Below are 122,157 nucleotides of genomic sequence, written 5' to 3' on the forward strand. Positions count from 1 at the left end.
ATTAAAAAATAAAACATCCAAATAAAAAGAATACACAAAATCTTTCCTCCCAATTTCTTTCCTCTCACTTTCATCTCATCCAACCCATCTGTAAATATATCCGTCTGCCTCACAGAAGCATTCTTTGTATCTGCCAAATTAAAAATAGTTATCTCCCCATGCTTAGAAACTAATATCTTATGCCATAACAATTATTCTCCATTAACATTCTCCACTTATACTTATCCCACTAAGTAAAATTAAATGCTTTTAATCTTTAAATCCCAAACTGTCTCCTCTTTTAACTTGAAAATATGATCCCATGTAACCTAACCTAATTTTATTTTTCTGTCTCCACATATCCACTAGATATATAAAAAACAATTGCACATTAAAATTATATAGAAAGTGCATGTGAGGATCTATTATGGATTTTAGCACGTTAGAAGAGTGAATATTTTAAATGTTAAACCAACTAGAGTACATCTAATATAAATTTGATCAAACGTTTAAGTATTCTAGATATAGTTGTGCAAATAAATATTTAGAATTAATGTTTTAAGCATTTAAAAGTAATACTTTTTTATTATAATTTGTTGTTACATTAAAATTTTTATAAGTATTTTTTAATGAAAAATTATCATTTTTAGATGTTTATAGTTAAATTCAAAGTTTACTGTTAACATTTTTCTAAGTTAATGTAAATCTAATCCATACTTTACTATTATTTTAATGATTTTATGAACATCGATTTAAGAATTTAAAATTAATAAATTTTTCTTAAAAAACATTTATTACTCAAAAAATATAAATTAATTATTTTCTTGTAAAATCTTACGACTTTTTATCTACATAAAATTAAATATAAAGTCGATGCTAACATTTTATTTAATTGATTATACTTATAAATTAATAGTGTGTTCACACAAGATCGTTCTATTAGAGAAATACATTAAACTTAATCGTTCTATCAATATACTATAAATTAATAATTTCTCAACAGTGTTCAAGCATCAACTGACAGAACAGGGCCACACCTGTGCTTGGAATTTTCGAAACATGACAGACATTTGAGTTTGCATTTTTATTTAGTTGTTTTCTTATTAATTCTTTGTTTGACATTCGCCTTTCAGATTGGGACTCAACTATGCAACTCGACTCTCTATCAATTAAAATAATTATAATTTGAGAAGCAAAGATTCTCTTGCCTGCTTCCTAAACATTATTTCCTTTGGAGAAGAGTGAGTATTTTTTATGGCACGTTTGTATTGTAAACACAACCCATCCTGTGTCTATGGTGCCCTAAGTTTGACAATTTAATAGCTCTATAGCCTGTTTGTTGAAAGAATAAATATAAACAACTACTAATTTTTTATGTATTTTATTTTATTTTATTTTTTAAGTTTCGAATACTTTTTTGCCATTACATTTTACGTAACTATTCACTGTTTGGTTTATTTGTTATACTTATTACATAATTTGCCATATATTTCTTGCATTGCATTAACATTATTTATTTTCACTTATATGTCTTCTATTTTATAAAATTTAATTAACTTTATTTATGTTTCTATTTTTTATTTAATAAGACAAGTCAAATTCTGTTTCACTGTTAAAGTGTGTCTTAGCATTATTCTCTTTTAAAGTGTGTCTTAGCATTATCAAATAAAATATAAAAAATTTTAAAATATTAATATTTACATGAAAATTGTATATTTACAATAACAAGTAAATTTGTCTTTATATTGTTTTCATTATGGTATAATGATAATACCGATAAAGAATTTAGAATTTAGAATTTAGAATTTACAATAATATCTAATGTTTATTAGAATTTAGAAGTGATTCTTTTTTTTTAATTTATTTTACACTCACTCTTTTTTTTTTCTATTAAATAAAGCATCTATAAGATTTATTATTTTCTCTACTTTTTCTTCTTGTCTTTCTTAATTTTTGCTTATATTACATACACTCCAAGAATGACAATAGGTAAATGTATAGGTAGGATACTATAATACTCATATCTGTATTTGCATTTTGAAAAAATACTCATATCTATGTAATTAATAACTTTAATCTCTATACCAGTACATTTTGCATACTTGCATACCTATACGCGCATCTATTATTTGTGTTTGTCTAATAAAAAATACTTATAAAAAAAGATATGTTTATATAACTTCACATAAGAAGTATAATAATACAAAAGTTTAACGTATAGTTGTCGAACAAAGTCTAAATATAAATAGAAAATAAATATTTAAATATCACTTTTACAAATGCTAAGTGTATTTTAATACAATATCTTTTTAAATTGAAAAACTTAAAAATCACAAGCAAATAGACACAAAATATTTTTTCTTTTAAATTTTTCAATATGAAATTGAAAGAAGAATAATAGATTTAATTGAAATAATATAATATAATTAATAATATATATATATATATATATATATATATATAGTATTTTTAACCTATGCATTACACATAAATATTTTTGTCAAAAATAAAAATTTATTTAAAAAATAATTTTAATAAATTAAATATTTATATTGTATATAAGTTTTAAAAGAATAAATTTGAATAAAAGATAAATAGTCACAGTAAAATCTTATAATGAAAAAAATATATTGTATATTGAAAAAATTATACTCTTCTACTTGAAGAAAAAATATTTATGTGATATAAATAATTTTTATGTTAATCTTATAAAATAAATATTTATATGTGATATAAATATTTATTTTCTATTAGATACATTTTTATATCTTTATATATATATATATATATATATATATATATTCTTTTCTTTTAGTAACATAAATATTTATATTAAATTTCTTAACTTCTTATTTTATATGAAAATAATTTAAAAATAAAAAATTATAAATTGGAAGATAATATTACTAAAAATAGAAAATTTTACATTTAAAAAATAAAATAATTATAACCTATATAAGAATTGAATTAAAAATATGAGACATAAAATTACATAAAATAAACAGTAAAATATTTATTTTGACTAAAATTTCACAAAAATATTCCAAAAACTTTTTAAAATTTTTAACATAGGTTAAGTTCTTTTTTTTTTTTTTTGAATTTTTAACTATTCTATTCCATGATTCTCTACTGTGTAAACTAGAAAAAGAATTAATTATTTGTTGTAAAATAACATGTATAAATTAAAATAAAAATTAATATTTAAAAAGATAAAGTAAAATAATATTTCTATTTATTATGGTGCACTTTGTAAGGAGATTCTCCTTTTTCATAATGTATATTAGTATTATATTTTAAAATCAAATACTGATATTCACTAATTTACTTTTTTTTATATTCACGTAAGGTATGTTATTAAAAAATTATACTAAACATATAAAAAAAATATGAGAGTCTACAATATTAATAAAGTATTTTACCAGTATTGTAGAAATAAGAAATTGTTCAAATTTTAAACACATATTTTGCAAAAAGAAATAAAAAAATACATGATAAAAGAAAAATAAAACATAATTTTATTGAAAATGACTTGATTGTTAACATTTTTTCTTGTTAAATAATTAAAAAAATATGCATAACAAAGGTGTGTAAGTAATAAAAAATCAACGAATCATGAATATTATATATTGTACAAAAAATAAATCAATATTATATACAATCACTTATAAAGAAAAAAATGTTTATATAACTTTATATAAATAACATAATACAAAAATTTAACACATAATTATAAAAAAAACTAAAGTATAAATAAAAATTCACATAAGTAGCATAATTAATAGTAGGTAAATACCTTATCTATTATAGATAAATTTTATGAGTATCAGACACTTTATCAATTGTTACTTTTATCCCAATTTGGCATTAACAGTTAACTACTTCACTTACTTTAACAGTTAGTTTAAGTTTATCATCAAATAAGTTAATTTTATAAAAAATAAAATTATCAAACACTTTGTAATATTACTTTATCTCAATAGTTAATATATTTTAAAAATTTAAGTAAACATTAAATTTTAAATAATATATTTATAAATGTTAAAATTATGTAAAATTTAAAATATGTGCTAAAAAATAATATAAATAAAATAATAATTGGATTAATGAATACTATATTTTATAGAAATTATTAAATAATGCAAGTATTTAAATTTAACAGACATATAAACGAATTTATAAATAACCGAAGAAATATTGAAAAACAATGGAAGTTGTGAACCTTCAAATTATTGTTGGAGTCAGCACTTGTTTAATAGTTTCATAGTTTGTAATTAGGTAGGAGCGTAGCCTTAGCAAAATAATATTGAAATGGAGGGTAGCTATTTCTTGCTCTGCACAATGCATGCGTTTGTCAACAATAATAAAATGACATGTTAGGAAGCATTATTAGTGACAAGAGATCTTGTTTGCCGCCCAAACGGGATTATGAGTCTTGAATGGGGAGTCTGCCTCACAAATATGGGACTGCCTCCTTGCCCTGTTTTGAGGAACATGCCGGCCACTCCACTGGGTAACTCTTTCAGTGCTTTTATGGCTAAGATAATCCCCCAACTCCTACACATCAAGTCAACCGTTTACTTTATTAGGATGCCATTGAACTATTGTACCACTCTTATGAGTTGTGCCCAATTCTTTATTGCTGTGCGCGTGCCCATGTATAATATAAATGCGTTATGAACTCTAGTTGTAAACCCGATGAATCACTGTCATTTTCAGATATGATTCTGTAGGGGTTTGCATAATTTATGGACTTTCTTTGGTTCCTCCTTGCACACCCGATAACTTGTATTTCAATTTATTCACAGGAATTCATTTTTTCAGATGATATATGAATATCTTCATTTATTTATTTATTTATTTTTACTTTCACAAACTTACTGTTTGATTGATGGAAAAGAAAAGGCTAACAAATGCAAAATATAATTTCAATAATTAGTTGAAATTACTTTTGATAAATATTATTTGTTTAATCTAACTATTAAATAATGTGATATATTTGCATTAATTATGTATATTAATTTTTAAATGAATCGAGATAATGGCGACATTAGAAGATGAAAACGATGGCTATATATGGTAGTAAATTTAAGTAGAGACGAATGAAATGGTTAATGATTCAATGGAGGGCAAGAAAGGAGAAAAATATTATCTTATCTGAAACATTTTAATCCCACTCTCCCATCAAGATAACGTTTATATTAGGTCAATATGATATGACAATCAAAGAGATAAATTTATATATATTATTGATTTAAAAATATTAAATTAAAATATATAAGACAAGTTTATTCTATTTTATTTCTCTTATTCTTACCATTAAATAAACTTTTAAAAAAAAATATTAACGTAAATTTATACATTTCTAAATACTATAATCATTTTTTACAGACCAACTTAACCAAAAAAAAAAAGTTTTTTAAAATTGATTTTGTTAGACAGAGATTAATGATGTCATCTTAGTTATTTAAGAAGTTACGTAAATAATTTTGTCAAGTTAAGAAAAAAGAAATTTGAGACTATCTTTTTAAAAATACTATTTTAAAAATGATTAAAAATGATGTTTATTAATAATAATTTTATTTTATTTATGTTTTAACTTCTGAGAATACTTGTATGTAATTAATTTATTAAAGATATCGTGTTGTCCGTCAAATCTGTGCTCGACTGTCATCGTTGAGCATGCGATCGACGTCTCTTGCTAATTGTTTTTGGCAGAAGTGTAAGGTGAGAACAATGTCAATGTCCTAATTAAAGAGAGTAGGGTATAGGGTACGTAGCAACTACTTGTAGGCTTAGATGTAGAGGTAAATAGAACCGGATGCTACATCTACATTGCTTTGAAGTAAAAAGGCCTGTTTGAGGTGAATCACTCTGCTTGAAAAAAAGTATAAAACATGGAAGGCTCTATTTGTGGCTAAAGGATATTATATAAAAGAAAAAAAAAAAATCCTAAAGACATTTTAATTAAATATATTTTTCTTTCTTTTGTTTTATAAAAATATTTTAGACAAATGTTTGGATTCCCTTTTTTTTTTTCCTTTAGTTTCAATATGTATAATTTTGGTTTTCAAGATTTTTTTAGTCAAGTAAGTTTTATTTATTTTATAATTAAGTATTTTTTTCCGATTAATTTTCTTTTGTCCAAATTCTTGATTTTCATATTTTTCTTTTAAATCTTTGTAAATTGAACCAATTAAAACCATAATCCAACAATATTAAACTTCTATTCAAAATAAAATTCACAAAATTTGTCCTATTTAAATTTTAATCTTATATCTTAATATATCTTTCAATTTTTTTAATTTTAAAAATTAATAATTATTTTAAATTTATAATAAACCATAAATATTTATACAAGATAAAAGTTCAAATTAAAAAAATAAAATCAAAATGAGAGACCAAATTAATGTAATTTTTTAAATAATTAAATAAAAATATAATCATATACAATCAAACTAAAGAGGCTAAAATTTTAATTTAATTTAGAATCTTAAAAATAAAAAATTATCTCAAGCAGGTCCTTTTTATTCTTAATTATTATTTTTATTTTTTATAATTTTTATTCACATATAGTCCATAATATTGACGTATTCATGTAGATTAATTAATATAAGTTATTTTAATTTAACCTATAATTCTGAATTCTACTTCTCAACTCTAATAAGATTACTTTTTATTGAGATGATAAATAATACTGGCATATGCTATAGTAATGGAACGAAATGACATTTTTTTTTTACTTATGTAACATTCAAACCAAAATTTCATATATTCTTCCATGTATAAAAGCAATGAATATTTTTCAATTTATAAAGTATTAAAATTTAAAAAATTATATAATATATCTGTAATGTTTTAAAAGTTATTTAAATTTAACAATACATGTATAATACTTTAAAAGAAAGTCACTAATTTACTGTAATTGATGCTTTCATGAAATAGTATGAACATGGCAAAATCGACCAGTGTAGCAAATCAAAGTCTTCTCCAATGGCATATTTACAAGTATATCTACGAAAGAGAATTAAAATGCTTTGGGCTATGACTTAATATTCATTGGCAGTATAGGAACTATATATATGTAGTAACTTTAGGTATGTAGAAAGGGATAATATGAGTATCATACACAACCACGTTATGGTGTTAATTGGCATGATTCGCGGGGCCTTCTAATAGAGCTATACATTTACGTCTATCTCGAGGTGCTTGGTTGTACCTCTTAACAAACACAGTTTCATAATTAAATGAAAGTAAAGTAATTTCCACATCTAATTAAGCCAACTTGACTCATTGCATCTATTCGCGGCATCAATTATTCTATACTGGGCGTCGACTGGTCATTTAAAAAACCCAAATTGAAGATTTATGTCATTGAATACGTTATCAAAAAATATGTGCCCTTAGAGTTAGACACTGAAATTAAACCTACGAGTTAGTAATGAAAATTCTCTACTGTATCAGCCACAATTAAGCAAAAGAATAAAGAGTTAATTTCATTCATTAACCAAGGAATAATAACCTTGAAGCCGCGAGTGTAATTTGGCTGGAAATCAGAATCAGAGAGTATTTTTATTTTATCTTCCAGGTTGTGTGGAGCCCCTGTCAACGTGGACCAATGGAACAGGAGCAGACATTCCCAACGTGATGACGTGGTATCAAGAGACTCTCAACCAATGAGAAGGTGCCGGGTACTATAGGGACGGACAAGATGACGTGTCACAATCAAATGGTAAGGCAGTGGGATAGGCTTGACAGGGTTTCATTAATTTTAATAACATTTCCCTTTTAGTTATGACTAAGGGATATTGAGGTTTATATATGTCTTTTTCGCGATGAATCGTATGAGGTTCAAATTAAACTTTTCAACAAAACTTAGCTTTCATTTTGATGATTTCTATAGGATGTTTCTGATGATATTGACTTATTTCATCAAAATTACTTCACCACTCCCCAACACCATTAGAACTGTGGTTTTAAATTTTGGTTCCACTTTTGCTCTTTTGCTCCTTGTTCTTCCACGTTTTGCTGGTTCTCACCCTATTCATAATATAGTTTATTATGCCCCCTATTCCCTGATTAACTTTACACTTCTAGCTGTTAATAAATCAGCACATGCAGATTTACTTTTTAAAAACAAATAAGCACATCATGCAAGAGCAACTGTGATTAAGTTTTGTCTACTCATTCTATTCCTAATTTTTGTTTCATCTAGTTAACTATTTATATACCCGGAACAGAAATTTTGAATGGCATTCCTCTCATGTTCAAATCTGCCGATTAATCAATTGTTGTCACCTGATGCTTGAGTTTTATGTAGGGATAGTTTATTCAAGAATAAACCAATAATGTCTATTTGTCGTTTGAGAAACGATCGAAACATTTGTATACGTAAATAATAATAAAAAATGATTATTTAAAAATATTTGGAGAAAATGTATGTTTGAGAAGCGAGGGATACCAAGTGGATGAAAATATAGAAGTATGATAGAAACAAAGTTGAATATATATCGAATTCTCATTTAACATTTTTTCTAACTGATTACAAACATCTCGCTTAATAACTTTATTTTAAATGCAAAATAAAACCAAGGAAATTAATTCATTTATTTAAAAAATAAAATAAAATGAACCAGGCATGAAAACTGCCTACTGCTCATACATAAAGTCAAATGAATCACCTTCAAATCAAATAAAGTGTCTACTTGGTTTACGACGTTATTCTGAACAAGTATTCGATTAAGAGAATTTTCATGAATATAACGCTCACTACAGTTGCCATGATATAATAATAAGATTTTTTGCAAGGAATTTTTATAGAAAACATAAAGGTTATGAATCTTATGAACTAAGTACATTAAAGATATCAGTCAAAGAATTAATAATAAGAAATTTCTATTAAATTATGATAAAGGTGTATTTAAAATTTTATGAAAATACATTAATAATATTTTTTATAATTTTTTTAACTTTTTATTTCATAAAGAATATTTTGAAGATATTAATTAATATTTATTGAATGCTTATTTTTAATTTAGAAACTTCTTGCAAAATAGATTTTACGTTTCGTATCATATTTTCATAGGCACAGAAATAAAAACGGAAATAGTTAGCCGATAAAAGAAAAGGCTCGCATAATAATAAGCAAAGGCAAAGGGGTGAGGTAAGTTTGAAAATGTGAGGCTTGAGGAGTGTTACATAGAAGTAGAAGGGGTTGTGAGTAATTTAAAAAAGTTGCATCGGCATAGTAATAAATAATAATGAATGAACATAGTTGAAGTCCGAGATCAATATCAGTGGGAGTATAAAATCGGCACTCGTAATTATTACGAATATTTAATAACATCGAGCTAACATCAGCTGGGCAGTCATGTTAGTCATAGCCTACATAACTCTTCAATCACCGATCAATTTTTGGACACCATTGTCCCATGCTCCAACCCTTCTTCAGTAAAACTAATCTTTTTTCTTCCTAATATTTTTTACATTCATTTTTTTATTTCTTTTATTTTCACTTATTTTACGACGACAAAAAATAATCTTTTGGTTATTATATTTTTATACTCAATAAATGTGTATTAAATGAAGAAAAAGAAAAAAATAATAATGAATAAAATAAAAAAAGTATAAAAATAATATAAAATTATTATATTTTTACACTCACTTTTTTTATATTTCTTTTTCTTTCTTCTTTTCTATCACATCATTAATTTTTTTAATTTTATTTTTTGATTTCCTCCATATCTCTTTTTGTGAAAATAAATTTGTTGACAATTTAATTATGATGATATTTGTGCTTCCCTCTCTCGACTATATAAATCTCTCACGCTGTCCCTCCCTACAACATATACAAAACATACCTACCGTTCTGCTCCGTCTTCTTGAGACGACGAGCTTAATTAGTCAACTCAGCTCAAGAACAAGCATGGACATGGACATGGATACCATCCACGACCTCGACTTCTCCGGATACAGCACCATCACCAACACCAACACCCCCACTTCCGACGACGACTACGCCTGTAACTGGAACCACTGGTCCCCCCTCGTCAACTGGGACACCTTTGCCGGTTCCCAAGACGACTTCCACCACCTCATCGACTCCATCGTCGACGACGCCCTTCACCTCAGCCCCGAGAACGCCCCCACTAACTCCGCCACCATCACGGAGGAAGACGACGTCGACGAAGAAACAGCACCGCCACCAGCACCAACAGGCGACGACTCCAAGGGCCTGAGGCTGGTGCATCTGTTGATGGCTGCGGCGGAGTCCCTCACCGGTGCCACCAAGAGCCGTGACCTGGCTCGAGTGATATTGGTTCGGCTCAAGGAGTTGGTGTCACACGCCCACGGCTCCAACATGGAGAGGCTCGCCGCGTACTTCACGGACGCGCTGCAGGGTCTACTAGAAGGCGCAGGGGGTGCGCACAATAACAACAAGAACTGTTGCATCACTGGCGGGCCCCACCATCGAGACGACCAATATCATCATCAAAACGACATGCTCGCAGCTTTCCAACTGCTCCAGGACATGTCTCCCTACGTCAAGTTCGGACACTTCACCGCCAACCAGGCCATCCTCGAAGCCGTGGCCCACGAACGCCGTGTCCACATCGTCGATTACGACATCATGGAAGGGGTCCAGTGGGCCTCCCTCATGCAGGCCCTAGCCTCCAACAACAACGGCCCACACCTCCGCATCACCGCATTGTCACGAACCGGCACCGGACGGAAATCCATCGCCACCGTGCAAGAGACGGGGCGAAGATTAACGGCGTTCGCCGCCTCTCTTGGACAACCGTTCTCGTTTCACCAGTGTAGATTGGATTCGGACGAAACGTTTCGGCCTTCGACGCTGAAGGTGGTTCGTGGAGAGGCTTTGGTGTTCAACTGCATGCTGAACCTGCCGCATCTGAGTTACCGCACGCCCGATTCAGTTGAATCGTTTTTTAGTGGAGCGAAGGCGTTGAGGCCGAGGCTGGTGACGCTGGTGGAGGAGGAGGTGGGATCCGTTGTGGGAGGGTTCGTGGGGCGCTTCATGGACTCGCTTCACCACTATTCGGCGGTGTTTGACTCGCTGGAGGCTGGGTTTCCGATGCAGAGGCGGGCCAGGGCCTTGGTGGAGCGGGTCTTCTTGGGGCCCCGGATATTGGGGTCTTTGGCCCGGATATACCGAACAGGGGAAGAGGAGGACAGGGGGTCGTGGGGGGAGTGGTTGGGTGCGGAGGGTTTCAGCGGAGTTCCGATAAGCTTCGCCAATCATTGCCAGGCGAAGCTGTTGTTGAGTCTTTTTAACGATGGATATAGGGTGGAGGAATTGGGTTGCAATAAGCTGGTGTTGGATTGGAAATCACGCCGTTTGCTTTCTGCCTCCCTTTGGACTTGTTCTTCTCACTCCGATTAATTTCTTACTGTACAGTTGTTGTAGGTAGCTAAATCATTCGCCACCATTCATTTCCCTTCTATTTTGTTTTCATTTCTTCGACCTCCATAAATGGAAACTAATTCCAATAAGTCAAAACACCACGTCGTAGTTATTTTCCATTTACGGTAGTTTCAGGATCTCTGCTAACCAGTCAGTCCACTCTGTGTGTAACTCTTAGCCATCTAAATCACAAGACCTCCCAATCATTTTCTCTCTCTCACACTCATTTCTTTCTGTCATCAAATTCTTGGTCCCTGAAAAGGTACACTTTTTGTCAGTGAATATCCAATGCCCACGTAAATACGCAAGAGTTACGATATTCTTGTAACAAAATTTGAACTTTTTTATAATATTACTTTTTAATTTTTTGTATCATGTTAATTATTTGATCTATACTTTTTTTTTTATCTTTTTATTTGTTGTATAATTTTTTATACAAAACCTCTATAAATACCAGTTTTTATTATGAAAAAACTATCATTAATCAGAAAAAAAATATAATGATAAAGTCTAATATATTGACAGAAATTTCACATTACCCGATTCTAATATGGTCAATTAACCAATAGGAGAAAATATAAAGGACCATAAAAAAAAAGACTGTTTCTAATACACTTGTTTAAAATTATATTTTATAAATACTTTAAATTATATAGAAAAAAATTGAAATCATGAATATAGTTTATTGAAGCTTAATTTGGATAATTTTTCAATGAAGACGTGTAGGAGTTAAAATTAAAGTAGTCAAATAAATTATTTTATTGGTTATAATGGAAATGCATTTTACTGTGTTTATTTTTTTTCGCTTTCTCAAGATTGGGTCTAGCAGCTGAGGATAGGACAATCATATCAATATAGTATTGTCAAGAACATTTTTAAATTTTCCATTGTAAAATACGATGTGGTTTATGTTTTTGTATTAGTGTCTTTTTTTTTAAAACCTCTCGGACATCCACAGCCATTGTAATTTGAATTATTCGTAGCTTGTCTCCATTTTCCTGAAAATATATATTATTTATTACCTGCAGGCTCCTTGTATTGTTGAAATATTATATTAATTTATTAGTTTTAATTTTTAATTTTGATCAAGATATTCTTCTAATGACAGGTTGCAAAAATATGTGAATTAAAATAATTTTAAAAAATAGGTAATATGATAACAAAAAGGGAAGGAATGGAATGAAAAAATAAAATAAAATCATTATGTAAGCATATGAATATCATTATTAAAAATCTGTGTGCATATATATATATAAGCGCGCGTGATAATAATAGAGAACCTAAGAAACCAGCTTTGCTTATGGAGATCGATTAAGATTGTTGAGAGGTGGCTGCATAGTGTTTCTCAACTCCTAAGACTAGTGAAAGTGATCATCGACTATCCATTGGAAACACAGATAGCGAAAACATTATATGTACAATAGAGTTTAACACATACAAACAAGCCCGTTAATTACATAACAAGATGTACTATATATGGAGTCAAGGATAATATTTGGTAGACACCCTTTGAGATGTTTATGCCTAATCAAATATAGAGCTATAAGAGATAAATAATAAATACAACAGATGAAAGAAAAAGACAAAGAGACATAAATTATATTAAAGAAGTGTTCTTACTGTTTGGGTGCTTATAAATTAGAGGTGTAGAATTAATTTTGATAAATTTTCTAACAAAAACATATAAAACAAGAAAAATAAAATGAATTAAACTTTGCACAAGTTAAAATGAATTGAATGTATACTTTAACATTTAAAAGAAAAACATGTAACTTCTTCATAAACAGATATAAACTTGGTAAAGATTAATATTTTTACATTGTAAATGTCTTAACTATAACTAAGAAGCTCTTATAAATTTGAGTATATTACTTTTACAGTGATAGCAGGGGTTCATTCACGGTTCATCCAAAGTGTGAAGCTTATTACGTCGTTTAATGTATGATAATCGCACAGCATAGGGAACGCTTACTTGGATGGAATTAAAAAGATTGAGGGAAACAACGAATTACTTTGAGTAAATCTCACTGACTATGAAATTTTACGTACAGAAATAAAGTCGAAAAGGAAACAAGAAACATCATATAATTATTTTAAATTCTCTAGTTCATTGTTCATTTTAATGAGCATTTTCAGATACAAATTTTTAAATATTTTTAAGAATATAAACATTCAAATAAGAAAGTTATTGTTTAAATTATAGCCCTTTGTTCCTTCCGTTTCAACATGCAAGTACACACCGATATCCATATAACAATTGCCTGAAAAACTGATAGTCTCTTTTCATTTGTTGGGATCTTCTTATCGATCTCAAATTTCAGTCCTCGACACTCCAAGTAAAAAAGAAAATTACAGTGCGGCAGTGATTTAGAGATTAATTAAACGTTTGTTATAACGTGTACCATAGGTTTTAATTGATAATCGAGTTTTAAACGGATTAATCAATACTCACATATATTCATACATATCCATGGATATTTATTAAAAAATTCATACAAATTTAAAAATAATAATATTTAAACTAATTAACTTATATAAATTATAATTATAAAATAATATAATCTTTGGTTATAATAATAAAAATATATTGTTAAATTAAACATATATTAAAAATATCATAAAATAATAATATTAGAAACATATTTTCTTAAATGTATATAATAATAATATAATAATTTTTTAAACACGAGTACTCACGAATTCAAGAGAAATAAGTCTTCTATAGTGACATATTTTTTATTTTATTAAATCTCATCAATTAAAATTATGTTAACGTAATATTAAATTTCATTGAATAATATATTTTAAAATATTCTAACGTTTAAATTTAAAATTGCATCCGAAAATTACACTTGAAATCGTAATACCTGTTACCCACTTCATTAATAGCAACCTGCCCTATTTCTTTCTTTTGTCACCGGGAGCAACATGGGTCAAAGTAACTTGATCAGTTTTTTTAACTTCAATTTTTAGCAACGAATGTAAGCCATTAAGTACAGTAATTTTTATTAAAATGTTTATTATATTTTATATTTTAATATAGTAAGTAAGTTTTTAATAAAAAAAAATCAATTTTAAGCATTTAAACTTAACTTTAGAAATTAAAGTTAATAAAATTATTTCCAAATTTGTGTACAAGGATGTATAATAAATTTTATAATATTATATTATTTTTAATAAAAAATATTTATATAAAATTTTATGTTATATCTTAAATGCACGTTAAAATAAATAAATAATCACATTTACCAGTAATAATAATAAAAATAAACAAATGGCTCATACCGTGACTGTACATTACTCAGGAATTTGCATTTAATACAATCACATAAGTATGGGTATGAACTACAAAATTATATATTTACGCAAATCAAGAAATCTCCTCAACGTATATAGTATTTAAAACGTTTGATCAATCTTAAGGAAACGTTTGTTTCTTACTGACAGGGTCATATGGAAAATTAAAAGTGACATGTGTATGCATGTAGCATTCGTAATTCATTAGTGACAAGAAATAAGGCTTTAATCTCTACTAATGTTGTTATTACTCTCTAGTATTAATTAGCTTCTGTGAATAACTAAATCTTAATTCTTAACAACATTTTAAAGCAATAAACATTCTTTTTAAATATTAACAAATTTTTTATAAAGATTAATTTCAAAGATAATAATAATATTTCTACAAATCAAAACTTATATAAATCTTTATCTGTTGATTAATAGATTGGTCAACAGCAAGAAGATAATCGACAAACTTTAATTAACGAAGCTGTGTTTTTTAGTAGAATGGCTTCGGGAAGAAATCATGGTGACAAGACTTTATATATATATATATATATATATATATATATATATATATATATATATATATATATAAAAATTGCTTAAATCTATTATTCAATCTTTCAAAGTATATTTTTTATTTTATAAAATGATATTTAATTATTTATAGAACCGACCAAATAAGTTATTTCGGTCGTTTGAGCTAGCTTGCTGCGGGCATCGAATTTTAACTAACAATAAAAATCCAGATTCATTTTAGACTTATAAAAGTAGTGTTTAAATTCAGTGTAGTATAGATTATTTTTAGGCTTTTTGAAAGCTTAATCTGTTTTAAATTTAAATTTTATTGGATTGGATGACAAGACTCAAATTTAATTTCATCTAAAAATTCAAGACTCAAATTTCATTTTATTGAAAACTCTTTTTAAAAGAGAAATCAAACATATCCTTAAGCATTCATCTTTCACCTTTTTATTATTGGTCATATTTTTTTGTCTACAATCTAATTCGGTTTGAATTAAGAGTAAGGAATGTCGATCTTTTTTGGATATTACTTAATGTATTTTTATTTTATTTTTACTTTTTATACCCGTATATTTTTGAAAAATTCCTAAAATATTATTTAACATTATTGAAAGAATGACATTATTTTTTATTGTCAATTTTATAGTTCTGAAATTTATATTTTTACATAGTTTCCGTAATTTAAATTTAAAAAAAATTGAAAAGGATGGTTTGAAGATAAAAAAGAAAGAAGAAAATACGCAGTTAGGAAAAAAAAAGTTTGCAATAAGTAATCCTTGTTTTTATTTTTTTGTCATTACATAAGAATATTAAATTGGGCCAAAGCCCATATCACAAAGGATGGCCATTAACATGCATGGGCTCCTTTGCAGTAATGGTTCTGTACAGCCCAAAGATTTCCTCCTACTCTATTTGGATGGACTCTGTTGCAAGAAAACCCATTTGCCCAAGCCGCTTGGAAGAATCAATGCGTTCGATTTTAAATTTTAGGAAGATTAATCAACAAGGTAATTAATGTGAATTTTGGTCGGATTTTAAATTGTGATGTCTTTAATTAAGTTTATTATTTTGAAGTTTTTTTAAGATATAAAAATGTTTATTAAATTACTATAACTAAATTTATTTAGTATTTTTAATTGATACTAAAGTTAATTTATTTAATTTTTATTGAAATATTATTAATCTTAAATAATTTTTATTGATTTTTGTTTTTTAAAATATTCATGCTTAAACGATATAAATTATCGTTACTAACAAAATTTGACACAATTAATAGATTATTGTGTCTCTCAGCATGCTGATAAGCGCTCAATTTTCTATGTATGAAAAAGACATTATTAAAAAAATAAAGATCTAATTTGAATAGTTTTCAACTGAAGTACTTGAGGAAAACAATATATAAAAAATAACTAAAATTATTTCCATCAATTTTAATTTATTTCCATCAATTTTGATTTCTTTACTTATTTATTTCAATGTTTTTACATTACAAATAGAATAATAAAAATTAACTAATAAAATATCTAAAGTAATTAGGAGATAGAGAGATACGTCATAATAAAATCATAAAGTTATATTTTTAAGTTAAAAATAATTACTCTTAACACTGCTAGTAATTAATATTATTTTCAGAAGTTTGTTATGTTCCTATTTTTTCGACAAATGTTTAATCTCCATATACTTGGCCTGTCCCTTCCCTCTCCCCTCAAGGTAATTTGGGATTGAGACAACTTGAATACCTATTCGGTGTGCATATTCAAAATTAATAACTTTTTTTAGAACATTAAATACTTTTAAGTAATTTTAAAACCAAATGTAATGTATATAATCTTTGTAATATGGAATCTTCAATTCAAATCTGGCATAATTTTATTTTAAGAAAAACTTTAGATAAAGTTCAATAATCTATTTAATGCTATCTGACAATACAACATTTCTCTGTCTTCTTTGAGCAGCCAAAAATATGGATAAATAATTTCACATTATGAATGTCAGAATTGATATAATTAGAAGAGCAAAATTTACATTATATAAGAGGAATTCATTTTAAGTAAATACTTCTCTAATTTAAAACCTTTTTACGATGAGAGGAAAAAATTTAAAAATATTATATCATTTTTATAAATATTTTTAAAAAATTCTTTAGCATATCCTTGGCATCTCTTTAATTCAACTTAAACTAACATAATAACAATTATTTTAAAAAAATTCTACAAAAATAAAAAATAAGGTAACGTAATGAAAAAAGTATTCACAAATTTTTAGGACTGCGGCGTGCGGAAATAGAGACCCCTACGTGGTTCTCGCCATCCTTAACCAAAGGAATCAACGGTGGAAGAGAGTTTGTATTGAATCCGAAGCTAGCATCACCGTCAGTTCCTACAAAAATAAAAGAATAAAAAAAGGAAATAAAAGGTATGTTGTAACATTTCATTCTCACAGTGGCAGCCATCGACGGCGTCAGCAGAAACCAAAAATTGAGCGGAAAGAATCAAATTGGATGCGATGCAGGTGCAGTGTACCTGCACCCATTCACTCATGAGATTCACGCCTTCTTCAAAATTTTTAAGCTTTTCAAATCACTTCAACAACGTTTTCAATATTGCTTCTTCTTCCCCTCCAACCCCCAAGTTCCCATCTTTCATTGCCGCCGCCATGTCCTCTGTTTCCACTCCCAATGAAACCGCCACTCATAATACCCATCGTCCTTTGCAGGTTCACCCTTTTCAGATCCCTTCATATTTTTAATATTTCTTCATATGGGTTTATGTTATTGTTTATCCTTTTGGCTCTAAATTTTCATGTTTGTAGCGAAATAAGATGTCTCAAATATTAACCACGTTATGCTTCTATTAACCACTCACTGACCGCTGCATGTGCTTCTAATTAGTTTGGAAAGGAGTTTTAGAAGAATAGGCGATTGTTCCTCTTGGATTAAGCTGATCCCAACGTGTTAATAATATCTGTTTATCTTAGCTTTTATTCTTACTCGCTACATTTTTCTTTGTATTGATATCGTGATGCTGTTTTCTTTCATATATGGGACATTCACGCGCTATAAATTATCTTTTTTTTTTCAGTATAGGTCAAATTCAATTTATATTCATGTTTCATTCTGAATTGCTTAGTTTCGTGGTGAAGGGTATATTTGCTATACTTCAGTTGCAAATTTTTTAGGATTCTTATTGCTAGCCTGTATAGTGTAAAAAATCTTCCTATCCAGTGCAGGGACCGAGATCATATCTTGCCTTGTAGAAATAGGTACTTTTGGGGAGGGAAGATAGTTTAGTTCTATTTTGTTCTTGATATCTAGAAAAAAAAAAGATGAGGGAAATAAACCATAACTTCATATAGTTCATAGTTGAGCCACATGTTACTTTGACTTTGCTAACTGTCGTTTGTTTGTTAGATTGCAAAGCGCTTAGAGAAGTTTCAGACAACAATCTTCACCCAAATGAGCTTGCTTGCCATCAAACATGGAGCCATAAACCTTGGTCAAGGCTTTCCCAACTTTGATGGTCCAGAATTTGTAAAGGAAGCAGCAATTCAGGCAATCAGGGATGGGAAAAATCAGTATGCACGGGGTTATGGAGTTCCAGATCTGAACATTGCCATTGCTGAGAGATTTAAGAAAGATACTGAACTAGTGGTAGATCCTGAAAAAGAAGTTACTGTTACTTCTGGATGCACAGAAGCAATTGCTGCAACTATATTAGGACTGATAAATCCTGGTGATGAGGTTATCATGTTTGCTCCTTTTTATGATTCTTATGAAGCCACTTTATCCATGGCTGGTGCAAAAGTCAAAAGCATCCCTCTGCGCCCTCCAGATTTTGCTGTCCCTATTGAAGAGTTGAAGTCCACAATCTCGAAGAATACCCGGGCCATTCTCATAAATACGCCTCACAACCCTACTGGAAAGATGTTTACTCGAGAGGAACTCAATTCCATTGCATCTCTTTGCATTGAGAATGATGTTCTGGTTTTCAGTGATGAAGTTTACGATAAGTTGGCATTTGATATGGATCACATTTCTATAGCTTCTTTGCCTGGGATGTTTGAAAGGACAGTGACGATGAACTCCTTGGGGAAGACATTCTCCTTAACAGGATGGAAGATTGGGTGGGCCATAGCACCCCCACAATTAACATGGGGAGTGCGACAGGCACACGCTTTCCTCACTTTTGCAACCTGCAATCCTATGCAGTGTGCTGCTGCTGTAGCTCTAAGAGCACCAGACTCTTACTATGCGGAGCTAAAGAGGGATTATATGGCAAAAAGAGCTATTTTGGTCGAAGGATTGAAGGCTGTTGGCTTCAAGGTATTCCCATCCAATGGAACCTACTTTGTGGTTGTAGATCACACCCCTTTTGGACTGGAAAATGATGTTGCATTTTGCGAATATCTAGTTAAGGAAGTCGGAGTGGTGGCAATCCCTACAAGTGTATTTTACTTGAATCCAGAAGATGGAAAGAATCTTGTCAGATTTACTTTCTGCAAGGATGAAGAAACTATTAGGTCTGCTGTTGAGAGGATGAAAAAGAAGCTTAGAAAATGATCCCTTTGCATTTTCCAGTTGTGATATGTATTGGAATGAAGACATTTATTTATCTTTGTAGAACCACTAATGTAGGATTGTAATAAATCTGGTTAATTGAAATGGATGCCCGGCAATCTTTAGTCATTACCAACATCTTATCCACCAAGATTATTTTTCTTCCCCTGAAATGAATCATCATCTGAAGGGTATGTACAATGACCAGAAAGCATGCCTATCAGTGAGTAAGTGATGTTATCCAGATTTGATTTAACTTTTACCGTTAGTACGAGTTGTATTTCCATGAACTACTATCATATTTTTGCTGAATCTTATCCCCTCGGGCCCAAGCCTTTTACCTTTTATTATCCTTTCGTCAGGATGCATAGAATCAATAATGACCCTGCAATTATTTCCTCTAAGTTTCGGTGTTTTGTTATTCTCTAAGTGGGTAGACCTCTTGTGCACCCCAACCATAAGACTAAGAGCTGTTGATATACATGTTTTTGTTTTTGTGAGTAGGAAATGAGGAGCTTCCATCACATTTGGGCGTTTTTCTTTATTTGTTCAGTAAGATAAGATAAATCCACATAGTTAAGTAGACGTTACAATGGCATATAATAGTTGTAGAAGGACAAGATTTAGAAGTACTATAGGTGTTTTGGTGCTGTTTTTCAGTTAAGATTAAAGTTTTACTTTAGTAATATATGTCAACTTTTAATATTAATCTTTATTTTGTAGATTATTCAAGTGAAACTCTAATCTTTGATTAGAAAGCAACATAGCAAACACTTATGGTACTGCACCTAATTTTTGCCATTAGAAAGTAGAGTAGAGTTGATAGATAGTTATATAAAGGAGTAAATTACACTAACTACCTTCAAGATTTGGAAAGATAACATTTCACCCCATTTTAAAATCGAAATTACACTATTCTCCAACTGACTGGAACGTTAATGGATTTTGAGGGAATATACAGACAGGATATACCATTTTTAAGCGAGGTTAACATAATGCAAAAAGAATGAAAAAATAAAAAAGAAAAACTCCAGACGTTCTGTTAATTTAATACAAAAGAAACTGTTTCTAATAGTTAGATAATGAGGCTCCCTTGCCATTCAATGATGATCTCATAGGTTCAATTCAATTCAATTTATTGGATTACCAGAGTTTGAAGAACCCCTTAGTAACCCCCCACCTGAAGCTGCACACACATAAGATGGATCCTCACACCGGGTAACTGTAGTGTTAATCTCTTCGCTTATTATGATTATTTAGTATAGTTACATTTAATGCCTCTTTACTTCACGGTTAGTAAAATATGGGTAGAGTGTAATTTTCATTTTAAAATGAGGTGAAGTGTTATATTTCCAAACCTTTAGGTTGGTTGGTGTAATTTACTCTATTTAAAATGAACAGTTTGGAAAGTTATATTTGATAGAAGTGCAGGGGTAACTAATCTTGAATACGTGACAAATCGATCCTTTAAATGTTTTTTCATTTATTAGTGCTTGTTCTGTGATACATGAAGTTATGTTAGCAGATCTTATGGGTGGAATGAAATGAAAAGTGTTGAGATCAAATGTAACTGGAGGGAATGAAATAGATTTACCGTATCATTCTTTAATATTTTATGATAGAACGTAATGAAGTTTGCATTTTATTATTTTGGAAGTGAACCATTTGATAAGAAAATTAGAAGCTGTATAGTTCAAGAAAATATTTTATGCTTTTATTCAAGTTAAACGATGACATAACGTGTGTGTGTGTGTATATTTAATGATAAAAGAATTACTTTTTCAACAAGAAAAAATATGCTTAATATTTTTTAAAATATTATAATGTCATTTTTATCTTTAATTCCTTTGTTCTCTCTTTCTTCTTATTTTTATTTCACCTTTTAACAGGAATAATATTTTCAATGAATAATTAATAAACTTAAAACATTTTAAGAATATATTTAATAAATAAAAAGAATCAAACTATAAATGAGTTAAATAAATAGTTTTAATTTTTTTTCTAACAAGTCAAAATTTAGGTTTGAATTAATTGTACAAATGTGTCAAAATTTAGTATCATATTTTTCAAGTTAAACTTGTATTTTAAATATTCAATTTGACCTTTACTCGAAACCCATTTTGATGCAAAGGTGTCATGAAAAAGTTATAATTTTTTAATGGTGGTAATAGTTGTGAACTACTACTAGCATACCTATAAAATGCTCAAATTGCTATTATTACACGTATAAAAGGCACTTTGGTTTAAACATTATTTTATTAGAATTGATTTTACAAATTGATTTGTGTGCAAAAATAATATTTAAAAAAGATTTAATTTTATTTGAATGGAAAGAGTAAAGTAACTTTAAAGGTGCAAATAAAGTGCCCTGTTAAAAATTGTGAAAAAAAAAGTGGCAATTAAAACAAAAAAAATGCTTTTACTTTTAAACATTTAAAGCCAAAAAAGGAAAGAAAACACTGACCCTTCCCCTTCCCCTTCCCTGTTATGCTTAATGGAGAGCATTTTAATTTTCACCAGGATTCCACTCTTCTCATTTCGTCTATATAAGTATGATACATTTTTATTTATCTCCTTTCCCCTCTTTTCTTATCAACCCCCGGAATAAGCTTGTTTGTCGTTTAAAATTCAAATTGAGCCCGTTATCTTTTAGTTGGATTGGATCTCAAGTACACCTAATAAAATATATGGAAATAATATAAGAAAAGAAAAGAAAAGTTGACTGTTCAGACTATCAAAAAATAAGTTGACAAAAAAAAAGAGTAACTAAAAATAATAATTTAAAAGAAAAGTAAGAGAGAAATATAGCCCAACAAAACAATGAATCACATTCCGATGTGTTGAATATGCACTAAAAAAATTATGAGTGGCATTCAAGAATTCATAAATTTAGTCGAAGAAAAGATTAATTTGATTGGGAAGATATATCGTTCTTTTCTTTTTTCACTTAATTCATGAAGTTTGAAGTATTATTTAAGCGTTTGTGAATTCTTTGGGCTAGATTTCAAAAACATGTTTCATACTAAAAATGAGTAGAACAAATGACGAGCTAGATTGAGCATTTTTAGCTTTGAAGATTGAAGTTACTCGAAGAAAAATAAGATGTCAGTTACTTTAGAATATTATTTTTTGGACACGTATAAAAATGATTTAGAAAAGTTAGTGTACAGATGTCATCTAGTTGTAATAATCCTGTTAGCCATTTTTGTCTCTAAATAGACTTGTAAAGTAAGAATTACTATGCATAAAAATACTTAGATCTCTTCATGAATGTCATTGTACCCTTCTCTTTGAATCATTTGGCTCAATTGAAACAAAATGTGAATATTTGTTCTCTGCCTTTTTCATTTCTTCTTTCCTCGCTTACTTTTAATTGATCACACGCTTGAAATTTGGGTTTTTGTTTTATTATTCAGTTTTTATAGAAATTTTTTTCCTTTCAATTTTTGTTTTATGGTTTCTTTTAGATGATAGGGATTTAGTCCCACATTGTGTTTAATCTTATCAGTATTTAAAATATTTGTTGGATTATTAATTTTCAGTCCAAACAGTGCTTAAAATTTTTTTAATTAAATCTTTGAACTTGTTTATTATTTTTAAATTAAAAGCAATAAACACATGTATAAAGTTAAATATAAAATTTTAAGTGTAGAAATAAAATTAAAATAAAACTCAGTAATGAATGGAGAAAACATAAGCACAGTGATGAATCATTGTTAGGAAGATTGGTGTAGCCTGAAAAGCCAAGGACATGCGGACAATGAACAAGAGTTTATTTACATCAATATTATTTGAGAATGCTATCTTATATAATCAAATAAATAATCACGCAAGGTTGATAAGAGTACCGATCAATCAGTACAGCCGAATCATAATCGTACACGTTTTATAGCCTACAACCAATGTACCCACAATGACTATGACAAGACTCTAATTCTAGATTTTGGCTCATCAATCATGACTTGTAGGCACTATGCCTCTATCAACAGGGCTCTCTTCTCTTCGTCCAAGCGTGGGGTTGTGTTTGCAGGATACTTAGTTCCATTATTCAATTATTAATGGGTAATTATATCGTATGCTTAATTACTTCCAATCCTATCTATTGCAGCATATTAATGTCATGATGCTGTCAATTACATATAAATTTGAAAAAATATAATTTAAATTGTAATATGTAAGCACTTATTTGAATTTACGTTAAATGGCAGTGACTTGACATCATCTGCAGATAGGATGGTTAATGTTAAATGGACACGTTTTATAAAGTATATTTAATGGTTCATTTTTATGAACCAAGTTTCATAGATTACACAAACAGGTCCTAAAAAACATTGCGAAGATATAAGTGGTAAAAAAACAAAAGAAGACTCGAGTTACGAAGAGACAAATACTCCTAATAACGTGCAAGGACGAAGATATTTTGAATCTTGTATTTAATATTTGATCAAGCTTCTTTCGTCTTAGTGATAAATATGATATAAAAATATAATTATTAAATTCTACATAAATTATAAGAATTTTTCTTATATTCATGTTGTGTCTTTTTCTTTTACATGTACAACATGACACTGTCATGTACGTTAATTATCGAAATCCTTTATTAACTTTGAAGGACAATATCTTAGGTTGGTGATCTCTTAATTCGACTATCTCATGAAAATTTTATTCCTTTACAGAGTAATATGGAGAGAAAAGAACCCACGTTAGCATCTTTTTACAGAGATGAAATAGTTGTTATTTGTTGACAACAACAAAAATTGTTATTATTTGGAGAGGTCGAAATAACTGATCATGGATTTGAGGCTCTAGCGACGGTGGTCTAGGGTTGAATTCCGATTACAAATGAACTAAGAAAGTATTTGTTTGATTTTTATAAAAATATAATTTTTTTTAATTTGATCCAAATAAATGTATTATTTAAAAGAAAACCTTAAATCAAATAAAGTTGATACTAACATAATATAAGAAAATCAAATTTTTTTTTGGTAAAAGGAAAGACTACAAAATTATAGCTCTAGAGAAAGGAATGTACATGGCATATGTAATAAGAAGGAAAGACAATTAAGGGGGAGGAGTTAAAGCTCTAAAATAATTTGCTAAAGACAATCTAAATTAGCTGGACAAATTTACAGTAGAATAATCTCGATTTAGAATAGAAGAGGACAGTACAGAGATAAATTACTGAAACATTTAATTAAAATGACTCCTCTAACTGATTTAGAATTAAGCTGAACCTTAGATTATGCAGGTCCAGCTCCTTAGCCATGGAAAGGCTATAACACCCCAAAGCTCAGTTTTATAAGTTGAAGTTTGTCCTAAATAATGATAGTAACCTTTAAGCCAATTATTATGTTAATCCCTTATGAGACCACGAGGATCAAATTTTCTTTACAAGCTTTATAATAATTTAGGGTAAGCCACCCATTAGATGTTGATTGCCAAGTTATGTTAGTGATTCTTTTAGGAGAAATAGAAGATTCATGTAACAAAAAGGCAAAGAAAATATGCCAAAAGTCTAATGAGAATGACAACAATTAGATTGAAGGGAACCCTAAATGAGCATCATGCAAAAATTTATTCCTCCAAAATATAGTGACATGCTAGATAAAGTTCTAGAAGTAAGAAGTCATATGTTAATTCTCTTTGCTCATGAGAACTAACTCTTACAATCAAAAAGTAAAAACAAAGTTCAAAAAATGCTTTCAAATTGTTGAGGACAGAACTGACTCATCAGTAACTCCCTACTTAATTTTATCTTAGTTAGAATATGATCATGAACAATTAGTATGCATGGCTAACAATACAATATTACCGATTCTTATTCGTACAAAGAAGAAATTTGATTCTTCAAATTAAAGCATTTTTAACAGAAGTTCTGGGAAAATTTCAGCATTACGAGAGTGAAGAAGGCAATATGTAAATAAATAAACTTGTCGAGCTCTTAGTCGTGAAAATATGATGTGCTTCCATAAATAGGCCCAGCTCGGCTTGAGCAAGACAATACGTGGTTGACCCATGAATCAAGTATGAATTATTTGTACTTTGTATCTGATGACAGGATAAGCATCTTTGATTGTTACAAGCTTGTATATCACACTATTGTTGTACCATTTCACAACCACAGATTTATTGTTTTTCGTTTATCCTTTCCTTGTGCCATGGATGACATTATATATATATTATTGAATTTATACTGATAAAAATAATTGAATTTTCATGTTATTTCACAAATAATTAGTTATCCCACGATTTCCTTATATCATTATTGACATGGAAGTATAGTATATAACATGATGTTAAACTTTCATGTTTCTATTTTCCTTTTTTTCGTTAATGAATTAATTGAATTCAGTCTTGTTATATCAATAATAATACATTTCTTCGATGTCTATTGTTTAAGCGTGACAAATTCAGTGTCTCTTAAATAAAATCTTAATTTCGAGTTCTCTAAAAAACTTAGTTCCTTAAACGAATCTATTTACTTAACTTGAATAAATCAAAGCGTATTATAATTTCTAAAAGTCAAAGGCTCAGCATATTAAAATAAATAATAATAATTAAATTTGTTAAAATGAGTTATGATATGTTAGTCAATCCAACTTGTGGTGGATTTTTAATGCGAAAAGGCTAGTTCGCATATTATATAATTAAAAAAAAAACGACTCATCAAATCTATCAATTAAATAAATCAACTTGTAACATATATATTTTATCTCACTTAAATATAATATATGATACGGTTAATACCAGCTATTAGGAATATGCAGAGGTTATTTAAAATTGTAATTCTTTTCCGGAGAAACAAAAATATTGACAAACGGGCAGGAGATCCGGTGAAGGATATACAGCTAAGATTTCCACCCCCCCCCCCCCTTTTGTGATATTATGAGTATATTATAATTATAATTTTTTTTTTTCATTTAGGTTTTCACTCATATTACTGTTTTTAAGTTTTACTTATTTAGTTTTTTAGTTTATATCATTAAGCATTAGTCTTTATATTTTTAATTATTTAATTTTAATTCTTATAATTTTTATCAATCAGCAGTAAATATTATTATTTATTTCTTTATGAACTAAAATTTAATGATGTAGAATCATAAAGACTAACATTTAAAAAATTATAAAAAAATAAAAACTCAAAATAAAGAACACTTGCAAATAGACTAAAATGTACCTTAAAATATAAAAAAACCCCGGCGTTTGAAATCCAAAGAGTGACGTTGAGGGCTTCCAAATTAGGTCGCTGCGCACGGGAGCTTCCGCTCTTAATTTTTGTTTATGTCATTGTTTAGCAAAACTTTTAGATGGATAAAAAATACTATATATGAAAATAAATAATAATATATGACTAGTAAATTTAATTTATTAAATACATTTTTTTAATCTTTTAAAAATGTCAATTGTGTTTATTCCTTATTTAATATTTATATTTAGTGGAAGTCGCACATTGTATATTCTCTTATCTAAGATTAAAAATACGCGAATTTTAATGATAAAAAAAAAATTTAATTAAGTATATTTTTATAGAATGCGAATAAATTTAAGAAATATTTTAAAGAATTTATAGAAAAATTATAAAAAAAACTGTATTTTTTAACTTATTTTAACAACTCTTTTATAGTAATTTATTAAATAAATTATTTTGTTTATAATTTAATGAATTTTACAATCAATATAAACTCTCATGTAATAAAAATTTATTAAATAAATATTTAATTTAATTACTTACCCTTAACCTTAAATTTTATATCATTATAAAACGATCTCCCTACAAACACTTACGTATATACTACAAAATAAACTATATGTTGACCAAAAAAGTGTTTAACATTAAATGTGTTATCGTTGGATATTTATTTTGAAAAGATCTCGTTGGGCATAATTTTTCTTTTTACTGAGGTTGATTTGTTAGTAATCAATTTGGTATAAATAGATTTAAGATATTTATGCAGAAAAAAACTTTCATTCAACATATTATCAATAACGATAACAACTAACATTATAAATATACAAACATTCACTATACAAATAAGCTTTTGAGGTATTTGATAGTGTCAACAAGGGCTCAACATGCACGTATTCTTCACTCACAAGGGACCTCCTCATGGATTCATCAATCGCCTGCTTTTGTCCAACATTTGTTCCAATCGAACCATCCAACTTGGATAGCTGTGTACTTATTATGATCGATAGCCCGACAAGTCAAAAAGATCTACATCGAATGATAATGAATCTAATATTATATACATGTTGACCCCAAACTTTATGACATTTAATTTATAAATCTTTTTATATTTACAATGCCTATATTTTGCCCATTCCTTTCAAATGTAAAATTGATTCACTCGTGTTTGACTACACCCGAATTCTAAAGACTAACTTCATGACTGAAGCAGAAGCCAACAGTTAACTTAAAATTAATGTGGACATGAGGGAGTAAAACAACAAGCCAACTATACGAATTACAATTAATCAAATTCAATGCACCCACGGATGTTGCGGATGCTCAACCACAACTTTCTACCTTCACCTTTGTTTAGTACCAGAGTAGAAAAGAGATACTAGTAGTGAAGTGACCCATTTCAAATTAAACAAAAAAAGAAAGGAATTTTTATTTTGGTAAGCCAGAAAAGAATGCATGTATGTGGGTTGTATCTCTTCTGCGTTAGTTCTATACTTCTATTTATGTCTTTAGCACTTTAATATGCGCGGATACTTATTTTGCATGCAAATGGTGTTTCATCATTTTGTGTAGGAAGCAAAATTCCGGAAAAAGAAACAAAAAGGTCGATGATAATTAAGATCCAAAGAAGGGTAAACAACAATAAAGTAAAACAAGTCGCTATTTTTGGTCCTCCCTTACCAAGAGAAAGAAAAGAGAGATGTTGTTTATTAACTTAATCAATAATTAAATAAAGTATGAACGGGAGTGTCGCCAACTACACTCACATCTATAGTGAATTGAATTCGATAGAATTACATTTATCGATATTTATACTTATTTCAATATGAGATATATCATACATTTTTGAAAAAGGGTAAAGATGATGTATCAATTTAGCCTAAAAAAATAGTTATATTAATATAAAGCTTGAGGAGAAGATGGCTATGAAGAGTGATTGAGATGAACGTGGGGGCTAAAATTAACCTAATGGGAACGAGTCACATGGAAGAATAACATAACATAAAAAGTGAGTCGGCACGTGGCGGTCTGCTACAGTAAAGCGAAAAAGGCACGACGCTGAATCAACCCAGATCCGACGACCATATCTACCCGTCAAGACGCCTCTTCCCCAATCCAACGGCCAAAAACCCAACCCCACAATCTCAGAATCCAACGGCCAATATTGAATCTAACTCCCTCCCCTCTTATCGCTCCATAAATACACCAAACCCGGCACCCACTCCCCGCTCTCTTCATTTTTACCCTCTCTTTCCTTTCACATTTTCTTAATAATAATAACAATAACAACGAGAAGCGTTCTAATTTGCGTTCAGTGGAGTGTGGTTGTGTGTTTTGTGACAGTTGAATGGTAGCGCGTGAGTGGTTGCGGTGCTCCTCCGTGAGATGTTGCCGGCGGTGAGAATATCCCGGTACCGGAGGAGAAGATCCAATTGAGAGAGAGAAAATGGAGCATCCGAAGAGCCAGAGCAAGCTAACCAGAACCCACTCCTCGCTCCTCAGTTCTTCCCCCACAATTCGATCATCCATTCACAGCCTCTCATCCATGAACAAAGACGAACTCCTCCTCGATTATGACGACAAGAACAAGAAAAACAACAAGAAACCCCAAACCCCTCGAACCGGTTCGAGCCGGGTAACCACTCCGGTTCTGGCGGTTGCTTCGCTCGGTTTTCTGTGCGCCTCCTCCTTCTCCATTTACCTCATCTACTTCTTCTACCTCGAGGTTCCCACCTCGGAAAACGTGTTGCTGGCGCTGATTTTCATCGCGGTGGCACTCTACTTCGCGTCCAAGAACAAGGGTCTCATCCACCGGTCGCTTTCGGTGGTGAAGCATTCGTGGGAGGAGCACGTGAAGCGGTTGGGGTTTTCGAAGGCGCAGGCGAAGCCGGTTCAGTGGTTTATCGGTGACTCAGGGGGAACAACGAAGGTGAAGAAGGAGAAGATAGTAAGGGAAGGTGTGGAGTTTTACAGCAATGGGGATTTCTACGAGGGGGAGTTTCATAAGGGGAGGAGTAATGGTAGTGGGGTTTACAATTACTTTGTGAATGGGAGGTATGAGGGTGATTGGGTTGATGGAAGGTATGATGGGTATGGGATTGAGAGCTGGGCCAGAGGGAGTCGCTATAGGGGTCAGTATAGGCAAGGATTGAGGCATGGTTATGGGGTTTACAGGTTCTACACCGGTGATTCTTATGCTGGAGAATGGTGTAATGGTCAGAGTCATGGTATGGGACTTCAGACTTGCTCCGATGCTAGCTGTTATATTGGTCAGTTTAAGTATGCTGTCAAGCACGGACTTGGTTGTTACCATTTTAGGTCTGTTTGCTACCTTCTCCGTGGTTTCATTTTATACTGTTAATTCTGTGTTGGGTTCTTATAACTTTTCACTTTTAACATTCTATTGGTTTCTTTGGTCAATCGGTTTCTTGGGTGAATGGGTTTCTTGTTTTCAAGATCCCATTTTTCTTTCTGCTTCTGTTTTTTTTTTTTTTTTTTTTTTTTTAATTAAGGATTTCTTCGATGGAATCGGTGTCCCTTGTTCTGTTCCTCCGTTTGTTATTTCTTGGATTTTGCCACTTTATGAGATGCTGCTTCTAGTTTTCACTTCTCAGTTTTGACTTGTCTCGAATTTGGATGTCTTGATTGTTCAATTGTTTGATATGTGTCTTCCATTACATGATCTGGCAATGAGTTGTGTATTTTGTCCACTGATGGAATTATTGCAAAGTTTTTTCTTTTAGTTAACATGTGTTGTTTCATGGGAAACTATGGTAGAAAATAACAGGTTTTGGAGTAGTTTTTCAACTATTTTATATGCTGCAGAAATGGAGATAGATATGCTGGAGAGTATTTTGGAGACAAAATACATGGATTTGGGGTTTACCACTTTGCCAATGGACACTGCTACGAGGGAGCATGGCATGAGGGTCGTAGGCAAGGTATTGGCTCATATACTTTCCGAAACGGCGACAGAAGGTGTGGTGAATGGGATGCTGGCAACCTCAAGCATCCTCTACCACCACAATCTGATGCTGTCCTCAGAGCAGTTCAGGTATTTGTTATTGATACTTAGTTCTTGCTATAATTCCTTTACAAATGTTGGTGTTTTCTCATTCAGACATGTTGTGTTCTTTGATGGGTTGAATTGCAGGCTGCCAGGAAAACAGCAGAGAATGCTATAAACCTTAGGCGGGTTGATGATCAGGTTAACAAAGCAGTAATCGCTGCTAACAAGGCTGCAACTGCTGCTAGAGTTGCTGCTGTGAAAGCTGTTCAGAACAGGATGGATGGAAAATTTTGCGATACTGATGTCTAAGAATTAGTTAGATGTTAGCTTTTGTTTGGAATTGTAAATTTTTACTAATTTTGAGTACTTGGAAGATGTCACCCCGGTGAGCAAATGCTTATTGGTGGTTGAAGAGAATATGTTTTGATGTTTGTTTCACCACACTGTAACTTGTACATAAACCATTGTATATCAATGAAAGATGAATTTTCTGAAGTTCTTTCTTGATGGGTTATGCCTATTTTATTTTAAGCATTGTGAGAAGTGAAGTAAAACACTGGCATGCTTGATCCTACGGGAAAAGGCTATTTATCATATCTTCTTTTTTTGGTCCTTAGAGATTATTTGTATCGGCTGTGAGTTGACATTCTAAAACTGAGTAATTCGCGGATTGGTTCATCTTTTTGGCAATTATCCTGCTAACGCTAAAATCCATGTTGGGGCGGTTTGGAGAAGTTTTCATTTACGACCAAGACAACGTAGTCTCTGAGAGGTACATTTGAGATTTGTGTAAGGCGTTTTTCTCGCTGTTAATCCAACAGGAAGTTAAGTTTATGTGAAAAAGCAGATGGTTGTGTAAGATTGACCCTTTATGCACAGAGAATCATGGCTATGCCCCATACTCGGATTTCACCTAAGTTGTTGGCACGAATAGACACAGCTGATGCTGATAAGCTAAGGTGAAGACTCTAATTAGGCCAACAACTCCTAATGAAGGGTCAAAACAACCCATCAGCAAAAAATCCTGTCTACTAGTTTTAATGTAAGCCGATTGCATGTTGTTGAAGGTATTATTATGAGTGAAACCGCCATTACTTAGATCGAATAAAATTACAAGAGAAGGAAACAAATGGATGACATTATAAAAGCATTATATTTTTGTAATAAGAATCCATGTGACGCTCTCCTCATGTAGGACAATGACAGGAATTCTCTTTCCATTATTATTATTATCATTATTATTTTGTTAACTGTGGGCACATGATGTTGTGGTGGGTAAGATCTTTATCCCTTTTAACAAAATAAAAGGGAAAAGGTTATGACTTTTCTAGCATGCTGGATCTACAATCTGAGGTTCATCCATTCTAAAAAAGCATATAAATTACTTTTTTAAAACTCCCTTTACAATTTTTTTGCCCTAATTTTCATTAAGATATGTCAGATTCTTTTTCATGCCAGTAATTTCACCTTGTATTTTATCTAGCCCTGGATTCAAATCTCTTCTTGTTTAAGCTTTCTTGTTCAACCACTCACATGCATCTCAAAAAAGTCCAACGAGGAAAGGGTAGATATGCAGTATGGGGCATTAACACCATGCTGAATTGAACTTCAATTATCACCTGACTTGCCCCGTTTAGGTGTTTGGATGGCTCCAATAATCTCAACTATTAATATATATATATAATTTCAACTATTAATTTTTATTCAATAATTAAACGTATTTTTCAATTATCATTGTAAATATACATTTCACTTAAGTAAAATGGGTGGAGAGTTTAAAAAAGAATATACCATCGCGCTTGCAGGCCATAAAATGAAATCGGGAAACAGAGTATAATTGAAGAGTCTGTAACGTATCATATGCCTTTACGATTACTGTAATGAGAATCATTAGTTATAAATTATAACAACTATAATACGTTAAGGTTATTGTCTTTTCAACTATAATTACGTAAGGGAACTGATTGACTCTGTAAATAACTATAACTATGATTTTGGTTTGACTGTGTTTTAGAAAATATTTTTTCAAAAACATTTTTAAAATCTAGTCTAAATTTAAAAATAAAAAAATCTTATTTTTAATTTTTTTTTTGAAAATATAAATATTTGAAAACTTAAGCGCAAATAAGAAATCAGCCTTAATATTACTGTCATTGTCCATCTTTTGTGTCTTCTCCTATAAACTTAAGGCCTACTAATAAAAGAGATATAAGAGAAATTTTTTATCGAAATTTGAAGAAAAAATTATAGACGAAGGATAAAAGAGAAAAATAAAAGAAAAGAAAAGAAAATGATAATTTTTTTGTTAGAGTTTGAAAGAAAAAAATATAAATAAAAAGAAGAAAAAAATGAGACAATTAAAAATTTACTAAAATATATTAAGTTCTTATTAAAATTCATAAAAAAAATAATCGATAGTAATTTTTTAACGAAATTAATATTTTATATATACATAAATAAAAACTTATTTAAAGCACCCTTATAATTAAAATGATAAAAAAAAAAAAAAGCTAAAATAAAATTATGAATTAAAATACCAATGGTCTAATTTAACAAATATTTTGATGTCTATTTTAACATACACATAATATAAATTTATATATAATTTTTATTAAAAATTATAAAAATCATATTATACAATACATTAATAGCATTAAATATTATAATTTTAATAAAATTATTGTTTATTAATTCAACAATAGATCTTCTTAAACACATTAAAGAATTAAACTTTCAATTAATATTCTTAAAAACACCTGTATATCATAATTGGAAGGAGTGTGGTTTAATTGACTAGTTTTATTGGTTTGGACGCCTAAAGCGGGGTCAATTTCTGAGCAGGACCCAAACTGCACCAATAAATAAGATTTTAAGGCAATTTTGTTTTCTTTCTCTTACATCAACCCTTTCTCCCGGTCAAAGTTTCTTCAATAATCCCCATTAGCTTAGAACATGCGGCGCTGCCAGTAACCCCGCAGCAGGTAAATGCAAGTGTTTGATTTTTTTATTTTTGTTAAGAAATTATAAAATAAATTAACCTAAATATGCAACTTTTTTAGATAAAAATAATAATTCTGCTAACGATAGTTTCTTATTTAATTTTGATAATTTGTTTAGGTAGTTAATCAAGGGACCAAATTATATTTTATATAGTTAGATTATTAAAATATATATTTATGAAATGGTATCTTGATTTTTATTTTTTAATTCCTTTTATAATACTTCTTAAGAGACTTTTGATGGATTAGTGATATTTGATATAATCAAATGTTAACTAAATGCATTAATAATATTTTGATAGTATTTGACGTGGTGGAAGGTACATCAATAATATTTTTGGTTTTTTTATTTATTAGTATTTTAAAATATTGGTTAGTATTATTTAATAGGGTTTAACTGTAAACGAGAATAAACTTAAAATCCTGTGACTGTTTTCTTAAAATTAACACCTTAGTCATTATATAGTTAAAAAAACATATAAATAAAATCGGATTGAATATTAAGAATTGTTCATTTTAAATAAAATTGAGTTAAAGTTTTGTGATTAAAAAGAATTAATAATAAAAAAACTTTATTTTCTTAATTTCATTGTCAAGTGCAGCAAATTTTCGAACTACTAATAACTATCCCCTCTTTTAAAATAAAATATTGTATTGCAGGGAGAGTTCTGAGCGGGAAGCATGTCTGGCCCTTGCATTCATTAGGCATTGTCGTTTGAATATTTCCCAGGTGTCGTTGTCCCCACATTAATGTTTCCACTTCCAATATTTGTCCTTTTAAATTTTGGAGCTATACATCCAACTGAGGTACACAATTATTGCTAAGTAATAAAAAATTATTTAATCAGCATTTTTATGCATTGATGATATAAACTAAATATACAACCATGAAACCACGTTTGTGTAATAGTAGTCTCACCAAATTTTTAATGAAAAATAGGTGAGTAAAATTAATTTTATTTTGAGCCATTCAATATAATTATGAGCCAGTAGTCTCTAGATTTATTTATTCTATTTTATTACACGGTATAATATGTTGTTTTTTCTTGTTCAGTTTTTTAAAAAGAAGAAGTAATTTATAAAAAGCAAGTAAAAAAATAAAGAAGAAAGAATTTTAATTTTATTTTCCATCAACTCGCTTCAATAAAAATAAAATACTTTTATAGGCTTAAATTTATAATCAAAGAATACCATCTCTTTAATTTAAATTTAAATAAAATGGTTATAAAATTAAAAATTATGAAAAATATAAAAAATTAAGAAAATAGACATTCTCTGGTATAATTATTCATAACAGTAATTTATTTATTAAGAATATTAATCTGGCAAACTATGATTGCAGCAGGATTCAGTGTAAAGACCTGTACAAAGAACATAATTATAGAAGAACCAACCCTTTTGGATTCTTTTAGTTTGCTTCAAATTTAATCAAAACGCATTATTATAACGTAAACGAGGCCTTCGGTTTTACAAGCCGTGAGTTAATAATGGAGTTGTCCAATTGAGTAGTTCCAATCCTAACCAGGCATTGTAGTTGCATTCTCTATGAAATAAATTAACGACGTTAAAGAACACGTATATAATTAAATTTATAACTTAGTTTGGTATATTTTACTACTAGGGAACAAATCTTAAAAAACAATATGTTATGGACAATGTCTTTAAAAATGTATATGAATAAGCAGTTCTTTAGACTTATTTTGTTTCTACCAACACTAAAATATTGGATGCAACTTAAGTTGACACTGAATTATCTTTAAAAGACAACGAAAACCTTTGAGTATGATCTTCAATCCGAAAACTTCAATTACAATAACAAACTATTTGCTAAATCATTATTTTAACTTTATCTCTCGTACATAAAAAAAAAAACGGCAAATACATTTATAAATATATTAACGAGAGAATAAAGTAAAATTGAATTACAATGATATAAAAAAAAAATCTCAAATTATGTACTCAAAGTATTTATATTCGTAAAGGAGTTAAATTTGAATGGATATACTACAATATTTAGCACAACCAATAATAAAGTAACAGCATATTAAATTTTAAAAAATAAAAAAGTAAAAAGAAAATAAAATCCAATCTTACGATTAACCTTCCTTTCTGTTGTCTCCCTAGCCCCCATGTATTTTACAATATTTAATCACTACTTTTATTTAGTTATTGAAATTTTGTTAGATAAATTAGTTCATTTAGTAATTACAACGTGTGGAAACTATTTATAGGACTTGGGTTTACATTCCCGCTTATAACTTTCTAAAGGTTTTTGCAGTAATTTTTTTAGAAAATTACCCATTATATATATTCATTTACTTTCTCACAACAAATTTTTTTATTTTTGCACATCATTAGCAAAATATTTATAATCGTGAGTAACAAATATTTATATTTTTAGTGTAAAAATTAGTTCTAGAAAAAGTATTGTGCAGAGGTAACTAAAAAAATGATACAAAAGCTTTTAGCAAAATATACTGCAAAATTTTATATAAAGTTGAAAGTAGAGATTTGAACTTAAGAGTCACAAGTAATTCCATATATTATAACTAAACGAATTAACTTATTTAATTAACTTTAAGTACTAAAATAAAATAATATTCAAATATTTTACTATTGATCTTGCATAATTGCTACATGATAACATTTGATAAAATGAGTCTCTTGACAAGTGTTGCCCTATATGGAAAGACACAACATATGTAAAGAAAAATACTTGTTTCCGCATGAAAAATTATGTCAAAGTGATAAATATATATTATTTCTTCTGGTTTTTTTTTTAAAAATAAAATAAAGTATTTTTTTTATCTTACTATAAGAAAAAAATATAGATTCAAAATGTATTAATTGTTAAATTTTTTTAATATTTTTTTTATTAGTATAATTAAATATACAAATTACTAACTACACTATTTAATATCATGGGTATTTTTAAAATAAAATTTATATTTATGAAAAACATAACAAAATTAATTATTTTTCTTGATCTTGATGCTTTAATCTTTTGTTTTTTATAAAAAGGACTTGAGAGAGTATTTATCTACATTTTATTAAAAAATAAAAATGTTATACATAAAAATTTTATTGTATAATTTTATATTACCAATATGTAATTCTTTTAGTATATTGAGGTTAGAACAGAATTTTACAATTTTGCTAGTTTAGACATTATACATATATATATATATATATATATATATATAATTTTATCTGATTAAAAATTTTAAAAATTATGTTGAAAGTGATTGTAAATATAGAAAAAAAAAGGTATGTAATTACGTTAAAAAAAAAATTTGTGCGAGTGTTTTCAAAGTTAAAAAAATAGAGATGAATATCTTTCCAAAACAAATTTTTACATGGTATTGGAACAAATTTTCAAATGGCAATAGCTATTTGAAAAAGGTGTAAGGGTGCATTTGGTGGCCAGCTTGCATGAAGTCTATTTTTGAGCACTTTGAATTGAAGCTGCTTGTAAAGGATTCTCTTGCCCTTGCCATTTATTGTTAATTTCTCGTGTTCTTTCTCTACTTCCTCTTCCCATTTCACTTACTATTACTTTTTGGTTGTTTCTTCCTGATCTGGAGAAAGTGAAGGGTAGGTTTGAAAGTCACCGAAAGCTAGTTTTAAGAAAGCTGCAATTAAAAGTCGAATATATTACTCTGTTCATATACATCAAGCCATCGTGAAAACTTTGTCTTTCTTTTGTATTAGCGTATTCCACTGTTTATGCGGATAAATTAAGAAAATTTTGTCGTTTCTGCGGTTCCAGAAATGTTATTTGATGGACACATGCATGTTTCTTTTTTATACCTTTTTTAAGGAAATTATAGTGACCCCTTTATATACTTTTAGTGTTTGTAATATTTTGCCAAATAATTGTTGAGATGAAAATATATATTGGATGCCCTACAATAATTGTCAATTTCAATCATGCATTTCCAAATGCGATAAATGCATGAGTAGTCTTTTAGATGGTCTCCATCAAACCAAAACGGAAATAACACTCTCTTCTGATATACCTGCTCAAAACAGAAAAATGTGGAAAAATATGGACAATATCTTTAATCCAGCTCAAATTCCATAGTGACTTAGGTGTAGCTTAGCTTTCAATTTTTAATAAAATGAGTAAATGATTGATAATTTGGCTCTAACCCAAAAATAGTCATTTAATTATTAGCTAAATAAATGACAAATATAATACATACAACCAAATATATATATGTTCACTCTTGAAACAGGGAAGTTGTCTGCTTTGACCTGCTAGTGCTAATGGAGATTTTAATAATAAGGAACTAAAAAAAGTATTACACAGTGACGTTTGAACCTTTGAAACGGAAAAAGAACAAAGCCTTGTCCTTAGTTCAAAGTAGCAGAGCGCGATGACAAAATTAAGATGTAAACTCAAAACCTTAAAGCCGTGATGCTGTGAACCTTTTGCTATGTCTTCTCCTTTACATTTTTTTAACCTTATCTTTCTTTACAGTGACTAATCACAGTCATCATTCAACATTTTGTGTTCTGTGAGTGCGCAAGTCAATTCACCTAATCCAATCGTCTTTCCTGACCTTCTTATAGGCACATATAGTTAATTATCTCTATTTTCGTAGAATTTCTTTATTTATCCCTAAATAAATAGAAATATATTTCACTGTCTCATTTAATATTGTTTCTTTTATCCCTCATATTAGTTAAATAATATTTTTAAAATTTCTCATTCCATGTATAAAACTTAAACCACTGAGAAGAAAAATAAAGGAAGCATTATAATTGAAACAGCTAACATTTAAACTCAGGCAATAAGAAACTTGTGTTACTCCAAGATTCAAGAGCACATAAAAACCTCGTTTCTAAGGGGTGTCATAGGTTAGTTGATATGATTGTCGCAAATAAATTTGCACTAGCAATTTGAAAACCTATAGATTAATTAGACCACACAAATGGTTTTCATCATTCCCACATCATACCACTGCACCAGCTCATTTACACTTTTCATTACAAAAAATAGATGGCACAACCTCTATTTGTTATTTTACCAAGTACATGTACTTAAGTTTAGTCTATCAATTTTAAAGTGAAAATTACTTTTTACTTTTTTTAAAAATAAAACTAAAATAAATAATCATTTGTCTGTATTTAAGTTAAACAAAACAGAGTATATCAAAATCAGCTAATGATTCATCCATCAATAATAATAATAATTACTGATATAAATCAAAACCACTTACTCCTGTCTAGGAATGTACATGGAAATGGTAAAGTAAATTTTGTTAAATTATTTAGAGTTATAAGAAAATACTTTAAAATCACCAATACTTGCTGTTTATGATGACCTGGACTTTGGACTGAATCAAAGTCTTTTGTGGCTTCAAATGAAAAGAATGTGAGCCATCAACGCTGATGACTTAGTTTCATATGTAATTTGATGATAAGTGCATTCATTTAAGAAGTTTGTCTTTCAGGTCCAAGAATGCAGACATGGTCGGTGAGTTCGAAATGGTACTTTGATATTTCCTTTTCTTGAGAGAGAAGGTAACTGAGTGCTTCCACGACCGTCACAATTCGTCGTACATTTGAAAAATATTCCAATGAGAAAGGAAATGTCACCACATACATCATATTTTTCAAATCAATAACATTAATTAACCTTGTTTCTTTTTTCTTCTTCCTCTCTTTTCATTATCAAAGTCAACGAACGACCAACTCATTTTATACGCAACCAATAACATATATCTTTTGTTAGAATTTAAATAATTTGTTTCAAGAAGAAGTAAGTATTGTATGATATGATATTTTTTTATTGTTGAGAATGAAGATTTTATTTAGTCATACAATAATAAATTAAGAAATAAGATATTAGAAAGGAGGAGTAAATTGTGTAAATTAGTTATTAACGCTAATATGTGAAAATTTAAATTTATAAACTTTAATTTATAGATATATAAAGTTTTTAACATTAATAGCTGAATAATTAGAGATCAACTGACTTTAAAAATTATGCTGGAAAAAATAAAAAATAACAAAATTTGAGACATGCAAGGTTAAGCAAAGCGATCATGTGACATATTGAGAGAGACTAAATTGAAAGAAAATCACATTCTAAAAATAAGTACTCAAATTTGATTTGTAAAAAAGATTTGTTAATTTCTTAAGGCTACATGGCTTTGTATATATAAAAAAATTCTATAAATGAAATTTAAAAATTAAAAAAATGAAGGGAGGGGCTAGAGCCCACTTTCAACCTGTTTGAATTCATCCTCGTATGTGTGTGAAAATTAGAAAAAAAAGTCATAATTTTGAATTTATTTAAGTTTTTTGAGAATGTGTTAACATACTCAAAAATCAAGTGAAAGTATAATAGCATAAGCGACTATCATTATACTTTATTTTTTTAGAAAAACATTAATGAGTATATATTTTTATTGAAATATCCCCAGAAGCATTAAAAGAACAAGTTGAAGTATATTAAGAAATTTACCTCCCCCTTCAAAAACACACACATATATTATACTTACTAATTATTGTATTTATCCCATTCATTCCACAAATGTGAGGGGATAGGATACAGAATAACGTATAAATGAAGAAACTGTTGACTGTAAAGGTATAATTGTGTAAGGTTCAAGTTTTATGATTTACCATCTATAAGAAAACCATGACTCGTTCGCAAAATGTAAAGTTTCCCCTAAAACAGAAATATTAACAAAATATGCGTCTGAATACATTATTTAACATACTCTTTAGAATTTATACTTTTATAAAAAGGTTAAAATACTTCTTTTCTAAATTGAATATTTTTTAAAATTTATTTTAATTATTTTGTGTTACTAGCATTTTCCAATCGATAAAATATTTCTGGGGTGAAAAAAGTGGTCAAAACTGAAACTTAAACATTACAAGTTAAGAAAGTCTCTCAATGTATGTAGGAATATGATCCCAAATACTCGGACGTGCCAACTTAAACTATGCGCACTAACCTTTTTCGTTTGAATCATGTGTGAGAAAAAGATACATCGATGACTATCATTTTGGTGTCTCATATTGGTCATCATTGTGTTTGCGAAATTGGGTTGAAAATCTCTATTAACAGCACATAGTAGCCCCACTAAGAGAAGTGGGCTAGTATCACGATGGAACCATAGTCCATTTCCTAAAGATTTAACTTTATTTTTTAACTATAGTGTACGAAAAAGGCCATCTTGACCCACATGAGTAAATGTCCACTTGTAGCATTGATCTACTTGGCCCGGTAAATAAACCAACCCCTGTTCTCGTTGAATCGTAAAAGAGTTTGCTTAATAAAAAAGGAAGAGCAAAGGAAACGAGATGATGCAATAATATCATATCAATAATCTCGAATTTCACTTTCCTGAATGTTTACTAATCAATGACTCGAACTATCGTTTCTCTCATAAAGTTATTGTTTCTTTTTCATTCATACACTTTTCTTTGTGCTTGATGAGTAGCATTTTTTTTCCTTTTAGTAAAATGTAACTTGTAATTGAATTAAAGGGTGAAAAATACTTAACGATTAAGAAGCAAATGTAAACAAAAGATTTAAATTCCACAATGTTCCAAAGCTGAAGACTTTCTGACAAAAAAAGGGTTAAATCAGTAATTCTTATGATTGTAGTACTTGCTTTCTAACAATTTTGGTCCCATTTGTATGGAGGAGTTTAAAGTGGGTGACCATGCAACTATATACTACCGTTCTGAATGAATGTATTTTTAGTTGGCTGAAAAGTGAACTTTTCCCGTTAATTTGATGACTTCATGAATGAAAGGGAACAAGGACGTGCAGATACTAAGATGAAGCTGATTAGACCATACTTGGTGGAGCTTCTAAGCGTGGCCATGGTTTACTCATTTATCACACATTATTTTAAATTTTATAGCAATGTAGGATGATAATATTCGTAACATCTCTTTGATTGGTTGTTGAATGATTTCTTGCATGGACATTATACTTACACATAGATCCTCATGATTTTGGACAAACTTATCAGCAAGAAAAGTGTTACTACTACATCGCTCGATTCTGAAGCGAATCAGCATCTTCCTAAGGGGTCATCCTAAGAGATTTGTATGTGATATAAAGTGGGCCTTGAGCCAGAGCCTAGTAGGGATTGGATATTTGGGTTTGGGTATAGCTTAAGCTGGTGAAGCGTGAAGGAAGTAGCTAGGCCCATTTAGAAGTTGCTCCTTCCCAAAAAAGAAAGCCACCAACACTCCTTCCTAATCCAAAATCTGGAAAGCAAAACATAAAAACTAAGAAGCAACGTTGGGAGTTTGCCCCAAAGAAACACTAATGCTTTTCCTACCAAAGGAAGGAACAGTGAGAAACCTAAAAACCTATGCGCTAAAAAGAATCACTTCATGGAAACCCATAAGTCATCCTTTACTCTTCTATATAACAACATCATTTGCAATGCTTCCCCATTCATCAATTTCATAACAAACATAACGAACTCTCAAAAAACAAAATAAAAAAGAAAAAAGAAAAAAAATGTCAATGAGTCCACCAAGAGAGAGAAACAACGGCGCAATGCCCAACGAGCTCTACTGGTGCTTCCAGTGCAACCGCATGGTCCGTCCCGCACCCGATAACCCCCTGGAAATCACGTGCCCACGCTGCTTCGGGCAATTCATCATGGAATTAAACATGCCCAGGCCAAGGCTCTTGGTGGATTTCACCACACCCGATCCCTCTCCAGAAGCGCGTTTGCTCGAAGCGCTTTCTCTCATGCTCGACCCTCCCATCCGACGCTGGGCCCACCCCGATCCACAAGAGGTTCCCGTCCTTCGGACCAGGCGCCGTTCTCGACACCGCGGCTCCACCCGACCCGAAAGCTCCGAACCCGAACCCGGAATCCAACACCGTCCCCGCACATGGATCATTCTTCGTCCTTTGGATCCTTCGGAGCCGTTCGTTCCCATTAATAATATTCCCCCGCGGGAGAGTCCACTCCCGCGCGGTGTGGACGCCAGGGACTACTACTTCGGGCCAGGGCTGAACGAACTCATCGAGCAGTTGACGGAGAACGACCGCCCAGGACCCGCGCCGGCGCCGGAGAGAGCGATAAACGCGATTCCCACTGTGAAAATCGAGACGACGCATCTGAAAGAGAATTCTCACTGTCCGGTGTGTCAGGAAGAGTTCGAAGTGGGTGGAGAAGCGAGGGAACTTGCATGCAAGCATATATATCATTCCAATTGCATTGTTCCGTGGCTGCGGCTTCACAATTCTTGCCCTGTTTGCAGACACGAGATTCCGGCGTCGTCGTCTTCTTGTTCGGAAGTGGAGGAGGAAGAGAATGAAGGTAGGTTTAGACGTTGCTTGAGGAGGTGGACCCGCCTTGCTTCTCTTTGGCCTTTCCATGCAAGGTATCGACGGGTTCATCCTCAACCAAGTGATCATGTTGCTGCCGCTTCTTCCAGGGGTGAATGATACTTGATTAATTCAATTAATCGCTTCATCCATTATTCATTTCAATCTTAAAAGTTTCAGATAATGTGAAAATAACTTTTAGGACAAACATTAAAAAAAAAAAAAATTATTAAAAAACGTAATTAATGTAATTATTTTTATGATTTTCAATATATTTCAATGTGATTTTTAATTAAAAATATTATTATTTATTAATTATTTAATAAGTATTTTTAAAGTCTTGGTTAGCATAATCCTAACTTTAATATCAACTTTGTTTCAAATTTTAATATTATTATTATTTTAATGAATTTTGATATTTTAATAGGCTGTTTATAGAAAGTTGGTGCAAGAATTGTTCTTAGATCGAAATGTGTTTTGGCTAGTAGTGATTATTGATCATGCTGAATTCAAACATGATGCAGAGCAGTTGGAAAATAATTTTAGAAAAGTTTTCTTGAAATTCATTCACCAGTATATTACGTGAATTAACTCTCCATTTATTATTCATGTATTCTCTCTAAATTCAACATCTTTAATTGGCATCTAACTCTATTAAGAGTATCCGGATAAATTCTGAAACCTCTGAAAAACAGAAAAATGAAAAAGCCAACAAATAAACTTGATCTGTATATTAATGAATATCGTTTTTCAACTCGTTTTCAGAAGCTAATCCAAGGCAGCGCTTTTGCTGCATTCTTTAAGCTCTCCAAGGATTCACATCAAGCTTGAGGTTGAAGTGCTGGTTTGGATTTTAACTTCTCTGTAATCGCAGTAGACAGTACTTCATGATCGTGAGTAAGTTAATATGATTTAGTTTGAAGCTTGCATTTTTTCTTTGCCTTGACAACTTCTATTGCGTTTTAAATTACCCATGTCTAACTGAAGGCCTGTTTCTAATTGAAGCTTCAACGGCTGAAATGCGTTTTGCAGGAGTAACATTGGCTTGCTATTCAAACATCCGAGTAAAATGGGCATTGAGATTCGTTTAATACTTATCTTACACGGTTATCTGTCATTCCATAAATGTTGCATTTATTTTTCCATTCAACAAATGTAAGATTTAAATACAAATATATGTGGCAAGGAAGGGTGAGAGTGTTGCCAATAAAAGATGCCATGTCATAGTCTTATGGTTATTGGTTACCGTGTTATATCAATTTATTGTATAATGTAAATATTTGTTTCTCAACAATGGCAATCACGACAGATCATTATAACACACGCACACTGGTTATCTGTCATTGCGTATGCTGTGCTGTGAATAGAAACTGATGACCATCCATCCCCAAAGAAATATCCAGAAAAGAAAAAAAAAAAAACAAACTTAAATATCTCGAGTAGTAAAGTCCTCTGTAATTCCCCTTCGAAAGCAGAAGTCCTTTGTAATTGATTGCAATACCCTATAAATTCTTGTTTTAATCCCTAGGAGCAACAAATAGTTCATCTCCTTCCCTACATACTAAATTAGTGTATTGTGCTAATGTATAGGTGTCATTTAATGGCAGCAATTTTATTTTATTTTATTTTACTTTTGAGTAAAATTTCATAACAATCCCACTAATGTGCTGATATCATTACTCTCAATTAAAATATATACGATTTCTGTATTTCATCCCTAAACAAAATAAAATAAAAGTAATGATTCATAAAATAAATTCAAATGATTGACAATTTATTTAATTAATAGAGAAGTATATACTAAATATATAAAGTATAAATACTAATTCAAAACATATAGAAACACTTTACGTTTTACATAAAATAATTAAATAATTTGCTAAAAATGTAATTAGTAAAAAGCTAATTTTAAAATACTTGATAGTATGGTGTGTAATTTATAGCCACATTTAGAATTACCATACTTTGACAATCTTCAAAGTAGTTTACCTTAGTTTTCAAATGACCACCTTCCTGTTTTTTTCATTGATCAAATAGTTTGAAATCATCAATTCCCAACCAAACATTTTCAAGTATGAATGTTCAATCAATCTTCGTGAGTAAAAGTTGGAGTTCAAATTTTGGTCCCTCTTACTTTCCTGCCAGCAAATCTGAAATCATCGTAAGCTTCAGAGGGGATGGGGCCGACGGCGAGTACCAGCATGGAACCCTTCTGTATATGCTGTGTTCTTAAATATCATCTGTGATAAGGAAAATCTAGTGATCAGAACCACAATTTCATAACATGAAAAGCTTTAACGAGGAAAAGTTTATTGGCATCTACATATACTTACAGCAAGGTTTTTGAAATCTGAGATGAAGTTTTTCTTTAATTTGTTAGATACTACAGCACCCAGCTGCTCTCCATGTAACCTTATATTTTCTTCCTTCACCTGCATGATCAAAGATTCTTCAGCATGGTGCAGGAAATATAGCATAAGTTTGAAATTGAAATGAAAGCATACACTTTTCTTTTACCTCTGAAAGCAATAATTCTGATGTTTTCTGCAATATCTCTTCAACGAATTGCCCAACATCTGCAAAGGAGCCTGATGAATGAATACTTTTGACCGGTGGCCCCTTTGCATCTTTCCCACCATCTAATGGCTTGACAACTTTGGCTGCATAAGAAAGATTGTTACTCCATTACTAATTTAATCACCACATCACTAAGATATTTAAACCACAAACAAGGTTTCTTTTCTGATGCCCTTGCAAAATTAATTAACTAATGTGTTGAACTTTAGTAGCCATGGTAGTCAAAATCAAGATTCTAAGTAGGATCGGAAGGGAATGAAAAATCGTAACTCATAAGATCGTAACTCGTAAGATCCTACAAAAATGTATAAATGCATGTAAAATAGTATAAATATAAAGATGGGGAGGTAAAACAATGACACATGAGGGAAGGGAGCAACACTCAATTCAAACCAAAGACAGGGACATGCTAAAAACAGAGACAGAGAGGAAGAAAAAAATGGATCAGGTAAGGTATTTCGTTAGAAAGACTATTTTACTCCTAAAAAAGACTTAAAATAAAGCCATTTTAAGGGCTAAAAGAAAAAGTCAGATTATTTTTAAAAACTACGAAGTCTTTTTTACCCTTAATAAACCCTAAAATTTGCTCATTCTGGGGATAGAAAGGAAAAGTTGACTACTTATACTCCAGCGACATTGTTGCACTGCGAATGAGGCTACAATGGTTGCAAATACAGCTGGGATGACCACCACAGCAAAATGCTCTGCTTTGACAAGGTTGACGGTGCAAAGTAGAGTGTCGGCACAGACAAGGTCGCTGGAGTAGACACAGTCATCGGAGCGAAAGTTATAGGGATCGCAGACCAAGACAGGGCCCAGAAAGCAGAATATCCCAGACCAAATTGCAGAAAAAATCCAATCGCGGAGCCAAATCGCAGTCGCCGGAAAAACGCAGAAAAGTTGCACAACAAAGACGTAAAGTCTGGCAGAACAGAGTGAAGAAGAAAGGAAGAAGTCGCAGTGCGGAGTTTTTGGAATTTTAGGGTTCCAACTCCTTTAGTGAAGTCGGGTTGGGGTCGCGGGTCATTAGCCCAAAATATCTTCTTCTTTGCACATCGGAATCGTGCGTTTTCAACGATTTTACGTTCCAGCAAGAACGATCCCACCGTTTCGTGTTCCCAACACTGACTCAGCACGGAGGAGTGGCTGGAGATCATAGAATCGTATTCTACGATCCAAAACGCGATTTTGACTACCATGTTAGTACCCTAGTTAAGAGGTCAAATACAATAACAATTAAGTCTTATTCCACTAAGTAAGGATGACTACACCGGTCAAAAACCAACTTAAGAGGTCAAATGTGAAAAATATTATCCTGCACAACCTAATGCTGAACATTTCTATAGTCAGTAGTCATTAATGTAAGAATCTTACATAATGTAACAGCATGTTGTATATAGTAGCTTCACCCAAAGTAAAGGTATACAATAAACAAACACATTTTACTAGACTAGATAAATTTGCAACTTGTCTCATATGGATCACAAGGTCAATGAGTCCTCTTATACTTTTAGTTTCAAGTGGTATTAAATTCAATTTTTATGGATAGTAAATGTTAACAGAGATAAAAAAAATACATGAAAAAAAAAAACTAAACATGAATTAGAAACTTTTTAAATGGAGACTAGTCATGCAAAGGTGTCATATAGCCAGAATAAGAAAAAAAAACTGACTGCTTAAAGAATGAATTATACATTGTTTAAATGCCTAATGAAAAAAATTTGGACTTTACAACCTTGAGCTAATCTTCAGAGGATGTAGACGAAAAAATAGGTTGTGAGCTGGAAGAAAGCAAATATAACCTCTTTTCCATTTTCCATCTCATGATAAGATCTAGATTTTGACTGATTCTTATCAATCCCATTGAGTGGTATCATCAGTTTTGGCTCTGCACTAGCTTTCTGTGGTCAAGTTTAGTTTAGATGATAACTTAAACCACTAAGAATTGCTTGCATTTCAGATACATGGAAAAGGAAGACAAAGAATATCATGCAAAGAAAAAGGATTTTCAGTAATAATACAAGCCACCTTTAGCAACTGCCAAACAAGAGAAAAACACAAGGTATAGGTGCACAATCCTCTCTGTGCATACTATTCAAATTATAGAAATGACTACAATAAAATCGAAAAAAGCATTTGTTTCAATGCAAATAATGAACAATTGAATGTTGCAGGTAATAGAATTTTTACCTGAAACTGTACTGGGCCTATTATTCACAGAAACATTGTTTACATCCTTAGGAACCTGTGAAGAAGATTTCCTTTCTGGTCGATCAGGCAAAATTATTGAACCAGATGGAACTAATGCAGCTAGATCAGGGGGTTGATCTTTCCCCACTGTAGGATTGGCCTGCAGGGGGATAAAGCAGACATATGACGGTTATCAATGAATGAATAATAGGTGAACTTATTTAGGGAAAATAGAAAAAATAAAAGTGGTGCCTCAAATTTACTCACCTCCAAATCAACATATGAGGGATTTCTTCCTATTGATTTAAGGAATTTGTCAAGATCATGAGCATTTAGAGCTACAATTTAAACAGATAGAACCCTAATTAATTTACTGAGATGTTCAGCACATGAAAGCATAATGAATCTGACAAAAACCTAAAACCTTATGAATTGCATCTACAGAGATGAGCTAAAAGATATCATTTGGATACAAAATGCCATAAATATTTAATTTCCAAAATTGTCATAGTAAGCACACATGAAAGGAAGTCCTGTTTGGACTTCTGATATCAATTGTTGGACCCATGGTGTAGGACAGTGGACAGATACAAGTAAAAGGATCCCCTAATGTGTGCATGAGTGTTTGTGGGGGGAGGGGGGACAGGCTTGTTCCTCTTTCCATAAGAGAGTCTACTTGCTTACATATGGACACGTCATTTGACAGTGGATGGAAGAAGCAGTGTTTCTGAGTCTTGAACCCTTGATCCAATAGCAGTGAAACATCTCTTGAGAAAGGAAATGATATGACATAAAAGAAAAACATGTTAGTTCCCAAGAAATAGATTACCTGAGTGGGTTAGAACAATGTTTATGAATAGTCTAACAAGCAAAAACATAAAGACCTCTATCTAATACAATCCTTTACCAAGCCAGTGCACTAAAAAAACAAGTTAGACTGAGATCATGATATTATTAATTGTTTAACAGATTTAGTCCGTCATTCAAGAGAAGACCATGTTAAATTTTATGGGAGAAAATCAGAAACTTTAAATTCAGAACTAGTAGAATTTTCATTAGTAAAAGAAGAAACTTAAGAAAACTAAAAGAGGATAGATGATATGATTTGACACTAAAAAGAGAAAGCTACAAGGACAACAGTTAGTGATGGGTGTATGTCAAAGCAAAAACATTTTAACAGTAAAAGAGGGGAATGCCTTTAGTAGATAGCTGCAGAGAACAGTATTGCAATCAATTTGGTAATGTGACAAAGCATTACCAAAACATTAATATTGGACATCTCATAAGTAAACAAACATAAGAACATAAGCATACCGTGCTGATTCATTCACTAGTGCAAATGGTGTGACACAGCCCAAGGGTACCTAGTAAGATAAGGAAAAATAAGGTCATCAGATAGGACAATAATTTCAACCTTGTTATTTGCAGAATGTTGATTTTCTTCCTAAATTACATTATTATTAATTTCTAGCTTGGTATAATAGTAGCAACCATTATATAATTGATGACAGTATCAAGTTAACATAAAACTAAAAGGAACATTTTACTTTCATAGATAATAAGGTTCTAAATTAATACATTATTCATCCTTACAATATATTATACACTGTGAAACATTGGACAAATCCTTTGATCAGAATGAGATTCACAGGATTTACCAATTTCTGCCACCAACTCAAAAAGCAAATGCCTCAACAAGAATTAGTTTTCTTATACGCTATATAATGAATGGCAATAAATAAAGGTAATATAATGAATGGTAATAACAAAGGTAACCAGCCTAATTTTACAATTCAAATGTTGAAATAGAAAACACCACAAATATATTCTATCCAAAGACTGAATTTGTTAAGAGGCCAAGATAAATATTAGAACATATGCCTTCAAGCTTTTTAGTATCTTTAATGGACACAAAATTTTAAACAAGGTAAGAGCGAGAAACAAAGGGTAGAGCAACAAAATGATAGAACAAAGAATAGACAGACCTGGAGTAATTCACCTAAAGCCTCTTCAGGTGCCATTCTGATACCACCTTTTCCCAAACCAAGCCGCTGAGATAACACTGCTCAGCTTTGAAGCAACGAAGAAGTCTCATTAACATCCATTCAAGTGAAGCATCAGAAACTCTTCAGGTTTACAAAATTATTCATACCTTTGAGATCTACTTTAGTTTCAGCTAAAGCAGAAACAATATAAAACCTGTTTTTCTTGTCCTGTTCAAAATGTATAGAAATCAGGGTACATTCATTCATTAACATTGTTTTATTTAAATAAAAAACAACAAATCACAAAAATATATAGTTCCCCTTAAATTATAAATATAACATACCTTCAAAAATAAATTTTTACTCAACCCACCTCCCAAATGTCCAACATATTTAGCCTGAAGGTAAAACAGATAATGAATCAGAAATAAAATAAAATGAACAACATAGAGCACATACTAATAAACGCTTTTACTTTTACCTGAGCCTCAACAGTCAAAACAACTGGATGCTCATACTGTGAAAATTGAATCTGAAGGTCCTGTGAAAGAAAGATAACAAAAACAGTTAGTTTCAGTGAACAAGAGAACGTGCATACTGAATCTGGGAAGCATCTAAAATTGCATGCTAACTGTAATAGCGGAAAACTCATAGTTGCGAGATGGATGTGAGAACCTTTAACCGCGCAAGAAGCTGTTCCTTTGAGAGACCCATCGGCGGCGAAATGCTACTGTACGAATCGATTGCAATTTGCAATCGCAGAGCACAACGAGAAGGTCCTTTCGTTACTGAATCTTAAGGCCCACTACGAATTTTGGGCTGCTTGGCCCAATACAATTCCATGACCCAAAAAAGTTCTTTTTATTTTATATTTTTCTATTAAGTAAAACAAGTGGTGCATCTAGAATCATCATTTCATTTGAAACTGTTCCATTCCTATTAGAAAATGGGTAGAAGAGTGAGTTAGCACTTCTTGTGCAAAATAAAAAGAAGTACGCAACATTTTTTATTTTAAAAAAGTCATCACAAAATAGCCTATTTCAAGGAAAAAACTTTACTTTTTTCCTTGAAGAAAAGAACATAATATAAGACTGAAAATTGTCTAGTTTTACTTGGGAAAGTAAAAAGTCAATAATGAAAATTGGGATAGCTAATAGCTATTGTGTCTTTATATTAAACTTAGTTGTATTTTTGTACCATGATACTTTAATTTACATATGCCGTGTAAGGATATTTGAAGATTAGAATAAATCGATTTTAAGAAAATAGTTATCCAATTTAATATTTTTAGCTTTTTTATTCTATTGTCCAATCAGTTTGGGTTTGAAATAATTAGGTTCAAATCTTTTTTTTTTTTAATTCATGAAACAATATATTAAATATAATACAAATAATTCAAAACATTTTAATATCACAGCCAACATTTTTAAATTACCAACTAACTTAATTACTTTTGTCATAATTTATTTTGTAATCTTATTAAGGGAATCTCATACTATCTTTTTTACCCGTTCTTTACTAAAACTATTTTTTCAGTATAAAACACGTAATTAGTTATATAATAAAAGAGAATAAAAGATAATCTTAAACTAATCTAGACATGATAAACTTATAACAACATTAAAATTATAATGCATAATTTAGATGATAAAATTATGGATGGAAAAATATATCAAAATGGTAATCGCGTATATAAATATACGAGTATTATGATAAATTTATAAATAGAAAAAAATATATAAAAATTCACAAAAATTTGATCCAATTGACTAAAAAAGTAAATGTTTTTATATTTTTCATTTCGGTTTATTATTATATTAAATTATATCAATTTATGAATATTCATAAACATTTGTTGATTTCATCATAGTAGGCAATAAAGACCAAGAGTTATTTAGACAAGCCGAACTAATGTTTTTGGTTCCGTAAATGTCTGAAGACCAAGATTTCATAATAATCGTAATGATCTTGTTGATTTTTTTTTATTTTTTATTTACTATTACTACAAACGATATTAGATGACCCCAAAGTTGATATTTTGGCGTCATAAGTTTATGGGAAAGGACAAGCTATTAATTGCGTCACATCCAGTGAAGAAAAAGAAAAGAAAAGTAATAAATAAAAGCAAATTATTTTGTTCATTTTGTTCTTATAAAAATAACGAAAGACCGTTTTATAATATTAAAAATTTGATTCATGACCTTCTTGTAAATGTGAAATTTTTACAGTTCAAACACTTATTTTCATATTCAAGACTTATATTTTACCATAAGAGTATACTTTAAGTCGACACTTCTAATTTTAATTTTAGTCATTTAATTTTTATTTTTTAATTAAACTTTGATAACCTATTGAAATTTTAAATGTGAGTAAAATTTAAAATTAAAAAGCATAAAATTTAAAATAGTTTAACTTCAAACAATTTAAACTCGTCACCCTAACTTTGGTTGTTATAACAGCGTGTGTGTGTCTCCCGAGTCTCCAGTTTGGCAACTATGTAGAATTCCAATGCTACTGTCAACAGTTTCAAACTTTCACTCACACGTTTTAGACCAAATTGTTGCAACTGAGTTAAAAGACTGTGGGCTTAACGAAAAAAAAACCATTGTCGTTGCTGAGACGCCGTAACGGTAAATATACATGCAAGATTTTTGCATCTAAGGTTGCTTTAATTTGAGTTCTTGGAAAGGGCGCCATGTGAAACAAATCAAAGAATAAACGTTTCCTTGATTGAAATCTACCCTGATTATTGATTATTGATTATTGATTAATCAAAACTTCACTAATAAAATCATGTCTTAATAAGGCCAAGCATGGATCATTAAACTCATGCTCAATGTTGGATCTCGCCCTCCCTACCACTCCCTTTTCTTTTTGGTTAGCAATTATTCTTTCTCACAATCATTAAATGATCCCACATGAAATACCATAAACAATTGCTCATACCTCTACCCATGGCTTCTTCTATGAGATACATATTAATCACTATATCTAATGTCATTGAAACGTGTCAAAAATAAAATCGAGAATGACAACCCTAATAATCATGGTCTCGTTGAATTTTATAGTGCCGGTTAATTACTTGTATGATAATAAAATGGTATATTTACTAGTAAAGTATTAGCATATATCCAAAAGGAGCTGGTTTGCCAAAAATACCACAAATTTGGTTGGGTACTGCGTTTAGCAAACAAATCGCGTGTTAATATCAAACAAAACACTAATAATTTACAATATACATTATATAACCGGGGATAGATTGTCACTAACTCACATGCTGATGGCCAAAATGAGAGCACTCACATGCTGTGTCTCAAAACGCAACATTTAAATTGTCATTTAGTTATATCATTTTCATGTGCATAAAATTGAGAATAAGCAAAATTAAATTGATGCCCGTAGGGACATAATTCTAGTAGGCCCAGGAATGTGTATATGCAGAGCAACAAAGGTCCCTCAATGTATAGTCAAACTGTGAAAGGAGTGGGGAGATCCCCTTCTCTTCTTCCCACGTATATGTGAACAAGTAATACCAAAAGCAAAAGCTTTCTTGTGCACTCACATTGTGAGAAAGCATAGCCCGTGAAGGCCACTTTGTCCTAATAGAGAATTGAGAGTTGCTAGATGCAATGTAAAAAGAACATGAGAGAATGGCATCCCATGCCTTCGCCCATTTCACAAGAGGACAGGTCATGTTTACTAAATCGGCTAGACCATATGGTTTGGACACATGATCAAGTTCAAAAGTTGGCCAGCGTCAAAGTTTGTCTAGCCCTCTTATTATGTAAGGAATATGATCTTGCATATAATATTCTCAACACGTTACATTAGCATGAAATACAAAAGAATAAAAAAAAGAGTTGCTTGCATCGACAGTCATGACTAGAAATTTTCTTTTTCACTAGATATCATATGTCTAAAGGCAAACAAAGTTGGCCCAACTGAGGTACAAAGAAATCCATGAAATCATCATACAATCAAATCATCTCTGATATTAATCAATCACATTATTTTGGCTTTCACCAACTTGATTAATTAAAAGCATTCCCAAATCCTAACCCAAAACTGTGGGAGGGAGAGGGGTACAGCTCAGGTTTATTCCCAATTCTCACCTAAGAGAAGAATAAGACACAAAATACCAAACTTAAACATCAAAACAAGGGAACAGTCTTTGTTCTTTGGGCACGCGGAAGAGCAGACAATGCTTAGAAGAGACACACTTTTCAATGGTTTCAAGTTACCACGCACTGTACATGGTTCCCTTCCCTGTTCTCGGTGAATCGGAAATAAGCATCTTTGATACCTTCTCAAGTAATAAAGGTCTCCCCAAAGATACTCATAATAGCAAAAGTCTTCTCCCATAGTTACATCAAAGGAATTGCTTATAACGAAGGATATTGATGACCATATGTTTTTTTTTCCTCCCTTTATTCCATGACACATGGGAAAACATTCATGACATTGACATAACAAGCTTTGCATCAATGATACATAATTGCAAACATGTAGAAATTCACATAAGAGAGGCCAAAAATTGCCTTGTCTCTGTATGAATTTCATTTAACATGCACTACATGTAGATAGAGTATACAAATTTTAATATGGTCACGGTCAGTAATATCTTCAAATCGTACCATTGAAGACAAACAAAAAATTGATTTTTTTTTTCAAATAGAATTTGGGTTGGCTTGAATTTCCCTCAGCAGAAGCTCCACAAACGAATGTCACTTTCTTCATATAGATCATCAAGCAAATGGGACGAATCAATATCAAAGAAAGCACCACTTAACATGTGATCAACATACTTCGGGGATTGAAGACCATCAAAGGTATACCAAGGTTCCATCACAGCCATTGATTCATTTGCTTGATCACAGCTAGTGTAGGCCTCAAAAGATGACACTAGGGATGCGTCATAATCGATTTGATCAGAGGGAGAAGAGACCATTGAAGGGGATGAGACCAGTGATGATGATGAGGCTGAATCAGGAGTGGTGGCATTGTCAATGAAACTATTTGCAGCAGCTGCTGCAACTCTTTGGATTGATTTGGGGGACATGACAGTGTCTTGAGGAATGTATTGCGAGGAACTTGAAGGGAAATTAAGATTTGCTGAAGAACCTTTAAGACAAAGAAGTGCAGCATCATAGGCTCTAGCTGCTGCCTCTGGTGTTGAATAAGAGCCTAACCATATTCTTGTTTTTTGGTTTGGTGCTCTAATCTCCGATACCCACGAGCCCCAACTCCTCATTCTCACTCCCTTGTACTTCTTCTTCTTCTTGCTATCTGATGAGGCCAAAGATCTCATTGCCTTTGATGGTTCTGTTTTGATCTTGTGCTCTGACTTAACCATCATATATGGCTGCAAGTGTAAAGAACTGAAGACCCTTCTTCAGTGAACAAAAATTGTTTATTTGATGTAGAAAGAATACGTGTTCAAGATTGAGTAGTTTTTTTTTTTTTTTTTTTTTTGCTGTTTTTTCTTCTTTCTTGTTGCTGTTCTGAAAGTGGGGGAAAAGAATGAGATGGGAGGTGAAAGTGGGGAAGAAGAAATCCACTATTTATAGATAGAGTGATAGAGGCTTGCGTCTCAAGGTAGCACCTAGCAAATCCTCGGTAGTCAAGATAGGACACTGTTGCCAGATGGTTTTAGTTTATTTTAATTTAATACAAACAACTTAGTTCTTCAAATGACTTTCATGTCCTTTCTTAGTGAAGCTTCCTTTCATATGAGTAAAATATTTTAATTTGTCACTTAATTACCATATATTACGTTTTGATGAAAAATAGTCTAATAATAAATAATGCCGTATCATAACGAAATAACTTGTTCATTAATTACCTGTTTTAAGAAACAATTATTTTTTTAAAACTAATTTAAACATGCATCAATTAACAAAAAGTGTTCAATTGATACATATTTAATTTTTTAAGATCTCAAATTTAGATATTATATATAAAATTAATCTCTATTCAAGAGTTAACTCTATCATAATATAAAGCTACTTATATCTAGCATCTATGTGTATGTGTGTCTTTTTAAGCACATTTAATCACTTGCTATGTGAACTTGATTCCGAGTGCAGTAAAAATTACTAATGTTCTTCCGGCCAGTTTTGAATAGTCGAGCACAGAAATCTAGTTTTAACTTTAAAACATGTTGTCAAGACAAACAATTGCCATTGTGGGATGCTCAAGGTCAAGGAGAATTTATTCTACGGCGGTACAAAATAAAATGTGATACGACTTTTTAGTTGATAACTTTGAAGGATAGTTAATACTTGTAACTCAAATGATACAACTGAACAAAAAATTCAAACAACACTTCTAGACTTCTAGCGAGGATGGGCAATCTATGGATGCATTAAACACGAATCCTGTGGACCAATCAAAAAGAGGAAAATAAAGCACATTAATCCTCCTGTCTTTTATTGTCTGACTTGGGCATAAGACTTCATCTTTAATTCCCAGATGACAACCAATATATAAATATTAGGTTGAACTCACAAAGTAAGGGTAAATTTGTATCTTTGCAAACACTGTATATTTTTCTCTCCAGATGATGTCTACCTTAACATTTACATGGAATAGATGCATGTTTTGAAACAATTAAATATTTTTTTGAAAAATAATTTTAGAAAGTTAATAAAAAAAGTTAAATCGATCACACACTAGATCTTGTAAATTTTTTTTCTAAAATGTTTGTGCTTATTTTTACACAATGTGCTTATTTTATACGAAAAAATGTGCTTCGTGTTATTATATGTTATCTTAAGTTGTAGCTATTTCAGGAAAGCAACAATAAATATTGATTATCACAATATTGTAAGTAGAAAGAGAGAGAACATAGGATTCTCTCTAAGGTAGAGGCAGCTTCGAGGATCCGCAGGTGCTGATGAGTAACAAGCATTTGGACTAAAGCTGTTATGCACAAAAAGTTGGAAGGTAAAATATATACACACAAAATACTGGACGCGCAGTTTAATAGTGAACCCATTTGCATATGCAATCGCACAGCTGTTGCTTCTCTGTACTCAGCTGCAAAACCGCGTTATGGACCCTCCTTTCCTCATGCAACTGTGGCTTATGTCTGCTATCCTTTTCTCTCTTTAATAACAATATTTAATAAATCAAAGCCTCCACACATCTCAACGGTACAATAACAACGCTTACTTGCTAACGTAACGCCTGCATAACTTGACTTTTGCAACCCTTTATCCTTTTACTTGTTCTATTTATTTTTTTTAGTAATGTCATTCGTACTAGCTCTATACATTACATTTTATTTTATTTTTAAATTTTATCATATGATTGCAATGTAATTAGTCTCATCAAATCTATACACATCAAAAAGCGAAATGCAAGAAGTGTTTTTCCTTGCTTTTTAGTTTATTAAGGTTTTGAATGGAATCTCTGTTCGTATGGCACAAAGGCAAACTGTTTCATTTTTGCTTTGGGAAAATGCCAACTCAGCTCACATGCTGGAGGAGATATGCGTGGAAAAGACAGCGTTTTTTTGGGAACAAATGACTCTTTCTAACTTGGGTCAAGGTTGATTAATTATTTTATTTTCACAGGTTCAAAGGGTTTCCTCTGGTCTATTATTAAATATTGTTAAATTTAGTCTCTTATGTGGGACACATAGAGATAATCTCTATGCATGAACTGAGTTAATGTAAAGATTTCACTAACATTTGAATATGAACAAACATTTTGTTAATTTCAAGTTTCTGCAGTAGGCATACACGGGTGAGTTTTGTCAACTTGACAGCAAAGGTTTTGTTATTGTCCGCTAGCAATGACCTTCCAATGTATAAGGATTCCAAAGTAAGAATTTCAATTTTTTATGTTGGTTTATTTGTTCAAACTACTATCTCAAAAGTCAAAACTAAAGTTAAATATCTGATTGCTACCTTTTTAACATGGGATTTACGCAAAAATAAAAAAGTATGTTTAATGATATAATAAGAAATTAAAATTGTATTATTAAATATTATCAATACATTATATTATAAAAAAAATATTAAAAGTACACTTTTTTTTAACACACTTCTAATTATTAGTTGAAATTGATTAGAAAATATAAAAATATAAAATATAATTATTAAATTAAAAATATAAATTATTAAATTATGTGTGAGATTCACACAATTTTTATAATTTTTAATAGACTTTTTATTAATAACTAAGAATGTATAAAAAAGTTTGTAGTTCCTTTTTTATTTTAAAATTTTTAATAAATTTTTACCATATACCCTTAAATACGCACTAAAAATTAGTTTAATTATAAATTGTGCACTTTTATCCTCCTCATCTGAGTATGTAATAAACTTTGAAACTATGCTATATCTTTTTGTATATTTTAATAATAATTTTTTTTTTTACTTTATGAAGAAAATATTAAATAAAAAAAAGATAGATACTGATTAAAAGTGTTAATCAAAGAGTTGAAAATAAAACATTGTTAAAAATATTATTAATATATTTTCTTTCATGATTTTTAATAAGAAACTTTCTGCTTTCAATTTTTTAAGTCAGTGTCCTTAACATACTGACAACTAAGATTCGTTAAAAAAAAGATTTATTCATTTGTTATCTTGAAATTATATAAAATATTTTTTAAAATTTAATAAATAGAAAAATTTGTAGACATAAAAATTTTAAAAATAAATGTAAAAATTAAAAAAAAAGCACAATAATACACTTAAATTATAAATTTTATTACATCTCAATATTTTTTAATAAAAAATAATATTATTATTACTTTTAAAAATACACTGTCTAGTAGTTATATAAACTTTGAAACGGGCATGCCTTTATTTTGGATTGAGAGTGAACAAGGAGGGTGAAAATGATTAATAATTAGTTAATTACAAATTAGCAGTCACATTTGCAATGTGCATGTGTGAAGAGAACAGTGTCGTCAATCCGTACGAGTCATATCCTTCTTTCCCGTTTGCTTTCCCCATTGTAGCATACTTGGGAGTTGAATAAATCAAAATTCAAGATATCTCTCCATGAACACACGGCCAATATTTAAATCAAAGAACCCAAGAAAATAACTTGACAATCGATTTATAATTGTGCGTGGCAGCTAAGCGTACGGTCATTGACATGCCATTGCCTTCATATTAATGATGCCCACATGTTCTTGCCACACTCAATTCTGATTAGATATTCTCAGAGAGAGGCTCTGATTGTTGGAAGTTTGAAGGAAACTTCATTTGCCAATGGATTTTATCCGTTGGATTAGCTGGACCTTCTCGAATTTGGTTTACTTCTCTTGTTATTACCTAACATGTATATGTGTGCAACACAACCATGGATACAACTTAGATTTACCGATACTAGAACAATGAAATTGAAGCGTGGGGTAATATATATTTGTCCAAAATTCTAAATTAATGTTGTGTGCAATCTATTGATACGATCACAGTTATTTTTAAAAGCAAGTTTGAATAAGTATCAAGTTTATGAAAAAGACTATTGAAACGACATTTTGGGAATTCTTTTAAAAGAAAAAAGAATATATCATTTTGGTATATTTCAGGGAAATTTCTTGTCAACATTTAGAATTCTTTCGAAGCATAAAGATCATTTAAGTGAACTGAGTTTTGCTTTTCATGATAATAAAAATTGTCTCATGACTTTAATTTTTTTTAATATATTCAAACAAAGGTATTTACTTTGAAAAATCACTCGTAGGCCATATCAATTTTTTAAGGAAAGCCTTGCTGATCATACAACTAATGTTCTACTTATAGTAAGATTTTTTGACACGATGGTTTGACGTTTTTCAAAAGAAGCCTCGCTAATAAGGGTTGAACATTAGTTTAAAAATTAAAAGTAAGAAAAAATAAAAAAATATGTCACTTCATTAGAAAGAAGTATGAAGAGATGTGTATCAATAATGTTTTTAGATTATTTTATTTTCAAATTTTCAACCTGTGTAATTAGAACATTGAATAAAATTTAAAGAGATATGAGTACAAATAGTTTTGTAATCGGGATTTTGTGGAGGGTTATTTCTTACGAAAAAAGTAAAGTTAGCCGTTGTTCAATAGGTTTAATTTGATTTTTATGAATAAAAATAGAAAATAAGATAAATTAGAGAGAATGAATTAAAAACCCCTTGAGTGAATTAAGGGATAATCAACTTGACTAGTTTACAAGAGCTTGTTGGATATGTTTACACTAAAAATAACTTATTGTATTAGTGTTTTTTATATAAATATTTAAAATAAGAATAAAATAAAAAGGTGATAATTTTGTACTTAAATTTTTTTTATTAAGTTAAACAATTCTTAACTACTTAATATAAAAGAAATCATATAGCATAATGATAAATCAGATAGCTCATAAAAAAATTTTATTTAAAATTATTTTTAAAATTGTTATATTTTAAGAATGAAAAATTATATTTAATATATAAAGATAAAAATGAAATAAGTTTGAAAATAATTTATAATGACGCACATGCTTTAAACAAGTATACTTCACAAAAATAGGCTAGCCAACCAGGATAGTTCAATTATACTCATCAAAATATAAAGTTTGAATATTATATTTTAAGTTTAAATAATTTTAAAAATTTTTTGAATCACTCATATTTTTCTAAATTTATTTCAATCCAATTAAGTGAAAATTGCATATTTAAGTTAGTCTTAAACTTATATATGTTGTAATTTAAATAGAAAAATAAATTTGCTTGACTCGATCTTAGAACTGTATCGAGTCAGACTAAAATAATTTGTTTTAACAACTCAAACAAATTAAGTCGTAATTTTCCAACTCTTATTGTATTTAAAAACTATAGGATCAATGGGCCATTGCACGGTGCAGAAAAGCATAAAATTAACAGTTGTCATAAGTAGGTAAAATAAAAGTATTAAAAAGAAAAAAGAAAGGTTCATCTACTATTAAACATGAAACAAAAGGGAAAATATTACTAATTACATCTCTTAAATTTTAATCAAAGTACATTAAAAACCGTTCTTTGTTAATATTATTTTTACTTATCTTAATCTATATAATTAATTCAACAAGATATTAGAAGTCTACACATCGTTTAAAAAAGAAAACGTGCACGATATCATGTTATAAAAACTAAAGAACATTTATGTATGATCAAAAAGGGGGAAAATTAGATAAATTTCCTATAAACCTACAAAAATGCATGTGAAAATAATTTTATCAAACATACACGAGAGAGGTTACTGAAAAATGTCATTGTGTTTTCCTACCCCTTAATTTATGTGTCTTGCCTTATGTCTTGCTCATTACTAGCACGAAATGGACTTTAACACTTCACAAAATTTTAATTTAGATATCTATTAACTAAAATGACTATCATTTTATTTATTTATAACTGAAATAAGACTTACTTAATATCACTAAATACATGAATCACCACCATATGTAAAATTATTCTAACTTAATAATAGTTTCAAGTTTGAGTATCTAAAAATATAATTATATTAAATACTTAAAAAACATCTTTGATCATTACTTAAAAAGAGTGACTGTAAATTACCAAAATAACAGTAGTGTAGGTGGCACGTTGTCGAACTACTTGACCATGGAAATGTACATGCATGCATGGTTGAGCTTGAGCTTGAGCCTGAGCCATAAAGATAATGTACTATATCTGTACTTTTGTCTGTCCTTATTGGCCCGTACAACTATAAGACTATCCGTACCCTGTGACAGTCGAAGACACCCATGAAAGTGACAACTAAAAATAATGGAGCTAGCTAGCCAGATTGCCAGAGAGGATTGTAGGGTCAAATTCCATTAATTTGATAGCATGCACTTGGCACTAACACAAATAGCAAGGGACCACTAATGCTTGCATGCATTGGAGAGTCTAGGACTCGTGTAGAGGAACGCGGAATATTTCAAGTTATAGTAGCTGTCTAAAATAGAAAGCATGTTTAAGAGCATATGAATCACCACTTGAGAGTGGAAATTAGAGGTCTATTTGATGACTTTTAGAAGCACCAATAGAGTTGTTCAGAAAAAATGTTAGCTATATATTTGAAGCCCGTTTAAAAGGGAGTAAACATGCTTTATAATTTGCTCGGAAATATATGTATTGGCAAAGGTTGCAATTATATGGATGCAGAGTGGACTTGTTTCTTTTTTACATTACGTATAAATCTGCGATTATACGAGTTAATATATGAAGATTTATATTTATACGAATTAATGTATATTTATTAATGTTTTTAAAGGTTGTAGTTAAGCAGGTTGGTTGGTGAACTTGCCCACATCTTTTAATTGTTTATGAATTTGTTGTTTATTTTTTTCCTACTTAACAATAATTAAATAAAAATAAATTATGAAAAAAAAAATATTATAGGTTAACATGTTGGTCTACAAACTCTGTGTGTTAATTTAACCTGTGAGTTACACATGCATGTTAACTCATACAAACATATAATTAAATGAATCGCTTATTTTTAAGTTGAAATTTATTAAATTTATGGATATTTTGGAGCTAGTCATAGATCAAATTTCGTATATTTAGCAATACTCAGAATCACATTTGATTACTATATCACGATTGTACAAGAAAGTATTACGTTTAATTGTTGCTTGTTAAATATGATTTTACTCTTAAATTTAAGCACGCTAAACTATAGCTAAATAATACAATTAACTTTTGCATTAGAATGAAAATTGTACTGGATAAGGACCAACTCGCTCCTACTTGTATGAAAAGGAAACCGAGTACTTATTCGGCCTAATTTGGCCAGATACCCTTCATCAGGATTAAGAGGTAATTAAACCTAATTTAGGTTAATAATCAAGATATTATTTATTTTAAATAAAGGACTAAAATCAAGACTAGCTTGACAGACCCATTGGCCCATTACAGTGTTTATATAAGGAAGGTAAAAGTACATGTAAAAGGTTGACTTTTCATTACTAAAATAACATTTATTGCTCATAACCGAATCTGACTTCTGCATCGGAGTGCCTTTTGCAGGTATCCTCCCCACGTCAGCAACAATCAGAGAGACATCATCACTGCAGATCAGAGACTTGAAGATTAGTGTTTCTTGAGCAGGAACAAAAATTATATACTAAATTTACCCATAAATTTATTTTTGAATCAAATTTTTTGAACCAAATCATTTTATTTCAGGTTACTTTTGATTATAATTAATTTTATAATATTAAGATGATTCAAAACTAAGCTCCCAAAAAGTGCAAGATCAGATTCTGTGTCACCGTGTTTAACAAATTTTTGCTAATTCAATGGTGTTAGAAGTAACATAGTGTTTCTTTAGTGGTAAAAAAGAAAAAGAATTGCTTATATATATATATATATATATATATATATATATATAAACTAAAATAACCCTTGATTTAGTATTAGAATACTAATTTCTTGTACTTATACTATGAAATTATTTAAGAGTGTGACCAAATTATTACATTAACATTTCCTGAATTTACATATATTGACTTATGTAAAATATAATATTAGCTAACAAATTTCCTTAATTTAGATAATAATATAATATATTGTATTTCTCTTGTTAACGAATTTCATACTTTGTAGCTTTGACTTTTTCTGAATTATTAATTGAGTGAGGAATATGTACTATAAAAGGAAAAATTAGAGGTATTTAATATAACTTCATCCAATTTTAGGCATTGAGATTGGAAATGGGAGAGATGGGCGAAATGCAGGCAAGGATTTCAAAATTGGAAGGTTGTTGAAGGATGAAGAGGCAGATCCATGTGGGTGCCACAATATATCTTTTATAATTATCCCAATCAAATCAAATCTAATGTATTTTTCCATACATAAAATAAAAGAATATATGGTGAAACTTCCTAGAAAAATAATTTGGTAGAGTGATATTGATAACTCATTGAGTTTTTCATATCTATTTTCTTATTATATGCAATACTTTAGATATCTTGGAGGGACCAACACCAAATTCTGATTCATCAGGCACAAGAAAAATAAAATAAAATTGGGAAGCTGCTTCTTTTTATAGACAAATGTTTCGTGAATGATTTGAAGGGATGTTTAAGGGTCTTCTCTTGTGTGTCTCTCTTTATATATAAAAACATTTAAATTGATGCATACTTTTTTTAAAAAAAAAAAAAAAACTCTTAAATAAACTCTCAAAAAATATTAAAGACACAACATCAAAATACTTTTACTCATTTCTCAAACATTATTTTTTTTATAACAATTTTTATAATGCATTAATTTATAATTATATCATTTAAAATTAATTCACTTTTTTAATTTGTTGTGAATAATTGTAATCTCTTTTAACTTTATAGAATTGTAGATTTTATTTTACCTTATAAAGATTTTTTTTATTTTTATACATAATACATTTTCTTTTATTATTGTCCCTGTATGTAACATATTAATAAAATGTGTGATGCATAAAAATTACGATAAAATAATGTGTTTGATGTGATAATAAATATGAAAAGGTTAAGATAAATTTCAGAAAAAATATTAAAAAATAAAGTGCAGTTCACTTGAACTTGATCAAAAAATAAATACAAAGTTATATATATTTGATTTAGGAGTACATTTTTTTTATTTTATCAATAATTATAAAAATATAATTTTTACTTTTTTATTTTTTTAAAAATAATTAAATTTTTTCTTTATAGATATTTAAAATAAAATTCAAATTAGGTTAAAATAATATTTTTAAATTTTAAATAATATTTTAATATTTTAAAAATTTATAATCTGTTATTTAATCCTTTTTAGTTTGATATGTCATTATTCCTTTTCAAAAATATTTTTATTGTTTTATCTCTTTATTAATAGTATGTTACTTTGTTTTATTATTTATTTATATAATATTTAAATTAGATTGTATTATTTAAATAAAATATAATATAAGAGTTAATAAAAATGTATTATTTATAATGTTATAATGTTTATATTTTAATAAAAATTTATATTATAAAATAAATTTTAAATATTTAAAAATACGAATAAGATAAAGATATGAATAACATGTTATATTTCTTTACTAAAAAAGTGATCTATCATATTTTTATTAACTTTATATTTTTTAAAAGACTTATTTTGAAAAATAATAAAATTTTAAATGATTAAAACCTTTTAAAAATCTTTGTATAGTTATCATCCAGTAAAACTTAAGTTGGAAGCGCGTGGTTAAAGGGCTACTTTAGTATGAACAGAAACATAATCGTGATTGGAGAATGGCCTGCCACGTACCCTGGAAATGCGTCACACCACCTACTCCTATTATTAACTAATATCAAATTATATAATTTTTAAAAATTATTATATACAATTTTTTTATTTTGTGTATTATTGTTCACGTTATAAAAATATTTATTATTGTTATTAGGTAATCAGAAATCAGTATTTGTCGTTAAAAGATTTTTTTTTTCTTAAGAAAATTATTAATATAAATTTCAGAATATTTTATTATTATAAATTTTTTCACTGAGACACCTGTTAACAAAGATTTTTATTCTTCTTATTATATATAATCTATTCTCTTATCTGTCGGGTAATTGACAGTTTTAGATCTGAGTCTAGTGAGTTATAGAGTATATGATTTGGATTGGAAGGTCAACCTTGGGTAATGGCGAAGGACATGAACTTAAGCTCTGGAACCCCAATCCCTCTGCTCTTGTTGCTATGCTTCACTACTTTTATGCTCCTTCGCACTGAAGCCGTATGGTTAACCATCCCCAGTAAGGGAACCAAGTGCATGTCCGAGGAAATCCAGTCACACGTTGTCGTTTTAGCCGATTACTATGTTGTAGCCGATGATGTCAAGGGTCACCACCTTCAAACTATTTCTGCCAAGGTATACATATATGTTCCACTTTTCATCCTTGTCTTTTTCCCTCAATTCAACTTAATGATTTCGATTTACTTATCTCTTGTTCTTTACTAGTTTTATGCCAAAGTATGCACTTATATAGTAGGCAAATTCAAACTTGTTGTAGCATGTTTAAACTTTCTCTGCGTGATTTGCTAATTTGATAAGGATAGAAACTTAAATGCAACAGCATAAATTAGAATTTCACTTTGATAATCTGTATAAGAAAAATTTACATTAAATGGCAGCACAGGTCAACACCAATTCTGATTGAAAAAGAACAACAACAATATTTATGATAATGAACTCTTAGTTGGGAAAACAAAATTGGTGTCAATATAAGGGAAGAATGGGAGGTTATCTGTTAATTTTACATTGCCTCATCATCAGATTTTATATTTGACTTGTTGCTATTCACATGCCCTGATGTTGATGATTAACAGATTTAGGACTAGATTTCTTCTTTTGTTCTTGATCTCGGATGATGTGAAAATGTAAGGATACAAATCAATGTACAAGTATAATACTAGAAGAATTCATGTTGACCAACTTCTTTTATATAATTTCTCTTTTATTTTCCCAGGTGACATCTCCTTATGGAAATACTCTTCACCACAATGAAAATGTTACCCATGGTCAGTTTGCATTTACAACTACCGAGAGTGGGAACTATGTGGCATGCTTTTGGGTGGATAGTAAACATCAAGAAGGTGCAGGGGACACCACAATCAGCCTTGAATGGAAAACTGGAATCTCTGCCAAAGATTGGGACTCCGTTGCAAGAAAAGAAAAGATAGAGGTAATAAAGAAATTAAAAAATTCATCCATTCTCTATCACTGCTTAGTAATATCTACAATGATATTTTTTTTGGGGGTACTAAAGTAATGCCATATTCTTTTTGGGCATTGATTTAAGGGCGTTGAACTTGAGCTAAGGAAACTTGAAGGAGCAGTGGAAGCCATCCGGGATAATCTAATTTATTTGAAGAATAGGTAAATCGCTTATTTTCATTGTGATGTTTGATTTTAGTTTTATTTAATCAGGGTGCCATCTTTCTGTTGAGGCCTTTATTAAGTTAGGTTCTTCTAACCACTTCACTATTTGAGTGTGACGATAATTGTCATAAGTGGGATGAGAAACATAACTCCTATGGTATTGTAGTTTTTGTTGTATTCAATCTTTAGGATTGAGTTAAAGCAGCTAATAATAATAAATTTTTATTAAAAAATGAAGTATTAGTTACACTTATCTGTCTCTAATATAATAAATACTTCCTTTCCTATTAAAAACTTTTTACGGTAGGTTTCCTAATACTATTACAAACCATTCAATATGTTAATTAATGCATTCCAAAACTTCCTTTTCTTGAACATTACTACAGGGAAGCTGAGATGAGGGAAGTTAGTGAAGCAACAAATGCTCGAGTCGCTTGGTTTAGTATCTTTTCTCTTGGCCTTTGCATTTTGGTTTCTATATTGCAGCTGTTACATCTGAAGCGCTTCTTTCGGAAGAAGAAGCTCATATAGATATTGCTTTCTCATGACACTTGCCCGCACAAAATTGTTTTCTCAAGTTTTGGAGAATCAAGGATGAGTGTAACATTGTACAGGTTTTCTTCTTGTGGATCCTTTCATGTATCATTGGGGTTAGTGGGTTATCGCTGCATGGGATTTGGTGGGCGTTTCTTACATATATGCAGAAATTGGAGAGTTTGGTACTTTCTTGAAGCTAAACGAATGATAGTAATTGGTTTTGATTGTTGACCGTCTACTAAGTGTAATTGTGTATGAATTTCTTTGTCATGTCTCTTGGAAAAAGCATTCACAATTCAAAAGATGAGAGGTGAAAGATTGAAGTAATGGAAACTTCTTTGTTGTAAAACTTCACTGCTAATTTCTTAAAAGTAAAAACGCTAAATAAAATTGAAGTGCATAAATTTAACTTGAAAGAGAAGTTTAATATATTTTAACTTTTTGATTTTATTTTCTTGCAAATGTTTATTAAGAAATTTATCTAAACTAATTAAAAACTTTGTTAAAGGATAATTACTGAATCGGAAATTTCTCTTGTATGCATACATGCAATATGACAAAACTGGAGATTCAACCTGTGCAGTCAGAAGATTAACACTTCTAAACAAAAGGGTAACTACCTTATGTCAACCAAATCAATACATATCAATATTCTGGCTTTGATTCAAATGCTGAGAGGAATCTCTGATCTAACTCTGAAGGGATTTTCAAGTCGTATGTATAATAGAAACGTGTTCGTTACAAAGGAACTAAAGGTCCCTTACTGAGATGGGAAAAAGTGGCATGGTTAGGATTTTATTGAAGGATCAAGCAAATCTCCCAATATGCTACAATACTTAAGCTTTTTGGGCCCAAGAGAAATGTTTTTCAATCCTTTAAGCAAAAGCAAATGAAAAAGATTTCAACACTATAAATTGTTTGCAAGTCTAGCTTGAATTTTTATTTGTCGACTTGAGTCGAATCTTACACCCCCAGTTTGCCAGGTACAAATCACATCGGGGTCCTTTTCCTCCTGGACTTTCGTTTTCCATAGCAGGGGATGTGAAAGACGAAATTTGGCTGCTTTATTTCTGTCAGAAATCAGTAAAATGCATTAAATAGTATCACATTTTTAACTAACAATAGAATGCAAGAGTCATCTCATTATTAAATGTCTTGAGGCCTTGAAACCAGTTTAAGAATCTATGGATTTTACGTTCAAGCATCGAACCGCTAAACATTGTATTACAACGAGAAAAGAAAAAATGTGTAGTCAATCCTACGTAACCTCACTACCAAGCGGATGGTTGACTATTTCCACCTCACATGCATTTGCAGATGTAAAATGGAGCTTATCAGAATATCATCATCCTCACTACAAGCCATCCCCACTGCAACAACTTGAAATATACAGAGCAATTACTCTTAATGGCCAAGGAGGTAGGAATACCCTTTTTAAGCTGTAACTGCAGCCCTTTTCTGTTCTTTCTTAGCAGTTTTTAAAGAAGGCTTTTCAAGCAATACATTTTGAGGCTTCACAATTCCTTGAATGTCAGTAATCCTTAACTTGGTCAACTCCTGTAGATGGTAACCATGCATAAAACAGAATTAGTATAAAAAATTTGTTATGAAACTACATCTAATTAAATAATTTATTTCCAACATACCTGGCATGCCCTTTGGTTCTTCTATAATTCTTCCTTCTCTTTTTCTTAAAATAATAACCTTAGCATCTAGTGCCTGATATAAAAGGAAAAATGAGCATGCATCAAGTGTATAGAAGGAAAAACAAATATAAGGTGATAAAGAAAAAACGCAAATTTTTCATCATTGCATACACAGAAATCAAAAGCACTTAGAAACAGGACAACTACAATGCTCGGATGCAGATAACACAGGAACAGTCACTGGGGAGGGGAGGGCTGCAGGAAGCAGGAGACATGCACATAGACGATGACATTGGAATGCATTATGAGCAGCATTACTCTACCATTTTAAAAACCAAGTCACAAGAATAAGATGACATTAGATTTTTTCAACTAACAATTGTGTTTCAGAGTTCAGTTGTCAGTTGCCTGGTTAAAATGAACTTTATTTATAAAGGTCAGGCCCCCAAGGTTAAAATGAACTTTCGTTCTTTTTTCTTCATTTTGGATAAAAGAAGAAAACCATTACGACAAAGAGAATCAGATTCCAAAGATCTAGGAGGATAAGAGATCCTCCTTACAAAACATTAAATGAAAAGGAGGACAAACACAGAAGAAAAAAAGCATCAATGACACAAAGCAACCCAACCTCTCAACTTCTCTGTAAGGGGATCCTGAAACGAATTACCATGATAAATATCTTTAAGATCTTTTAAAGTAATTAAGGAACTTTATGTTCCAATGTTTAGTTATTATTAAGGTTAAATGAGATTCAAGAGTTTTATCTACTCTATAATTACATTTCAACCTAGAAAGAAATAAGTGAATAGGAAAATAATGGACTATGACCTATACATTTACAGCTGCCAAGTCAATTATCCTTCGTTTTTGCTTAAGTCTTATTGTCTCTACCTATTCATGTCTTCCATATACCATACATAACTTGCTTTCCCCTTGTATTGTTCTACCATGATAAATCACGAATCTTTTATTTTCATTATATCTCCAGAAATTTAATTCTTCAATTGGTCATGGCATTACAGGTTACAAAACAGCAAACAAGATTGTGCAAGATGTGTTGGGATTTTGGGGCTTACAAGGTTAGTTAAAGTTTATCTAAATTTGGGTTGTTCTACTGTCTTTTGCCATGTTTTGAGCCACCACTCCTTTTTTGAACTTTGCTAATTTGGCAATAACATTTTTATCTATATTTTGGCAGGAAAGGAAAAAGATGCTGAAGTGAACACCTTAACATGTGCCTTTTATTCAAATTCATCTCTATATTTCAACGAAGAAATCCTTTGACATACAAAACAATACTACAAAATGCAATCAACAGTTTTTGGTTCTCATTACTTTACATATTATATATGACCGTATTATCGAGGAAAATTGGATGCAAATACATAAATTATATGCAATATATACTTCGCCTAATTTTGCCACCATGAAGAAAGTGTGTCATTTAGTCACAATTCTAATTCCATTACATCATGATTGGAAACATATGGATGGAAAGAACAGCAATAGCAGCCCAGGAGCAGCCAAAAACAGTAAGAGAAAAGATTGTTCTATGCAAACCTATTCTATTCCTACTCCCATAATAAGAAAGATGATTCTGCATAAGTGATATGGGAAGTTCTACACTTACATGCTCCTCAACAACAGCATGAACAGTTGCATCTGGCACTATGGATCTGCCAAAAATTGTCTGACTTGCAGAGCCAAGAACAGAACTTCGTTCAGGATCAACTGCAACGAGCAAAAAGTGTATTGGAATATTCAATTAACTTCCATGAAAAACTCCAAAACAAAGAAAATAGCAAATAATTAGTACAAAGTAATTTTTAAGTTCACTTTTTGCAAAAAGTGCATTGGATTGGAATATTTAATTTTTTTTTTCTTTAAATAGACGTTACTTCAATGTTTATTCGTATAGAGTCAATTTTTAATCTATTATTTTTTGTGCAGTTATATATCTATCTTAATTTTTTTAGTTTTTACTTTTTTTTATACTAACAATAAAAAAAGTAATTTATTGTTAACCATGAGGCATTAATATTAAACAAATCCAATCCCATTTTATATTAGCTCGATCCGATTCAACTAAGAAAATTATTTTGACATTGAATTAAGGTTTTTTTTTTTTCTTTTCAAAATTTAAGGTTACGTTAGAGTTATGTTTTCAAAATCCCAGGGTTGGATCGACCAAATTGATCCAAACAACAAGGCATACCAATGACACTTTAAAATCATGTTTAGTTCTTGCAGTGATAGCTCAACAGTCAAAGTCAATAGAACATAGGCATTATGACCAGGGATTCAAATTTTCACATTCCCAATCTTCAATAACCAAATCAAAATAAACCATGCTTAAACTGAAAAAAAAAATTATCTCATATATATATATATATATGAAAAAAAATTTCTTACACTAATGTATATCTAAAAACTCTTACACTTAACTGAGTTTTTTATTTAACTTAAATCTAACGGTCAGTAAAATAATAAATTATAACTCATTTAAATTTAAGTTAAATGAAAATTTCAGGTTGAAATGTAAAAGTTTTTATAATTATACCATTGTAAGAAGATTATATATATATATATATATATATATATATATATATATATATGAACATTTATATTATTTTATATTTTTGTATTAGATATAAAATTATTAATCTAATCATTTATGATTATTTTATGCTATTTTTATGATTATGTATATTAAATTTTACATAATTTAAATATTTATGAGTAAAATTTAATATTTATTTATACTTTAAAATATATCATACATTAAAATAAAGTAATATTTGTTAATTTTGTTTTTTATGCATTGAACTAATTTTTTTTATAATTTGATTGGAATGTTTTTACATGAAAATATGCGAATAGATTTTTTATATTGAAAATTATAAATTGAAAACTAACAAATTGAACTTAAACGCAAGAAGTATAATAATTATTACAGGCCAAGTTAAGAGTACATGGTATGAATAACCAAGCGACTTTGAGGGCAGGAGAGTACCCAGCAAAAACGAAAATTAAGGGGAATACTTGAGTGAGAACCCGAAAAGAAAATGAACCGGGCTTGAAAGATGAGTAATATAACCCATGGAGGGCCCAGCCCATTGAACAAGTTGGGTTTAAGGAGTGAGAGGTAGCAAATTTGTGAGTTGAGAAGCATGGCAGCGTTTGCAGTGGCAAGGCCCTCACCGCTTCTGTTGTTATCGGGACAAAGGGGTTTCAATTTCAAATTCAGACCTCTCTCTGCTTCATCTGCACCTTCTAGAAAGCTTGTCCTCTACTCAAAACCAGGTTGCTGTTTGTGCGATGGTCTCAAAGACAAGCTTCACGCTGCATTCTCCCTGTCCGGTCCTGATTCCCTTCACGATATCCATTTTCAGGTATCTCTCTCTCCCCCCCGTAAATTGTACTTGTTTATGCATGACTATTAATACGAGGTTTTTTTATTTCATGTTGTTCGGTTCTGTCAGATAAGGGATATAACGACCAATCCCGAGTGGGAAAGAGCTTACCAATACGAAATTCCTGTGTTGGCTAAAGTGCTCGCCGATGGCACCGAGGTTTGTTTAGTCCTGCAGTACGAACTTATCTAAGAATGGTGGAATGCAATGCACAATTCACATGGATGCTCATTTTTTACACATCTTTTGATGCACAATACTAGTCTGATAGTTAATGGAAAAGGTTGATTAAGAAAGTCAGGAAGGACGTCTTCAAAATAATTTATCTTCAATTTGGAGTTTTGAAATTATAGAGTTTCAGGTATAGAGCGAGCAAAAGGAGATAAATAGAATGAATGCTCCTAAATAGATATTGGCTTGATGTCCTTATTGTGTTGACATGTAATGCAAAACATAATGCATTAACACTTATGTATACCAATATTAGATTGCAATCCTAATTAAATAAGGGCGTGAATCTTGGAATATAAGGAAATAGGAAAACTCATCCTAAAAGATAATATAAGATACTCATACTCTAAGACTAAGTTACTGTAACGATATAGTCAAGATATTATTGGATATTTTTTCATATGTTTTAACATTCCCTCAAGCTGAAGCTTGCTAAACTTTAAGCTCGTTACGAATAAACTCTTTTAAAAAGTAAAATATAATGAGAGTTGTTAGAAAGACAATTCATTAAAATGACTGGAATTTATCTTTATCCTGAAAAACTAGTTGGAATATTGCAAGCCCAAGAAAAAGGAGATTTTGCTGGAAATTTTCCTCACAAGTAAATCATATTCTGGAAGGACTAAAACTTCTCCAAATTCATCAAAAACAACATTTGGAAGCTTTAAATCACAAGAATACTTTGGACGCTTGAACATTGAAATTGAAACTGAGGTTGGTGTGGATCACATTTTTGTGATTTACTTGCTAGGAAGAATCATCATTGTTATGATTCACAACGGGAAGCTGGCATAAATCACAACCAATTCATCACTGGATGAATTATTGGTGAAAAGAAATCATTAGAATGAACGTTGGTGGAAAGTGCACATCATGACAAACACCAAATGGTTTGGGATGGAAACATGACTCAAGCATCTTGGACTAAAGAGTGACGGGGTGAAAGCATGTGAGACTGTGATTGGCAGAACCATAGAGTGTCTAGAACAGAAACTGGTAGGGCTGGAGTGTTTTAGATGTGAGACTGGAAAGCCAGACTGCATTTGGGACAAAAGTCGAGGCCAAACACCTTCCACCTTTCTTCCCCTCAATGCTAAGCTAGCATAATAATGACAAGGCTACGATAACTGCCACAAATAAGGCTGAGAAATCACTTTAATATATCAAGCTAACAAATAAAGAGAACATGTTGGGTTGTGAAGAAATATAAGACAAAACACAGCCTACAAGAGCCAACTAGCCTTGAGAAAGTGAACAAATGGTGACAAGATTAGGCCTGGAAGGAGAAGACAAGTAAGATGATTAGAGATGACATCAGGCAAAAAAGGGGATGACAATCCAAGGCTTTTGAGACAGATTATCTTCGCTTAATGGTTGAGGGTATGGAGATCAATTATCCAACCTTAATGGTGGCAGCTCGAATGGTGAGACAATAAAAAATAGTTCCAAATTTTAGGAAACATGGCACCGTAGTAGTAACAAGCAAGGTACAAAGGATGATATTGCTCTGATGTCATGTTGAAGTTATAAGATTTTAGTTATAATGGAAGGAAAAGGAGATAATGGAGACTGAATACTCTGAAATAGATATTGACATGCCGTGTTTACTATAAGATGCAAAACCTAAAACACTGACTCGTATTTATACTAATACTAGATCATAATCCTATTTAAATAAGGACACCTATAATGAAATAAAAGGAAGTAGGGAAGCTAATTGTAAAAGCTAATCTAATGTACTTTAAATTATTCTAAAATACAATTGAGGTAGTATTAGGTATTTTTTTTGTGTTTGGAAACACGTAAACTTGTTAATGTGGATCTAACGCAGAAAGTATAAATAGTAGCGTTAAAGTAAATGTGGATCCATGTTCATTTAAATGTGAATCCAAACACACACAAAATATATTCCAATGGCAATGTTCTTAATCTTCATTTTTTGCATGAAAAAAAAATTCCGCAGTTGGTTGTTTGTAAGTTGGTAGGTGTAGCTGGTTATTATTCATAGAGTAACACAGTAACAGTACGACGTTGAGCCTTCAGCATTGGAATAGTGCAAGCATGGGTAGCTTAGGATCCTTGTAGATAAGCACCATAACTTTTTTTATTCACATTCAGTTTTGAAATTGAGGAATTTAGAAATTATCTTTTATTTTGTTGCATGCCAAAATTCTTTTTGAAATCCTTTGTGGACTCAAAGGGCATTAGATAGACTGAAACCTAGGCAATTATGTCATTTGTTTTGCATCATCCACAAAAAGGATATTAGGGACATTTGGAAGAGCTCATAAACAACTTATTTAAGCTTATCTTATGACATCAGTTCTTATACTTGTGTTTGGATTAACTTATGAAAGTAGCTTATAATTTTTTCTTAAGTTACTTTTAGCTTTATTTTCTTAAGCCTCTCAAATAAGCTTATACAAAACAGCTTATGCAGAAGCTGTAAAAGATCACTCTTTGAATCTCACCTAACAACAAAAGAAAAAATCACTTGTTTTATCGAAATCTTATCTTTTGAAACCTATTTCTCTTCCTCATTTGTTTCCTTTTTCTTGTTCCTCTTTTTTCATTGAAACCCTTTGTACACACTTTTCTCATTGTTTTTGTCTTCTCATTTCATCACTTGTTGGAGATCATAATCATTGGGCTTGTTATATTACAATAATTTATTTTTCACTTTTTTTTGCTTTCTCTTTCTGGTTGCTTGTTAGTGCTTTCTATTTTTTGTTTGATTCCATGTGTCTTCCTTTACTGTTTTTGGTTCCATGTTTAGAAATAATATTTTGTTAATGTTATTTTTTTTAGTGCAAACTCTTAAGAAAACCATGATGAATGTATTCACCAACTCATTCAATCTATGTTTTAGTATTAATTTTAATTTTTAAGTTATTTTTAAATTTTGTTATTATTATTTTTTTAAACTTTTTTATGAGCTATGTTAATTTTAATTCTTTTTAATTTTATTTTATTATTATTTTAGTTTTTATAAGTACTTTTCAAAGTACATATCCAAACACAAATAATTTTTTGATTTTAAACACTTACAGGCAGAAGATAATACTTAATTAAGCTGTTTATGCAAACAGGTCGATCATTTTCCGAGTTTGAAAGTCACAAGGGGCTATAGTTGAATGAATTGGTTACAGCTTATTCATGTCCAAAGCTAAGGTTTTAAGGCTTTGGTTCAGGTGATTAATTTAACAGCTCAGGCTCTGCAAACCATGGATTTTAGGGCTTTTTGAATTCGTAGAGAAAGATTTAGGGCTTAAGAATTCCAATATGCACCGATGAGGAGTTTATGGGACTATTAAACTGATGATTGAAGTATAAAATAATGATACAAGTATGCACAGCACGATCAACCACATTTATGCAAATCTAATCAGCCACATTTGATTAATGGCATCCGTATTTTCATGATATAAGGATTAAGTTTCAGTTGTAAAGTCTTTTTTGGTCCATAATATCAGTTGTAAGGTTGTATTGTGTCCGTTTGCGTTTGGTTATATGGGCCAATGTGGAGAAAGATTTCTTGTCTGAGAGATCCATCGTACACAAATCATTTTGTGGATTTTCTTATCAAAGGGGGACCTACGGTCTGGTGGTCATTTATTCAGCCCAACCTAAGAAGTATTCAGCTGAACTTGGACCCATTATTCTTGGTGCAGGCCCGGCCACTGATGGGTCCGAGTTAAATGTTGGCCATCCTGTGGATGAAGAAGTATCATATAAGTTTGTCATTTCTTCTTTTGAAGGTACTTGGCAATTTGCTCAGCCATCTGTTCATCAAACGAAAATCAGTTCATTAGAAGTTTGATAGTCCTATTATTTTTCTGGTTTTATGGTCCAACTGTGTGATTCTAGTCTGTTCTCCCTGTTGAGTTTATAGACAATAAATTATATGTTAGTTAATTAGTACTGCCATTTTGTTTGCCGCTCCACACATTTTCCTGTTTGTGAGGTGTGCTACTCCAATTGGCTGTTCCAGGGTCTTGTTTGCTATACTGTGATGCCAAATCGTATATATTTAGCTATGGTAATTGGTTCTATGGTTTCTTTACCCTTTCTTGCATTGTTAACGACCGTCAAATAAGTGATAAAAAAAAGAGTCATAACATTGGAGGAAAATTCTTTATGTTATGTGAATTTTGTCCTGTTTTTCAGGTGGCTTTACCGCGATTGTCCCCACGTCTAGGAGTGGAGCTCCTCCAGAAAAAGATTGCCGCTGCTTTGAAACAATAGTAGAGGCCAGTTCCGGACTCTGAGGCATGAAAAAATGTTTGTTTTGTAACGTTACGATTATCATTTAACACCATGTTTGTAAATTATATTTTTAGTATTCCATTATTTTTAAATATTTTGTCAAGTTTTCTGTGTTGAATAAATAAATTACTGAAAGCCTCCTCTGATATTTGAGAAGTTACCCACATACGCGCTAACATTTTTCAATCTATAATAAAAATTAAAATAAGAAAGCTTCGTGTATTGGAAATTAAAACATTTAATGTATCTCTAGAAGAACACCACATAAATCTGCTCGAGTTACATGTGTGGATAGCTTTCTTGCATTAAGCTTTTCCATTGCTAGTGGTGCATCTGTTGTGGCTTGTGAATTTTGTGGAGTCTACAAATCCTTTGGGTGCTAGAAACGATCTGTTTTAGGTCTTGAACTTGGTCCTCACAATGCTGAGTGCTGCTCCCATATTGCTGCGTCAAACCCCCCATCATGTTGGACCCAAAAAAAATCATGGAAGAGTGCATGTTTTCCTGCACGTAACATGTTGGAAATTTTGAGAATTTATGAAAGCAAATGAGACACGCAATATATTCATTTCCAGCATGGCTCATTTTCCACTAGTCAGTTGAAGTCCAATGATAATGACGTGTTAGGTTGAAATGGGCAAAACTTTCTTAATACAGGACGGATTTGCGTTTATTTCTTTTCCCATTTTAATGATGAATACATGGAGTTAGATAACATAAGAATAATGCTATTACCTGTTACTTTATATCTATACAGTTTCGATTCTTTGATAAAGTTTGGTTTGATATCATTCATTATATGTCAATACTTTTACTAAATAAAAATATATATATGTGAAGATGTAACTCCTTATGATATATGTACCAAGCACTCAATTAACACAATAATGCAAGATATTATGCAACAGTATAAAGCTTCTTCTCTAACACAATAGACTTCCAATATGTTCTAGCAAATTTTAACACTCAACTTCGTTCTTATTTATCAATCAATTATCAAAGGTGCTTCTCTCTAATTTACGTATCAATTAATTCTACAATTTTTAACTAACAATGTTAATTTCTTCTTTCTATATTTATTTGGAATTTTTAAATATTGAATGCAATTTACGTTGTGAGCAAATTACCATACAGCAGATTCCTTGCTTTTATATGTCTCTTGTCCCACGAGATCGACAAGATTAATCGATCAATTTTATAAAAGCAAACCACTTTGATTAGCTAAAAGGTGTTTAGTAATAATGGACTTTTCTTTTGCCGACGTGTATGGATTTCAATTAGTTATTCTCGCACATCCCTCCATCGAATGGGGATGAGTTGCGGGTAGTGCTCCCTCAAACTTATTTTTGCATGTTTCTTTTCTTTCTCGCTCTTCTGTTACTGATTTTAAAATTTTCCTTTCATATGCATTTCTTTGTGTCGATTTTCTGTTTCTTTTTCTCTCTATCTCTGCTTTTCCATTCTGATGGCTGAGTTGTGCCACACTCTTTTAGTCTTCCCCCTAACCCATCATAATTATTTTAAACTACTTTTGTAATTGCACAAGTACAAAGCCATTTTTCAAGCACACGTCCTTTCCATAACTTAGGCGAAAATCTCCATCAGCTAACCATGTTCAAGTTGGGTGGGATATTCAATTTCAATATGAGATTTCGCTACACCTTTTAATAATAATAGAAAAACAACTGTACTAAATATGTTTATGAAACTTTTAAAATATCATTTATTTTTATGATCATATATATCAAATCTCACCTAATTTACATATTTATTAGTATTTTAACTAAAATTTAATATTTGCTTATATTTTAAAAATATATTATTTATTGAAATAAAATAATATGATGAAATATCTATTAGTTTTATTTTTGTATAAAATTTAATCCAATTGATCTACTTAATAAAAATTTTCAAACCAATAATTAATTTAATTAATCTCATATTTTATAAAAAAAAAAAAGTCATTAAATAATATGAGTATTTAAATAAACATAATCGTCTTAAGATAAGGGTTAATTAACAATAATTTTTAAGTCTATAGTTTTATTATATTTTTATATATTTTTAAACAAAAACGTCTGTTCGTACAAATTCATGCAAACACAAAATATATAGAAAGTATGCTATCTTGATTTTCATCAAATTTTTAGCTTTTAATATTTATCCAACAAATTTGGAACATGTGATTTCCTAATCAATTCGTCAAAGCCATTTTCATATTAGGAAACGGTTCACTTTCTAAAATGAACCCTTTAGTTTGAAATATTTTAACTGAGTCCCCATCCATACTTCTAAAAATTTTAAATAAATCCTTACTCACTAATAGATTCTGTTAACTTTTTCAAAAGATCACAGTGATATCTTAAAATGGTTTGATAAACTATATAGATGCAGCACCTTCCAATATTCAGTAAAGATTAATGGTAGTTAAACTATTCAAAATTTTTCAGAGACAAGGATTTTGTTAAAACTTGTTCATATTTTTAATTAAACTAAAAATGTTAAATTTCTTCTTTAAAGTAGTAGATAAAAAGAAATGAAAGAACTATAATAGTAATGTAAATGATTTTTCATTGGTTGGTTTAACCACTGCGGATATAAGTACTGAAAATGAAACTAATAATCCTTTTTATAAATATTTTTTTTAACATCAATCTTTAAAATTTGATTTTAAATATACAAATTAATAAATAATTTTTTTATTAAAATGTATAGCATTTATATAATATTCATGTATTAAATTTTATAATATTTTAAATAAAAATTTACTAAGTTCTTGTTTTATATATATATATATATATATATATATATATATAACTAATATTGTCTTAATCTTTAAAAAATGATAGATAATTGTGGACACATTTTCTTATAAATGTGAAAAAAAAATGAGAGTAATATCTATTAGTATTGCATGTGGAATTGATCTTCACAATCACACAAAGCACTTTTAGTAAGTTTTATATTTTAAAAAAATGTACTAAGAAAAGTTTTATTAAAAATTAAACAGTTTTCTTACCAAACAAAATTTAAGTGGTTTTTTGGATTATATTTATATAAAATTACCAGTCGCTTTATTGTTAAGTTATTAACTTTTATTTTTAGAATGTTTACTATATAAGTTTTAACTTAATTGTACATCATCATTAGGATATAAACTTCACAAAATTTTCAATTATTTATGTCACTTTACAAGTAGATTGGACATATTGTAGATTTGGAGTCAACTGTCATCAATGTTAAAGGACACAATTCCTGTATAGTTTATGAGAAACTTTTTTACAAGAAGATTGCTTTGAAAACAATATCATATTGAGAGAATTTTATATTAGTTTGAAACTACTTATCTTATTATTTGGCTACAACATGCCTTCTTACCAGATTCCTTTTCTGGCAGGTGTCATAGCTTCATACCTAAATTGAAAAAACGAAAAAGGGTCTGTTTCTTCGAGATTTTTTTTTAATTTTAATTACAAAATATTATATAGTTTTATTTTTAAAAAATTATATAAAATAATAAGAGTAAAAAAAGTATTTTCACATTTTAGCACTATTTTAAAAAATGATGATATTATTTTTAAGTTAAAATTAGAAACTAAAACTAAAACAAAAAAATATATTATTTAAACTAAACAAATCATAATTAAATTTGATTCTTTAACTTTTATTATTTTATTTTAATCTTTCAACTTCTGCTTACTCTATCCAACTTTGATAATAGTAACATGTCTTGTATTTATATTTTATTATCATCATATAAGTTTTTTTATCTTATATATATATATATATATATATAATTGTTGCCTAACCTGTTTCCTTCCTCTTTAATGTATTTAGAATATGATCAATTTTACAAATTTAATTTGACTTGATGTTAATTTTAATAATTTTGAATTTTGAATTTAACTTAATATATTTTAAAAATGGATTAAAAAATTGCCATAGGAGATGTTTGAAGAATATAAAAATTATTTCATTTATTGTTTGAAAATTCATTTGTACAAATGGAAAAAAAAATCCTTTATAAAACTCATAATTCATATACTTCACAGTTGATAAAATAGAGTTTTAAAGATTTCAAATGAAACAATCCAAGAAGTCAATAATACATTGGGTAATAGAGCATTATTCTTGAGTATCAACAAAGAGAGAGAAAGATATAAAATATCTGGTATTTTATAGATTTTCTTAATCATTGAACATCAATAGCATTCTAGATTACTAATCAATAAAACAGAAAAGAAGATTCAAACGGTTAATGTTGTGTTTAAATAGAAAATCTTAAAAAAAATTTAAAATATAAAAGCAATAAGGAGAGATGCTTAGAGTGAAAGTGAAGTATGAAATAATTAATGAATGATAAGTAGAAAAGGTTAAGCATAATAAATATATTATTTAAATTTTCTTTAAAAATAAATCAATTGAATTTTTTTATTTGATGTAATAATTATTTAGTTAAGATTTCATAATATTTTAAAACTATTTTTTTGTTATATACATAAATTATAGGAATTTTGAAATAAGACATAAAAAATACAGCTTAGAGAACAAATGGTGAGAAAGAAGTTTTAGAATTTTGAAAGAAAATTATTTTAAGTTATCAAAGCACTCTGATAAGATATTTGACAAAAGTATTTTCATGTAAATGATTGGTTTGCAAGGATTGATAACCCATGACTTGCCATTATTTGCTTGTTCATGATCATTGATCAACAACCAATCCTCCACAGTCCACAGCTTATCTTGCTCCATTTCCATGCCAACTATTCTACGCTGCTTAGTGACCATAACCCATGTAGGACAATTGTTCTTTGTTAGCCACCATCATGCAAGACCCAGCCACCATGCATCTCTTACATCATTGCTGTTCTTTACAAACATACCACATCATGCCTCACCTTATTGCTTTTATATATAATTAGTAATAAATAAATTAATTAAAAGATTAAAGTGATAATTGTGCTTTTATATATACAAAAATAATGCATGTTATTTAGATAAGAACGCTTGTTAAGATTAAAAATTATAAATAGACAGTTAAGATTAAAAACTAATTATTTGATCACTTAAACACACACATATAAGCTCTTCGAAAACTCTAATCTTTAGAAATGAAGTTTATTTTCTATCTTTTAATATACATGCTTTGGTTTTTAAAAAAATATATTTATATGTGTAGTAGATGCTGAATGCTGAACATGAAACCCAACGTAACCATGTTATTTGACAAAGTCGCCCACTTAGATATAGAGCATTAAACTAAAAGAAAAGATCATCAGAAGAAAAGGAAAGGCACTTGTTTTGGGGACACGTCCTCATCAGGCATGCAATGCTGATATGCTGAACTGGAAACAACTATGAACAACATACTTACAGATGTTAATTAAATTAGCCTTTAGAGGGAAAAGATGACATCCAAATTAAAAATTAGTGGCGGAAGAAGTTAGCTTCTTGCAACTAATAAACATTTGACGAATATGTAAACATGGTACTTATCCTTAATTGCTTATCACCAACAATTATAGATAATATATAATATCATCATGATACAGTTTGTTCCCATGTACGCTCATCAGCCAAAGCTTCCTCCTCTCTACTTCAAGTTTAGTGTGGTAGAGAAAAAGAATATAGTGCCTTTGTCTCTGGGTTTCTCTCTCCAATCTTTCACCAAGTACGATCATTATCCACGAATTTTAATTCATTTTCTTACGTGTCTTTTATTTGTCTGTGATATTCATTTATTTTAAGAATATGTATTATGAAATTTACTTATTAAATTAAAAAAATTCCATCAAATAAATTAGGTCTTACAAATTATATAGAATTCAAAAATTATTTGATGACTTATTAATTAATTATCTTCATTTTAACGTATTATATAAGTAAATGTAAGTTATTCATAAATCCTTAAAATTTAACATGTATAATTATTAAGATAATATTATATGATTGAACTGTTAAATTTATCTCATAAAATTTATTAAATAAACTAAATATTTTTAAAATAATAAAACATGTTTTTTTTTTATTACACACATGTACAATAATACTTTTATTAATATAAATTTCCCTTATTCTTGTATTACAAACTGGTAAATAACTGTATATATGACCAGAACACTCACATTAAGGGAATTATATATTTAATATACTATTAGTTTGCTACCGAACCTGACTTTTTCTTTTAACATTTTTTTTTAATTGCATGGCTTAGTTGTTTGCTATTAAGACCATAAAAATCGTGATGATATATAGTTTGGCATTAATATCATCAATGATTAAGTAACAATTACGAAATATTAATAATTGGTAAGCTGAGCTTCATGAGCTCAAAATTCACTTAAAGTACTTTATAATATGGGCCATGTTAGGATTAAAATAATAATATGTATCACAATAAAAAAGTATGTGAACAACTCAGCATGCTGTGTAAAGAAAAATGAGATCAATGATTTGATACAATGTAATAATAAGTATCTAAAATTCATTTTAGATTGATCCGATGTTAATTGTGCACACGTGTAATATCGAATTGACAGCTTTCACAGAACGACCAGCTCAATATTCTTCCTGCGGTATCTTAATTAGCATATTATTACCGAATTTTAGTTTTTTTTTTTTAATGATAAAAGTTTTTTACAAGATTGCTTATATATATATATTTTATTAAATGTACGATAGTATATAAATTAACCATTGTTTATAAAATTAATATAAATTTATATCAATAACACATTTTACAAGCATTAATTATATATAATTTAATTTTTTTATATTACTGATATATTTACCTAAGTAAGGTATAAATTAATAAGACTATTATAAGTAGAGTTGTTAAAGTGGGCGGGTCCGATGGAATAATTTATTAAATATAACTGATTGAGTTAAATACTTTACACCTTTTATTTTATTTTAATTTGTATATGGTGAACTAATTATTGAACTCATTTTTAAATTAAAAAAGTAAAATTTATTAATTAATTAAATATTAAATTTTAATAATATATATAAAAATATAATTTTTTATTAACTTTTGTAATTTTTTATATTTTTTAATTTTAAATGAATTAATCTATTAATTTATTGATCTATCAACTTTTTTTTTAGTTTTTAACCGCATGACTTATTAGCTTGTTAACCCATTTGTAAATGGAAAAAATTAGAAAATTTACTCTATTTTTTTAAATGGGATAGAATGGACTGACTCGATTTGACAAAATTCATATTTAATGAATGATAGTATATATTAATATTTTTATTGACAAAAATATATTTTTTGTAATATATAGTCAGTGTTAATTTATAGTATTTATTTTAACAAATTAGATTTTGCTAAAAAAAATATGTTAATAAAAAATTAGTCTAACATTAAATTATTAGTGATTGACAAATTTTTAAAATATTCGGACATTTGATTCAAATGTGTTTTATAAATGTTGTCAAGAACTAAATCATTCTTTGAAAGTGATATGCCCATGTTTTGATTTATTTTATTCACAGGTTAGAAGATGTACATTTCTTTTATTCTCCGAACTTTTACGTCGATTTTGTTGTACAAAAGTACAAAATTTATCTATCATAATCTTCGCCGCCACGTTTCACTGATATTTTAGAACTAAATATTTGTTTGGTCATGTAACAGAAACGAGAGAAAAATAATTAATAAATAAATGAAAAATCAATACTACTTATGTTATTTAAATAAGAAAACAGAGAGAACATTTAGCCTTTTTTTTCAATTTTAAAAATTAAAAGTGTAAATATAATTATTTTAAATAATTTATACGTCCTTAATTATACTACAGTGATGCGTCATTGTAAGAAAAATTTTCTCTTTCACTTAAATTTTTAATACCAAGCAAAAAAATATTTTTAAATATCTTAGAATAAAATTTATATTTTAAGTTTAATTACACTTTTAGTTTGTGTATTATATAATTTATGTGTGATTTGGTTTTATTTAATTTTAAATTAAGTTTCTCATATCACGATTTTATCTAAAAATTAATAAAAACATAACAAACATAATATATTATTAATTTAAATAAATTTTTAAAGAAAAATAAATATAATAAATTTAACACATATTTTTATATTAAAATTGAATATAAAAATATCCATTCTTGTATTTAATTCATTCTTTAACATCCACGTACATTTTTATATCATAAAAAATATTTTATATACAATTTTATATGTTTATTTAATTGTTTGTTATATTTTTAGATGTGTAAAAAAATAAAAAAAAAGATTATATAAGCAACAACTAAAAAAATACTATTTAATTTTTACTTTGGACGTTAATTAATGGAGAAAGAAAATCAAATAAAAAAGACACATTCCAATTAACATACAGGAAAACAAATTAAAAAGAAAAATTAATGCAAGTAGAAAATTCTAAAGCGTCCCTATACAAATGAATTTGGATAACCTGCAGATTTAACAAAAACTGCAAGCTATAATTTTTTATTCGTTTAAGCAAAATAAATTTGCTTAAGCGAATTCTGATTTAAGCAAAATTAGCTTAAAGAGTTAAAATTATTTTTTCACAAAATTCACTTAAACAAATTATTTAAATAAATTTATTTTATTTATACAAATGGTAATCTGTAATATACAGTTATTGTCAAAACTGTAGATGATCTAAATTTTTATACAAACACGTGTAGAATTGTCAATACAAAACAAAATCATCTAGTATATGTAATTTTTTCAAAAGTTATGAAAAATTATCACATAACATAAGTACTAAGAGTATATAATTATCGACCTTCTAATAATTTTTCGACCTACCATGCTGGCCACCTTATTTGTGACTACCTCAACCATCAATTCATCCGTTCGCTTCACGATTTGACTGATTTTTAGTTGATTCACCATATTTGTAACTTTGTCTCACAGTGAATGTATGGAAAATTAAATTGTGAGGCTCACTGGAACATTTTCTTGCCAGTGAAGGTACGATTATGGGCTGTTAGCATTTTTGTATTTTATTTAAAAAATAAATAATTTTTTTATTAAAAAAATTAGAAAAGTAATTAATAAATTTAACTTATTATATATATTATAAACAAAAATAAATTTTTAGGATAAATTTAATTTTAAATTAATATAAAGTATTTTTATATTATATTTTTATTCATTTTAAAAAACAAAATAAATATTTTTCTCACTTTTATTTTTACTCTATATTTTACCTATATTCTTTCTTCTATACTTTTTTCTCTATTTCACTCGTTGGTCCAAACAAAGCGTAAAAGTTGTTTGTCTTAGCATTAAAACTTCCCTTAAGCTATTGTAGAATTTATTTATTTTTTCTCTTTGAACCATGTGTCTCATAATTTTATGAATAAAAAATTATAAAAATAATTTATAATTTTGACATTTTATTAATTCATTTTAATAAATACTGTTAAACTTATAATATAAGATATTATTAAAATTTTAATTAAACTATATGTATTAAGTGCAATTTTATTAATAATTTAACACCATACCAATTAAATATTAATTAAAAAAAGATTGTGTAATTTAAAGTGATCAGTAAAAATTTTATAATTTATATATATGTATAAAGTATATATATATTTATTTATTTTTATCTAATTTAATTCAAATTACATACTTAAATATAATAGATAAGTCTATCATTAAATTTTTTTAATATATATAAAAATTGAAACCTAAAATCTGACTTAAATGACTTTTATCATTCGTTTGTTATATATACTTCGTTAATTATAAAAAAAACATACTTATTTGAGTGTGATTGGACAGTAGTAGCCTGAGGAGCAAGTGGTCCGTTTAGGATATAAATAGTTGAACATGTCCAATTTTTGTAGTACTAATAATTGTTATACCAATGTACAATCTTTCAATTATGGTGGTTTAGAATTGATAGAAATTTGATCGAGAAACAACTTAATGTAAAGTTGACACGTGGAAGAAATCATTATGCTTTGTTGCATGATTAGATAAATTGATTCTATTGTCGTGTCAGAACAAGTCAATCAAATTCCACTTCGTTTTTAATTATACTTTTTACGTTTTAAATTTTCAATCATATATATATATATATATGTGTGTATATGAGGTTTAATTTTTTATATATATAATATATATATATATATATATATAATTTTATTAATAAACTTACATTTTCATAAACAATTAAAATATTCATGTGTTTTAAAAATAACTGAGGAAGGAGAATCGGAACTCAATCCGACCCTTTTGTTAATCTGATTTTGTGTATTTTGCGAGTTAAAATTTTGTAAAATGATGAATTTTATTTAAAAAGTGTAGCTATAGAAGGTAATTCGCAAGTCAAAAATTTGATCTCCGTATCAGCTGTTGCCCATTTTCTTAAATACCAATTTGTGGTAGAAAGTGGACACTGATTCTCATTTATAGCAAAACCCGTGTTCTTCTCTGATTAATTTATTTTTCAAGTTCAGTCTAAACCAGGTTTTATGTCCTGTAGTGGTCTTATGTTCAAATTTGATACCATCCTTGCTAAAGTGCCCTGTTCTAAATTAATTCAAACACGCAAAGAGTGACGCAGTTTTAGTCAGAACTGCAAACAGTTGCACGGTTAGTGTTTCCCGCACAGTTTCGATCAGAGTTTTTTTCACTATATCAATTAAATAATTAATATTAAAATTAAGTTAAAACTTTTAATTAGTCATGTATAATTATTTAATTAAAAATTAATTTTTTAGCAGAATAACTTTAAACTTTTGCTTTAAGAGAATAACAGTGACAGATGTTGTGTGTCTCATTGTAACTTATAAAAGATAAAGGAGAATGTTAATAGGTTATATTAAGACTATTAATTAAGAAATTAGAAAATATAAAAAATGTTATATTAATGCACTTATTTATTATAATTTAAATGGATTTTTTTAATAATTTTTAATTAAAAAATAATGTAAGACAGTGGTTACCGGAAATAAAAGATAAAAGACGTGTTAGGGGCATTGCTATTATAGCACTTTTGCTTTTGCTTTTCGTGTATAAAAGGAAGGGCATCCATCTCACGTATTATATGAAGGTGTGTTGGTAACAAACCAAAGAGCATTTCTCTTCACTCTTCTCTCTTGGATCAGTCACTCACACACGATGAGTGCCGTAAATCCGAATGGCAAATTAGGCCTACTTTTTACTAATGCAAAACCATACATCTTAATGATTGGCTTGCAATTTGGCATGGCCGGCAATTACATCTTCGGCAAGGACGTTCTCAACCATGGCATGAATCGTTTTGTGTTCATTGTCTATCGAAATGCCATGGCCACAATTGCCCTTGCCCCTTTCGCATTCATTTTTGAAAGGTGTCACTGTTTTCCTCACTCCCTTTACACGTTCATTCCCTGTCTTTCTTGTCATTTTTTTCTCTATAAATGTACGGCTTATTAAAATAAGTTTAAATAGTTTATTTTAATAAGTTACTAAAATTATATACATATTTTGTAGATTTTATCAGTGGTGTTTTTTTATGATGGTGGGAACTCAATTTTGACGTTACATTTCTCAATTGTTTTTACTTCTTGTTTTCTTTTTTCAGGAAGAGTAGGCCTAAGATGACACTCCCAGTCTTTCTACAGATAATGGTCCTGGGATTCCTGGAGTAATGATCTAAAATTAACCTTACACATATACAATACATGCAACAACCGTATCTGCAAGCATATGCATATAGAGGAATACAAACGCATATTTACTTGCAGCGTATGCCCGTGCAATAGGGGCAAAAATTATCTTCCTTTGCAGGATAATAACCTTGTTAATTACATGGCTAATTTTGACCAGGCCAGTTTTCAATCAAAGCTTCACTTACTTGGGGATGAAGTATACTTCGGCTTCATTCACATCTACTATTGTGAACGCTGTGCCCTCTATCACCTTTTTGCTTGCAGTCTTCGTCCGGTAAATAATTATAATCAATTTAATAATATATAATTGGGAATTGCATAAATACTTATATATATATATATATATATATATATATATATATATATATATAAATAGAACACATAATGTCCGTGTACTGAATAATATTTTTCTATTTACTGTACAATATAATGTGCAATGAACGTTTGCTTTGGTTTTGTTTAGGTTGGAGCGTGTAAAATTAAAGGAAATTCGGAGCCAAGCCAAAGTGATTGGAACATTGGTAACGTTTGGAGGCGCTTTGCTAATGGCAATTTACAAAGGCCCTGCATTCAACCTTTTTCATTCTGGAAGCACAACCCACCAAGACAATGGAAGCCACTCCTCTCCCAATAACCACCAAACCGCTGGAGCCATTTATATACTAATGGGTTGTGTGGCTTTGTCGTCTTTCTACATTTTACAGGTAAAGTAAACCCCGCAAAAGCACACACCCAGAGTCATCACTAGTGTTCCACTAGCCCAACTATTTTAGAAGGGAAATGTTGTGTACTTGTAGAAGTAGACTCCCAAATATAGGTATTAATTTAGAACAATGAAATTGATATTAAAAGCAAAAAAGTTATTAGATTTGTGGCAAATATGCAATGAGTGCATGATCTTAATAATTTGTGTCTTCAGTCCGTAACGGTGAAAAGATACCCAGCGGAGCTATCATTGGCGACCTTGATATGCCTGGCGGGAACAGTGGAAGGTAGTGTGGTGGCACTGGTGGCTGAGCATCACTCCCGCGCTTGGGCTCTTGGTTGGGATTATAGACTCTATGCTCCTCTTTACACGGTTTGTATAATTTATTACACTCTTCAAATTCCTGTTATGACCCACAGTACTTTTCCCCCTTTTAAAACCATAAATTATTTTTTAGAAAGATATTTTAAATAAATTAAATTTAAGCTTAATTTCAATAAATTTTTAGAGAAGTTACTATATAAAAAAGTCGGTATAAGAAATATTTTTTTTAAATTATAAATAATTTATTTCTTCAAATTTTAAAGAAGTTAAATAATTTAAAAAAATAAAAAGTATAAGTTATTTTTAATTTATGAAATAAATTTTATTTATCCAAAATAAAACTTAGTTAACTCCTTTTAAAAAAAGATAACGTAGAGAAAAATATTTTTAAATAAAAAATAATATCAAATGATGCTAGGTTTCAACCGTAGGTTTTAATTTGATCATTTCAGGACATACCATGGTGTGTTATGAAATCGAGTAAAAAATAATAACTAAAGAAATACAGAATTTTAAAAACATGTATTTAAGCATTTATTTAGACAGATGTTGATAGGTTAGGGTGTTCAAACATTAATTTTACAAATACAAAAAAATTATTTAACCATCTTAAATAAAAATATATATATAACTTGAATTCAACTAAGCACCTTTTAGTCACGAGTAGTAAAAAGATTATTTTCATCTAAATTTGCAGTCTTAAGTTTAAACCATAGTAAGAGTTTTGTCATTTATAATAATTTTATTTAATTTAAATAAAATTGTCTCTTATAAAAAATATATATAGTCTAAATTTAAAAATATAAAATATTTTTTCAAACATATATTAAATTTCAAAAGTGAAAAAGAAATTTTTTTTACATTGATGAGAATTTTATAGAGAATTTATTATGAAATGAAGCTAAAAATTGTAAATGCTCAATGACGCAAACTTTGTCACTAATACATTGTCAATTAATATATTCAGATCTTCAATCACAAAACACCACGGAATTGATTTGATATGACTTCAATAAGGTCTTGAGTTATGAACAATTAAAATAAATATTAACCCTTAATTTTTAAAATATTAACACAGATTTTAATTTTTTAAAATCGAAATAACTTTTAAGTGGCTTTTTCTCGGGCCTTGATTCAGTGGTTGACAAAGGTTCATTTAAAGACAAGGCTAAGTCTAACAAAATTTTTGGGGTCCACTAACGTGTTTTCATTTAAGAAAAGGGTTCACGTTGGACCTCTAATGTATTTGTGGATGAAAAAACCTAGTTTCTGTGGCTACCATAATATTTCATAAAAAACAAAAGAGACGAGTTCGATTTTATAGCATCCCTTTAACCAATTTACAAGCACATCACCTTCCCTTAGACTCCATTAAAAGAGGTTTTCTATTTAATTCGAATAAGATTTACTACAGTAAAAAGTATAAATAATAAAAAAAAGTCACAATAGTTAGAAAATCCCAATAATTTAATTTATTTAATCTCATTGACTTTTTATTTTTTTCAGGGACTAATTAGTTCAGGAATTGCATACTATGTTCAAGGGCTAGTGATGAATATAAGAGGCCCCGTATTTGCAACAGCGTTTAATCCTCTTTGCATGATCATTGTTACTGGTTTGGGCTCTCTTTTATTGGGAGAACAACTCCATCTCGGAAGGTATATTTCTATTTCTATTTCCTTGGTTAATCTTTGCCAATCTACGCTTTCACATGCATAGTTTATTAATATTTTTTGTAATCCATGCTTTCAATTCATTTGTCTTGATGACAAAACAGAGGAAAAGAAAACTCACATGCCTAAACCTTCTAGTAACTAGTTATACTTTTTTTTTAATGAATCTTGTTAATTAGTATTCTAAAAATATAAGTTAAAAATTAAAAAAATGTTTTTTTTTTGGAAAATTATGTTAAAAACACATTGAAAAAATTTATAAGAATGTAATAATAATATTTCTTAATAAATATATTTTACTTTTAAAATAACACCTTTAGGATATTGATTAACATTTATCTTTTTAAGCAATTTTTTTATCAAAAATTTATTGTAATACTTATTACATTTTATATCTCAAATAAAAAGTCTTTTTAAAAGGTGCATCAAAGACATCAATTAAAAAACATTTAAATCACTTTTAAAAAATTATGATTATTTAAAATATAAACGTTATATTATATATTTTTACATAATAATTTTTTTTATTTTAAAACAATTATTAACATTTGTCATTAGAAATTACAAATGCATTCTTCATTCATTTAATCCGTTTAATTTTTAAAACAAATAGTTTAGTAAGAAAACTCATAAATTATATAGCATTATTAGTGAATAGCCAATTAGCAGCCAAGTTACCACTTATCACCCTATTTAATGTTTTTTATTCGCGGGAAAAGAAAAATGGTCCAATGAATGTTTTCACTCAAAACAAATATAACAAATAATGATGATACAGCAGTAGCTAGATATGATGTGACCTGTTAACAAAAAAAAGACATGATATGACTCCAATTAAACTAATACACCCACGTGTACTTCCTTGAACTTTCTTGAAACTTCAGAGGGTGGAGCTTTCTGAATCCAAAAAATTAGAGATTGTGCGGTTGCCGATGCAACAAAATTCCCTGCATTGGCAAATAATAATTTTGTATATATTACAGTATAATTGGAGGCATCGTCATCGCATTGGGCCTTTACTCGGTTGTGTGGGGCAAAGCCAAGGACTATTCAGACTCGAAATTAGCACAAGCAAATGTAGGAGACACAAAGTCACTGCAAATCACCACAAATGATGACTCCAAGATTGATATTATAATTGAGAATTTGGAAAAACAAGCATCAACCAAGCAAAAACTAGAGGAGCCCAACAAAGAGGGAGAAGAAGAAACAGAGAACGGTGTTATGAAGGTTTAGCTATAACTGGTCAATGTCTCTTCGGGCACCCACAATGCGGGAACTACAACGAATGCATTGCCTATTGGTCAAATCTCAATGTGTACCAAAATATAAAGTATGAGCCTAGGCAACTTGCGGGGATTAGCCACATAGCTAGAAACTAGAAATAGAATTCCTCTATATATTGTATTTAGTGTTGAGCTAGCAAGTAGGCACTTTCTGTTTGTAGAGTAGATAATGTGCTTCGCTACTTATGTAACCTTATATATAGACAAGGCAGTGAGGGATTAGTGTGAATGCATGCTCTTTAGTTTTTATACTCACGTCTCATCCATAAGTAATGCTGCCTATATTTGTTAATAACACGACGTTGCACGATTGAAGGATTCAGTGTATAACTTTTTACACTATCTATCAAAATTAAACCATTAATTAATTTGATCTTTACGGCTTTTTATAAAAATTCACAGGGAGATGCATTGGCTGTGCACGCATCGTGAAGGGGTTAGTTGACTCTTTCGGAGTCATGGTAAAACGGCAATGAAAAGTAAATAAAACAAAGTTATTAAAGTGTCCAAGAAAAAAAAAATGGTCAGCATTTAGAAACACTTGGGCTGAATGTTTGACCTTGCCCATGCAACACTAGGCCCATCTTGGGCCTAGGTGTGAAGCGAGACTGATGATTTCAAGCGTCATACTGTATACATTGAATTTATCAAATTCATGATAACTCTATTTTTTAACAGATCCATGGAATTAATAATTTGCGACCAAATAAATTAAAAACACTTGTACATTTGTTTCCTTTTTTTTTTCTTGTCATGGTACAAATGTTATAACAGAATAATTTTGTACGACTAAATATTTGGGCCGAGTATTTTTTTGTCGTTGAATTTGGGCTGAATGTTTGAATTTGACCAATCAATACTAGGCCGGAACATGGGCCTATAGGCCCGAGCAACCGTTGATTCCTTGGATCTTAGAGTTTAATTATGTTTTATTTTACATCTGTAAGCAACCTCCGAAATAGTTGTTTGTGTGTTATGAAACGTTTTCCCCTTTTAGGAACTTAGTCTTATTTGAGTTTTTATCGTTTTTAGGAAATTTGATCCCGCATCTTGGAGAAAAATTAACAATTGCTTTTAGTAAAAAGAGTTTATATTAGTTAACTTATCATAACAAAAATATTTAATAAAATTAAGTATTTCACTAGTTGACGAATATAAAGTAACCTAATTTGATTCTAAGAACTGGATCAGCAAGCACGAAAGTAATTTTTATTTCCATGACATACTTTATCCGGAATCCCCAAATAAAATTAATTGTAAGAATTTGATTCTTTCTTCTCAAATTTAAGCACGAATGAAAATATCTAGAGTTTGTGTTTTGTTCCTTCAAGCACATTGACCTTGATTTTTGGAAAATAATTTTTTCTTACAATTGTTTTTGTCATAAAGCAAATAGACGTTTCATTTGTAAAATTTCTACAAATTCAGATCCTCGTCTTCAGCCTTTATATCCAGCATTATAATTTCTTTACTGATTTTGACATTCACATTTCTAATGAACTCCTTGTTTCAATTTTTCAAATAAACAATATCTAACACTACACGTGCCTTCTAACCTTTATCTTTGTGTGTTGATCCAAAGGTCTTGCATCGATTTATCAAAACCACCATGCAACAACCAATAATTGTTATAGTTGAAAGGTTTTATTTCCCAATTATGACAATAGTTTCTAAGGTTGATTAGGATCAAAATCCAAAATTGTGAAAACTTCCACTCACTAAGATATTTTTTAAGAGAAAAAATTAATCCAATTAACTCATTGTTGATCCACGAATGATGCATGCAAAATATACTAAAGGAAAATGTACCCAACAACACAACTAAAACAGGATCGAGTCTCAAATATTGTTATATCATAATTTTTATTTTCAAAATTTTTAAATTGTGTTTGGTTTGAATTTTTATTTTAAAAAACAGAGAATACATATCGCTAAAACAGAAAAGGAAAATATATTAAGGATAATTTTTAGTCATATGGAGGTTTGGATGCAAAGTATATTACAGAAAGAACGCATGAAAGAGGTGTACCGGATAAGATAGTACTCGGTCTTTCCTGCAGAAAAGGAAACCGAATACTTCTTCAGTCAGATCAAGTCGAGTACCCTCTCAACCAACATTAAAGGTAATGAACCCAAGGTAACAACCAAATCATTAATCCTCTCTAATTAAAGGGTCAAAACCAGACTGACTCAGCAAGTCCATTAATCCATAATATTACCTATAAAAGGAAGCTAGGAAGTACAGGTAAGGGGTTGACTTTCAATATTAAATAGCATTTATTATTTAGAACCGAATCATAACTTCAGCATTGGAGTGCCTTTTGTAGGTATCCTTCTCACGTCAGGCCACATCAACAGCAGTCAGACAGTCAGAAGGACGTCATTACTTCAGAGCAGAGATCTGAAGACTAGTATTTTCCTAATAGAAACAAAAGGTAATGGTTGATGATGGCTCGCAAACTCACTAATGAATTAGGTCTCTCTCACTACTATTTGATTCAGAAAATTGGACCATAAGTTTCGCATTCCATATTCACATTCACATTCACATTCACATGATGGCATCTCCTCAATTGATTAAAGGTTATTATTGATCTTTAATGGATTAGAATGGATAAGATCAATGCTGCGTAAGTGCATATGATCAGTCCATAACTATTTTTAAAGAACTTTAAAAGGAATTCCACTCAGCATAGCAGATACGGACACACCATGCATGGATCCTTAGCTTTTCTCTCTTATTTTATTTCCAATAACTTTTGCTAATACTTCTTTCAACTTGCTTTTCGGGTCACATTTGTGTTTTATTCACGAAAAAGTTTTCTTATTTTTTTTATAAATAATTTTAAAAAGGCAAAAAATGTTTTGATAATTTTTTAAATTTAAAATTACTAGATTTTTTCAAATATTAAAAAGGTATATTTTAAAACCTGAAACGTATCCTTAACACGTCAATTTTAGAGCAAAACCGATAAAGATCTTAAAGAAATATCAATTATTGAAAGTTATTGGAAGCGACCAAAGCATAATTGATTGCATGAATCTGTTTGGTAGAAACTTTCTATTAGCCAAAGAAACACAAGATTTACTGAACCAGTTTCCTATGTCACAAACAATGGATCGACAATGCTACATATAGGGAGAGTGTGAGAATTCATTGAAATTGAATACTTAATTTGTTTGATAACTTTTTAATATATTATTTTATCTTAACAAATATTATATTTTTTAAATGCAAATAAATATCAAAATTTAAATAACATGTTTATAAATTTCTAAGTTATGGAAAACTTGATATATAATATTATAAAAATAATATAAGATTCATTGGTAAAATATATCAATAAATCTTACATTTTCAAAAAGTGTAAAATATATGATAAACAAAAGAAAAGAAGGAATTGAAAATAAAATAAAAAATCATATAATAAAAAGTGAAATTTATATATTCATAATTCATGTGTCGATAATTAACAAAAGTTGGGTTGAGTGATGAGAATCAAGTAAAGAACTTTGATTAGCTGAAAAGTGTCAATAATGGTATTTGGCTTTGAACGGTCTTGACCAAAATTTCCACTTTTTAGCTGATGAAGAGGATGCTGTGGATTGGGTGGTACCTCGTGCCCAGAATACTATTTGCATGTTTGTTGGTCTAATGGCCTTTCATCATCTTCCCTTTATTATATATCATTGTCTTCGTCTCTTTTTTCTTCCCTCAAATTTTATCATTTTATAATCTTTCATTGTTGTCTCTATGATCTTAATTATTGCTCACCCGGGGAATACGCCACCTTATATGTACGATCAGATATCAAGCTACTTAAAAGAGTATTAGCTACTTTTTTTAATAATTATTTATAGATAATGAATTTTATCATATTAAATAAAATTATATATTTAGGTTTATTATAATATATATATTTATATATAATATTTTAGATAAATTAAATATACCAAAACATGTATAATATTTACTTATATTTTAAAAATGTATAATAAACATTAAAATGAAGTTATTCGTTAAATTATTCATTAATTTTTTATTTATAATTTTTTAAATTTAATTTATCTAAAAACTTAATTTAAAAGTTGAATTGATGAAATTTAAATTATAATTATACATATAAAAACACATTGAGAAACTTTTTAATGTAAAAAAGAAGGTAAATATTAATTATGCATATCTAATATAGATATTGACTATTCATATAGAGCTTATATGTGGATATCAAATAGTCAATGTATTTAGTGTTGTGAATATCGATTTTTGCATCTTTGGAATGACCTCCAATTTTTTTTTTAGTTTATAAAAATAAAATAAAATTATTTTACAGAAAAATAGAAAATTTTAAAAAAAGAGAGAAACCAGATCATGAAAATGGAAGTCTTGCACCGTGCAGGTTTACACTGTAATTTCAAAACTGACTTCATACACCAGTGTCGCAACCGGGCGATTGCAACGGTACGGCGAAAAACACTTTCAAAAATATCAGAGGAGTCGCTACCAAAGTTTATTTTAAAAAAACCTTGAAAAAACTTTTTAAATAATATGATCTTTGAAACTAAAAATGAGTTCGGAGTCATTTACGTATAGGGAAGGTATTAGCACCCTACAACTTCCGTTTAAAAACAGTTACCTTAAATTAATTGTGCGAATTCATTTTAATCTTGAAAAATATTTATTTAAATCCTAAATATCAAATATTTTTATTTTAGAAGAAGAAATATTATTTATTGAAATATTATTTGGGTTATTTTAAAAATTATTTTGACTTGACAAGTTCGGTTCCCGCTCCTACATATCCCCGAGTGCAATGGGTAACTCAAAGCTATGTAGTTCTATCTAAAAAGTTATGAGGTTGGTTAATTAAAATTAAGTTTAGTAAAGAAAATTTATTTTGAGATTAAAATTATTTTCATAAAATTATAATGTTTAGGATACAAGATAATGTGATTATACATGTACCCTACAAGAAACAATACAGAAAGTGAAGGAAGATCACACAACTATATTGTAAATCGTTAAGAAATATTTTATTCGTAAATAGGGTATTTGAATTTTAATTTTGATTATGATTAATATTGAAAGAACTTTAAGATAGCATAAGCTATACATAAACCTCTTATAATTTATTAGACTATCGAAGGCAATGTAAATTACACATCGATATTATAGAAATTTATAAAATGAAGAAATGATAGTAATTTAATTTATCAAAATTTGAAATATGACTTAAGAAAATTTAAAATATGAAATTAATTCTATTTTAATAAAAAATAATTTTATTTGAATTGATTAAAGAAGATGCTCATTTAATAAAAACATTAAAAATTTTATTTGATAGATATATATTATATAAAACCTAAGGTAACGTTGGTACACATAAATTTTGACAATTTATAACGCATAAAGGTAGAGTTGCTATACATTAGCATTATAAATTATTTCTTAATAAAACAATTTAGATTTAAATTAGTTGATTGATTTGTAAGTTAGTATTTAGAAGAGAAATACATCTTGTATTATTATTAAAGTGGTTAACTAATTAATTAATGACAATATATGATAAATTAATATTGCATAAAGTCTTGGTAACGTAGGTACACATAGACTTTATCAATTTATAATACATGACGATAGAGAAGTTATACGTTAGTATTATAAATTGATACAATTATATTATTATTTATTAATTAATTATACAAAAAAATAAGTAATTTAGTAATCACAATATAAGATAAAGTAATCATAAATATAAAATTAAATCGTATTAATATGATACAAATATACAATAAATAAAATAAAAGATAACAATCCTAAAAAGTAAGATATAAATAATGAAATATAAAAAAAGGAAATAATTTATTAATGTTAAAATGAGATAAAAAAAAAAACTAACTCAAATATGATATTGTAAAGTAAACAATATCAAGAGATTTTAAATAAAAAAATAAAATAATTTAAACAAGGCTAACATAAAAAAAATAAAAAGAACTCATTCATTAAATAAATTAATAATTATCATAATAACAAATAATAATGATGATAAATAAATAAATAAAACTAAAATAAGAAATTGTATGTTGAACTAAATAATAATAAAAATAATAATAAAAATAAAAATAAAAATTCAGACAAAAAAATAAAAAAAAAGGATAAAATGGTCCCAAATTTAAATTTTTCAGATTTGAGAGTGAAGGACTTTAGGGTTAGGGGTGTGCTTTTCTTCAAGAAAAACAAAAAAAGTTATGAAAGGGTGGAGGTGAGGTTAATGGAGGCCATGGTTTTGAGTGGTGAAGGTCAATGAGAGTAAAAGGAAGAGGAATGAGAAAATATAGAGAAAGAGTTTTTTTATGGTGAGTTTTGTGTTTGTGGATGATAATAGATGGAGGAATGGGTGGAGAGATGGTGAGACATTGATGTTTGAAGTGGTGGTTTGAAACTTTTTTTTGTCATTTGGGATTGATTTGATATAGGAAATGTTTATTCAAAATATAAATATGTATGAAGAAGAAAAATGTATAAAATGCATGATGAAGCTTACTTGATGTTCTTGAAAATTTTTGCTTGCCTTTTGTTCTTCCTCTTTTCCACTAACCTTCCTTTCTCTATATTTTCTCTTTTTCTCCCCAAGTTTAAGAATCCTCCTCTCAAAACTTTTAGCCTCCTCTACTCCATGATTCTTTTTTTCTTTTATTGCTAGGGTTTTCACAAAATGCCAAAAATTCTAAATTTTTTCCTTTTTATGTATAAAGTAGCATTGGTTCAAGAGTTTGATTATTTGTCATATTCTATTTTCCTTTTAAAAATTAATTCTGAAATTTTTCTATTTTATTAAGACAAATTTTTGTTTTTTCTTCAAAACCTTTTGATTCCATTCTCCTTTTGTAATATTAGATTTTTTTTTTAAAATAAAAAATTTTAAATCAAAATTTTGGTGTTTACAACAAAAAAGGAAAACTCAGAACTTTGGCATTTTGTAAAAAAAAAAACCCTAAAACGTGAGATGGAAGGAGGTATAAAAGCTCAAGTAAGAAATTCGGAAAGGAGGCCTTTTCATAAACGAAAAAATTAAAAGAGCGGCAAAATCTTTTAAAAGAAAGAGAAAAAAGAAAGAACCGGAAAAGGAAGAGAGGTGACCACAATCATTTTTCGGAGAAGGGGAGAAAATTTTTTAGAGGCACCTAGAAGATTCAGAAGTAAAAAGCATAACTATTTCAGGTATTGTCTCTTACCTTCAGCTTTCTTAAAGTATTTGTGTAGAGATGAATGAAATAACTATGAAAGAGTTGTAAAATGAACTATGAATATGAGAAAGGAGAGTTTGTGAGAATGACACCGTGAGTACTTGTAGTATTTGATTAAAATAAGGTTGCAAAAATGAAGTGGTTCTGGGCAGTTTTTTTATCTTTATTATTTTATTTTTTAAAATATATTTTAATAATATTACGTTTCTTTTGATGGAATAATGACTTGAAAGACTGAATGCTAACAGCATACGCTACCTACTAAGCCATGTCTAGTCAAATCAACTTTTTTTTATTATTTATCTATTATTTCGTTAGCTTTTAATCAAAGGAATTTCTTTCTTTCCTTCGTACTGTTCCAATTCAATATACCAACAAAATCTACAATCCAATGCATTAGTTACATCTATGTGGTTTCTTTTTTTATTATTTTGTTCAGTAACTTTCTATTGTTTGGTGAACAAAAATTTGTTTAGTTATTTTATTCTTGTTTTATATTTTATTTATCTTTTATTGTCTTAAGTAAAATATTTGATTTTACATCTTTATTTTTTATTTTGACTTAACTTCTCTTAATTATATTTTATTAATTTTATGTAATAATAATTGAAATAATAATAAGAAATTATTTAAATTAGGTTAAATGCAATATAATGCAACACAATGTAATTTCCTTTTATTTTACTATACTTGAATTTTTTTTAATTGTAAAATTTAATTTGATAATAAATTCTTCCATAATATTTTCACGTTATTTGATTATTTAGACTTTTATTATTATGATTAATTATTTTTCTTTTAATTTAAGATTATTATCTTTTGTTTTACTTATTATATAGAATGTTGATGTAACTTAATTTTATATACATGAGTACTCCCTCTTATATCATTAATGATAAATAGTACATGTTTGCATCAATTTATGACATTAACGTGTAGCTTCTCTACCGTCATGTGTTATAAATTAATAAAGCTTGAGTATACCTACGTTACCTAAAGTTTTATGCAACATTGGTTTATTATATGTAGTCTATAATTAATTAGAAAATTATCTTAATAATCAATCAAAATGTATTCTTTATAATCATTATTTTACTAATCAATCAATTTAAATAAAAATTATTTTATTAACACAGTAAATTATAATGCTAATGTATAGCAGCTCTACCTTTACGTGTTATAAATTATTAGAACCTATGTGTACCAACGTTACCATAGGTTCTATACAACATAAATTTATCAAACAAAGTTTTAATTTTTTTTATTGTTATTATTAAATTTTTTTAATCAATTCAAATATATTTATTCATTTCATTAAATGAAATTAATTTCATACTTTAAAATTTCTTGAATCATATTTCTGATTTCGATAAGTTAAATAACAAATCATTTCTCCATTTTTATTATATTATACAATTTTTTTTATTTTCTTTTTATAATATCGATGTGTAATTTACATTTCCTTCGATTATCCAAAAATTATAAGAGATTAATGTATAGCTTACGCTATCTTAAATTCTCTTTCAACATTAATCATAATCAAAATTAAAATTTAAATACTTCATTTACAAATAAAATATTTTTAACGATTTGCAGTATAATTATGTGATCTTCCTTCACTTTCTGTATTGTTTTTTGTAGAGTATATGTATAACTGCGTTATTTTATATCCTAAATATTATAATTTTACAAAATAATTTTAATTTTAAAATAAATTTTCTTTTACTAAAGTTAATTATAATCAACTAATTTCATAATTTTTAAATAGAATTACGTGGCTTTGAGTTCCTTATTGCACCCGGAGATACATAGGAGCGGGAAACGGACCCGTCAAGTCAAAATAATTTTTAAAATAACCAAAATAATATTTCAATAAATAATATTTCTTCTTCTAAAATAAAGTAATTAATGTTTAGGGGTTAAATAAATATTTTTCAAAATTAGAATGAATTTACACAATTAATTTTAGGTAACCGTTTTTAAACAGACGTTGTAGGGTGCTAATACCTTTCTTACACGAAAATGACTCCCGAACTCGCTTTTGGTTTCAAAGACTATATTATTATTATTTTTTTTAAAAAAGTTTTTCCAAGGTTTTTTTTTCTTAAAATAAACTTTGATGGCGACTCCTCTGATATTTTTGAAAACTTTTTTTGCCGTATTGTTGCGACTGCCCAGTTGCGACAGGTGTGATCAGAACTAGAATGGGGATAAGAGGAGAAAAGAATTAAAGGAAGAAGGGAGAATTTGATATAGATGTTAGCATAACTGGCTTGAAGGAATTGAGAAAAGACAAAAGAAAATAATAACGATGTAACAATATTCTCCTAGTATTTTCCTTTCTTGCTCTTGCCCTTGCATTTGATATTAGGCACCAAGTAGTCACGCATCCAAAGTGGTTTCTACCTATTCCTCTTGGGCTTGGCAACATCTAGCCCATCTGCTAATGCCACCTTCTCATTCATGAAGTCCTCGTCTTCTGCATTATCTTCTCCTGGCACAACCTTTGCGTCTTAGATCATATCATCCCTCCCTGGATGAACAAACACCTTATCCTCAAGGTGCAATTTTGAAAACTCTTGTAACAACTCATCTAAAGGCTCCCAACTAGCATCTTCGAGAAATAACCCTTGCCACTGAACAAGTACCAGCTTTTGAGGAGGATTGCCATCAAAATGCTCATCAAAGACTGCCAGAGGAACAACGCGTGGCTGATTGTCCATAGAAGAAGGAGGCAGTTTTAATTCTTGGAGTGGTTCATCACCCAAAAACAGTTTCAATTTAGATGCATGGAATACAGTGTGAATCTTGGAGCCCTCCGGTAACTCCAAGTCAAAAGTTATAGAATTAATGCACTTAATGATATGGAAAAGACCATAAAAGCGCTTTGCCAATTTCTGAATGCTCTGTCCCGGCACAGAAACTTGTCGATAGGGTCGTAATTTAAGCCAAACCAGATCTCCCAGCTTGAAAGGATGGTCCTTGCGGTGTTGATCCACATATATCTTCGTCTGTTCTTGAGACTTGAGCAGGTTGGACCTCAATTTTGTCAAAATCTGTCCACAATTCTGTAATTCATGATCCACAGCTTCCAAGGAACTAGAACTAGCTAGATACTGAGGCAAATTAGGAGGTGGTTTGCCATACACAACTTGGTATAGTGTCGTTCCTCCTGAAGTTTATCCTTTTGGTATAGTGTCCATCTAATCCATTGTCTCGTTTTACCCTATAGATCTATTAATTAACAGAGGTACGGTCACCTGACGATATAATTAATTAGGATTAAGAGAGAAGTGCAGTAGGATAAAATCTAATCATATAATGGAAATCAAATTTAGATTTAAACATCAAAATCTCATAAATTCATGAACAATAGTTCTCATGCCCTAGCTATGGACTTAATTACTCATGCTAACGAAAAGAGCTAAAACAATCATAAACAAAGCCATAAAGAAAAGCAAACTCGAATGACATGAGTTTTCAGTCTTCAAGTACGGTCGCTTGAAGCTCCAAGTCTCGCTAAGCATGTGTCAAGGATCCTGTGCAAGAGAAAAGAGATAAGAAGTGTATCTGAAAGTAAAAGACTAGATATCCAACGATATCCCTTTCGATGCCTGGGGTCTCCCTCTTTAATAGGGTTTGAAAACCCTAAAACTTTTTATAATTGGGCTTCCCCTAGATGAGCACGGCCGTGCAAGGCTTTAAGCATGACTGTGCATGGGCTTGCAGCACCCCGTGCTTGTTGAAAGGGTCTGGGCGTGCTGACTGTTGCGAAGCTCTAATCTTCCATCAATTTGAGCCCAAAATGTAGCCAACATCCACTTGCGGCCTCTTTATACCAAACTGCACAATTAATTTATAAATTAATGTAAAACTCAAATAAAATAAAGGTCAATATAAATATATGGGCTATAAAATAAGGCCTAATTACAGACTTATCATATTGCTGTAAAATACAATTAATAACCTCTGTTTGTCCATCACCCTATGGATGGTAAGCAGTAGTCATTTGTAACTTGGTACCACTTAACTTAAAAAACTCACGCCAAAAATTGCTCATAAAGATGGGATCACGATCAGAGAGGGTACTCCTGGGCATACCATGCAACTTGCACACCATAACAGCAAACAAGTGTGCTACCTGAGCTGCTGTAAATGAACTTCGCAAAGTACCAAAATGCGCTGCCTTTGACAAGTGATCAACAATCACCAAGATTACAGTGTAGGTTTGGAATGAAGGGAGACCTACTATAAAATCAGCTGACACATCTTCCCAAACCCCACCAGGTAGCGGTAACGGCTATAACAACCCATATGGACTATGCGTAGGAGTTTTTACCTGCTGACAGATTAAACACTCGTTAACATAAGTGGTGACATTAGACTTCATGCACTTCCAGCAAAAATTCTCAGAGAGATGCTCCATGGTTTTTATACCCGTGTGCCCACTAATTAGCGTTGACTGAAAATCAGCAATGAATAATTTGTGCAACTCAGATTTGGAAGATAGATAAATCCTTCCCTTATAGAACAATATCCCATCAATCACTTTATAATCACAGTTGATCACAGGTTCTTCACTGATAGATTTTAGCTTTTGTTGAACTTCCTCATCACAACTATTTGATTCTCGGCTTAGAGGAAAAATCTCAAGGTATGGTATAGTAATTCCCATGAATTGTCCTTCTACCTCTAGAATTCTGGATAGTGCATCGGCTACTCGATTGGAGGCTCCTATTTTGGAACGTATCTCATAATCATATCCAATCAACTTGGAGAGGTAATACTGTTGCTCAGGAGTTTGGATTACCTGAGTCATAAGTTCCCTCAAACTACGTTGGTCAATGTATATAATAAATCGTCGCCCTAACAGATAAGTGCACCACTTCTTAACCGCCTCAGTAATGGCATGCAACTCACGCACATAAGTAGAAGAATTGAGTAACTTCGGACAGAACTTTTTGCTAAAAAAACTGGTGGGGTGTAAGTCTTGTTGAGGTACAACTCCCATTCCTAACCCGGAAGCGTCTGTCTCAATCACAAACTCCTCTTGAAAATTTGGTAATTTAAGTACTCGAACTGACACCATGGTTTGCTTTAGATTGTTAAAAGCTTCTTGAGCTCTCTCACCCCATTGGAAGGCATCTTTCTTCAGTAGCTCAGTAAGAGGATGAGCAATTGTGGCATAACCACAGACAAATTTTTGGTAGAAGCCGGTTAAACTAAGGAAGCCACAGAGTTGCTTGATGTTCCTCGGCACAGGCCACTCAACCATGACCTTAATCTTCTCCGAATCTGCCTCCACTCCACTCCTTGAAACAATATGGCCCAAATACTTAATCGTCTCCTGGGCAAAAACACATTTAGAGCGTCTCAGGAAGAATTTATTTGTCAGCAAACAATCAAACACAATTTATAAGTGAAAAACATATTTTTCCAAAGTCTTACTGTAAACAAGTATGTCATCAAAGAAAACAATGACAAACCTGCGGAGGTAAGGGTGGAACAATTCATTCATCGTGGCTTGGAAGGTAGCCGGCGTGTTACAGAGTCCGAACGACATGACAAGGAACTCGTAATGGCCATCATGCGTACAAAAAGCCGTCTTGTGGACATCACTTGTGTTCATGCATATTTGGTGGTACCCAGAGCGCAAATCCAGTTTGCTGAACCAATTCGCGCCATAGACCTCGTCAAGTAACTCGTCAATAGAAGGAATTGGGAATCTATCTTTGCTGGTGATCGCATTTAAGGCTCGGTAGTTGACACAAAATTGCCAATTACCATCTTTTTTGCGAACTAGTAGCACAGGCAAAGAATAGGCAATGCAACTTCGACGAATCAACCCTGCTTCTAGCATTTCACGAATGAGTCTCTCCATTTCTAGCTTTTGAAAATATGGGTAGCGAAATGGGCGCACATTAACGGGATTAACGCCGTGCAAGATGGGGATTTGATGATCTGTGTCGTGAAGTGAAGGGAGTATTGTCAATTGAACGAAGAGACTAGCATAACGATCCAACAGCTTCTCCATGTCAGTTGGACATGGTGGCTTTGAGGATTCTGAAATAGGCGAAGATGTGATTTGAAGATGAAAAATCTCAACAATTGCCCCAATTGCCCCAATTGCTCTTGAGGAAACCATTTTGTGGAACTGAGCTGCAATAGCCTCTGTGGGTTTGAACTTGGGTTGTCCCACTAATTGCACCACTCGACCATCCTTCACAAACTTCATGGTAAGAGTATCATAATCTGTAAGAACAGGCCTAAGAGATTTGAGCCATTGTATATCCAGAACCAAATCTGCCCCACTTAATGGTAAAGCAAATAAGTCCACCAAAAATTGATGGTTGTCAATCTTCAGGCCCACTTGTGGACAAAAAGCCTCACACAGAATTGCTTCGCCATTACCAACCATCACAGAAAATGGTTAGGCCGTAGAAACTCCAAGCCCAAAAAATGTGTCACTCGCTCCTCAATGAAATTGTGGGTACTCCCACTATCCACCAGGATACTCACTTGGGATCTACCTATAACCCCTTGGATTCGCAAAGTTTGCGGGGTGTTGTATCCTGTCATGGTGTGGATACTAATCTGCACATTCGGAGGTTCTGCTTCCAGTTCTGGATCTGGATCTGACCTATTAAGTTGACCCATGTGTTCCAACACGGCTTTGAGTTCGTCCTCTGCCACCGAACCTTTTGGTGTTGCCACTAACAAATTGAATTGACGTTTGCATCGATGTCCACGCACATAACGTTTGTCGCAGTAATAATACAAGCCTTTCTCTCTCCTCACTTGTAAATCTGTTGGCGTTATTCTAATGGTTTGAGTCACTGTTTTAGAATTCAAATTTGTTGATGAAGAGGAAGCTGTAAGTAATGGCTTAACGTTCGTCGGTGTTGGAAGGATTCCTGTAGATGTGGTGTTTGTTGCCTTGAAAGACGAAGTGCCTCCTGCTACTGTGGCGCCGTAGCGCGTTTTGGAGCCATTAATCTTTTCCTCTTGGAGTTTGGCCAAGCTTATAGCCTCAGAGATCGTCACTGGATGAAATGGCACCACCTCCCATCAGATTTTCGGTTTGAGACAAGAAATGAAGCAACTGAGGTAGAACGGCACCGATAATCCAGTCACTCAATTGGCTAATGTCTCAAATTGAGATTGGTACTCTCTTACCATAGTGGTTTGCGTCAGCTTAAACAGCGCTCCTTGAGGGTCATCAAACTCAGAGGGGGCAAAACACTGCTCCAAAGCTCGTATGAACGCAGCCCACGTTATGAACTGTTCGTTGTCGTGCAACCACTGGTACCACGCTAATGCTTCACCTTCTATATAGAACGACATGATTCGTAGCCTCTGATCCTCTGGGGTACCAAAAAAATCGAAGAAATGGTTCACCTTAAAGATCCAACCTAGGGGGTTTTCACCATCGAACTTAGGGACGTCCAGCTTGATGCTAGTAAGCATTTTCAAAAGGTGACCAGAGCTATCAATCATTAACTCAACTCCAGGTTTCTTCTCCTCGTTCTTCTTTTTGAGCGCTTCAACCTTGGTAGCGAGTGTTTTGAGGGTAGAAATCAACATTTCCATAGTAGCAGGATCAATGGAGGATCCTGCCATGCTCTCAATGAAAGCACTAAAAAATGGTGTAATCAAAACTAAAATTAGGATAAAAGGAGAAAATAATTGAAGGAAGAAGGGAAACTTTGAGAATTAGGGGAGAGAAATGAAGCAGTTGTAGAGAGAGAAGGGAAAATCTTAATCATTTGTTATTTTTCCAGAATATTCTTTACAACGCATATATAGATGTTAGCATAACTAACTTGGAGGAATTGAGAAAAGATAAAAGAAAATAATAACAATGTAACAATATTCTCCTAGTATTTTCCTTTCTTGCCCTTACCCTTGCATTTGATATTAGGCATCCAGTAGTCACACATCCAAAGTGGTTTCTGCCCATTCTTCTTGGGCTTGGTAGCATTTAGCCCATCTGCTAATGCCACCTCCTCATCCATGAAGTCCTCATCTTCTGCATTATCTTCTCCTGGCACAACCTCTGCGTCTTGGATCATATCAGTATTATAGTAGTTTTGCATGATACAAACTAGTGCGGCAAAACCATGAAAGGTTTTAAACCGATGAAATAAGAATTTTATGTATATAACATCATTTAATACTCTTTTTAAAAATATAATATTAATTAATCTAGTTATTTATTTGAAAATATCGAATAAATCAATTTTATATAAAAAATAATAAATATTTTATTAAATTATTTTATTTTTAAAATATAAATTTTTAATAACATACTAATATTAAATTATGTAAAATATGTTATATACAATTTTAAAGGTGATTTAATGGTTAAATTTAATTATTTTATTAAAAAAATTATTAAGGGATGTATGCGTTAAAATTTAATATTAATAAATCTGAATATATATATATATATATATATATATATATATATAACCAGATAACTCGAAGTGGATCAAGGAAAACAAAAATATGTAGAATAAAAGACTGAAAGGAAAGTAGGCAGTAGCAGGACTACTAAATGATATGCAGAAATTAAAAGTGCAGTATGTAAAACAGTTAATTCATAAAGAAACTAGAACGGTGGTAAAACCAACACAGATCTAGTGAAGGGAGAAGAGAAGAAAGCCGGAGCGACGGTAGTCCGAACAGGACCGGCTAAGAGGGAGAAGAGAGGAAAATAATTTGAAACAGCAAATTTTATTGAAAGATCTCAAAGAAGAAGAAGGCTTACAAGAAGTTTTTCTCTCAGAGCTTCTCTCTCTTAAATCTCTCTTATCTTGCTAAATGAAAGGGTACCTCACAATATAGACGAGGCCTCCTTATATAGAAATTTTTAAAGTACTATTTCTACAGTTCCGGTTGGTGACTGGAACTATTCACTATAGTACCGGTTACTAAAGATCTTGGATATCAATACCGAAACAATCATCTTCATTCTGATTATCTTCAATATTGGCATCTTGGTTAGAAGTTTCTCCTTCTTCTTGGCTTTGCAATAACAAGAGAACATCTTGAAGATTTTTCTTCATTTTTTCTTTGGTGTCGCATCCTGATAAGAATGCTGCAATTTTGGATTTCTGATTAAGGAATTGAAATGTTGCTGGGTCAGCAAGATTTAATAATTTGGGATTTTTCCCAAAATATTCAGCAACTCCTTCTGGTCCGGCATGATCTGCATTGAATTGATTCCACCACTTTACAAAGGAATACCTATGCAATAGAGGGAGAGTGTCTTCATTCTCTGTCTTGCCATATCTGTATTGCCATGAGAATACCCATGCCAGGGCAAAGTCAGAGAAGTATTTAAGATCCGCTGGAATTCTTGATTCTCGCAGATATCTGCCTTTGTAGATCTTGTATCCTTCCTTGACAGGGGTGGGAAGGATTTCTTCTATTGGCCCAAAATAATCCCACCATTGGAGGAACCAATTTGGAAAGTCATAATTCTGATTCTTTTTAAAATATATTAACCAAGAATGTCGGTTAAGTTTATTCTGGAACCAGAAAGTTCTTGTCCAAGCGTCAATGTAATCCCAATAATTGTATCCTGCTGGATCAAATGGTTGGGAAAACTTTTTGTAAGAATTTAAATTTTTTCCAAAAGCCTTTGGAGTTAAGACTTTCAGGATCTGGATTGTCGAATGGGTTGTGACTGATGGGTCTTTGTGGTCTTTGTAGTGTTTGATGGAAACAGAATCTGAATCTACTAAGATAAACTCATAAAACTGTCTAGTTTTATTAGCCTGATATGGCCTGAAATGAAACCCTGGTGGGAAAACTTTGGTAATTGCCTTGTATGGGTTTTTGTCCCAAAATTCAGGTTCCATTTGTATAACTGAGGAGAATTTTCCTTTGGCTATATAATGGCTTGGACTTGAAGATTTTTGTTTTCCTTTTTGAAGGTCAAGGGTCCCTTCTGGTCTATTGGTTATTGTTTTCTGGGTTTGGTTGAAGGACTGTATTATAGTGTTTAGGCTGGCTAAATCTAATTCCATTTCTTCTTCAGAGGCAATGTCTGCCCAAGATTTATTTGGTAGGCTATTCAAGCTTCCTTGTTGGACAGCTAAAAGCGTACTAATTGGGAGAGCATAGTCTGCTTTGGTTTGTTTGGTGGTTTTTACAACAGAATCAGTCTTTTTAGAGGATTCTTTTGGAGTTCCAGATTGCTGAGTTGATGACTCAACAATTTGGATTGCCTTTTGAGTCGATGACTCAATGGGGGTAGATGACCCAGAAGAAGAGGTATTTGGGTCTGCCGAAGCAGATTGTGATTTTGATTTGTTTAAAGTCAGAGCTAATCTGACTTTGCCGCCTTTAGTGGTTCCTCCCCTAGAAGGGGTAACTGCCTTTCTAGGCATCTTACTTATCCTGTAAATATTCACGGGTAAGATAATCAGGAAGGGAGTTTGAAGTGCCTTTGAGATATTCTATATCAAAATCAAAAACACTTAAAATTGCTTGCCATCTCGCAAAGATTTGTTTTGAGGCAAGATTTTTAACATCCTTTTGTAAAATTTCTTTGGCAGACTTGCAGTCTACCCTAATTAAAAAATTTTGATTTAATAAATCAGATTGAAATTTTGAGACGCATAAAACAATTGCCAAAACTTCTTTTTTTACAGTAGAATAATTCTGTTGTGCAGAATTCCAATGTTTTGAAGTATATGCAATGATATGCTCATGAGACTCAATTTTTTGTTTAAGAATGCCTCCATAACCTATGTCTGAAGCATCAGTTTCAACGATTTTGAAGGCTTGAGGGATGGGAAGATATAGGCAATTTATCTTCCTGACTTTGGTTTTGATTTCTTTAACGACATTAGTGTGGACGTCAGTCCAAGAGGGAGGATTCTTTTTAAGCCTATCATGTAAAGGCTTGATAATGTTATTTAGGTGGGGGATGAAATCTCCTACATAATTGAGGCAACCTAAAAACCTTTGCAATTGGGTTTTATCAAGAATCCTGTCAGGAAATTTATCAGCAAATTCAATGGATCTGCTGATAGGAATAATAGTACCTTGGTGAATATTATGTCCAAGGAATCTGATATTAGTTTGAAAAAGACTAATTTTTGATTTTGAAACGGCGAGACCGTTTTGTTTAATAACATTGATAAAAACATTTATATGTTTAAAATGCTGATCAATGGATTGAGAAAAAATTAAAACATCGTCAATGTAAACGATGACAAATTTTGAATAAGGATTAAAAATGTCATTCATGATTTTTTGAAATTCAGAAGGGGCGTTTTTTAGGCCAAAGGGCATAACATTCCATTCGTAATGCCCAAAGGGAACAGTAAAGGCAGTTTTGTACCTATCATTTTCGCAAATTTGGATTTGCCAAAATCCAGATTTCATATCAAATTTTGAAAATATCTTAGCAGAATTAAGTCTGTTAAGAAGATCTTTCTTATTGGGGATAGGATGCCTAATCCATTGAAGGGCTTGATTGAGAGATTTGTAATTGATGACAAGTCTGGGAGTACCTCTCTCAATCTCAGCAGGTTTATTGACATAAAATGCTGAGCAAGACCAAGGACTCTTACTTTTCCTAATAAGGTTTTTGTCTAAGAGATCAGTAATCTCTTTCTGACAATAATGAAGAAGTTCTTCATTCATCTGAATTGGTCTGGCTTTAGTGGGAATCTGGGTATCTTTGAATCCCGATTCATAAGGGAGACTGACAATATGTTTTTTCCTATTCCAGAAAGCGCTGGGTAGGTCAGAACATATAGAAGCTTGGATTTTGTTTAAAAGAGCTTGGATCTTCTTCTGAAGTGAAGAATTACATAAATATTTTTCAATATTAGCAAAAGAAACTTCTTCTTTTAAAAAATTGATTTGATTAATTTTGTTCTGGATGGAATTAATATTTTTTGTAAAAGGCTTATTAGAAAATTTGAAGGTTACTTGTTTTCCTAAATAACGAGTGGATATGCCATCTTTCGAAATTTGCAAAGGGAAAAGAGCCTTTATGAACGGTGTTCCCAAAATAACTTCATTTTTTAAATTTTTAACAAGAAGAAAATTTGTTTCAACCTTAAGCCCTTGATTTTCAATCACGGCTTTAGAAAGTTTGTAATTAATTTTCAGCTTTGAACCACTAGCAGTGCTGAGTTTTTCAGAGGTTTTTTCAAAATATTTTGTAGGAATTAGACCTTCTAAGATACAATTTGAATCAGCACCTGTATCAAAAAGGGCCAAAGTATCAAGAACAAAATCATCAATAACGATTCTGATATTAATATAAAATTTTTGTATTTTGACCTTGTTGATCAAGCACATAAAAGTTTCTTCTGGATAATCAGAATCATCTTTCACTGAATCATTTTTTTCAGGAAATTCAACTTTCTCATTGTCAGAATCATCATCTAATTGAGAAAGGATAATTTGATGAATTTGTTGTTGCTCTTTGATTTCTCTGATCTCTTTCTTGAGATTATTTATCTCAATCTGGAGATCTTGAATGGTGGTTGGTTTAATACTAGAATTCTTTTCTAATCTTTTGAAAATGTTTGTAATATCAAATTTGTTTGAAGTGAAATATTCTTTAGGTTTAGTTTTGTTTTCTAAAACCTCTTTAAACTTGTTTAAAAAATCTTTTCTTTCTTGAAGATCCGAAATAGAGCTTATAGCTTCAAAAAGAAGGTCTTGTTCTTTTGTCAAAACATTGATTTCTGGAGTTTCATCACTGTCAGAAGAAGAGGCTTGGTCATCATTTTGAATTTGGTTGACCTCTTCTTCGGATTCTTTTATAGAATCCTCATCAGAAGTATCAGCCAGGAGATTGTTGATTTGGTCTTCTAAGGAAGGCTCTAAATTGAGACTACTAATCTTTTTCTTTAACCTGCAATATTTACTAATATGGCCAGGTTTACCACAATTGTAACAAGTTATGCCTGTTCTGGGTTTTTTGGGAATATTGGTGGGGATGACATTATCCCCTTGTTTCTTAGGACTGGGTTTTCTATTGTACCGGCGCTTATAGGGCTTTTTGTACGGTTCTACAGCCTCTTTCTTAGGGGCATGTTTCTTCTTTTTGGGAGAGCAGGATGGAAGACCAAACTGTTCGCAGAATGAACCTAATTCTTTCTTGCTCAAAGCCTTTTCTTTGGCAAGCTCTTTTTGGAGTTTATCTTTCTGGCAGGCTTTAATACCGCTATGGATGATAATAGCAGTAAGCTGACCATAATCATAATTATCATAATTAATTTCTCCAGTGGGAGAACGACTTCGGAGTTTACTTCTAATAAGATCTCCGAAGGCTTTAGGAAGACCATCAAGATATTTTTCTTTCCAATAAGCCTGGTTGCAATCTTCCCTAGTAAGGACCCTAGACATGAAGGTATCTTTATACCATTTGAAATGTTCTAGGGAATCACATTTGAGTTTTGAAAGTAACTCACCGGATCTCTCTCTCCAAAGAGAAGGATCACCAAGGAAATGTTGAGATATTGTGTATAATAACGTATACACAGCATCGGGGAGACGCTCATTATCACTGACAATGGTTTTCCCTTTATCATCAATTTTGACTGCAGAGAGAATGTTATCTCTGTCGGCTTCAGTGAGATAATTATCCCACCAGCCTTTGAGTTGGCCCGTAAAGCCAGCGACTAGAATATAGACAATGGTGTCTTCAGGCATATTTTGATTAGTAAAATATCCCATAGCAACAACCGACATATTTTGAAGTTTGGCAATGATATTATATTCAGATAATCCATCGATATTCCAAATATAAATATCATTAGAATTAAAACTTTGAATAAAATCTTGTTTTTCTTCTAAAACAAGATCAGGAGCAGTAGCCCTATTATAATAAAGCTTGGAAGAATTTTTCCAATTATTGATAGGATTAATAGCTAAGACAGAGTCTGTTTCAGAACAATGTTCTGGATCAGTCTTAGAGATGGCATTGATAGTTTTGGCAAGAGACCTAGTTCTGGGTTTAGCACTAGATTCTTCAGAAGGTTGAGGAGTGTCTGGGATGGTAGTGAGGAGACTAGTAATTTTACTAAGCAACTCATTTTGATTTTCCTCATTTATTTTGGTTTTCTCTTTTTGCCTAAGTTCTAAGATTTTCTGCTTAGCTTTGGCGCTGATCTTAAAAGGTTTAAAAAGAGGTTTTTCTAGTTGTGGTTGGGAGGATGAAGAAGCAGTTTCTTCAATTTTTGTTTTGACAGGATTAACAGAGATTTTCTCTCCTAAAACCTGAAGGTATTTATTGGTATAATTGGCCTGTTCCATAAGGCCTTGGATGTCATGAGGAGTGATAGACTCATCAGCACTTTTAGACTTGAAAGGAGTGGCAGTAACAGGGTTACCGCCTTTTTCTTTCAAATTAGGCAATTGGTATTGAGATGTGGGCGGTAAATCACTTTGGACTATTTGTCCATCTTTGATTTGCCAGGTTATAACATTAGCAGAGGAGGTGCTAATAACATCTTCTTGCCAGGGATAATTAATATTATTTCGAATGGTATAAGCATGATACCAATCAAAGAATGGAATATTTTGTTTGACCTTTTCGAGAAATTGATAGAATTTCTCTTGGATAGCAGACCTGTCTTTTCCCCTATAATTTTGAAAGAACCACTCTCTTTGAGGTTTCCATTCCTCAGAGTAAAAATCTTTCCTAAGGGTTTCCTTATCTATAATGAATTTATGAGATAACATCATAAGACTCATTAAGGGAAGAGTAAGTTGGAGATTGGATACTCTGATTTTCGTCTTCTTTTTCAGAAGTCTGATAAACATTTCTAGGAATCCTAGAAGAAGTGTCTAAACCTTGAAGATTTAGAGAGGGGTCATGATTAACAGACCTAGGAATATCAGGTCTAACATAAGATCTAGAAGAAAAAGATCTCCTAGCAGAGACAAAATCAGATCGATTACTATAAGCATCGATCCTAGAGGAGAAAGAGTTTCTCCTATCAAAGGTTATTTCAACCTTTCCAGAATTGTCCTGTGAGATGTCCTGTATTTGAGGAGCAGGACGAGGAACACTAGGTGAGGCTTTATCCATCACCCATTTTTCTGGGAGAGTAACCTCATCCCATTTAATAATTCTAGGTAGAGAAACATTAGCCTTTGTCATATCAGTGATAAACAAAGTAGTTTCTCCCTTTTGAGGCTTGAGAAGGACTCTAGAGGCACAAGAATTCATGACCTTATACTGAATCCTATAGATTAATGCGGCGGGAATAGATCCCTCTTTCATGTCTAACCCATGAAAGCAGATATTAAGAAATAAGGAGTCTAGGATGTGTTCATCCATAAGACTCACAGTTTTGTTGGGAAAACAGTTAAAATAAATCGGTCCTTGACCGAGACTGGTTTCAACTGTTCCTATGAGAGAATCATCAAATTTATTATGACGAGTATCTCTTAGACAAATTAAGACAGCAGCATCTATGCCTATGTCTATCAAAGGTTTAATTGCTACCTGAACACATCCTATGTGAAGGTATTTGTACTTTCTTTTATGGTCATTGAGGGAGGATTTGGACAGGAGATGAAATTCTTCTCCTATGCCTTTCCCTAAAGGGATATTATTTTCAACAGTCTTGATAATATAATCAGAACTGTTTTTCTTGGGTTGGTCTTCAGGAACATATAATGTATCCTGAGGAATGACTGGAATAGTCCAGTCATCCATACTTTGATTGATCTCTTCAAAACGAACTTCTTCGTCGAAGAGGTTGTGTTTGGGTGTAATTTCAGGAGAATGATTCTCCTGGTCATTAAAGAGATTGATTTTAGTAGGAGAGGAGGAGGAGGAACTGGAGCCAGAACGAAAAGAAATACGAGAGAAAGAGCGTAAGAGTCTAGACATGATATAAAAACATCTGGCTCATTACCCTCATTTGGTTCCGTAACAATACATCTGTTAATTATTTATAACTTATTCAACTGGATCTGGTTATTTTTGGACTTTTTTTTTTTTTTTTTTTTTTTTTAATTTGATTTGTTTACAAAATTCTGAAAATTCTTTTACTATAGCCACCAGCTTCTTATGTTCTTTTTGTTTCTTTTGAATACAGCATCGTCAAATTAGCCTTACTGCCCTTTCAACCATATGGGACTTACTGCTACAGCCCTATTCAAAAGAACGAAGAACTGCTGTACTTCCAGTAAAGGATTTTCAGATATGCAGAACTGTACAAAAGCAATATTTCAGTACCATTAGTTCGTGGCGTTGTTACAGACAGGGACGATCATTACTGATCTCACCCGAAGGGCCTGTCAGCTGTCCAGCCTATAAACCATGGTTACAGAAATTTCATAAAAGAATTTAAAGTCCAGATCCAGAAGAACATAGTTACAGACAATTAACAGTTTATATTCCTACTTCCCCATCAGGCTCTGACCCAGCAACATTTCAATTCCTTAATCAGAAATCCAAAATTGCAGCATTCTTATCAGGATGCGACACCAAAGAAAAAATGAAGAAAAATCTTCAAGATGTTCTCTTGTTATTGCAAAGCCAAGAAGAAGGAGAAACTTCTAACCAAGATGCCAATATTGAAGATAATCAGAATGAAGATGATTGTTTCGGTATTGATATCCAAGATCTTTAGTAACCGGTACTATAGTGAATAGTTCCAGTCACCAACCGGAACTGTAGAAATAGTACTTTAAAAATTTCTATATAAGGAGGCCTCGTCTATATTGTGAGGTACCCTTTCATTTAGCAAGATAAGAGAGATTTAAGAGAGAGAAGCTCTGAGAGAAAAACTTCTTGTAAGCCTTCTTCTTCTTTGAGATCTTTCAATAAAATTTGCTGTTTCAAATTATTTTCCTCTCTTCTCCCTCTTAGCCGGTCCTGTTCGGACAACCGTCGCTCCGGCTTTCTTCTCTTCTCCCTTCACTAGATCTGTGTTGGTTTTACCACCGTTCTAGTTTCTTTATGAATTAACTGTTTTACATACTGCACTTTTAATTTCTGCATATCATTTAGTAGTCCTGCTACTGCCTACTTTCCTTTCAGTCTTTTATTCTACATATTTTTGTTTTCCTTGATCCACTTCGGGTGGGAAAACTTTGGTAATTGCCTTGTATGGGTTTTTGTCCCAAAATTCAGGTTCCATTTGTATAACTGAGGAGAATTTTCCTTTGGCTATATAATGGCTTGGACTTGAAGATTTTTGTTTTCCTTTTTGAAGGTCAAGGGTCCCTTCTGGTCTATTGGTTATTGTTTTCTGGGTTTGGTTGAAGGACTGTATTATAGTGTTTAGGCTGGCTAAATCTAATTTCATTTCTTCTTCAGAGGCAATGTCTGCCCAAGATTTATTTGGTAGGCTATTCAAGCTTCCTTGTTGGACAGCTAAAAGCGTACTAATTGGGAGAGCATAGTCTGCTTTGGTTTGTTTGGTGGTTTTTACAACAGAATCAGTCTTTTTAGAGGATTCTTTTGGAGTTCCAGATTGCTGAGTTGATGACTCAACAATTTGGATTGCCTTTTGAGTCGATGACTCAATGGGGGTAGATGACCCAGAAGAAGAGGTATTTGGGTCTGCCGAAGCAGATTGTGATTTTGATTTGTTTAAAGTCAGAGCTAATCTGACTTTGCCGCCTTTAGTGGTTCCTCCCCTAGAAGGGGTAACTGCCTTTCTAGGCATCTTACTTATCCTGTAAATATTCACGGGTAAGATAATCAGGAAGGGAGTTTGAAGTGCCTTTGAGATATTCTATATCAAAATCAAAAACACTTAAAATTGCTTGCCATCTCGCAAAGATTTGTTTTGAGGCAAGATTTTTAACATCCTTTTGTAAAATTTCTTTGGCAGACTTGCAGTCTACCCTAATTAAAAAATTTTGATTTAATAAATCAGATTGAAATTTTGAGACGCATAAAACAATTGCCAAAACTTCTTTTTTTACAGTAGAATAATTCTGTTGTGCAGAATTCCAATGTTTTGAAGTATATGCAATGATATGCTCATGAGACTCAATTTTTTGTTTAAGAATGCCTCCATAACCTATGTCTGAAGCATCAGTTTCAACGATTTTGAAGGCTTGAGGGATGGGAAGATATAGGCAATTTATCTTCCTGACTTTGGTTTTGATTTCTTTAACGACATTAGTGTGGACGTCAGTCCAAGAGGGAGGATTCTTTTTAAGCCTATCATGTAAAGGCTTGATAATGTTATTTAGGTGGGGGATGAAATCTCCTACATAATTGAGGCAACCTAAAAACCTTTGCAATTGGGTTTTATCAAGAATCCTGTCAGGAAATTTATCAGCAAATTCAATGGATCTGCTGATAGGAATAATAGTACCTTGGTGAATATTATGTCCAAGGAATCTGATATTAGTTTGAAAAAGACTAATTTTTGATTTTGAAACGGCGAGACCGTTTTGTTTAATAACATTGATAAAAACATTTATATGTTTATATATATATATATATATATATATATAATAAGAGATCGAATTATATTAGCATGAGCTATATTATTTAAATTTATTTATTAAATTATTTAATTTAAAAAATAGTCATTAAATTAAATTTTTTATTATATAAATTACGTGTGTCAATATTTTGAATCAACGTAAAATAATTAATACTTATTGTTATTCATCAAAATTAATATTATATATATATATATATATATATTTAAAATATATGAAAAGAAATATTGTTTGATTGAATTTTTATAGTTATTTAATTTTAACTAAATTAAACATAAATAATTAAAGTAATATGTAATTATTATTTAACAGTTAAATTAATAAAAAGAATTATATAAAGTTATTCAAAACATTAAATGTGTATAATTTATGTCGGTATAAATTAATCTCTCCCATGTACATGCATAAAAACACGTGTCCACACGCTTCTTTCGAGAGATACAAAATCACTGGTTTATGCTAATTAGGAATTGCACAGATATAAACAGCTTCTACTAATTAAAATCGGTGAATATAAAATTCACATTCAAGTCTTTTGGGGGCCATTTTTACAAAAATTTATCAGTACTCGGACTTCTTTGCTGTGTGGAAGCAAATGAAAAATTATTAATAGAATTTTAAAAAAATGTGAAATTAAGAGCATGTTTGTTTTTCATTTTAATTAATTCAAATAAAATAAAATTTAACCAATGTAGTGTGAATTTTGCATCGTGATCTGCATGGATTAGCAATACTCGTTAGATGCTACTACGTGCTTCACTTTTTGCATAATTTTTAGGTATTTTATAGTTCAAACCATGAAACTTTTGCCATCACTTGCACCTACGCAACACATGTGATAAAAGGAAATATAAATAAATAAATAAATAAAGATGACACCATGTGGCAAAAACCACCATAAATTGATAAATAGGTTTTCATGTTATTTTGATAAATGTTTTATAATTTACATTTTTTGGTAAAAAATATAAACCAAAAACTTCTTAGGACTAAAGGTGGTAAAATTAACTGAATCAATTAATTCTACAAATATGTAAAATAACTAATTTTTACATTCAAATTAATGAATACTTTAAAAATATTAATTAAAATATTAACAAATTTTTATGAAAAGTTGTATTAAAAGAATATTTAAAATTATGATAAATGTTTTGATAATGCTTATTAATTTTTTTTATTTCTGAATTAATACTCTGTTGATTTTATATTTAGTTTAGTTCTATTCAATAAACGAGTTCTGCATATCTCGCTTATTGCTTTAATAAATATTAGCCGGTGTTAGTGTTCTAGCTAGTGCTCCCTACTGCGACAAATTGGGAACTAGGTCGTATGGCTCTGGATAAAGCACAACAACTAATTAGGTATTATTTTTACTGTTATTGTCATCGTGAGTGACAAATGTCTCATATGTTTTCTGTTAAATTTAAAATATTTAATTTATTATATTTTATATGTTTAATTTAATTTTTTCGTAGAATGCATGGGGATTACTTGACTTAATTTAAATAAATGTCAACTATTTGATATCAATTCGATTCAGATTACTTACTACATCTTATATTTTTTATATATTTTAAAGCAATGTATACTTACATATATATATATATATATATATATATATATATATGTATATATATATATATATATATACACACACACATATACGTAAATATTATGACTAAGAGTTATTTAAGCATATAAAAATATAAGTCTTTACTAAAAAAACACATTAATTTCAGTAAAGTTATAAAAGTATAATATTAAAATTTTAACTTCAATGTATTTTTTTAATTTAAGTTTCTAAATAATTTGTTATTTTAATCTTTATATTTTATAAAATTAATATTTTTAATCTTTTTAATTGATGTAATCTAATAAAAAATTGATATTTATAGTATTTTAGTGGACTAAATTAATAACAAAGATTATCAATAAAATTTCATATAAAAGTAAGAACTAAAACAAAAAAAATATTTGAAAAGAATAAAGTTAAGAATTCACTAAAATATGAGAATTAAAAACATATTTAAATCTGAAAATTTATATTTGAACGCTGAATTCACGCTTGAAACTCCTCGATGTGTGGGTATTCATCTATCTTCACCCTCTTCTTATCCTTAAAGTTGATCTTGCTATCATGGCACGGGTATCTACAATTTTCGTTATCCTCGACCTTGCTACCTCTCTCCTGCCATTTTAATGGTTCCTAGAAAACGAAGTTTCAATGACTCCACCGATTGTCTCGTCTGCGTGCACTGTATTTTGATTAATAATTAATAAAAAAAATTCAAAAAGTTTTGAAGAGGGATAGGATGCAATAAAAAAGCAGAACCTCATTAATGATACGTGAGGGCAAGGCAAAATCATATACTTGGCTACAATTAAGGGAAGGTTGCCAAAAGTTTTTCCTTTTTATTACAATATAGTTAAGAAGTCATGATGTGATGGTATATATTATTATAAAATGTAATGTTTTTACCAACTCTAACTCAAATCCATTAACAAATAGCAGAAAATGCATATCAGATAGCATTATTGGAGGTTATTTACCGCACCCATTAAGCATTAGATTTGATATTTGTCACACTCTATTCCACATATATGTGGTTTACTATATCTATCATATGGCATTATTAATTAGTCTATTTTTACACCATGTAGATTTAATTATGATGGAGTTGGTGTTTCACACGACATTAAGCATTAGAGTTTGATATCTTTTGCTGGCCTGAACTTTATCATAAAATTCATCTATATATAAACTTTTCAACATAAATTTTAAGAATTAAAAGTAAACTCTTCAATTAAAAAACATTATTACAAAAAGTTATAGTGTAAGAAACATTTTTGTTTTTAATAAAAAAGCCATTATTAAATATTTAAAATCAATTCTAAAAAAATATTATTAACAGAAGAGATGAATTCCTAGCAGCCAGCAAGTATATACTATATTGATGTAATCATTCGCTACTATTCTAGAAAAATGGAGATTGGAAGAGAAAACTGTTCAACCGAATAGTGAATAAGTGGTTTTCAGAGCCCACTATGCATGAAGAATATTATATAAATGCAAAATACAAAATCATTTTTGTGTTTATTTTAAGCATAGTATAAAGTTATTGCAGTGCGTTTGTGAAAAATTTGCTGCTGCCAAAGTGTATTCTGACTCACGGCAACTCAACAGAGAGGGAATCAAGCAAAGCTAGTTGCTGGCTGGGTACTCCCACTAAATAATAATAAAGCTTTAATTTGAGATTGACCAAAAGCAGAACTTTAAAACATGTACAGATACTTATCCTATTGCTCTCCGTAGTGCATTTTGTCTCAATCATTACTCTTGCTGTTTATAAGGAAGGCCAATTCATCACTTGTGAGCATCTCTAACTCAAACATATTGTCTCAAACACAAGATGAAAGCATCATGTTGTGCTAGTTTTGGCACAAGCTTCTATAAGGCAAAGCCTTATTTGTTAACGGTGGGATTGCAATTTGGGTTCGCCGGAGCATACCTCTTCTCCATTGCCAGTCTCAACCATGGAATGAACCGTTTTGTCTTCATTTTCTACCGCAATGCCATAGCTGCACTTGCACTCGCTCCTTTTGCATTCATTTTTGAGAGGTGCTAGTGCTACCCATCTTATTTTTCTTCTCTCTCTCTCTCTCTCTCTATATATATATATATATACATACCAAATTCTTGATAAAAAAATTTAAAAGTGAAGTAACTTTTTTTTGTTTAACATTTTCGTTACAAATTTGCAGGAAATTTAGGCCAAAGATGACACTCCGTGTCTTTTTACAGATAATGGCGCTCGGATTTTTGGAGTAAT

The 122,157-nt window shown here is 30.3% G+C and overlaps 10 protein-coding genes across 12 annotated transcripts in view; 8 read left to right on the plus strand and 2 right to left on the minus strand.

The window, feature by feature from the left end:
- The first annotated feature begins 9,901 nt into the window (after positions 1–9,901).
- On the plus strand, positions 9,902–11,380 carry LOC113853172 (nodulation-signaling pathway 2 protein). Its single transcript, XM_027483670.1, has one exon. It carries the CDS (start codon positions 9,902–9,904, stop codon positions 11,378–11,380), a length of 1,479 nt encoding a protein of 492 aa, XP_027339471.1.
- Positions 11,381–17,632: 6,252 nt separating this feature from the next.
- LOC113846281 (probable N-succinyldiaminopimelate aminotransferase DapC) lies at positions 17,633–20,142 on the plus strand. The gene is made up of 2 exons (XM_027474362.1): positions 17,633–17,923; positions 18,618–20,142. The coding sequence occupies exons 1-2, from the start codon at positions 17,714–17,716 to the stop codon at positions 19,764–19,766; spliced, it is 1,359 nt and encodes a 452-aa protein (XP_027330163.1). The 5' UTR covers positions 17,633–17,713; the 3' UTR covers positions 19,767–20,142.
- A 9,062-nt stretch (positions 20,143–29,204) lies between these two features.
- LOC113852777 (phosphatidylinositol 4-phosphate 5-kinase 5-like) lies at positions 29,205–31,447 on the plus strand. Its single transcript, XM_027483147.1, has 3 exons — positions 29,205–30,267; positions 30,775–31,003; positions 31,103–31,447. The coding sequence occupies exons 1-3, from the start codon at positions 29,396–29,398 to the stop codon at positions 31,265–31,267; spliced, it is 1,266 nt and encodes a 421-aa protein (XP_027338948.1). The 5' UTR covers positions 29,205–29,395; the 3' UTR covers positions 31,268–31,447.
- Positions 31,448–42,413: 10,966 nt separating this feature from the next.
- LOC113872479 (E3 ubiquitin-protein ligase RZF1) lies at positions 42,414–44,180 on the plus strand. 2 transcript variants are annotated; one of them, XM_027510070.1, is made up of 2 exons: positions 42,414–43,394; positions 44,048–44,180. In XM_027510070.1, the coding sequence occupies exons 1-2, from the start codon at positions 42,461–42,463 to the stop codon at positions 44,083–44,085; spliced, it is 972 nt and encodes a 323-aa protein (XP_027365871.1). In that variant the 5' UTR covers positions 42,414–42,460; the 3' UTR covers positions 44,086–44,180. The 2 variants fall into 2 exon arrangements, with proteins under 2 accessions (XP_027365871.1, XP_027365879.1); XM_027510078.1 differs by having other exon boundaries at positions 42,414–43,338; positions 44,048–44,097.
- Positions 44,181–45,175: 995 nt separating this feature from the next.
- LOC113872492 (putative prolyl-tRNA synthetase associated domain-containing protein 1) lies at positions 45,176–50,799 on the minus strand. Of its 2 annotated transcripts, XM_027510091.1 has the most exons (12): positions 50,710–50,799; positions 50,516–50,575; positions 50,379–50,432; positions 50,202–50,262; positions 50,035–50,111; positions 49,364–49,413; positions 48,734–48,816; positions 48,317–48,387; positions 48,050–48,209; positions 45,800–45,942; positions 45,616–45,714; positions 45,176–45,522 (listed from the first exon to the last, which is right to left on the minus strand). In XM_027510091.1, exons 1-12 carry the CDS (start codon positions 50,746–50,748, stop codon positions 45,451–45,453), a joined length of 969 nt encoding a protein of 322 aa, XP_027365892.1. In that variant the 5' UTR covers positions 50,749–50,799; the 3' UTR covers positions 45,176–45,450. The 2 variants fall into 2 exon arrangements, with proteins under 2 accessions (XP_027365892.1, XP_027365900.1); XM_027510099.1 differs by lacking the exon at positions 50,379–50,432 and having other exon boundaries at positions 45,384–45,522; positions 50,710–50,791.
- A 3,934-nt stretch (positions 50,800–54,733) lies between these two features.
- On the minus strand, positions 54,734–55,387 carry LOC113870474 (ethylene-responsive transcription factor ERF014-like). The gene has a single exon (XM_027507066.1). The coding sequence runs from the start codon at positions 55,385–55,387 to the stop codon at positions 54,734–54,736; it is 654 nt and encodes a 217-aa protein (XP_027362867.1).
- Positions 55,388–55,624: 237 nt separating this feature from the next.
- LOC113870481 lies at positions 55,625–77,111 on the plus strand. The gene is made up of 4 exons (XM_027507072.1): positions 55,625–55,629; positions 72,237–72,459; positions 72,550–72,639; positions 76,879–77,111. Exons 2-4 carry the CDS (start codon positions 72,238–72,240, stop codon positions 76,954–76,956), a joined length of 390 nt encoding a protein of 129 aa, XP_027362873.1. The 5' UTR covers positions 55,625–55,629; position 72,237; the 3' UTR covers positions 76,957–77,111.
- On the plus strand, positions 65,573–67,763 carry LOC113870464 (transmembrane emp24 domain-containing protein p24delta4-like). The gene is made up of 4 exons (XM_027507057.1): positions 65,573–65,873; positions 66,472–66,687; positions 66,805–66,881; positions 67,271–67,763. Exons 1-4 carry the CDS (start codon positions 65,646–65,648, stop codon positions 67,413–67,415), a joined length of 666 nt encoding a protein of 221 aa, XP_027362858.1. The 5' UTR covers positions 65,573–65,645; the 3' UTR covers positions 67,416–67,763.
- A 10,987-nt stretch (positions 77,112–88,098) lies between the features above and the next one.
- LOC113867257 (WAT1-related protein At4g08290-like) lies at positions 88,099–92,570 on the plus strand. Its single transcript, XM_027502448.1, has 7 exons — positions 88,099–88,310; positions 88,544–88,606; positions 88,789–88,905; positions 89,095–89,335; positions 89,551–89,709; positions 91,168–91,319; positions 92,318–92,570. The coding sequence occupies exons 1-7, from the start codon at positions 88,099–88,101 to the stop codon at positions 92,568–92,570; spliced, it is 1,197 nt and encodes a 398-aa protein (XP_027358249.1).
- Positions 92,571–121,737: 29,167 nt separating this feature from the next.
- Positions 121,738–122,157, plus strand: part of LOC113864531 (WAT1-related protein At4g08290-like) — a 6,140-nt gene continuing 5,720 nt past the window's right edge. The window contains exons 1-2 of the mRNA XM_027498364.1: positions 121,738–121,946; positions 122,090–122,152. Of these exons, the coding sequence (XP_027354165.1) occupies positions 121,738–121,946; positions 122,090–122,152 (272 nt within the window). The remainder of the gene's footprint in view (positions 121,947–122,089; positions 122,153–122,157) is intronic.

The sequence above is a fragment of the Abrus precatorius genome, unplaced genomic scaffold (assembly GCF_003935025.1).
Source record: "Abrus precatorius isolate BTA unplaced genomic scaffold, Abrus_2018 Scaffold10, whole genome shotgun sequence".
NCBI classification, from domain to species: domain Eukaryota; kingdom Viridiplantae; phylum Streptophyta; class Magnoliopsida; order Fabales; family Fabaceae; genus Abrus; species Abrus precatorius.

What these genes read in the sequence shown, in the direction of transcription:
- LOC113870474 (XM_027507066.1), bottom strand. Translation starts at nt 55,387, where the DNA reads ATGGTTAAGTCAGAGCACAAGATCAAAACAGAACCATCAAAGGCAATG.
- LOC113872479 (XM_027510070.1), top strand. Translation starts at nt 42,461, where the DNA reads ATGTCAATGAGTCCACCAAGAGAGAGAAACAACGGCGCAATGCCCAAC. An exon ending in TGCTGCCGCTTCTTCCAGGG is followed by an intron (nt 43,395 to 44,047) that starts GTGAATGATACT and finishes ACTCGTTTTCAG; the next exon opens with AAGCTAATCCAAGGCAGCGC.
- LOC113853172 (XM_027483670.1), top strand. Translation starts at nt 9,902, where the DNA reads ATGGACATGGACATGGATACCATCCACGACCTCGACTTCTCCGGATAC.
- LOC113867257 (XM_027502448.1), top strand. Translation starts at nt 88,099, where the DNA reads ATGAGTGCCGTAAATCCGAATGGCAAATTAGGCCTACTTTTTACTAAT. An exon ending in TTGCTTGCAGTCTTCGTCCG is followed by an intron (nt 88,906 to 89,094) that starts GTAAATAATTAT and finishes GGTTTTGTTTAG; the next exon opens with GTTGGAGCGTGTAAAATTAA. An exon ending in CGTCTTTCTACATTTTACAG is followed by an intron (nt 89,336 to 89,550) that starts GTAAAGTAAACC and finishes TTGTGTCTTCAG; the next exon opens with TCCGTAACGGTGAAAAGATA.
- LOC113870464 (XM_027507057.1), top strand. Translation starts at nt 65,646, where the DNA reads ATGGCGAAGGACATGAACTTAAGCTCTGGAACCCCAATCCCTCTGCTC. An exon ending in TTCAAACTATTTCTGCCAAG is followed by an intron (nt 65,874 to 66,471) that starts GTATACATATAT and finishes TTATTTTCCCAG; the next exon opens with GTGACATCTCCTTATGGAAA. An exon ending in CAAGAAAAGAAAAGATAGAG is followed by an intron (nt 66,688 to 66,804) that starts GTAATAAAGAAA and finishes CATTGATTTAAG; the next exon opens with GGCGTTGAACTTGAGCTAAG.
- LOC113872492 (XM_027510091.1), bottom strand. Translation starts at nt 50,748, where the DNA reads ATGGGTCTCTCAAAGGAACAGCTTCTTGCGCGGTTAAAG. An exon ending in CCTCATATGTTGATTTGGAG is followed by an intron (nt 48,210 to 48,316) that starts GTGAGTAAATTT and finishes ATCCCCCTGCAG; the next exon opens with GCCAATCCTACAGTGGGGAA. An exon ending in TAGGCCCAGTACAGTTTCAG is followed by an intron (nt 45,943 to 48,049) that starts GTAAAAATTCTA and finishes TTTCTTATGCAG; the next exon opens with CCAAAGTTGTCAAGCCATTA.
- LOC113852777 (XM_027483147.1), top strand. Translation starts at nt 29,396, where the DNA reads ATGGAGCATCCGAAGAGCCAGAGCAAGCTAACCAGAACCCACTCCTCG. An exon ending in CTTGGTTGTTACCATTTTAG is followed by an intron (nt 30,268 to 30,774) that starts GTCTGTTTGCTA and finishes TATATGCTGCAG; the next exon opens with AAATGGAGATAGATATGCTG. An exon ending in CTGTCCTCAGAGCAGTTCAG is followed by an intron (nt 31,004 to 31,102) that starts GTATTTGTTATT and finishes GTTGAATTGCAG; the next exon opens with GCTGCCAGGAAAACAGCAGA.
- LOC113846281 (XM_027474362.1), top strand. Translation starts at nt 17,714, where the DNA reads ATGCAGGTGCAGTGTACCTGCACCCATTCACTCATGAGATTCACGCCT. An exon ending in ATACCCATCGTCCTTTGCAG is followed by an intron (nt 17,924 to 18,617) that starts GTTCACCCTTTT and finishes TTTGTTTGTTAG; the next exon opens with ATTGCAAAGCGCTTAGAGAA.
- LOC113870481 (XM_027507072.1), top strand. Translation starts at nt 72,238, where the DNA reads ATGGCAGCGTTTGCAGTGGCAAGGCCCTCACCGCTTCTGTTGTTATCG. An exon ending in TTCACGATATCCATTTTCAG is followed by an intron (nt 72,460 to 72,549) that starts GTATCTCTCTCT and finishes CGGTTCTGTCAG; the next exon opens with ATAAGGGATATAACGACCAA. An exon ending in TGCTCGCCGATGGCACCGAG is followed by an intron (nt 72,640 to 76,878) that starts GTTTGTTTAGTC and finishes CCTGTTTTTCAG; the next exon opens with GTGGCTTTACCGCGATTGTC.